Source organism: Phocoena phocoena, chromosome 18 (genome assembly GCF_963924675.1).
Source record: "Phocoena phocoena chromosome 18, mPhoPho1.1, whole genome shotgun sequence".
Lineage (NCBI taxonomy): Eukaryota > Metazoa > Chordata > Mammalia > Artiodactyla > Phocoenidae > Phocoena > Phocoena phocoena.
In genome coordinates this window covers 30,321,329-30,465,507 of record NC_089236.1, presented here as the reverse complement: position 1 = coordinate 30,465,507, position 144,179 = coordinate 30,321,329, and the positions used below count along the sequence as shown (strand labels likewise).

The 144,179-nt window shown below is 34.6% G+C and overlaps 1 protein-coding gene and 1 long non-coding RNA gene across 2 annotated transcripts; both read right to left on the bottom strand.

Moving 5' to 3' along the window:
- Window positions 1–34,747: 34,747 nt before the first annotated feature.
- Window positions 34,748–134,827, bottom strand: PCDH17 (protocadherin 17). The gene is made up of 4 exons (XM_065896174.1): window positions 132,156–134,827; window positions 99,937–99,995; window positions 99,631–99,803; window positions 34,748–35,431 (listed from the first exon to the last, which is right to left on the bottom strand). Exons 1-4 carry the CDS (start codon window positions 134,727–134,729, stop codon window positions 34,749–34,751), a joined length of 3,489 nt encoding a protein of 1,162 aa, XP_065752246.1. The 5' UTR covers window positions 134,730–134,827; the 3' UTR covers window position 34,748.
- Window positions 134,828–136,146: 1,319 nt separating this feature from the next.
- Window positions 136,147–137,200, bottom strand: LOC136137834 (uncharacterized). Its single transcript, XR_010656745.1, has 2 exons — window positions 136,644–137,200; window positions 136,147–136,534 (listed from the first exon to the last, which is right to left on the bottom strand). It is a non-coding gene; the product is annotated as an uncharacterized lncRNA (long non-coding RNA).
- Window positions 137,201–144,179: the final 6,979 nt, after the last annotated feature.

The following is a 144,179-nucleotide window of genomic DNA, read 5'->3' as shown; positions in this document are numbered from 1 at the left end:
ATTCCATAAATCCTTGAGACATGAGTAAGCACTTTGGCTTTGCTTTGGTGGACACAGCTGTAATTGTCTACTACATATAACTGAGATATTAGATTTCTTAAATAAAGATGATGAGCATGTTTACAAATAAATATATGGCAATTTATCCCTCTTCACATATATACTCTTTCCACTGGAAATGTAGTCTCCCTAGTGAGTGTAACCAGAACTGACTGGCTTTATCATCTCATATTCTACCTGCATTTAGTTTATCTCACATATATATATATATATATATATATATATATATATATATATATATATATATATATAATTTATTTTCTCTGGTAACACTGTATATAATTTATAGGCATTATGAATATAATCCTAACAAATAAAAAAAAGAATGACTAAGCATGTTTCCTTAACGAATTTCAATGTCACATAATAGCTCAATTTACCTACAGATAATATGTTAATAACAAGTGGACCTATAGTTAAAATATGAGAATATTATTGCTTGGGATTTAAGCTTCAGTATATAAACATCTCTCAGGATATGATTAAATTTTACCAGCAGTATGTCAGTAAATGTTTAATAACTAGTTTTCAGTGGAAAAAAAGCTCTGATTTATAACATTTGCCAATTTCCATGGTGTAAATACTCTCACAGTGACTGATTTTAAGCTACAAAAATTATGTCCCCAAACATGCAGTTGGGAGGAAATGTAGAAAATCAGCTCTGTCTCACTAGCTGGTACAAGCTAGTATGAGCCTTCTACAAAGCACTATTATTTGTTTTTATGTATCTTACAATAAGTACTTGAAAATTTTCTATTTCTAAGCTAATATATTTTAAATTTTGAACTAAAATTCAGTATATTTTAAGTGCTAGTGTTAGGTAATAGCCTTAAAATGTCAATCACTAGGAGCTTGCAACTGCAGATAGTAAGAATCATGTATCTTGGACATCAAAGATATTTCTGTAATAAGCAAAACTAATAGGACAAAACTCTGTAAGAACCATAATGCATATAATGATGGAAAGACATGGGTAAGGTTATTCCTTAGGAAATGTTTCCTTAACAGATTTAAGAATGGCCTACATAAAAAATTACATTGCTTAGAAAAGAATTTAATATTTAACTCAGTTCATTTTACAGGAGAAAAAAAAATTCCACTATGTTTACTAAAGTCTTTAAAACTTCATTGTTCATAAAATCCTGGCTTTGACTTTTGCAAAACATATATATTTCAATTTTATGATTCAAGTTCAGTCTTTCAAATACTTCTGTCAGAAACTCTATAATACATGAGATAAAGCAATAAACTAAAAACTTTGATTTCATATCCTTCTCACACTAACTTCCTTCAGTAAGTCTATTGTATGGTAAGATATATTTGTATAGGACTTAAGAATCAAAGAAAGACATTTCCAAAATAATATTGATTCATGAGAAGGTCATAGCCTCTCAGGATTAGAAAAGGTCACACATTTATTACATATATTCACTTCATATTTAAATAAACTCAACAAAAACATTTCTAGTTTAGAACACCAGTGTTGACTGGCAACTTTTGTTCTACCTTTACACAGTTCTGAATATCATAAATGTCTCCACATATTGTCTTCTTTTTATTCTTAGGTTTATCCAATAGAACAACATAAAACAGTGTCCTTAGTCTAAGTTCTTCAAGTACTGACAATAGCTTAATATTATTTAGTCTTTTCTCACCTATGTAAATCCATTTTCATCAACCATTAGTAACAAAAGTTAGTTTTGTATTCTTTTAATATCCTGATTACTTTTTTTCTGAGTGCTTTCCAATTTTTGATATTATTTTTAATGTTTTCTAGAACTGAACATAAGTTTCCAGATGTGGTAGTGCCACTGATGATTAGAAAAGGACATATCTTATTTATTATAAACAACTTCTAGCAATTCTGCTTAAGAAAACTACTAGGCTGCTAAGTGTATTTTAAGCACTCATCATGCAGATACACTCACACCCCCCCCACACACACACTACCGTACACACAAAAAAGTTTATATTAACATTTTTTCTAAAACAGATTGCACACCACTCTCTTTTATCTTGCAATTGGGACTTTATAACAATGAAAATGGCTGTGTAATCAAACCAAAGACATAGTTGAAGCTACGTACAGCAAAATATAAAGAATAAGAATAGAGTGTTCTTTCGCCTAAATCCCTCTGTCTTTTCAATAATACTCTCTCAAATATGAATATTTCAAGATCCTTCACAAAGAAGGCCAAAGACATTTTAAATGATCACAGCTATACCCACAATTTCTTTTATGCAAGATGGTAAGCAAATTGATAAGTTCACCTCTATTCTAGCTGGTCATTTTATCACCTGCTGCTTTAGATACATGAAACTATTTTTGAATGACAGAGATTTAGCAGAGATTATAAAACAGACCTACACAATATACTGATCATCCATGTTATAGAATACAAATATCATATTTCAAAAGATCAAAACAATGTCATCATCCTCTTTTCCTCTTTTTTCCCGCTTTGGCTCTGCTCCTGAGGGGTCAGATACATGATGTATGATGAAAGGGGTAAGGTCTTACTTCTCTCTCTGTCCAGCATTTCTCCCTTGGGATTATTTCCTCTACTATTACACCCTTGCTTTATGTATTTCTTTATTCTATTTTTTATTTATCCATGAATAGCTTCAACACTATTTGAGTCAGACAGGATACCATAATATTTCCCTTATGTATGGGTGTGTGTATAAGGAGAAATGGCTGACAAATGTCTCCTTAATAAGGTTATGTGGCAGATAATTCAGGAACATTTGAAGATAATGATCGGAAAATTCCTATGCTCTTTTTATTTCTACATGAGGTCTCCTGTGTAATACATGGAAAATATTAAGTGTGAGTTTTCCGCTAGCTAAATGAAATACATGTGTGAAACCCAAATTTCAGGATTTGTTAATTATTGCTAAAAGATATTGAATTTCCAACAGAAATTCCAGTGGGTTGATTACATTATGAATCCAGGATTCCCTGACTAAAAAGGGACCACATGTCACTGACCATTGCTTGTACCTAAGAAAAAGAGATCATGGATCAAATCATTATCTTCCACACTTTCTGGAAATGTTAGCTTACTCTTCCTTCCAGTTATTAACCACAATTCCATTAAAATATTTCTGTGCAATTTATACCATAAATTAAATCATATAAAAGGTGATATTATTTCATATCTTGATGCCATGTAAAGATGATCTATGTGAAGATGAGAGTAAAGATCAGGGTATATTTTGATAAGTGTTTCTGACACAATTAATGGTGCCAATATTTTTTTAATGGTACATTTTTTTCCTTTTTAGACTAAAAAATTTTTAATTCTAGATTTTTTTCCTTCATATTCTGTTGCTCTATTGCAGTCCTAGTCAGCCAGCTCTCTGCACTGACCCTGGGTAGATATCCTTTGAAAACTGGGAGGTTCAAGGAGAGGGTTAAAACTTAGAATTTCAAAAAGACTTCAGAGAAATGGTGTGCTTCTAATCAGTGTTGAATAGCACTCCTGCATGTCTCCTGGCCCTTTACACCAGTATTCGTTTGACTTTTGATGTACTTTTTTTCTGTCTTCTCTACTTCTCTCTTTACTGCCATCTGCCATGTTGGTTATAAGTGTATGTTTCAATCAATCTGTCTCTTTTCTACATTCCTGGTGTTGACATTTCTCACTGTGATCCATGCTGACCTTCTTACTACCTGTATCTTCTGCCACAGGACCCTTATTTCTCATATAAAGATAAGCCAGCCATTTGCTCTGATTCAACCCAAAGGAAGATTCTTGGGAATGATTACAGAAACCAGTGGGAAAAATATGTGAGCATCCTGCTTATGATTGTGTTCCACAGTCATAATAGTTGTCTTGCTAATATTTTTACTTTGCTCATGTTTTTAAATCTTTACAAAAATGTTAGGATGAATTAAAAGCAAGAGGGAGGAAGTGAGATCATTAGGATGACTCCTATATGATAGTATTCTTACTTCAACTGCAGATTATTTTGTATGTAAAAATCCAACAGTGGTCATTGAAATAATACCTAGAATTTCAGTTCACTGTTTAACTGTACATTGATGTTTTGGGACTTTATCCACAGTTTAAAATACATGAGCCTAAAACAGCTTTTGGCCAGAAAAAGTAATTAAATGTGAAAAATTGCATTTGTAAACTGAAAAAAAAAGTGAGATATTCTTCTTTCTTTATTTGCAGGGGAGCACTGGTAAAAATGTGTACTAGAGATTTACCATCTTATATTGTTTATCCAGCATGATCCTTTAGCCATGATCTTTCAATTGTATAATGTGGCAATTTTTACTAAGGTAATTCAACTATTAGAATGTGCAATCTGGGGGCTTATTTGTTTTTCAACAACTATGTAGGCAGTGGTATTACCTTTACCATCTCCTCACTAGTTTGAAATCTAAAAGAACAAACAAAGAAAAAAGCAGAATTTTTATGCCACAATGGTAAGGTGTGGTAAAGAAACCAATGCAGAAGAAAGCTGAATGAGTTCTCACATGTGCCAAAATATAATATTCTTTGAGCCAATGCAACTCAAGCAGACCATAATAACCTGTTGGGGCTAGAAAAGTTCATGCCAAAAACGGATGATTTCCCTAGAGCCAATCAAAATGATGGAAACATTGGTGCAAAATCACAGCTGTGCAGGTTTAGTCCTCTCTTCACTAGCTACAGATGGCATGTAATTTAGGAATGCCCATTTGGTGAAATTTACCAGTTCCTCTAGAGATCACACATATGGGTTTGCATTTAAAAAGAAATTGCACCACGAATAGCTTTTTAAACAACAGATGTAAGTATTGACAGTAAAAGGATGTCCAAAAAGCAAAGTATGTCCACATAAGAGAAAAAAAAGAGCGTATGTTATACTTTATAGCACTGTAAGTGGCCTTTTAACTTAAATAAAAAGACAGAAAATAATTATGAAATCAATGCATACAATGCTTGCCAAGGCATGAATTAGATGGGAGATTCTGTCTTCACACTATGTTACTTTCCAGTATTTTACTCCTTTTTTTTTCCACCTTTGTATATTACAACCATACTCTTAAATCCCCAAAGAATACAGAAGTACCTTAAGAGGAGTTTTGAGATCTGTGAGTCAATCTGTGCTCTCTGCTTCTCACAGCGCTGTTGTTTGTAGTTGTTGTTCGCTTGTTTCTTACAAGGAATTCATAATGGATCTGTGAAAACCCCAACATCATTTAAAAATTGAATTCACGTGTGTAAGCCTACACAAAGGGAGATATTTTTTGCAGATGTGTGCACTAGTTAGTAAAGGATGTTGTTACAAGTTGTGAGGTTTCCAATTGCCTGTCCTTTATTGCTTCCTTTAAAGAAGGAAATTAATTGTATGAAATTGCCTTGCTGGTAAAGTGATACGAAGTTGCAATGCCAGCATTGACCTAATCTAGCAGTAAAACAGGCAATCATCCTCAGTGAACACTCATAGAAATATTTGATTTCAGGATTGTGCAAGACCAAAGTTTCCCTGGAGAAACATGCACATAATTTCCATTCTTGTATTCAAAGGTAGTTCTGTTGTGGATTTCTCCCGTACAGTGTAAACCTTTGTTTTTATTGAAGGATAATGCTTTGTACCTCACAGTACAGTCCCATATGCAAGGAAACTACAATTAAAAGTTTAGGTATGGACATCAGGCATTTGACACTGTTTCTTGATTGAATAAAATACAATGTTACTTTTCTCTCATTCTCTGATGCAATGATGCACTGGAATACTAACAGCTATGCAAATGACGACATTAACAGGAGGATACCATTTTTCTGGCTGCTTATGACTAGCATCAGGTGAAAAATTGTGGGAGATTGAATTGCTTTTGTTTAGAGGTGCAAAGACAGTCAATTGGTACTATCCCAGGAAGCAAAGGAAAATGAAATCGCTTGTACAAAGGGATGAACAGATTCAGATTAGTATTCAAATATTTATATACCATTAAATGGATGCAGTGAGGATGCAACATATGGACTACCTAAAACGTACATATTCAAATAAGAGAACTGGTGTTATCATGAATCTTCTTCTATATTCAGCTTTATTTTTGAACTGGATATTTACAAAGAAACTACAACATCGCCCAAGCTGTATTAAATGTGTGTATTAAATTAATTTAAGTTTGGGTTTTTTTTGGATTTTTTTGCGGTACGCGGGCCTCTCACTGTTGTGGCCTCTCCCGTTGCGGAGCACAGGCTCCGTATGCGCAGGCTCAGTGGCCATGTCTCACGGGCCCAGCCGCTCCACAGCATGTGGGAGCTTCCCGGACCGGGGCACGAACCCGTGTCCCCTGCATCGGCAGGCGGACTCCCCACCACTACGCAACCACCACTCAAAAACCCCAAGTGCTTTTTTATTTCACATAACTGACGATATTAGAAGTATAAATGCTTGTATATATTACATATATAACCATAAATGCAATTGATTATTGTATTCCCACAGTGTGCTAACTGCCACTGTGCAATTAGACAAAGAGCTCTGACTTTAGAAATTTACAGTTTGAGAAAACAAAGAAAATCATTTCAGGCTTTCACAAAATTATCAATTGTTTTCATTAGAAATGGAATAACTTATGTGTAATTTCCTGCATACAGGAATGTGCATTAAAGACAATTTTGAAGGAAGAGGGTGTCTACAGAGAGGAAGCAAACAAATTTCCAGGCGTACAGAAACCTCCAAGGGTGAAACCCAGAAACAAATTGCATGAGTAATTGAGGAGGAGAGATGGCAGAAGGAGGAAGTATAGTCAAGTTGGTCCATTGTGACCATATGCTGCAAGGGGCTTTGTGGAGGGTTTGTAGATCTGATTTTTCCTGTACTTCTGATTACTCTGGGCTCTCTCCATTGCCTAGGAACAGGCATTAAAGCAGACCCTCAAGTGATTATGTTTGGACTTTAGACTTCAAAAATGGCATTTTAGGTGTAGGAAAAGACATAGGCTTCAGAAGTGACATTCCAGGTGTAGGGAAAGGCTAGTAAATAGGCAGAACAAATATTTGCTACCAATCTCCTTTTCTCTACTCCCCTCCTCCATACACACACACATAAGATGCTCCAGGCCCTATGAAAATCATTTCAAATAGAATGAGAATTAAAGAGAAAAATAAAACAATGTAGGTAGGTGCTGGGGAGTGTCCTGGAGAAGAGATATGTCCACCTACCATGGAGAAGGGTCAACCATGGCACAAAGTGTAGAGTATAAGAGAAAGCAGGTATAGGGCAGCCTCATAGACTCTCTCTGCTCCTTGATGGGGAATAAGAAGAGCCCTCTCTTTCTTATGCTTGAATGTGGCCTGAACTAGCAGACTATATTATTTTAGCTGAGAGGAGGAAATCATGAGTTGATCAGACATCTGCACCCACCCTGCCCCTCCCGCCAGGTCACATAAATATTCCAGAAGCTAGATGGCTTACTAGGGAGAAGTTTGGAAGGTATAAGAGCTTCCATTGATCAAATTTATCCTGAAACAAATGGGAAAACTCTCAAGCAATTGAATTTATCCTGAATTGATGACATTAAGTTTTCCATTACCAGATAAAATACTCACTATAAAAATTTACTTCAGTTAGATTTTTAAAATGCTAGATTTTTGCACATCTAAGAGCATGAATGGGGGATTCATACTTGTTATGTATTTTAATCAATAAATAAGGATTTTGGAAAATAGCTGTGATTTCTAATCAAGATATTTTTGTGGAGATAACACTCGTGTACATAAAACAATTAGTGAACAATCCATGATTGTTAGTAAGTACTAAAATATATGACACAGACTACTAGTTGTGTGGACATTTGGAAAAGAGAAGATAAGTGAAGATTGAAGAGGTCACAAATGCTTTCCCAGAAGTTCTGAAAAGGTGACTATGCCGTGAGAGGAAGAACATTTGAGAATAGGAGAGGGACAGGAAAAGGACAGCAGACAAACTACACTGTAATCACCATGAAGAAAAGGGCCTTGCCTTCTAAACACTGTATTAATAATACTTAGTTTGACATATGGTGGACGCTCAATAAATATTGAATTGTTGATTCAATATGATCATTATAAATTCCAAATACTATGAGTTTAGTCCAGGGTCTCCCAATGTCTGCAGTACTGACATTCTGGAGCAGATGATTACTTGCTGGGTGCAGCTGTCCTATGCATTGTAGCCTATTTAACATCATCTCTGGCCTCTACCCACTGAATGGAAGCAGCAACCACTCATTTTGGCAAAATGACATTGCCAAAAGTCACTTGGGAGGTAAAATCGTCCCCTATTAAGAACAAATATATTAGCCTGATTACATCCTGGCAAGGAAGTGAGGAAAGGATCTGTGACAGGTAGAGTGATTGAATATTTTTTTATCGATATAGGTTTACATGTTTTATTGGACTGAGTCACTGCTCTGTTTTCTTAATGTGGCACCATTTGTTGAGTTCATATTCTGTCCCGGCATTATATTAGAAGCTTTAGTAATTTTTTTAAACTCTGAAATAGGTATTACTATCTTTATTTTGCATGCAATGAATGGCCAAAAGTCAGTTTGTACCCAAATCATCTGTCTGACTCATATTTAACATTAGGCTATGCTATTTCTTTTTTGATTTTTGCTTGATTTTTATTTATTTATTTATTTGAAAAATTTTATTTTAAAATAGGACTCCCATGGTCTTTCTTCTTCTTTTTTTTTTTTTTTTTAACATCTTTATTGGGGTATAATTGCTTTACAATGGTGTGTTAGTTTCTGCTTTATAACAAAGTGAATCCGTTATACATATACATATGTTCCCATATCTCTTCCCTCTTGCGTCTCCCGCCCTCCCACCCTCCCTATCCCACCCCTCCAGGCGGTTACAAAGCACCGAGCCGATATCCCTGTGCCATATTTTTTTTTTTTTTTTTTTTTTTTGCGGTACACGGGCCTCTCGCTGTTGTGGCCTCTCGCATTGCAGAACACAGGCTCTGGACGTGCAGGCTCAGCGGCCATGGCTCACGGGCCCAGCCGCTCCACGGCATGTGGGATCTTCCCGGACCGGGGCACGAACCCTTGTCCCCTGCATCGGCAGGCGGGCTCTCTACCACTGTGCCACCAGGGAAGCCCTATATTATTTCCTTATAATGCTGTAAGCTTATAGTGCAGTCATATTCTTAGATAATATGTTTACACACATATGTAGGCATATCTATAGAGAGATGGATAGATACATATACACATGAAGATACTTGCTCATTCTTATGACATAAAACACATTGATTACTTTGAAAATGAGATTATCTGGAATGAGATGTGTATTTCAATTATTACCTAAGTCATATTAATCTTGATTTATTCAATTTGAGTATAATGTTGACTAACACTTCAATTAGTTCCAGTTTGCTTGATTTCACACCCCATAAAATTAATGCTGGCTGTGTCTACATAGGCAAAGTGGAGATGCAGTAATTATTGCAAAATCATAAGTAGCAAACACATTCTGTTATTGACGAAAGGTAGCCTGATAATTCTGAACTATTCAGATTGGCTTTCTATATTCAGGACATAATATTAAAAGACAGAAAAATGTTAATTGACCCTTAGCGAACCCTTATGTGTGATATTCATCTCAGTGAAAGAGAGAGTATTTCCCATCCTACTTTACAACTAATCTTAAAGTAACACAACTCTCATTCAAAGTTTCAAATGCAAAATAAGGAGGTCGTGAGAAGTAAAGAAATTTGAAAAGCTCCTCTTAACTATGTAGTCCTGTTTTCCTCCTGCTGCCGCATGAAGCAAGATGGCTGCTGCCTCCTCCAGTTATCTAGAGGCTGCCTTCAAGGTCCTCAGGCCTCCGAGGTCAGACAAATTTAGTCTTTTGATGCGGAATGACCACAGAAGACTTTTTGTGTACATGACACAATGGTCACTCACATTACAAGTTTAAAAGGTGGTACGGGCATTGCAGCTCTCCACCTTGGGTTCAGAGGGCTCAGTTATGCCATCCTTGAGTTCCTTTACTTAATTCTCAAGCTTTGTGCCTCTTCTCCAGTTTTGTCTCTTCAAGCAAAAAATCTAATCAGAATCTGTTCCAAAGGCCAAAAAATGTCATGTTATTTATTATTTCTCCTTTCATTTACCTATTAGTCTAAATTGGTTATCATGAAGCCAATTTTATATCACCTCTCTTTTCATAGAGGTAGTGATATACAGCAATTAAGAGGATGACCGCCACAGTTTCACTGGGTAGATATGAATTGTGTTTTTGTCCTTACGTTTTTTTTCTTTTTCCTATTTTTTTGTTTTTTGTTTTTGTTAAGAGTTACAGAAGTGTTAGCTGTTATTTATTTTTTTAATTGAGGTATACTTGCTTTATAATGTTGTGTTAGTTTCTGCTTTACAATGTTGTGTCAGTTACATGTATACATATATCCTCTCTTTTTTGTGTATCCTTGTGCAAGTTATGAAAACTCTGAACTTTAGTTTTACTCATTGATACAATTAAAGTAATAATAACACATAACTACACAGGGATATTGTAAGGAATAAATAACTGAAAACAAAAAAGCACTTATAACTGTACCTAATAATATATAGTAAACCTTTACTCAGCAACGGCTACTTTATGTTATATCATACTATTGAGAAATAGAAGTTTCAGGGAAGAGATACATATATAGCTGAAGGGTTATAAGGGCAAACATTTCATATTATAAGATTACTAAGCTCTAAGCACATACAGCATCATGTCTATTCTTTCTATTCCAACAAATATATGTGTGCAAAATCATTTTATAGGGGCTTCCCTAGTGGTGCAGTTGTTGAGAGTCCGCCTGCCGATACAGGGGACACAGGTTCATGCCCCGGTCTGGGAAGATTCCACATGCCACAGAGCAGCTAAACCCGTGAGCCATGGCCACTGAGCCTGCGGATCCGGAGCCTGTGCTCTGCAACAGGAGAGTCCACAACAGTGAGATACCCATGTACGGCAAAAAAAAAAAAAAAAAAAAAAAAAAAAAAAAAAAAATCATGTTATAAACTTCAAATGCTATGAAAGCTGATACAAAAATACTAATTATTTTCAATATCATGGAAAGCTTTAACACCTAATATTTACTTTTAAATCATCACTTTAGTGGCATTAATATACTTCCTTCATATTCTTCCAAATTCCTTCAAAAGATTTATTTTTTAGGGAAAGTGAATAATATAGGTATTTTATTAAATGATAAACTGTTTTTATTTACCAGGTTTTTTTCTTACTCATCTCACTGTTTCTTGACAATACATTTATGAAGCAGAAATTACAGTCCTCTTTGCCTTTGTATGAAAGTTCCCAAGGTTATTGGTTTCTGTAAAGAAAAAGGAGAAATTTTTTTTATTCATAAAATGAACACAAGAGGTGCTTTCACAGTGCATGGGAATTTGGGTGCCTAGTTAGTAACTCCAGGTCGTGACTTGCTTACATTGTTTGGCCCCCTTATTTCTCATATCCAGCTTTCTTACTGTCTGTTCTTTTTCTCCCATTTCAAATTAAAAAAATTTTGAAAAACAAATATGTAAGCCAAGACTAAGCTAAGACTTTAAATAAGTGAAGGTTTTAACCAAATTGATGTCCAGAAGAAAGAGTCCAATGTACCTGAAAACAGGGGAAGGGGAAGGTACAGTAGTGTGTAAAAGAAAGACAGTAAAGAGCACACTCACCCTGTAAGCCCTTATAAGGTCTTTGTTTTTTTTCTCTAAGTGACATGGAGAATTATTTGCAGATTATGATTTCAAAGGATCACTCTGCATTTAGGTTGAGAACAATCACTTAAAAGGGCAAAGCTAGAAGCAGAAAGACACGTGAGGAGATTATAAAGTAATTTGGGCTAGAAACAATGGTGTCTTGGACTGGAGTAGTTTAGTGGAAGCCATGGAGAGTGGAAGGGTTATGCCTACTTTGAAAAAAGTATCAACAGGTTACCTGACAGTTTAAACGGATTTGAAAGAAAAATAAAAATAAAGGAGGCCTCTGTAGTTAGGTTCTGAGCAACTGAAAGGATAGAGTTGGCATCAACTGAGATGCAGAAGGTTGCAAATGGTTTCTTTTGTTTTGTTTGTTTCATTTTATTTTAATTGTGAAGATCAGAGTTCAGTTTTTTGAGATGTTGAGTTAGACATAGCAAGTAGATTTATCAAGGAAGGAATCGGACATATGGAATTGGAATTTAGAAAAAGGTCTAGACTAGCAATATAAATTTAGGAATCATTTGCACATTGATTAAAGCCATGAGACCAGCAGAGACTACAAAATGAATGCATATAGGTAGAGAATATAAGTGATGCAAAGACTGAATTCTTGGATGCTCCAAAATTAAGAGGTTATGAAGAAAAGGGAGATTCAGGATACTGAAGAATCAATACATGTCGGAAGGAAAACCAAGAGAGTCCTGGAATACAAGTAAAGAAATATATTAATGAGAAAGGAGTGATCAACTCCTTGAAAAGTTGCTCATGCAGCTGACTATTGCATTCAACAGCCTGGAAGTCAGCCTTGGTTTTAGCAACCTTGATAAGAGCAGTGTCACAAGAATAAGAGAAGGGAGGAAAAGCCTAATTGGATTGGACTTTGGAGAGAACAGAAGGAGAAGATTTGAAGATAAGAGTACAGAAAATTTGTCCAAGGACTTCCACTGTAAATGGGAAAACAACACCACCAAAATATGCAGTAGCAGGTGGGGCAAGTGTGTCAAGAGAAATGTGTGTGTGTGTGTGTGTGTGTGTGTTTATAAATAACAACACATTTGTTTGCTAATTGCAATGCTCAACAGAGAGCCAACTATTGAGAATTCAGAAGAAGTGACAAGAATTGCCTAGAGTGCAGAACCTGAAAGGATGGGAGTTGGTGCAGAAAGGGAGGAACTGATTTGCTTGGGAGAACAGAGGTCTCATTCATGGTGACATTGGAAGAGGCAGAGGATGTGGGTGCATGTTATTTTCTCTTTTGATTGCTTCAATTTTCTCATGAAGTTGGAAGCAACATTATGAGATTTGAGAATGTATGTTGATATCTGTAAAGAACTGTTCAGGTTATTATAATTTCCTATCAGGACAATTTGCTCATCAATTCATTCTATTTTTTACTCTATTATACATTATGTTTCTGATCGGCAGTTTCAGAAATCTTTCATTATCATCTTTGGTAAGAAGTATAAACTCATAGCATTCAAGGTACTCCAAATCTAGTACATTTTGAATATCACGTTCTAGTTCATTCTTCCCCATTCCCCATTCCATATTCCAATCATATGGATATACCTCCCAATACCCAAATGATGTATGAAATATCAGCCATATGTGCCTTTGCTCCTGATGTTCCCTTATCCTTAAATTCTCTTCCATCTTCCTACCCATTTAATTTCATGATGGTCTAGTTTGAATGGTACAGGCATGCCTTGGATATATTGTGGTTCGGTTCCAGAACACCTCAATAAAGTGAATATCGCAATAAGCAAGCCACACAAACTTTTTAGTCTCCCAGTGCATGAAAATTTATATTTACACTGTGCTGTAGTCTATTAAGAGTACAATAGCATTATGTCTAAAAAAAATATTCAGACCTTAATTAAAAAATACTTCATTGTTAAAATACTACTAATCATCATCTGAGCCTTTAACGAGTCAATATATTTACTGGTGGAGGGTTTGAAATATTGTGAAAATTACCAAATGTGACACTGATACACACGAAGTGAGCAAATGCTGTTGGAAAAATGGCACCAATAGACTTACTTGATGAAGGGTTAAACAAGCCTTCAATTTTAACAAAAAACAAACAAAATATCTCACAATAGTCGCAAAGTGCAATGAAGCAAAGCACAATAAAATGAGGTATGCCTGTATATCCTTCAAAACATGAAAGCATTCCCCAGCCCCTTGAGTGGAATTCACTCAGATGAAACAACTTATTGGTGAGAAGGCATGTATTTCAAAACTAGATCTTGGTTAAAATCCTGCACAGAATGTGTCCAGGATTCAGTTTTCTAATGCATTAAAAAGGAGATAGTAATAATAATATATAACAAAGTATTTATTTTTAAAATTAAATAGATAAAATATATTAAATTAATTGGAAAAAGTATGTGTCTGTTTTCACCTTCCTTAGAACTTCCATATTCACTCGTGTATCTAAGACCCTCTTGTATTAGTTATCTTTTTATTTACACAGGAACTAGCATTTTAATTTCAAAGCCAAATAAATGTCTTACATTTTGAAGTAGTGAATAATAAACGTATTTCTTAAAAATAAGCACTAACATTTAAAAACAAATTAGTATGAGCCAGACACTGTTGTATATACATATCATAAACATAATCACTTTTATCTTCACAATAACCTAATGAATTAATCATAATTGTACAAATGAGTAAATGTAACTCAGATAATTTATAAATTTCCTAAGTTCACCCAGATTACAAGAGTTTGAAGTTGATTTGCACATATATATTTCTGACTTCAAAGCCTGTGCTCTTAATAAGTGATCTCTAATTAAGTATATCTCAAATTTGAAGTAGAGAAACTTTTGGATGAGAATAAAGGAAAAGAAGTGAGCATTTTAGGACTTATCACATAATGAATTGCAAATATATTTGCTCTCCTTATTTGCTTCTAGCCCCATGTTGGGACTGGTTAAATAAATGTATATAGATATGCATGCTGTGCAACATACATAAATAATGCAACCCAATCTTTTAAAACTAATTCTATACAAGAAAATTTAAAATGTGTAGGGCAAAGAGAACAAGGCACCATCCAAAATTCTATCTCACAAATGAAATCCACGGACACAAGCCAGCAATGGCAAAGGTTATAATTTTGATAGCATAAATATTTGGTAGAAACCCTCACTAAATGTAACACAATGAACTAGTTTGATATAAATATTTTTTTTTCCTGAAATATTCCTTTAGGGACTGCCAGATCTGTTGTTCAAACACTGCCACCCACATCCATATGTATTGTCTCCCCCGCCAATGATTTTTAGTTTTTGCTTTGTTTTGTTGTTTTGCTTTTAGCCACTGTGTAGACCTTAAACAGCCATATATATATATATATATATATATATATATATATATATACACACACACATATATCATGAGACATATGTGGCACATATGACATAACTTAAGAGAAAGTACTTTCAATTAAAGTGTAATTGGGCAATGCTTGCCATACTGAAGACATTTGAATTCATTGCTAGTTACCAAGTTTCTTGGTAATACGAAGACCTTCTAGAATCTAGATAATTGATACAAATAACACATTGGGAAAACAAACCAAATTATCACTTCTTTGTGAAGGAAATCACTTATTACCTCGGAAAAATATCTGTCTTCGTGGAATAACTCTTTCACTCTAGTTTTAGCATATTGTTTTGGCAGTTTATTAAAACTTCAAGTGGGAGTCATTCAGTCTAAATATAAGTCTATATGATATATATAAGTCTAAATATCTTATTTTGCTTTAGCACTAGATTTCCGTTAAAACAGAACACTTCATTATGTTTATTCATCATCATTTGACTGTGAGGCTGCTGTAAGTCAAAAATAGTAAACACTTGTGGAATGTATAGTAATTGAGAGCAACAGTAAATTACATTTTAAGGGCTCATCAAGGTGAGAATGAGACACTTCAATGCCACTTCTTGCTTCCTTTTTGGGAACTTTGCCAAAATGGAGAAATTTAAAGACTTGTTAAGCAGTGCCTTATCTCATTAACCTTTCTTCATTTGGAAGATTATCACTCCACCTAACCATGATCTCTTGTTGTGGAGGTTCCCTGGATGGCATTGATTTGCTTTTTTTCAACTCAGCTGTGGATAAGGGCAGACACTTATTTAGAGCCATAAAATCAAGTACATTTCTGAAGCCGGATCATATGTCTCATGATATTTCTATGGTGCATTCTGATGCATCTCACAATTTAATGCTTACATTCTGGAGAAAATAATATGGGGAATGAGATAAGGAATAAAATATTTTGGACAAAAAAAAAATATCCCAGGATAATAAATGACCACAATAAAATATTCTTCTATAATAATTTCTCTCAAGTGGGGCCCATATGTTCTCTGAAATATGCAGACATATCCTTGAGTGCCACAACATTTTCTACCAGAGCTTTCAAAGTATAAGCTTTCATTTTTAAAATCATAGAAAATTTTAGTTATTAAACTAAGACCTATCAACAAGTTATTGCAGTAGGCTAAAGAGAAAAGAATAGAGACAGCATTAATATGTAAATGAAGCATTCATTCAAAAGACATCAGGGTATGTATACTAATGATTGTTTTATAAAAAGTCAAAAAGAGATAACTGGTAGGAGATTTGTGTCATTATAAGATGTACAGGAATTTAACGATGCCAAACTTGCAACCACCTGCAGTCAGTCCCCAAACAGAGCGTTGTGCCATGTTCATACTCATGTTTCTAGCAGCAATTTGGTTTTAACAAAACACAATCATTTACCATCTTAATTGTGATTAATTTGAATTATATAGGATTTGTATCCCTGTTTGTATGTAATTTGTACTTTTTTTTCAGTTAAAAATGATCAATGTACAGAATTCATATTTAGTTTATATTTAATTTTGTACACAGTTAACTAACACAATAATGCAAACAATTTGTTAATAACTGAGGACTTTTAGATATGTTTTCCTTTAAGGAAGTAGAGGTGCTCCAAGGAGATATTGAGAAATCTTTCTCTATACCATACTTGCCAAGAAATCATTCTGTGGGCTGATGATAATTTTGACAGCAATCAGTCATTCTAGTATAAAATTTCCTATCAGTATATTTTTCTAAACCAGTCACAATTTTGGGGGCATTTGCTAGAACTCCATTCTTCCCACCAATTTCTCTATCCCTTTGTTCACTGTACAGACTTCTCCTTAACCTCGAGAATAGCGAGGTAGTTATTATTTTCTGTGGCAACCCTTTTGATGAAATTTGGGAGAAGCAACTTATACATGCCTTGGGCATGAAATTAATTCAGGCTACATTTCTCAACACGGTCCTTGACTGTCTTAAACCAAACCTATCATTAAGCAAATTGGCTCCAAGCACTGACAATATTATGGTACACCACTTGCATTAGTTAGGGTTCTCTAGAGAAAGAGAACCAATAGGATATAGATAAATAGATGATAGATAAATATAAATAAATATTATATGGAATTGTCATATAAAATTAAATATTGCACTCCATATATATTTCAAAATAAACATATTACGAAAACAGAACATATTTGTGAGATCCAGTACTTATTTTATTATCCCCATAATCAATTTGATTCTTTAAAAATATCAAATATGACAATCATTTTAAAGCTTATTTTTAATTTTATACCACTGCTTTGTTGATGTTCTGAACATGGGCATAGACTATTCACTGGGAGATCCAGGTACCATCTATACACCCAACTGATCTTCCACATGTAGATACATTAAGTTCTCAAGTACTTAATATTAAGTTATGAACTGCATGTCAAATTTAGCTATTATTTATTGAGATCTCTGAAATGAAACAGTAATGAGAATTGAACCGGCATAGTTTCCTGAGAAACACCTAAGCCAAGATACTGAAATGAAGTAAAGGAAAAGAGCAAAAAAATGTAATGTTTAATAAGAGATAGTATATGGCTTTGAGATAGTATAAGAGATAGTATATGACTCTTAGGTTGTCAAAGTATTCAGTTGAATTTATTGCGGATATTTAAAAGTGCAATAACATGCAGGGTCTGTTTTTGTCTGGTAGGGTGTGGAGCTCTGATTTTATTTTGACGCCCCCTCTACTCCCCTCCCCCAGTGTTCAATAATACCTAAATGTTTTCTGGTTGGTGGAGATGAGAGCACTTTAAGAATTAAAGAGGAATATTTATGGGACTATTTGTTTTCTTAGGTGGTCATTTTTTTTAAATCTTGGGGCTGGCCTTGTAGGCACGTATACATTGAGACTTTTTTTTTAAGGACAATTTGGTGTTAAATGAAATTAAAAGGACTACTTTTATTGGATAAAAGTATTACTAAAAATATGTGTATCTCTTAAACATAAATTATATTTTAAATTTTCAGGCTTATTTTTAACACTTGATATACTTTTTAAATGCTATTGAAATTTCATGGTTATATTACATTTTATATTTGGGTTAAAGAATCTTTCATTTAACATTTCATTTTTATTTAAAATGAGTCACATATAAATTGCTCCAGTGTGGGCTATTACCAAGATTTCTTCCTGTGGAATACTGAAAGTTCAGGTATGCTAAAAATACAAGAAATTTCTCATGGGAATTTTGTTCTTTCTGGATAAGATGTAAGAATATTTTACTTTCTTATGAAAAGCACAATGGAAAAGGTGTTAGGTTTCAGGATTTAGGGGAAATTAGAAATTAAGTTGCTTTGTCCAGATTAGATACTGATTAAAAAAAAATAATAATGCTGACTTTGCCTGTGGAAATTTAATTTAATCCTATGCCATTATTTTAGATAGGCATCAAAAGCTGTTTTAATGAGCTTTGAAAGGAAGCTAAATAATTATTCTCTCCTTTAGCATCTTTTCTACTCATTTAAAAATAATTTTATTGATCTCCAAGAAAACTTATTGAGCTTTCTTTGGAGTTATATTTTTTTTAAGAATTCAAAATATAGAGTGATTTCTTTTTCTTCTAATAAGTTGTTCTTCCTCAATTGTTTTTACCCTCTCCCCCTTTTCAATTCTAAGCATGTCTTTTCAAATTCTTCTCACAGTTGCCACTTCAGACATTTGTGATTCCCCCTGTAATTTCCAGGTGCTTGGTTTCATGGATTACATATGCTGCACAAAACTAAAATCACTATAGTCAAATGTTTAACACAGTGCTTTCAGTGAAACACAATTACAGATGATTCTGAGCGTAATCCAAGGAAAGGTCAATTCACTATTTTAAATCGGAAATACTTGCAATAATGATACATATTTTTCTAAAATTCCATTACAGCAATAGCCTTTTCTGCATGTTGACTTGACTTTGATAAAAGATCCATAGTTTTAACAACTATCTGAATTACATAACAAGACTCAATTACACCAGCTGATACTGACTGATGTATTTAATAATGTAATAAAGATGTCAACCATGACAGACTTAGTTAGTTTGATATTAGGGCAAAGTGCCATTTCTTCCACAAAGTTGGCTAATAAAAATATGGCCTACTATATGATGAGACCTGTCAAGTAAATTCATGATATGCCAAATTCATAAGCTCTCAAGAATTTCTTTGGAGTTTGGCAGAAGGGGCAGCCTATAGTGTGCTCTCTGTTTGTGTAAGAAACAAATACATTGAATGGAGGGTGAGCTGGCTAGTAAGTGGTCCACATTACAAGTGATTAATTGGAAATATTTCATGTTCTATATCCATCTTTTATGAAGAATATTTTTCTTTGGAGAGTTCTATATTTCACATTTAATTTTTATGTTCACTTGCAAGTTTCTCTGGTCCCACAATTCAAAAAGAGTCTGTTGAAGGGAAAATTAGAGGCTGTGATTCAGAATTCAGTGAGTCTAGTCCCTGCAGAAACTTGGCAGAGGATAGAATCAGTTCTTAGTATGCCAAATTGAGTGGCCCTGGGCCAGATGCTAATTTTGAATGCACGGCACACATCACTTTGTGTCTCGATTAAGCCATGTCTGTGAATCCCATGCAAGCCCAGCAACACATTTTGTGTAACATATATATTAGCGTTCAGCACATCATAGATTTAATTCTGGCTTTAAACATGTAAGAGAAATCACTTCTTTTAGGCTAATAAATTCTACCTCTTTGAAAAAAAAATGAATAAGGAATTTTAATTGACTTTTTGTCCATGATTCCTTATTTAAAATTTAATGATCTCAATTTTGGTCATTTCTTAAGAAAGCACATTCAAGAAGAGAGATTTAATCTTACACAAATGTAAAAATGTGATAGGAGTAGCATAAGATTATTTTCCCCTTCCACTTACTTTCTTTAGTATATATTAGACAGAAATGTATTCATGAATGTGGATTTGTTCATTAAGCTAATTCAATCATCTTAGAGAAGACTAATAAAAACTGTGGAGCACAAAAAATTAAATGTCAGTGTGTAAAACTGGATTAAAAAGTTTTATTTGATTATCAGTATTTTCACCATATTTGAATCATACTGCTGTTTTATCATCTGGCGACCTCACCAGAATGTTCCTGTCTGTTTTCTACGTTGGAAGAATAAAGCTGTCAGTGTATATAAGCCTTCAGAAACATGACCCTATCCATGGAAGTAGTTTTAACATTGCTCTTGTTTGAAGTCATTTGTAAATAAATAAATTTTTAATGTAAAAATAATAAAGTTACTGATGTAGGTTTTTTTGTTTTTGTTTTTTTAAATGGGAGTTGGAGCTACTGAGTGATAGGATTAATGTACTGACCTTGACCTTGAACTGTGTCAACTTGGGCTGTTTTCAGCTAGACTAGAGTCTGTCATACAGAGTGAAGTAAGTCAGAAAGAGAAAGACAAATACTGTATGCTAACACATATATATGGAATTTAAGGAAAAAAATGTCATGAAGAACCTAGGGATAAGACAGGAATAAAGACACAGACCTACTAGAGAATGGACTTGAGGATATGGGGAGGGGGAAGGGTAAGCTGGGGGAAGGGTAAGCTGTGACAAACCGAGAGAGTGGCATGGACATATATACACTACAAAACGTAAAATAGATAACTAGTGGGAAGCAGCCGCATAGCACAGGGAGACCAGCTCGGTGCTTTGTGACCACCTAGAGGGGTGGGATAGGGAGGATGGGAGGGAGGGAGATGCAAGAGGGAAGAGATATGGGAACATATGTATATGTATAACTGATTCATTTGTTATAAAGCAGAAACTAACACACCATTGTAAAGCAATTATACTTCAGTGAAGATGTAAAAAAAAAAAAAAAAGACCACGGTGAATCAGATACAGCTGGCCCTGTGAGTTATAATAAAACATAATATTCTTGTAAATTTATTGTCTGAGAAGTATACACAAAAGTCTTCTATCTATACTAATAAGTTTAAAAATAAAACCACTATATGAGAAACGTTGACCTTTTGTTCAGAGAAAAAAATCCATTAATGATTGATTTTATGCTTAATTTTTTCTCTGAGACATTTTATTTCCTTTTTGTGTTCCTTTTTAGTTTGTTTTATGCCACTCTGAGTATTTAGTCACCATTGGATACTTAACAGGGAAAGGAGAGGAAAAGGCAAGGACCAAATTAGAAACTCTTTTTGAATTGCTGGCTCTTATTCCAGCCAATCTTCTTCTGGAGTTGGAAATAATGTTGTTTTAGTTTTTTGAATTAAGGGGGTAAAAAAGAGTTTAGTGTAAATTATATTGTTATTTTACAGCATGCTTGCTTTGGCCTAAGGGAAACACAAATTGAAATAAAAGAAACTTGAGGCACAGTACAAAAAAATCTTGTTTTCATCCAACACTGGTTGACTTTGAAAGGATCTAGTCTAAATTGTGGGTACTGTGGTCATATATAACAGAGATGAGATTGAGGAGGTCTGACATCTCTTAATTTATTTATTCCACCAGTGTAATGCTAGCCACCCCCTGTTTTTATTATACCAATTTAATGCCAGCCATTTCCTGTTTTCATTAGACCATTGTAATGCTAGACTCCTACTGTTCTCATTAGTGCGGGACTGTGTAATGGCAGCCACCTCATGTTTTCATTATAACAGAGCTGTATGGTGCCAGCTGCCACTTGTTTAACTTTACTGAGAAGCATTTGACCATGGATTACATACTTCTACAAGCTAGCAGCAAACAAGGTAAAGCATCCCAGTTTCTGGTAAAATAGTGGTAAGTGCTTAAATGACTTATTAGCTATTAATGTGCAAGGAAGAGTTGTTGGTGATGACTGGGAAACTACAATAAACTGAGTAAACCTTTGAACTGTTTTGTTATCATTGTTTTGTTGTGCTTTGTTGTGCTTAGAATTTTCTGTCTGACAATGACCTTCAACAAGATTTTGAAATGATGTATTGTGGTTATGTGTAGATAGATTTGTATTGCTCAGATGAGTCCATTTGCAATAATGGATAGCATTCATTGAGAGTTTTCTATGTGTCCAAAATGCTTCTAAGCTTTTTATGTCTTATTTCATTTATTCCTTACAATTACTTTAGAAGTTACTCTTGCACACATTTTACAGATGGAAAAACTGAAGTATATAGTAGTTATACAACACAAATTTCCTCTGTAAAGAGCCAGATAGTAAATATTTTGTTTTACTTTGTGTACAAAACATACAGTTTTGTCCCAACTACTCAACTCTACTGTTGTACTAGAAAACAGCCATAGACATATAAATTATAGTGTGGCTGGCTTCCAATAAATATTTATTTACAAAAATAAGCTGGGGGTTGGATTTGATCCAGACCATAGTTTGCCCACTCATGACATAAGGCCACATTGCTAGAGGGTGGTAGGTGAGAGTTATGGCTCTGAGGTAAGAGTCTATGACTTTTAACCACTATACTTCCTCTCTGTAACTTTGTAAATGGAAATACTTGCAATTTAATTTATTTGGGAAACTTTATTATGTAATTATAAAAGTTTTCAAAGAGAAAAATGACTGCTTAACTGTGCTTAAAATTTTTTTCTTTATATTTTCATAGTTTTGTCCCTAATGCTTTTTATATGAAGCATCTATGAATTCTTCTGAATAGTAACCTAAATATGAAATTTATTATTGAAAATAAAAGGAGTCTTTTCCTATGGGTAAAAACTAAACTTTCAAATTTATCTGACCTACATTTTCTTTTCTTTATGTAAAAATGTTATGGAATAAGTTGTTTCTAAAAACCCATCACTTTGTCACCCTCAGATTACTGCATTATTAACTTTACCAAATTGGGTGATTGACAGATGTGTATAAGTTGGTTGAAATTATTAAAAACTGTTGCAACTTGTAACCTGTCAGTGTTTCCTGGGAAACAAAGTCCTATCCATCTGTTAGGGGACTCTCTAAATGACTGTAATGAGTCACCTTTAAAATGGCAGCTGTCACCCTAGGATTTGAACCTTTAAGCCCCCAAAGAAAATGCATGTGCTTCAATGAAAAAGGAAAGTATATCACCAAGTTTCATGCTCTTGATCACAGAAGGAGGTCAGAAAGCAGTGCTTTGTTACATTAGGTTGTGATCTGCAATTAGCACCCCCATCTGTCTGAGGCCAATAACAGTTAGATAAGCAGGAGTGATGTTGAGGAATGATAAGACATTCTATGTCTCTCTTGTCTTCTACACTTCCCAAAATGAATATACCCTCACGATGAACTTTGTAGGCCTCAATATCACCTGTGGAAATTACCTTTATTGAACTGCAAGCACTGTAAAGACAAAGGAAGAGAGAAGATCAAAACAGAAAGTCAGTGCACTAATCATGAGGGTCGAAAGCTTCGGGGTCTTTCATGCTCTCCAGACTGCTGGGTTCGGTATTGCTAAGTGAGGATGGATGGATGAGAAGTTTCTTATATTCATTATTTTCTTTAACTGTTTCTATTTCTCTCTTGTTTTTGTGTTTCATCTAAAATAGGGCAGGTGGAGTCATAACATTTGCTGTGAAATAAAATGCAAATTCCACTACGCAAATAAACCATTAGAAAGTAAATTAACTTGAACAGTAGTGGTATTTCAGTGATTATATTGCTTTTTAATATAGAAAGATTCCAGCATAAATAAAACCCAGCAAGTTTCTGTATGTGCTGGGGGGTGACTGAGTCTCCCTGGAAAGAACACCTCAGAGGCTGAGGCTATGGTTTTCACTTCCACCCCTCGAGTGCTTTTCAACATGTTCCTGGCCTGTTAGTAACACCAGCATTCACTACAGTGTATACTAACTTTAGTTTTAACACACTTAGTGCGTATTTAGCCAAGTTGTACCAAATAAAATCTCAAATGTGGATTGGCTATGGTAACTTCTGTTTATATTAATTATCCTGTCAATGTTCAGACTTTTAACTTTGCCACTGGAGTTCCTGTCACCCTTTTAACACATTACCATTATTATTTTTAAACCAGAGTCATTTTAAGTTCAAATTCATAAAATGTGCATTGGAACCGCCCACCCTGCCTTACAGATGGTAAAACAGAATATGTGTCAAGAGAAATAAAACTTTTAAGAAACCATTTGCACTCACCTTCCCCTCACCTCATTTCGAAAGTCAATCTGAAATTTTTTGGCATTCCACATATTACTCTGAAAGATACAGGTAGGAAGATGCCTAAGAAATCAATAGAGGCATTCATTCTGCAGCATCCAGACATATTTATGGTCACCTAGCTTCTGTTTAAACATTGCCATTCCTTGATCTGACACCTCCTACCACCAACACATTTTTTAATACCTGGCCCCACAAAGTCCCAATGTCATGGGAGAGACAGATTTCATATACACGTTAAGGACAGGTGACTTGAGGTTGAAAGATAAATTGATCATATCATTTGATCTCTAAGGCAGCAGTAGACCAGACCTTTGAGATAGTCCCAGAGGCAGACTCTTCCCTCCTTTACAGCTAGGGAATTTTGTTTTACCTTCCCTTCTTAGGAAATCAGCTTTCAACTTCTTCAGGAGGAGTAAACAGCCATCCCAAGCAACACCTTTCCATTCCATGGAGATTCTTCCAATATATGTGTTACTGGTACTGATTAGAGTATGAGATAATACTCCCAGCTGCAAGAGATACTGTCCTGGCAATCTCCAGAGCAGAATATACGCACAAGAAATTGGAAATAAGTCCTTATGCTAAGTAATTTAGGAGAATTTCCAGAACTCCTCTCAAAACTCAGGAAGAAAACATGTCAATCCATTTAATAGTCAATGTCCATTACCTCAAACTTAATATTATTCACTGCTCTTTTCCTAAATACCTCCTTTCTAAGGCAGAATTTCTCAACCTGGACATTAGTGATATTTTTGACAAAATAAATCTTTGTTAGTTGGGGGAAGCACTGTATTGTGCACTGCAGGATGTTTAGTTGCTACAGATGCCAGTAGCAACCCAACTTCCCCACCTCTTAACTACCCAAATTGCCTTTATATACTGCCAAATATCCCTGTGGGGCACAACTGCCCCCAGTTGGGAACCACTAATCTAAGGCCATTATTCCTTATTTCAGTGCCTAAATAATCAATAATTTAAAGCTCCTCTCTGATAGGAATGGAACATTATAGAAGCATTAAGATAGCACACCTATATCAGCCTGGAGGGCCCTGGATGAGTGGACTCAGACAAAAATATTTAGAAATAGAATTGTTCTGCCTAACAGAATTCACACAGATACTAGACTGGAAAATCTGGGAATGTTAAAAAGCCACTCTTCCATGGGATGAAAATCATCTATGCTTTTGGTCTTCGCCTTTCTCTTTTGTCTCTCTTTGCTTCCTAAATCTTCGAACATGATTACAGATTTCAAAGGAAGAATTATTTCTGGGAAGTTGGAAACATACACATAAATACTCTGCTGAGGGCTTGAAGCTGAGAATTGCAAGATTCAGCAAAGTTGGCATTGCCCCTAGATGGTTGGACCCGACCCAAGAACAAGGTGCTATTAGGCAGCATCTTATAAAGAATGGATCACCAGGCAGCAGCAAGCTGTCCTAGTGTTATTTTCCTGAATTCAACATTCAGCTTGGCAAGCCTTTCACAGAGCTCTCCCAGCTGGTGAGCATAATTCAGGTATCCTCAGGTTTCTTCTTCCTTGGAATAGAAATTCACATGACACGTCATAATCTCAGCATTCAGTACAATCCCCATCTTGACCTAACCCACCTTCCCAATCCTTTCTAGCTTTCTAATCAGAAAATACTTTGACTTTATTTAAATGTATTTGCACACACTGCCTCTCTCTCCTTCCAGAATGCATTTCCTGTACATATCAGCTGCCAAAATCCTGTCCCACCTTAAATGCTCAATTCAAATGCTGCCTTCTCCAAGAAGCTGTTACTGATTCCTTCTCCACCTCTCATTTCCTCTGCTGAAAGTACTTGCTCTCTCTCTCTCTCACTCTCATTTTTTACCCACTGCAACTTGTACTTCTTTCATAGTGCCAACTACAAACTGTGTTTGTGTAAATAACTTCATTTCCCAATATACTTTAAATTCTATAGAGACAGGGACTGCATTTTGTTAATATCTGTATGCTTCATTGTATTCAAAAACACTATACATGCTCCATAAATTAATGTTGAATTGAATTGAAATGTCACATTCTCGGGAAGGAAAATCACCAGAGAGGCTACTTTTGACCCATTCATTTATTTCTTTTTCTCCTTTGCATTATGAACACAGATTAAATTTTAGTAGTTATCCAAAATGAAAGAAATGATAAAATACGTACAATAGTTGAATTTTCAAGGTGTTTGGGGAAAAAAGGCAGATTGAGAAATCATAAGCACATCTCAGAAGTAAGGGTCTTTTCTTATCTTCAGTCAAAGCCAAACATTTCACAGGATGAGATTTTAAAATGAGAAATTTTTAACATATAGGAATTACTAATAATAGAGTAAGATAATTCACTTTCACTTTTTCAACCTTTCAATGAAGTAGCTAGGCACTCTTGCATAAAGATTTAAACTAAGACCCTGCATCCTAACTTATTTACCACTGTTTATACTGTTATATTCTATTATGCATTTTGTCAATTTTAACACTCCATGTAGGTTACACCTAAAAAATAGCTAATTTTCCTATAGGTTAATAAAAGCAGTTTGAACATTTTGATGAGACTATTGGGTGAAACATCACTACCTCCATAATTTATCCATAAATATGAAGACATATGGAAAATACTTATATCTATATGAACATATCTAATGGAAAAACAAATAGATGAGAAAGACTATATAATAGTTGATGTTGAGATAAAATTATGAAATTAAGATTAGAATAAAGAGACTAGTCACATGCAAGTCAGTAGATAATAGTATAAAAATTAATGCTATAAAGATATATATATATATATATACTGATTTATAATGGAAAGAATAAAATAAAAATTCAAAAATCTTACGTCAAAGCAAATTATTATATTGAAGACATTGTCTTCCAACTGCAAAAGTAAGGAGGAATAATATCAAAATATGCTTTAATATTGCTAAAGAGATAGTGTTGAGATATTCAGCTGTTCAATAAAATGAATGAATGAATATCTCATATCATCTATTTGAATTTAAATTTTCAAAATATAAAATAGTGCTAAAGGTACATTAAAATTTTTTTCTGGACCTCTTGAAAGTCAAGTCGGTTTTCTGTATATTGGAAAGAAAGATATTTAAAAATGTATGAGTAAGCAAAATTCAGGAAGAAGCAGAACACTTCACTTTTTTGGGGGCGGGGGCGGTTTGCAGACCTCTCACTGCTATGGTCTCTCCCACTGCAGAGCACAGGCTCCGGACGCGCAGGCCCAGCGGCCATGGCTCACAGGCTCAGCCGCTCCACGGCACGTGGGATCCTCCCAGAACGGGGCACGATCCCGTGTCCCCTGCATCGGCAGGCGGACTCCCAACCACTGCGCCACCAGGGAAGCCCCAGAACACTTCCCTTTTGATTAACCAGCCTGAAAATGATAGCAATTGCTGTCTCTCTTTTTCATCAGATCATTGAAGACGGCAGTGGTATCAAATGAGGATGAGGTAAGTCATAAATAAAACATGTTTTTCATCCCTTAGCCACATTGTTACTACTCAAATTCTTTTATTTTGTGATACTGGCTTTTGAAATGATTTGACTCTCACACCTCTATGTGTGCATATGAATCCATATATATATGAATGTAATATTTAAATGTCCTTTCAATATTATTAGAGTTTATGTAATTATTTCTAAGAAGCCAATTAATAATCTTATTAATTTAATATATGCAAAATTTCATAATATAAAGGAATTAAATAAAGTCGATGGATTTCTTCCAGGTGAGAATATACCAAGTTAATGGAAAAACAAATCTTCCATAATATTGTTTCAGAATATTTTGGAGATCATACCATCAATGCAGTGAAACATTTTTATAAATGACAGTAAAAAATTGAGGACAATCTTAAGAGAGGCTCAATTCTTGTGATGTATTTTTCTTTACTTGGAGACTACAATCCCTATTCTCTATTTTCAAATTATTTAATGTTGTTATGAACTATTAACATAGAGGGGATCTAAATTATATGACGTGACAGTCAATTTAAAGGGGAAGGCACATTACTGGCATAATTTAATGTTTTAGGGATGATAAATTTAAGATATTAGAGAGGCAAGATATTAGATAGGGCAAGATTGCAGAATTCACAAAATCTAGAACAAATAGAAGAACTGGTCATTAAGTTCAAGTGTGGGCTTAAGGCTTCCAAGCTCATTGCCCTTGGATAAAAGTCCATTGACCTCCTTGAGCTTCAGAATCCTTAACTCTGTTATGCCTTGTAAATTTGTGAAAGTTCTCTGGGAATTGGAAAATTCTCTATAAACAGAATTTAGCAGTATTAATTTAGGCTTGTGTAATTATTCTTTTATTTGGCCTGCCTGATGCAATAAACCCTTAGGGAAATAAGAACAATTTTTATATAAGCAGTGTTGATCACCAATATTTTATACAAAATATGATAATCTGTGTAAGTTGAACAAAAAGAGGGTTCCAAACTTGGTTGTTTGTTTTTTGACAATCTTTGAAAAGTATTATGAAGTAATTTGACTAAGTATTGTAATTTCAGGAAACTAGATTTTGAAATATATATCACAATCAAAATATAGTTCATTAGAATGCTATAGATCACTTATAAGTTGTTCCTCTCAAAGTGAAATGTTTCATTTGTAAGACCAAAAATAGAACACTTATTCCATCTAATGGGGGAGGTCAGCCTGCGTGATACAAAATTTGTAAAATCTCACTAAAATTTTCCCTCCTTTAATCAAACTTTGTATATAAGATACTCATTAACATCTAAAATAGTTTGAAAAAACTAAGTTACTTTTTGATAACTTTCTGAAATATTAAAAAGGGGGAACAATGAAAGAAGTTGCACCCTCTTATAAATATTGAGAATTTAATCCCTAGTGTATAGTGGATTATCCAGCATTATTAATGTCTAACATGAACAGAAAATGATATATTTCCTTGGTGAACCATGTGCAACCATCTCCAAAAGGATCTAATGAAGAGTTTGAAGATGGTCCATGAACTTAATGATCTATTTCTCTGTGCTGTATTGATGCTATAGTGATGTTTAAGAATTTGTTCTCTTCATATCCTACAAATGATTGTTCTCTGTGATTGTCAAATAATTGTATTTTTGAGCATATCTATTTTTAAAAATACCATAATTTGAGGGGATTTAATAGCTCACTGACATGGAGTAAGCCTGTGATACATGTTCCACTCATGACTTCGTCCTCATTGCAGCCTGGCCAGGTAGTGTTGTTCGTTTACATGACTCCCTAATCTCTCAGCCCTGGTCAGATGGTCCAGGTGAGTCAATTAACAGCTTGTTTGACTCTCACACTTGAAAGCAATGAATGTCATGGTAGGCGTTTCTCTTCTTAAAAGTTAAATTATTTTTGTTATAAAAAGGTAACAGTATCCAGGCAATATAAGGTCAATTCCTATGTTAGCATATATCACCTAGGCACAAGCTATAAATTCTCTGAGGATAAAATGTAATTGGCTTAGTTCTTTTTCCCTTGAGATCCTTGAACGCCACCTGACACCTCAGTGGTGCTCAATGAAAAAGAAAGACATGTTAATAAATGAGCAAAATAAAAAATAGATAAGCCATTTAGTATACCCCAATAAGTCTAAACCATAAAGATCTTCTTAAATATGGAAAAGCAATGCACTCTTCTTGATTTAGTTTATATTGTCAGAAGAAAAGTAAAATTAAAAGAAAAAAGGTCAGATCGACAGGGGCAGAATATTATGTTGGTTTGTAATTTAGGAGATGCCACTTACTGAGTGTGAGATGGCAGAGATATGGGATGTGTGGAGTAGCTGAAGGAAAATGCAAACAAGCAAGAGTAATGTGTATTAGAACTTACCTCTTTGCTTCTCCCTCCAGACTGTGACCCAGGCACCATTCCTTGTTTACTGTTTACTCCTGAGCATAATAGCCCAGGGAAAATACACAGTAGGAATTCAATAAACATTTGTTGAATGGGTAGAAAGAGAGGCTTATTATTTTAAGATGCCACAATAAACATGTACTTACTTTAAAATGCCATTTATAAATATGTGGTTTCATTAGTCATGTAAGCTTATGAGGGGTCTTATAAAATTATTTTTCTGAAGTCCTTTAGGGTCTTGAACCAAATTATCTTCAAACTAATCATAAATATGAAAAGCCACTAGTATCATTAGGCTATGACTCCATGGTAATTATCTGACTAACCAACTTATCTAAGCTATCTGAAAGCCAGGTAACCCATTCCCACTGAGGACCTAGTGACAATATTGTTAAATAAAATTTTCCAAAAGTTTATTTTACTGGCAAATAAAGAACTAGAGCACAAACAGTTGTGATGCCACAGTTGCTTTCCAAAATAATTATGATCAGGGTCCCTGAAGTACGCAGTGTATTAATGAATTCAAGGGAAGGCAACGCCACTATTAGTAATAGCTTTTTATTCGGAGTCCTCATTTTCCGGATAGGTCACATTAAACACAGCCATTAAACAATAGCATTGAGATAAATCCATACAATGTATGCTGCTTTGTTGTGAATTCTTGTGCACCAATCACTTGGTGCAGCTAAGAACCTTATGGAGTAATGGGGCTGATAAATGGTAATAGCCAACCTGCAAAACACTGGGGCCAGGAAAGTCAGACTTTATTTAGGTCTCATTCAATTATGTTTCAAATCAACACATCTTGATAGCCAAAACTCTCATTTGAATTAGTGCTCCGATAAATGCTCTGTGTTGTCAAAAGAATATAATTAGGCAGTAATGAGTGGACATATAATATGCCAAACCTCAGTCTACTTGTTGACCTCAGCAACTTCTAGTCCATTAGGCAACAAACAGCTTTTAACCTGGTGGTAATAAAGCATACTGCTCTATTACTACATGACTTTTTTTATGGTGTCATTTTTTAAATTGAGCAGTACCTAGATCCTTTAAAAGGAAGTCATGTTTTACAAGATCTAGCTAATTTTGAAAAACAAAACAAGTCAATTTTCCAAACCAGAATTCAATTAATTTATGGAGTAGTGAGCCAATATTTGCATATTGCCTGCAGTAAAGATAAGTATGTCAGGTTAAGAAATAATGTGAAAGCATTCTTTGAAATTGCATGATATGTCTCTTTAATGTTCACTTTGGTATAGGTATAACTAACTGATTCTCACTACTTTTAATTTTGAAGAAAAGATCTTTCATCATTAACATTTAATGAAAAAATTGTTTTGTTACTGATATTGTGTTTTTAGTTCATCAATAAACAGTTTTTAGAACTTTAACTTTCTTATGAAAATTTCTATAAATTCTTTTTCTGTGCTTAACTTCAGTTATTTAAGGACCTAAAGGACAAAGTATTCAATATTATTATTCATTTTGAATGTGTGGGATTTTTTTGAGGGGTTAGTAATTGGAAGATGTGAATAAAGATAATTTTTTCACATTCTGAATTGTGATAAAAACACCTTGAAATATTACTGTTTGATCATGCATCACCCCTTAGAGCAAGTTGCTCCCCAAAGGGGTAATTTTGGTATCTTGTAGACTTCCAAGGAAGCTGAGCACCAGAGGTCTGTGGTAAAGGCAGTTGCCAGCCAAATGAATAAAAGCAAGATTCCCTCAACTCAACTATAAAAGCTTAGCATCCTGACTGCTGGATTACCACCAACTTGTAAATAAATAATCACTACTAAATACAGATAATGTGTTAAATAGCTAACACTAGTAAATCACTGGTGACAGAGAGTCTAAAGGTAATCCCTTACACATTGGCACAACCAATTCTTAAAATCTGATAGTGTTTTAATGTCTTCAGACACATATAATAAATTGAACAACTGGTTACTCAGCATTAAGAACATTTTAAAAATAAATCCTACTCTCTTTGTTGATTTCATTTACATACTGCCTTAGATTTTACTACTTGGCTATCTGTCTAGTAAGAGAGAGGCAACACTTGGTAAGACTAAATGGAAATCAGTTTTCCATCAAATTTCAGCTATCAAGCTAAATCAACCTGTAGTCTCCTGGCAAAAAATAACATCATATAATAGAGACAACACATTTCATATACATAAATTGTCCAAAATATAGAGAGTCAATTAGGTTTTACATGTACAAGATCCCTTCTTTTCTGACTTAAACATTTACAAATAATAAAAACCAAGAGTAGAGCTTTGGAAAGGCTGTTACTGGGAACCAAATACAGTTCTCAAGAGAATAAGGCTGATGGGAGTTGTCCATTCTTCCCTTTCAAAGCAGTTTTGCAAACGAGGTACAGTCTAAAATCTTGACAGCATTTGATGGAAATATTTTCAGTTGGATTTTTCGAGGTTTAAAATTACAAAGCTTCACTTCAGTGTTTGTTTTCGCTTTTGTTTTTTATTTTTAATAGAAGGATTTTATGACATTTATGTTGTTTCTACACTGGCTTGGTGGCCAGGAAAGAAGGCACAGAATTCTCCACCAGTTTGCAAATAATGCATTTTTCTGCTCCCGTGCAGAAACAACCTTTATTTAACTCAGCACCACATTTTCTAAGGTATGGGCTGGAAACTGTTTGTCATGAAGCTGTAAAATGCAAAAATTTTTAAACGCTGAAGGAAAATGTCAATCAAGGCATTTTCCCATCTACTGCTACTTCAGCAAGTGCTAATTTTATTTTTCCCAATTCCTGAAATTTGAGGTTTCCTAGCCTCATATGGAAGTAAGTTTGAAACACGCTAAATGTCACAAGGAAAGGTGCAAGCAAATGAAGGAATAGACGGTGTATTGTTCTCAAGGGACACCAATAAAAAGAGGCAGAAGAGCGCGGGGAAAAAAAGGCAAACATTTTGTTAAGACCCAGACCTCTTGTAAAACACTACACAATGCAAGTAACCAGTGGTGGTACCACACATGCATTAAAGCATTTTGCATGGTTTTGAAATATAATGGGGACACACATCTTGAACCACTTAAGATACTTTTGAGAACCAATCAACAATATGATATCTACATAGGTAGCAGCTGTATGCTATTGAAAAAACATGAAGAAGTTTCAGGTATTGGTACAAATGTAATTCTTGTAATTTAGCATGACTTTAATAAAAGCTTCCACGAAGGACTTGTACATAACCATGACTGACAGATGTATTTTTTGACCTTTCAGTTAGCTCCATCAGCTCACTCAAACACATTTTGAACAGATTATGTACTGTAGTACTTGGTAGACTCTACATTAAACAAGAGACTTTGCTCTGAGGCACTGCTTCCAACACTCCATGGGGAAATGGAAGCAGGAAAAAACAAAACTCATAGAGTTCGACAGCTACCAAGGCAACACTTGCCATTTACAATATAAGCCCAAATATTTTTGCAACACAACTATATATTAATTTAATAAAATACACAATATAGCTCTTATACACTCAACAATTTGGCTCATATGCACTGAATCTGCAATAAATCAATAAAAATATGTCATTTGATGTAAACACATTGAATCTTCTTACATTTGCACATTTAAATGGTCATGTGATTTGTGTATGTCTAAGACGTTTTCGCATTCCTGAGCTATTTTAGTGTCCACAAATGAATAAAACATATCATTCATGTTAATTGTCTCTGAATATCATTACTCAATGGTAACTATTTTTCAGAACTTTTCTAGGTCAAATTTAAAACATATCCATCATTATTTATATGTTTGTTGGACACTAAAATGCTAAAGAGGCATTTTAAACCTTTAAATTTTCTTCTCCTTTCATGAAGTGAATTAGTCTACGTGTGTGCAGGACAAAATGGACTATACCTTTCTACACTGAACTTTTATACGTTATGAGGTGTTTTACAAATGACTCAGTTTTTAATTTTTTTTGACTAATGTTATGGAATGTTTTCTGTGTTTCTATGCGTGGCAGGTAACTTTATACAGAAATGTTTACCACAAATATGTGTTAATGTTTGGTGTAGCTTGGACTACTGCAAGGTCGTTTCAGGACTTTCAGTAGAAGCCTGTGGTGACTGCTAGAAATTCTACCACAGATCACAAATTATGAGCCTGCTTTGTATGGGGTTTATAGGTAAACAGTTACGTCAGAATAAATCACGGAGTATAGTCTTAGAGCAATGAGAAAAAAACTTCCATTCTCACACTGCATACCTTCCTAACAGATAGTCACAAGGTAACTTGCCTCCTCATCCTCCTTTTTCTTCTCTCTTTTTTCTTCTGTTTTTCTTTCCTCTTTGAACATCATTAATTCTGTCCTAATATAAGTTTGGTCAAAACAAAGCCATTGTTATTTCTGAAAAAGAAACAGCAGTGAAAAGAACATACTTGTGGGCACTTCAGATGTTCACTAAAAGCCTTAAAGCAGCATCGGTCTTTCTTTATCCCTGTAAAATGGGGTTTTCACCAGGAGGGGTCATTTTTAAATCAACAGAAGAGACAAGAAAATGCCAATGCTTTTTTTTTTTTTTCACTTTCTCACAGCCACAGGGTCATTTCCCCGGCAGTCCTGCAGAAGCTTGTCGATTTCTCTCACGACTTCCTCTGCATCCACCGGCTCTCTGGCCAGATCTCTGTTAGAGTGGTCAAGCTGCTCCAGGACAGCGCCCATTTCACTGGAATCCCGGCTGGCTCTCGAATGCACATCGGCGAAGACCCTTGCCATCTGCTCAGAAGCCAGGAAGGGAGGGTCTCTCGGTTGCTTGCTGGGGGACAGATACTGACTGTCAGTGGGCAAGTACTGGCTGCTCGCCTCGGCCAGAGCCCCTGGCTTTGCTTCACAACCATCCAGGGAGCCTTTCGTTGAGGTGCAAGGCTCGATGCATGCCTTGGTTGGGCTGCTTGATGCTGAGGGGACCTCTTGGAGGAGAGGGCTCAGGGCACGTTTGGCTTTTAAATAAGGTTTCACATTGGCAATGAGAATCGTGTGCTCTCGCTTGTCTTTTCCAAATGTACAAAAAGTCTTTTTCCCAGTGGGATTCACAGTTTCGTAAGTCTCAGTCTCAACATTAGCTTCAACTGTGGGTACAAAGAGATTTGTGCGGTAATCTGCCTTTTCAGCCTGATTGGTTGCAGGGAACTGTGGCATCCAACACCTGTCAGAATGACCAAGCACTCGGCATTCATCTGTGCAATTAACACACTCTTCTGGTTCTGCAAAACAAAAGAGAGGACAGCAAATCCAATCATTAGGGATGCCTTTACAGTTCTACAAAGGCTGCGATCAGCTCTCCCTGGGTTTGCTTGACCTCTGATCTCTAAATTAAAAAGGAAAAGAAAACAATAATTAAAACATTTCAGGATGGTTGCATAAACCTGCTGGTTGAGACAACGGTTTTATTTAAGTCTATTCTCTAGGTATTAACAAATTTCCATAGCCTGGGAAGAAGTAAAAGTGGCCACTGGAGAATCATTCTAAGTAGAGTAGAATATCACTGTAAACTAATCTCCTGGGGATATCAGTTAGTCTTTGTTCTGTATAACCCATCCTGGAAATAGGGAACTTCAAAAAGGATTACCAGGTTTAATTTTTGAAATCAAATAACAGTGCAAAAACTGAATCACAAACTTCCATAAAAAGTCCTAAGCTGCTATTTTTTTTTAATGTTTTATCCCTGTTTTGCTTGTAATTGTTATTTTGGTGACAGTCATGAAATAAGGTTTTCCTTTAAAAGCCTGCTTTTCCTACTGAAGAGTAGCAAATGGAATTTTCTATCTGAATGTGTTATGAATAAGCTTGTCAAAAAGTGCACATTGCTATTGTAGTAGATTTGCGTATGGATCATGTAATCAGTTTTCTTCACTTCAGCTTTTTGTTTTTGGTGTAAGTAGGTGAAAATGTATTTTGTAAACAGATATAGTTCAGAATGAATGACAAATCATGATTTCAATTCTAAATGATAATGATTTCTGTGAGAATTTTTGCTTCTCTCTTTTGTGATAAGCATGTAGATAATCTAAATAAAGTACTGTTTAACGATCACTATTTCAAAGATGCTGAACAAGAAAATATGAAAGAAAATTCCTTCATTATGACAACAGCTGCATATGTCCATGAACTCAATATTTTAAAAGATAACTTTGAACTACATCTTCCCAGTTGTCCCTTTCACCTACAAATCATTATTTTCCTTATGTTTAATGATCCTTTTTAAATCAGGGACCTTTTTTTCAGGAGAGGATATTTACAGTTTAACTCTATGTGATGGGAATAGAATTCCCTACTCATTTGGAACCCTTGGGATTGCCATTTAATTGATGCGAGAGGATCTCCATAATGTATAGTGTCCTGTGTGCAAGGGAAAAAACAGCAAATTTAATAGTGCTGATAAATTTATACAGTTACTTTTCAAAGTCATATACAAAATCTGAGTCTGTACTTAAAACACACAGAAAATTCCTTATACAAAAAGAAAAAAAATAAACCATACCTTAATTATCTCAAAAAGTTTTAGGATAAAATAATTTCCTATGAAACTAAACTCTTTTAGAAAAGAATCAAAATGGTCTTTTGACAGAACAAAAATTCTGTGGTATTTCATAGCATGTATCAATATTCACACTTGAAATGTTAAAAAGAAGTATCTACATGGCTTGTCTCTATTTTAATTTTGTCTTACTTTTAAACATATATTTACCTAGGAGTGAATAAAATATGTTAAGTTTATTATGTAATGCAGGCAAGAATGCTGAAATGTAGTCTCAAACTGAACTATCTACACACAGACTCAAATACTATCTATGATTTGAAAGGTTGTCAGACAGATGGACACAAACAGAAGCAAAAGAATCTAGGCATTTAAAATTTTCTAGAAGCCTCCCTGTGCAGATTTAAAGTAGAGCAGAATTTAAACAACAGGATATCAGAAAAGTTTACTATCAGGTATCTGTTTTCATTATCTATTCTGAAAGTGAATCTTCAATATTATGCCTGTGTCAGTAAGTGTTAGAAAAAAAAATACATATCATTTCATTCAACTAATCTTATCCTTCAAAAATACAGTAGAAAACTTTACTATCTATTTCACTTGCTAATATTTTTGTATCTTTTAGATTTATGATTTTTAAAAACTTCATTTACAACTCATACACTCTCTTTGAAAGACACTAACATAATTTTATTTTTCAATATTGACTGGCCTCAATTTCAGCAATTTCGATAGCCCAGCTTTGAATGAATTCACTATGAATTTAAGAATAGAGTGAACAGGACAGAATAATGCAGATTTATGAAAGTGTAAATTGACCTTGAATTTGAAACCATCAACATAAAATTATTGTTTGCACTTCACTACTGAAACTCTGCAGCTTTTTCTACTTGACTTCATGTCACATCCTAGGGAGCAAATTTTGAGTATTGATTACGACACATTATATGCTGTTCACCTTGTCATTAGACTGTAATTTTGACAGCAGCATTTCACATACAGTGAAGAAAATCAAATGGACCCTTCTGTACAAGCTGCAGAAACTAAGAACATAAAATGAACTATAACTGCCAAGGGTCAAATAAGAATTTTTGAGAGAGTAGAATTATTTCTGAAGTGACATAAATAAATAGATGACTAGGTAGACACATAAAAGAGACATAGGTAGTACATAATGAATTACTAGCTAGACCAAAAAAGTAGATAAAATGGAAAAAAATGAAAGGAAAAGAGAGGCGAGAAGGAAACCAAAGTGAGGGGAGAGAGGGAAGGATGGAGGGAGGAGTGAGGGAGGAGGGGCTTAAAGGAAGGGGAGTCGTATTGGGAGGATTTCTGCTATGCACACCTTCTATTATATTTTTAAAAATCCACTCAATAAACTAAGTGTGTATAATAAAGAATAATAGTGTGGAGGATTTTCTCAAGCCCTAGGACTGTAAAGGTAGATAATAGCTTCTTTCTGTACCTTAGGGAAAACGAATCCCGAAACAGGTATGTTGAATTATGAACTATAAAAATGAAAAAGAAGCAAATTACACAGACAGCCACTATTTGCATAGATTACATATTTGTATCAAAAAACAAATTTAGGGATCCTGGACAGAAAACAAATTTAGAGATGCTTGATCCAAGATTCATTTTTTCTTCTGGACCAATCTGGGATTACAAAGAAATTATTTACCCTCATTTTTGTCCTTTCCTTAGTATAACATAATAACCCTTTCACAGAATGCACCCCTTGCCAAGAAAGATGGGATAATCCAAATGGTATATAGATGAGAGAAACTGAGAGATAAGCATATTTATATTGCAAAGTGAAAACAACTCTGAAGTCCGACAGCTAGAAATCTGGGCAGTTCTGTCTATAGAGAAAGTTTACAGTGTCTAATCTTTTAAGTGTAAAATTCCCTGAAGGATCATGTGACAATCAGAAATTTAAATACTTGTTTAGCATTAAGAATCATTTTCTATACTACTATAGTCACTTCTGACTATTATAAAAGCTCCCAAGGGGAGGGATATAAACACAGTCATCTTAATTAGTTCAATTTTGCATCTTAATTTATATGATCTTTTTCAAAAGATATAATCACTTAAATTACTGTAAGTACTTGCAGTTCAGCTGCCACCATAAACTATACATGCACACACACACACACACACACACACACACACGTGTAGATCTTTATTTGCATGTGTGTAATAAAATTGAGCTTTCTCCAGGAAATAGTCCAAACAAAATTTAAAAACTCAAATGCATGTCCAATGCATTCCTGAAAATTAAAAATCAGTAACTACCATAAGAGAAATACAGATGAATGAATAAAATACACAGGAAAGTTATATATTTGTAATATAAAGGATAGCAGATATATATAAAACATATATATAAATATATTTATAAATATAAAACCTTGTATATAATTTACATGTATGTATAAATCTTTTTATTTAAAATCACCAATAAACAACCTTTTAATCTTTCCCTATGCCCTTCAACTATGAGTGTGAAACCTCTGACTAGATAAACAACTTGACTACTGATTTTAGAATTTTATATAATTCAAGTTGATTTAGGCATAAAGATGTATGAAATCTGCAAATTCATATTAGCCAACAGATCTGAAAGCTCTCTCTCTTTTTTTTAACCTAGATTAAACTGTTTAATAACTTAAAGATATAAGGCAAACAAACATTTTTGGCCAAAATATACCTTCAAAGGAACAGGCATTGTGAAAGTTACATATATATGAGGAAAAAAATATTTAGGTAAAACATCAAATTATCTGCTCCCAAATTATTGTATTTTAGCGATCTTCGACAAAGGTTACCAGAACTTAATGTCCACAATGTGATTTTAACCTTGTAATGTCACTACATCATGAAGAGTACACAGCCATTTCAAGATGGGTAAGAGGTGCCAATAATTACAATGTAGAAGATTAAAATTTGAAGCCAAAACACTATTTAAACCATCCAAGATTAACAAAGATTAAGGGGCCTCTATTGAACATAGTTATTTTCGGAAAAGTCAGGAGAAAACCCTTGCGTGTTGTGACTCGGAACTGTTCACTGCCGAAGAAACACAGTTCGAGGAGCCACGTCATGAAATTTCTTTAGAGTAAATCTATCTCTTTACTACAGTCTGTCTCACTCTCAGGAAGGAATTTATCACAAATCAAAAGATAAGCTTATTTTCCCTGTCTTCAAAGCATTATACCACATAACCCAAAGAAAGATACTTAGCAACTAATTTGTTAACACTTAGGGAAATATTAGAAAACATAAAAGGATTTCCTCCCCTTAGTTTCATTTCCTGTTTCCTCCAGAGCCCACATATCTGTACAACTGAAAACATGCTTATTATTTCTAGAATAAGAGTTTCAGATATGCATCTGATTTAATTTTTATAATGAAGAAATAAACGTCTGTGTCGTAGAAATCTGAAAACCAAAATCCATTAATCAGAACATCAGTGAGGAAGTTCTAAATTGTTGTGGTTGTGGGGAAGGCTATTGGAGAGAGTTTTCTGTACTTTACGACTGTCAACAAAATGGTTTTATTTCAGCTCTGTAAATAGCTTTAAATAGGAATAGTGCTCTTCTGTTAGTGTGGTGGTTGCTCCTGTTTCTAACAGCACCTTAAAATTGGAGTCGTTTCCAAGTAGAGAGCTCTATAAATGAAGTTCATTTTTTATTTGTTCTCACTTTTCTTTTGTATTTCTATTTTACCTTCTTTCACCAGTGTAAGCTTTCATAACACCTAATTAGCTGTCTGGGAAAGCAGAAAGCTGACACCCATCTATATTTATGGCTGGCCCAAATGTTCTGGAGATTAACTCTACAAAACTTAAAGTTGACGCCCATCACAGATTATCTACTAGTAAACAATGGCAAGCCAGGACCTTAGACTGACAGTTCGTGTACACCAGTTTTCTACTGAAAGCTTTTAATGATGTAACTACAGCTTGCTTCACTGCCTTTTTCTTTCTTCAGTGCACACAAACACACACACACAATTTTACACATGTACACACACTTCTCTATGAGCACAGCAAATTACAATTAATCCAAATATATTCTAACATATCAGAGAAAAAAACACCAATACTAAAATAGAAATCTTGTCAGAATACAGTTCAACAAACCTCTAATAAAACGTTTCTTCAGTAAATTGACATAATTCATAATATCCTGCAAACTGACAGTTTTCTGCCACATACAGTTCTCTCTTTTTTTGGCAATGTTAATGATTATTCACTTACTTCCCTTTACCATCCTATAAACCCCTTACACTTGTTATGATGATAGGGTGAGTCATTCCATATAAATGGCACTTTAACAATCTATATTCATTCAAATTATTTCCATTTTTGATTTCTATGTCTCATTTACTAGCATATTAGTTAAAATTAAACCTTCTGATTTCACACTATCTGACTATGAGGGGGTAAAAATTTCACTTTCAATATTATTTCTAGAGACAGCATTGGAAAGTTGTCTCAAAACGTCTTTCTCTGTGTCGGGGAATAAAAAGAAACAAGTATCCTAATATTATAATTTTATCACATGCTATTTCTTCTGCTAGTATTCACATGACTTCCAGGCTTAATTTTAGTACAATTTTTAATAACCTTGGTGTATCCCTTATTCAGGGAAAAAAAGAGAAGGGTAAGGGAAAATGTTGCATCAGAGTACAATCACTTTATTTAGCCAAGTGATCTTTCATCTATTGTCTTGTATTTCCCATGTTTCTCACTTGTGCACAGTGATCTAGGCTGTTCTACTAATCAAATAACTGATATACAAATACACAGATGTGGGATATGTTTTTGCTTCTTTTATTTTTTAATGTAAGATCACATATCTTGTTACAATATGCTCATTTCGTGAGCATGCTTGTTCACGTGTTGGCAGTAATATAATGGTAAAACACTGGGTACTAGACTCCAGGAACTTAAAATATTTCCTAATAATTGGTCATAAGAAATAATAATTTAGAAACATAGTTCATGGAATAAAAATACTATGAGCGAAATGTATATATTTTTAGGTATATGTACTGCTGATCTGGCTTCCAGAATTTACCTCAGTTGTGAAATGCCATTCTATCTGCTTTTGATAGGCAGAGAGCACATTTTGAAAAGGAGGTTATAATAATGCTAACAAATAGTCAAACCGTGGCAGCTTAGAAGTACCAATCCTCTGGCGTGCAATTACATCACACAACCCTTCTGAATGTATCGCCACAACTTCATTCAGACACCAGAAACCACTGCCCTGTATCACATTCAACTGAATCCAACTGCGGCTGGGTATTTGGAATGCTGGGAGCATTTGCACTTACTATTCAATGCACCTGCACACCTTTGGGGATGGTTTCAAGTGTTTGCGACCCTTTGGACATAATAATAGGTCTATTAGAATGAATTTTCTGGCATAAATACTGACAACCACAGATAATGCTCTGAGATGAAGAAAAATGAAATTAAAGGGAAACATATGTTAAGGAATGAAAGCAAAAGGATATAAGGAAATCTGATATGGAAGCACCCGAAAAAAAAAATGAGAATCTAAACCACATATTGAGAACCTATGGCACAAATATAATTGTGTCCTGTGGCACAGTGTCCTGAAATTAACATTCAAAATTTAGCTGCCACCCTTCCCCAGTCCCATACTGTAGGTGCAGCCATCCCCTGGGGTAGTAGCAGATGCTTAGAAGTGAAGGCACAGATAAATAAGGCCATCTCTTTCTTAACAGGTACGCTCAGGAGAACTGACTCTGCAACTCAATTCTATACTAAATGGAACAAGTTTTTGTTTTTGTTTATATTTTTGCTTTTTTGAGAAAAGGACTCTGACATAACCTATCAAGGAAAAACAGTATAACTCAAACGCCCCATCAGAGTAAAGACAGCTCAAATTCATTGGGAGTAGTAGATGTGTGTAATTCAGCAGTTAAAGGAATTATACTCAGTCATTCATAAGGTAAGAATGAACTAAACATCAACTTTGTGAATTGGAAGTTTTCAAGTAAAGGCATCTTTGAAAGAATGTTGTGGAACAGGTGTTGTCTCAAGTAAAGGTTTGTGGTAAATGAACCCACGTTTACCCACCTCTAAAATTCTCCAGTCTGGAAGGCTGTATCTCTTTACCAAGGAGTTTACAGTTTCATTAGAAACTAGAAACTTGATTTGAAACCACCATAAGAGAAATAATTCATGATTCGTTACATTTTGAACTATGTTATATGAATGTCAAACAACAGAAATACAGAGAAAAGTGTAGATTGTAACATGGTGAAAGGCTTTTTAGAAGAAGTGGTGCTTGATTTGCAATTCAAGAGATGATCAGGGTTTCAACAGACAGTGGAGAGCAGGGATAGGGTGATCTAGGTAAAGAGATTAGAAAGTGAAATGATTACCACACAGAAATGTGCGTTTCACAGGGTGATAAGAGAGCAGATTTGTAGGTCAAAAGATGTATATTGCAATGCCTAAAAACAAAGTAACAAGGGAAAAACTGGCTAGAATGTAAAAGAAAATGGAAAAGCTCTGAATAAAAGACCGAATTTAGTTTAACGGGTAATGGAACACTAATATAGGTATTTGAGTAATTTATTGTACATCTCAGAAGATTCTTGAAATACTTAGGAGCTTGACTGAGCAGTACTGAACAACATTTATGAGCCTAAAAAACTGCTTGGTCACAGAGCAAGTAGTATTCAAATCAGCATTACTTCTGGTACAGGTATCTAGCGTTTGGGCTCCAACCAGGATTATCTCCAACAGAGCACAAAGGACCTGTCATAGCTCTGGCACCATCATTCCAACTCCAGTCCTACCCCATTCTGCTTGCATCTCACCCCACTTCTCCTAAACTAAAGAAAGACAATGTATGTTGATTCAACTGATATTGTATATTAACAATATAAATCCTGAATTTTATAGTTCTGCATTAGAAAACTATTTTTTTTCTTCCTACATCTACTTTATCTCCCTTCCTGCTTTCTCAAATTGGCTATTATTATTAACCAACCATAAGATTGCATATGATCACATATCAGAAAGCTTAAAGGATTCTAGAAGGCCAGAAGAGGGAAGGTCTGGAAGAAAGAAGATCATTATATGTATCTAGAAGAGAGGTAATAAACACTCCTACAAGGCAAGGAACATGGCCACAAATAAGGTAGGTAGATGTTGAATCTCAGAAAACTTTCAAAATTTATTCTGGATCTCAAGAAGAATAAATAATTAATGAAAATATTCTCCAAAATACTCATTTCTATTTTGGACAAAGATTATGCCACAATTTTCCAATTGCATTACATACTCTAGCGTTGCTCCCTGACTCTTATATTTTAATCTGTTTGCCTCATCAAGTTTCTTATGCCTCTGGAGGATCAAGACTCTGAGGTCCTAGTATATTCTTACATGCTCTATTCCTTGAGAATACACTCAATAGTCACACTTCTGAATTTGAACAGAATGCTACCTTTGATATAAAGGGAGATGAAATTTAAAAGGTATCAAATACTATTGGTAAGCTATAATAAGAATGACCACCCCTTACAAATTACTCAATTCATTTATGAGAGTGTCTCGTCAGTTTTCAGAATGATCCCAGGACCTAAACAAAGTTATACATAATAGCTCTCTTTTGCTATGAGATACACAGTATTTAAAGTAACATCAGATCTATCTGTTAAATACCATATTGATATAAAATTCTGAAGCTTTCTATTTATTACTGAGGGTACCATTTTCAATAAAATAAATAAATCCTACTTGACATATATCCACTGAAACATGGAAGTCAGAATATTTACCCCTTAAAGGAATTTTTTAAACCAGAGACATTGTTATTGAATTTAAAATCTATGTTTAAGTAATCATCTCTTTATAATTTTAAATTATGTAAACAGTGAGTATTCTAAAAAACCTACACCTCAGCATCTATTAAATTTCTTTCATCTCTCCTAGGTTTCTTCTTTTGGCCTTTTTTTTTTTTTTTTTTTGATTCTACTGCATTGTTGGGTCAAATGTGCCAGTTTCTCTCTTTTGTTTTAAGGTAGTTGCCTCTGTATTTTATGCTTTATCTGACAGCTACCATCAACATATGAATTAATTAATAAGTCCTTGTAATTTTAGATTCTTGAAAGGGTTAATGCAGCTTCCAAAAAAGCCTGATTTAAATGCAGTGAGAAACCTATGCTCTGGCATGCAGTAGTTTGTAAAAACTGTTTGGTTTACAGGGGCAAATTTAAAATTCTAGCGACTTAAACAATACTGTGAGTTTCAGACCCAAAACTATTTAAATATACTACTATGGAGGAGATGTTTTCCTTATGCTTTTATCACCTGTGTAAGCTAAAACCATCTCTGATAATGACACTGTTTTTGATGACATGGATGAATACAGCAAAAATTCAAGTCATTCTCCTAGCAAAGTGGTAATTATTAAGGAAGGTCAATGAAAACATGCCTATTAAGCTGAACTCTTTGTAAAAAGGAAGCAAGATCGTCTTATTAGTTTTTCTCTCCTGCCAGCTATCTGGTTTTTGTTGGGATGTATTTCTATTTACTAGTTTAAATCCTACTGTTCACCTTGTTTCTAGTGCTTTTTTTTTCAATTGCTAGAGACAAGTAAACGGAATCAGTATCATTTCTGGCATTCTCAGAAAACAGAGTTAATTCAGATGCAACTAATCCTCTCTTACTTATTATTTAGTAATCAATGCTTGCCAATAGGATTTGGGAGTCCCAGAAGATGGATTTTTAAAAAAAGATTTTAATATTATAATATTTTAATGATATTCTGGTCTCCAAAGTCTATTCATTAAATTCATAGAACTCTACTCTAGAGATAGATCTAAAGTTTCAATTAAGTTACCTTAAATTAGATGGACATGCTTCCAAAAGAACAGATGGGTGCCTTGCTCAGATGAGTATTTTTAAAAATGTAATTTTTTTAAAGAAATAAGTAAAAAAAAAACATGTTTTCTTTCAAGATTTAAAGCTGTGGGAAAAATATATGAAACTATACTTTTCCTTAAATAATTCTTACAAAAATTATTATATTACAATAATTTAAAAATAAACTGAGGAGAGACCTTCAAGATGGTGGAGGAGTAAGATGTGGGGATCAATTTCCTCCCCACAAATACATCAGAAATACATTTACATGTACAACAACTCCTGGAGAATATACTGTTATGAGAGAAAAAAATAAGATACTTTTATTTAGAACAATAATAGGCAAATTACCACCTATTTTGTTAAATGCAGTTTTATTAGAATACGGGACCACAGTCAGTCATTTTTTTACATATTATCTATGACTATGTTCATGATACAAGGGCAGAAGTGAATAGCTACAAAAGAGATTGTATGGCCTACAAAGCCTAAAGTATATAACATCTGGACCTTTAAGAAAAAGTTTGTAGACCACTAATTTGGGATAGATATTTTGAGTCTCAAGCTGGATCTTAATACTTTTATATTCCCTCTTTTAGCAAGATAATATCTGTGAAAGCCAGGTGTTGAGGATTTTTTAAGAATGATTTTTAAAAATTTCCTTAAACCTCATATACAAACCAAGATCTAAATCTGCTGGTCTATTATATAGTAGAGTTTGTTCTAATTAGAGCTAAACTATGAACCTTCTTGCTCTATGGTAGTAGGATGGTGTGACTTTCTAAACCATGGTAGAGACTCATCAATAGATCTTGAAATCAATTTTCTGGTTGTAACTAAATTTTTTTAAGTGAAATAGACAAAGGTATAAAAATAGAGAGTAAAGGCAAGATTGCTTATAAAAGCTTTGTTTCAATTTGATAACACACGTGCACACACACACACACACACACACACACACGTTCTGGTTTACCATATATCGACATCAATTAGAAAATGTTTGAAAGTCATTGCTTAATGAAATATGAAGTTTGTAGCCCAAGTGTTGTGGAGCATTAAGGGTGATGGAGTTAAGTGTGACTATACTGTTCCAATCTCATCCTTAGGGACCAAAGATTGGGAGAAGGAGAAGAGTAGAGGATATTTAATGGAGGATGTTGGCACCCCTTCTGATCTAGTATTCTAGAAGGAGATCTCCTTGAAGACTTCTCTGTGCAAAAAAAACCAAGGGCATGTCAAGGACAGTTAGAAAGGCTGTGGGTATATTCTACATTTATTCACTTCGAAAATGACCTGGATTATTGTACTAGAGTATAGATGAGGATGGGAGCTGAGTCTGAAGCAATATTCTTGTTCCCCCAAGGTCTGCTTTGTGTTTTACAAATTTATCCACATGATTCATGGAGGGGAGGTAGAAATATAGAGGGACCAATATACTGTTAAGCAAATAGCCCACCATGTTCAGTTACTTTGAGACTGAAAGTAAATGGTAGAGATGTAGTTCTGACACTCCCTTTCCCCTCTCCCAAAGCCAGATGACAACAGTGATCCCCAAAATGACCAGTGTTGGGGGGAGATCTTCAAGATGGTGGAGGAGTAAGATGTGGAGATCACCTTCCTCCCCACAAATACATCAGAAATACATCTACATGTGGAACAACTCCTATAGAACAACTGCTGAATTCTGGCAGAAGACCTAAGACTTTCCAAAAGGCAACTCCCCAAGTACCTGGGTAGGGCAAAAGGAAAAAGGAAAAACAGAGACAAAAGAATAGGGATGGGAGCTTTCCTGGTGGCACAGTGGTTGAGAGCCCGCCTGCCAATGCAGGGGACACAAGTTCGTGCCCCAGTCCGGGAAGATCCCACATGTCACAAAGCGGCTGTGCCCGTGAGCCATGGCTGCTGAGCTTGTGCGTCCGGAGCCTGTGCTCTGCAACGGGAGAGGCCACAACAGTGAGAGGCCCGTGTACCACAAAACAAACAAACAAACAAAACAAAACAAAAGAATAGAGATGGGACCTGCACCTTGGGGAGGGAGCTGTGAAGGAGGAAAAGTTTCCACACATTAGGGAACCCCTTCACTGATGGAGACAGGGGTGTGGGGAGGGGGGAGTGGGGGACAGGGGGCAGGAAGCTTCCGAGACACGGAGGACAGCGCAGCAACAGGAGTGCAGAGGGCAAAGCAGAGAAATTCCCATACAGAGGATCAGTGCCGACCAGCACTCACCAGCCTGAGATCCTTGTCTACCCACACTCCAGACCGGGTGGGGGCTGGGGGCTGAGGCTCTGGCTTCAGAGGTCAGATCTCAAGGAGAGGACTGGGGTTGGTTGCATGAACACAGCCTGAAGCGGGCTAATGTGCCACAGCTAGCCTGGAGGGAGTCTGAGAAAATGTCTGGAACTGCCTAAGAGGCAAGAGACCATTGTTTGGGGGTGTCCAAGGAGAGGGGATTCAGAGCAACACCTAAATGAGCTCCAGAGACTGTCACAAGCTGCAGCTATCAGCGTGGACACCAGAGACGGGCATGAAATGCTAATGCTGCTACTGCAGCCACCAGGAAACCTGTGTGCAAGCATAGGACACTATCTACAACTACGCTTCTGGGAGCATGTGTATCCCACCACTGCCAGGGTGCCGTGATCCAGGGACAAATTCACCAGGAGAACACACGGAGTGCCTCAGGCGGTTGAAATACCATGCCTGCTTCTGCCTCCGCAGGCTCCTGCCACATTACTTACCCCTCCCTCCCTCCAGCCTGATTGAGCCAGAGCCACCTAATCAGCTGCTCCTTTAACCCCATTGTGTGTGAGCAAGAAAAGATGCCCTCAAGTGACATACATCAACAGGAGGGACCAAATACAAAGCTGAACCCCAGGTGCTGTGTGACCAAAGAAAAGAAAGGGAAATTTCTCCCAGCAGCCTCAGCAGTGGATTAAATCTCCACAATCAACTTGATGTACCCAGCATCTCTGGAATACCTGAATAGACAACAAATCATCCCAAAATTGAGGCTGTGGGCTGGTGACTGTAGACTTGGGGTTTGCTTTCTATATCTAATTTGCTTCTGATCTTATGTTTGTCTTAGTTTAGAGTTTATTATGATTGGTAGATTTGTTTATTTATTTGGTTGCTCTCTTCCTTTCTTTTAATGTATAGATATATAGTTTTTCCCCTTTTTCTCTTTTTCTGAGTGTGTATGTGTTTGCTTCTTTGTGTGATTTTGTCTGTATAGCTTTGCTTTCACCATTTGTCTTAGGGTTCTGCCTGTCCGTTTTATTTTATTTTATTTTATTTTTCTTACTATAGTTTTTAGCGCATGTTATCATTGGTGGATTTGTTTTGTTGGTTTGGCTGCTCACTTCTTTCTTTTTGCCTTTATTTATTACTTTTTATTTTTTTATATTTAATAATTTTTTAAAATGTCTTACTTTAAAAACTTTATATTATGATTTCTGTCTTTCTTTATTTATCCACTTTCTTCTGAGATGTGTGACTGACAGGGTGTTGGTGTCAGGCCTGTGCCTCTGAGGGGGAAGAGCTGAGTTCAGGTCATTGATCCACCAGAGACCTCCCAGCTCCATGTAATATCAAATGGTGAAAGCTCTCTCAGAGATCTCAATCTAAATGCTAAGACCCAGCTCCACTGAATGATCAGCAAGCTACAGTGCTGGACACCCTATGCCAAACAACTAGCAAGACAGGAACACAACCCCATCCATTAGCAGAGAGGCCCCCTAATATCATAATAAGGTCACAGGTGCCCCAAAATACAAAAACAGTTGTGGTCCTGCCCACCAGAAAGACAAGATCCAGCCTCATCCACGAGAACACAGGCACAGTCCCCTCCACCAGGAAGTCTACACAAGCCACTGAACCAACCTTAGCCACTGGGGGCAGACACCAAAAACAACGGGAAATACGAATCTGCAGTCTGTGAAAAGGAGACCCCAAACACAGTAAGTTAAGCAAAATGAGAAGACAGAGAAACACACAGCAGACAAAGGAGAAAGGGAAAAACCCATCAGACCAAACAAATGAAGAGGAAATAGGCAATCTACCTGAAAATAAATTCAGAGTGATGATAGTAAAGATGATTAAAAATCATGGAACGAGAATGCAGAAAATACAAGAAACATTTCACAAAGACCTAGAATAATAAAGAGCAAACAAACAATGATGCACAACACAATAAATGAAATTAAAAATTATCTAGAAGGAGTCAATAGCAGAATAACTGAGGCAGAAGAATGGATAAGTACCTGGAAGATAAAATAGTGGAAATAACTACCACAGAGAAGAATAAAGAAAAAAAAATGAAAATAATTGAGGACAGCTTTAGAGACCTCTGGGACAATATTAAACACACCAACAGAAGATAAACAGAATTGATAAATCATTAGCCAGACTCATTAAGAAAAATAGGCAGAATACTCAAATCAATAGAATTAGAAATGAAAAAGAAGTAACAACTGACACTGCAGAAATAAAAAGGATGGTGAGAGGCTACTACAAGCAACAATATAGGAATAAAATGGACAACCTGGAAGAAATGGACAAATTCTTAGAAAAGCACAAGTGTCCGAGACTGAACCAGGAAGAAACAGAAAATATAAGCAGACCAATTACAGGCACTTTAATTAAGACTGTTATTAAAAATCTTCCAACAAACAAAAGCACAGGACCAGATGGCTTCACAGGCAAATTCTATCAAAGATTGAGAGAAAAGCTAACACCTATCCTTCTCAAACTCTTCCAAAATATAGCAGAGGGAGGAACACTCCCGAACTCATTCTATGAGGTCAACACCGTCCTGATATGAAAACCAGACAAAGATGTTAAAAAGAAAGAAAACTACAGGCCAATATCACTGATGAACATAGATGCAAAAATCCTCAACAAAATACTAGCACACAGAATCCAACAGCACTTTAAAAGGATCATACAGCATGATCAAGTGGGATTTAAACCAGGAATGCAAGAACTCTTCAATATATGCAAATCAATCAATGTGATAAACCATATCAACAAATTGAAGGAGAAAAACCATATGATCATCTCAATAGATGAAGAAAAAGGTTTCAACAAAATTCAACACCCATTTATGATAAAAAACCCTCCAGAAAGAAGGCATAGAGGGAACTTACCTCAACATAATAAAGGCAATATATGACAAAACCACAGCCAACATCGTTCTCAATGGTGAAAAACTGAAACCATTTCTCTAAGATCAGGTAAAAGACAAGGTTGTCCACTCTCACCATTATTTTTCAACATAGTTCTGGAAGATTTAGCCACATCAGATAAGAACAAGAAATAAAAGGAATCCAAATTGGAAAAGAAGAAGTAAAGCTGTCACTGTTTGCAGATGACATGATATTATACATAGAGAATCCTAAAGATGCTACCAGAAAACTCCTAGAGCTAATCAATGAGTTTGGTAAAGTAGCAGAATACAAAATTAATGCACAGAAATCTCTTGCATTCCTATACACTAATGATGAAAAATCTGAAAGAGAAATTAAAGAAACACTCCCATTTACCATTGCAACAAAAAAATAAAATACCTAGGAATAAACCTACCTAAGGAGACAAAATACCTGTATGCAGAAAGCTATAAGACACTGATGAAATTAAAGATGATACAAACAGATGGAGAGATATACCATGTTCTTGGATTGGAAGAATCAACTTTGTGAAAATGACTATACTACCCAAAGCAATCTACAGATTCAATGTAATCCCCATCAAACTACCAATGGCATTTTTCAAAAAACTAGAACAAAAATTTTCACAATTTGTATGGAAACACAAAAGACCCCCCAAAAGCCAAAGCAATCTTGAGAAAGAAAAATGGAGTTGGAGGAATTGGGCTTCTGGATTTCAGATTATACTACAAAGCTACAGTAATCAAGACAGTATGGAACTGGCCCAAAAACAGAAATAAAGGTCAGTGGAACAGGATGGAAAAAACCATGCACATATGGTCACCTTATCTTTGATAAAGGAGGCAAGAATATACAATGACAAAAAGACAGCCTCTTCAATAAGTGGCGCTGGGAAAACTGGACAGCTACAGGTAGAATGAAATTAGAACACTCTCTAACACCATACACCAAAATAAACTCAAAATGGATTAAAGATCTAAATGTAAGGCCAGACTGTACAAAACTCTTAGAGGAAAACATAGGCAGAACACTCTATGACATACATCCCAGCAACCTTTTTGACCAACCTCTTAGAGAAATGGAAAGAAAAAGAAAACAAACAAAAAAAACGAGACCTAATAAAACTTAAAAGCTTCTTCACAGCAAAGGAAAACCTAAACAAGATGAAAAGACAACCTTCAGAATGGGAGAACATATATGCAAATGAAGCAACTGACAAAAGATTAATCTCCAAATTTTACAAGCAGCTCATGCAGCTCAATATTAAAAAAAAAAATCAAACAACCCAATCCAAAAATGGGCAGAAGACCTAAATAGACATTTCACCGAAGACGATATACAGATTTCAAGTAGTAAACACGTGAAAGAATGCTCAACATCACTAATCATTGGAGAAATGCAAATTGAAACTACAATGAGGTATCATCTCACACCATTCAGAATGGCCATCATCAAAAAATCTACAAACAATAAATGCTAGAGAGGATGTGGTGGAAAGTGAACCCTCTTGCACTGTTGGTGGGAATGTAAATTGATACAGCCACTATGGAGAACAGTATGGAGGTTCCTTAAAAAACTAAAAATAGAACTACCATATGACACAGCAATCCCACTACTGGGCATATTCCCTGGGAAAACCATAATTCAAAAAGAGTCATGTACCACAATGTTTATTTCAGCTCTATTTACAATAGCCAGACATGGAAGCAACCTTAGTGTCCATAAACAGATGAATGGTTAAAGAAGATGTGGCACATATATTCAATGGAATATTACTCAGCCATAAAAAGAAATGAAATTGAGTTATTTGTAGTGAGGTGGATGGACTTAGACCCTGTCATACGGAGTGAAGTAAGTCAGAAAGAGAAAAACAAATACCATATGCTAACACATATATATGGCACCTTAAAAAAAAAATTGGTTTTGAAGAACCTAGGGACAAGACAGGAATAAAGACTCAGACCTAGAGAATGGACTTGAGGACAAGGGGAGGGGGAAGGGTAAGCTGGGACAAAGTGAGAGAGTGGCAAGAGAGTTTACATTTGGTACTACCAAATGCAAAACAGATAGCTAGTGGGAAGCAGCCACATAGCATGGGGACATCAGCTTGGTACTTGTGACCACCTAGAGGTGGGATAGGGAGGGTGGGAGGGAGACGCAAGAAGGCAGGAGATATGGGTATACATGTATATGTATAGCTGATTCACTTTGCTATAAAGCAGAAACGAACACACTTTTGTAAAGCAATTATACTCCAATAAAGATGTTAAAAAAATTTAAAAATAAACTGAATCTAAATATCCTCAGTGTGCATCTACACACATACACAAATGATAATAAATACGTATTTTCACCAAAAATGCCTCCTGTGAAATGAAACCTTTCTGAGAGAACTATTAAAATTGATAGTGTCCCAAAGGTTACTTTAGAATAAAATATAGACTGTTTGAACAAAAACAATTTGGCCTTCATCTTACTAAAACAAATCCTACCATAGCATATTGTTGCTACTATTATTACAGTTCAAAAATATATAAATAGTAGGAAACGAGAGAGTGACATTTTAATTGACATTTTAAATAAACCTGTTTTCAAAATTACTTCTCAAAAACTATTTGGTCCTTATTACCTTTACTGTGTTGTAATTTTATCAGAAGCTGGTGTTTTTTACCCTCTAAGAGTGGGTCATCTCAAGAATGAACATGTAAGCAAAATCAATATACTCAATATCCATGTTCTAGAGTAAATACACAGAAATGTAAGTTGTAATGGGTTTTACTGGCAATGACAAGCCATTTTTCTACTAACAGCTTTAATATTTTGTAATCATTAGAACACATACAAATATAGAAGAAATTGGGGAAAAAAGGCCATGAAACTCATATATAGAAGGAGAGGATGTGAGGCTTTCTGTATCACCCTGCTATGTAATGTAACCGAGGGTCAAAACACTATTGGAGAAGGCTATCCTTGAATCAGAGCAAAGATTAAAAGGTGTTTTAAAAGAATATGAAGTCTACCCATACATAATGCAGTATAAACGTCAAAATGTGTCTACAGTGGTGTTTTAAATACTTCCTTATCTTGGAGAGCACTTTCTGAGCTCTGATAACCATACCCAAAGCAAAGAACAGATGATAAAAGTAAAGTGCATCTCCCATGAGTAATAACAACAGGGAAATAAACATAAGTGTATGAGAATTTATTTTATTTTCAGACTTGTAATCTAAACTAATCTAAAAGAAAATCTATATTGACATCACAGGGAGAATTCATTGAGACGGTCTTTTCTAATTCAGGCATGTTCTGTTTGAGTTTTTCCCTTTAAAAATATGTATGCTCAGTCTCAGAAAGAAGTGATCCTTTGTGCTGTGAAAGTCATTTTTGAGTAGCTGCTTAACATTTCCATGATCATAATGAAAATAGTCATAATCTGGACTACTTTGCGCCTTTTTAATCTGGCCCAAAGATATTTGCTAGACAATACTACCATTAAAAAAAAATTAACAACAAGTCAAAGTTGTACACATTCTTTCACAGCAAATTTCTTTGTGTAATCTTTAGGAAAATGGCAGCAATCTTGTAACTGAAGGAACTCTAAAATTCCTTTAGAGCACTGTGGGATTTAAGTCAGTTGGAGAATGCAGAACCTGTTACTGGAAACGTAGTTGGGATTATAACTTGTCTTCCCGAAGGACAGAAAACTTGACTTTGAGAAAGTATAACTCTAACGTTAAATTTTTAGGTGACTTTTTCTTTTGCCGTACGCGGGCCTCTCACTGTTGTGGCCTCTCCCGTTGCGGAGCACAGGCTCTGGACGCGCAGGCTCAGTGGCCATGGCTCACGGGCCCAGCCGCTCCGCGGCATGTGGGATCTTCCGGGGCCGGGGCACGAACCCGTGTCCCCTGCATCGGCAGGTGGACTCTCAACCACTGCGCCACCAGGGAAGCCCAAGGTGACTTAATTTTTGAGGTTCAGATGAGTGTGTTCCTTGATCTAAGATTATCTAGTATTAAAATCCAAGTTCCATGCTAAATTAAAATTAAACTACTTGATTCGGCAGATTTCTAATAAAATATTTATTTTAATGTTTATTCATTGGATTGATAAAATTATACATGATCACAAAAGAAAATTACCTAGCTTATTACTGTAAATATGGTCATTGTGGTAAGTACTAATGCATACTGGAAAAAATACTAAGTTAGAAGTACTTGGAAAATAGAAATTTCCTATCTGTTCGGTGGTTCTTTTATTATTAAAAACATATATATCTGTACATAATTTTACATAAAATTCCAAATATAAATGATGTATTGTGAGATTAAGCACTTATTTTAAAAGTACACAGTCTGGGACTTCCCTGGTGGCACAGTGGTTGAGAATCCACCTGCCAATGCACGGGACACGGGTTCAAGCCCTGGTCCAGGAAGATCCCACATGTCACAGAGCAGCTAAGCCTGTGCTCCATAACTACTGAAGCCTGTGCTCTAGAGCCCGAGCTCTGCAACAAGAGAAGTCACCACAATGAGAAACCTGCGCACCGCAGCAGAGAGTAGCCCCTGCTTTCCACAACTAGAGAAAGCCCGTGTGCAGCAATGAAGATCCAACAACAAAGACCCAATGCAGCCAAAAATAAATAAATAAATATATTTATATCTAAAAAAAAAGTACACAGTCTAATATTAACTCACTGAACCATAAACGTAAGAACTGTAGCTATAGAAACCACATATTTTGGACATAGTGATTTAAACAGAAAGATATAGTTATTCTGATTATTTTATAACATACATATACAATGATTATATTGTATATAATAATTCTATTATAATAATAATCAAGGAAATATATATATGTATATAAATAGAAAAAGATTACATTCAGTAAGGTCTAATAACTGAGTTCTAAATTGAAGAATTCTATGACAGCATAAATGTTAATGGAAAATATTCACTAGCTTCACTAGCTTGATACTTTAAAAAACTATACAAGTTTGAAATAGGAAGGTAACTCCAATATGCCAGATAACTATCAACAAAGAAACACAACTAAAAAGCAAGCTTGCATACACTTATACATGAACCCTTTGTACACATGATGAAAAAACACATCATTCTTGTACCAGATGGAAATAAATAGAAGGAGCATAGCCTAAGGGCAAAAATCTTCAAGAACTATTTAGTGGATATTAAACAAAAAAGGCTTAATCCACCTCACAATACCTACTGGTTTTCCTGGTGCTCAGTCACAGCACCCAGACGACCCTGTGTTTCAAGTTGCAAGCTGGCCATAATAAAGCACACGTGTGTACGTATATACACACACACACACACAGGGAACAAACACGTGCACATGTACAGAAAATGGATCTCAAATTAAGAGAGAGAAATTTTTAAGAATACACAAAATAATGGATAGAAATTTACATTATAAAAGCCAAAATGCTCTATGGGGATAAATGTTGATTTGATTTTTATAGAATTGAAAAATAAAACTTTTCCCCAACTGATTATAATTTAATGAATGTGAAATCACAACTATTTAAGGGTAATAAGAAAGATTGTATACAGGTGTGTGTGTGTGTGTGTGTGTGTGTGTATATGCGTGTGTGCATGCCCACATTGTCAAACTTCCCAGCTTACCCTCCAAAGTCAGGAACAAATAAGACATTTTTGTTCCTATGTATTTAAGGTCTTTCCTTTTAGTATCTCTCCCATCTCCATTCATTTCCATACAAAAATAATGCTACCTCTTCTTTTTCTGGCATGAGTAAAGCTACATAAATAAATATAACAGTGATTGCTAGATTGCTATAACATACCTGTATATTTTTCAAGCACAGCAATATATATGTGTATAAATATATACACATATATATGTGAATCTATATTAGGGTGATGTGCAAAGATTTTACAAAGTAATGTGTAAAGCAGCCTTTAAAATATTTCTGCAAAATAACACTTATCTAATACAAAGTATAATTGCCTGTCCAAAAGGAAAAAATAATTTGGGGACCCAGTTTCTCAGGTGAAACACAGTTCTTTAGGCTGTTGAACAGTGAAGCAGTTTGCTCTATACCCACAACATCCAAGAAAAAAAATCAATTCTGCTTTCTTGTCCCAGCCCACTTTTCATTCCATCTATTTCTTCCTTAGCATTTCCTACACGATCTCCTAAGTGAAATTAATACAAGTGTAGTTTTTTTTATTAAATAATTAAGAATTGAGCCACTTAAACTCAATAATAAATATAAAAAATATATAAATAAATATTTAGATTCTCTTTTGAACCCTTAATATTTCACAGCTTTTCCTGATATACTAACAGTACCAATGTAGATATAATAGGATAAATTATCAATACTTATTTACTCTGCTATTGTCCTTTAAAAATAAAGTTTACAAGTTCTGCATGGATATATATGTGTACATATATATATGTTTATATACGTATATGTATATTCGTATATATATAAAATGTATGTGTGCATAGTCCTCTCTCTGAGTGCCATCATCTAACAAGTAAACTTCAGACCAAAGAGAAGAAAGCTAGCAGGTTGAAGAAATTGCTCACTTGGAGGAAGCAGATCAACAGACTGAAGTTTACTTGTGATGGTGTGTAGGGTGAGGATAGCAAATGAAAGCAAAGTCAGGAATGCTTGAAAAATAATATATTTTTAGTTAACAAATAGAAAAACCAAGTGAATGATGAATCCTTCTCTATTGATTTCAAATTTTGTATTAAAATTCTTTACATTGATCAATCCCTAAACATATGGTTTTTGGCATTTCTCCAGATAAAAAGACAGTCTTATTGGAAGAAGATTACTTTTTTGGAGTATTTCCGTTTAGATGAGATAGAAACAATGCAAATTAACTATATGAATGCCTAGGTCAATGAGGAAAATAATCTCATGATGATGATGGATTCATTTTTCCTAAAGTACTTTTCTTCAATAGTGAGTAGAAGCTGTAAACAAGCGGGACCAAAATTAAACTTGCAAGAGAGCAAGGCTTTAATAAATATTTTACTGCATTTTTTTTCTTCATGTTAGTTACACAATGTATATTGTCTGGAACTTGAAAACAACATACTATTTGTAATTTATTTAACGCTTTACTCAGTTGCCTATAATCATTCAGTTTTTAAAACTGCACTGACAGTATTAATGATAATTATACATATTTCTGTAACAATTTCTGCTCTTTTTCCACACAGCATAAAATAAGTTATTTAATATGACATTAAGGAAATGTGGCATTTTTTTGGTTTTGTTTTGTTTTCTCTGAACCTTTAACTAACTTAGGTATATTATGGAAGTGTATAATTGATCAATTTCTTACACTACATAAAGAACATTTTGCTGGCATTAATGTTATTGAAATATGCAGTGAATATTTGAAACAAATTGCCTTCTAAAAGTTCTGCCAAAAAAATGCCTGTTGGTGAGCAAACGTTGCTTATTTTCTAAGTAGTCTCATTTTCGTAGTTTTAGCCTTTATTCAACCTCTGTCATTTGCCCCTCCCCTGGAATGTAATTATGCAGAATTCCAATGTAAAACAGGTTGAGTTGTTAATAACAGGCAGCTCAAACATTTTTTTCACACTGTTGTCCTGCCGATGTTTCATTTTTTTCTTTTTCTCCCCTGGCTTCCTGTTTAATTTGTGTATGTTTCTCTCCTATTTTTAAAGTATATTCCCACAACAGATGGAAACACCTGAAAATAAGTCTGCCTCTTGCACATGTTTAAATAATGCCTATTGTGACATTTAACACAGTAAAGAGAACACAGAACACACAGAAAATTTGTTTAGGGGAAAGAAAATAATTAATCTGTAAGTCATCTTGTTACTATATTCAATTTAAAATTCTGAAGAGACAATCTGGTTCTTGCCGAAGACATATGAGAAAAAGTTAGTCTACAGCTTTCATTTATTCTTATTTTACCAGATTCATTTGTCTTTTATGCTTTTGACATGACTCTTAAACTTTCAGTCCTACAATAAACTGAACTTTTTTCTATCCACTGACCAATTTACTATGTAAAAGGCACTTTACATTCACTTGATAATAATCTAAACTCAGAAATCAATATCTAACACTTTTCAGGTATATTCAAAATATATCTTATATTATTGAAATAGTATAACCAAAGTCATATAACCTACATATAAGGTGTAGGATTTTTTTATTCATAAAAATACAGTTCATCCAAACTGGAGAAAAAACAGCTATAGGTTGTGCACTAGGTTGGAAATTGTCCCTCAAATATTCATGTTTACCCAGAACATATGACCTTGGAAATATGGTCCTTGCAGGTGTAATTACTTAAGATGAGGCCATACTGGATTAGAGTGGGCCCTACTCCAAAATCTGGTGTCCTTATAAGAGAAAAAAGATACGGAGACAGTCACACGGGGGGACACCATGGGAAAGTGGAAGTTAAGGTTGAAGTACTGTGTCTAAGATAGCTGGCGACCACAAAAACTAGCTAGAGAAAAGGAAAAGTCCTCCCCTAGAGCCATCAGAGGGCATGGCCCTGCTGACACCTTGATTTTAGAATTCTGGCCTCCAGAAATGGGAGATAATAAATTTCTATTATTTTAAGCCACTTTGTTTATTAGTTTTGTTATGGCAGCTTTTGGAAACCACTTCTGATTCTGGTACCAGAAGTAAGGTGTTACTGTAACAAATACCTAAAAATGTGAAAGTGACTTTGAAATTGGGTGATGGATAGAAGATGGAAGAGTTTTGAGATGTGTGTATTTTAAAAAGCCTAGATTACCTTAAGGGAACTATTGGAAGAAATATGGACATTAAAGGTGATTTTCCTGAGAGCTCAGAAAGAAGCCAGGAGAGCTCTAGAGAAAGCATCTATCAGCTTAGAGGATACCTATATGGTTATCACGAACAGAATGTAGATAGGAATATAAACAGTACAGTTGCTTCTTGTGAGAGCTCAGACGGAAATGTTATTGGACTCTGAAAGGCAATCCTTGTTATAAGTGGCAGAAAACCTGGCCAAATTATTGTGTGCAAAGTAGAATCAATGAACTTGGATATTTAGCTGAAGAGATTTCCAAGCAAAGTATAGTAGGAGTGGCCTGGTTTCTCCTTGCTGGTTATAATAAAATGTGAAAGGAAAAAGATTAGCTGTGGAATGAAATTTTAAGCAAAAAGGAATCACCACATGATTTAGAAAATTCACTGCCTATCCAATAGCATGCTCTGGAAATAAGGACAAGGGTGGACAGTCATTTGCTACAGAGATTTGGTATATGGTTTATGGATCCAATCAACCATCTCAAGAGAAGTCAGGATTAGAGATGGGATGGGATTACCAAGGAAGAATCTGTAGATGCTTATCAAATGGCATGGATCTCCTCAACATCCACAGGAGATGAACAAAATTTTTGAGAATTTCATTCTAATAGAAACATTGCCAAATTGAACTGAAAGGGACAGATATGGGATGAAATGAAAGGACAATGACTCCAAGAACACAGTCACAGATGCAGGGACCAGGAAGGGTGGGCTAATGCAAGGAGGGTCAGAAAGGCTTAAAGAACAGAGCATCAAGACACAATTCAGGCCTTGAAACCTAATGGAAATTGCTCTGCTGTGCCCCCAACTTCCTTTAGACTAGTAACCCCTTATACCCTCTATTTTCTCCTTCAGAAGGAGAATGTCTAGGTTTGTGCCTCTTCCACAACTGTATTTTAGAAGCAGATAACTTGTTTTCTAGTTTGATAGGTTTGTGGAAAGAGAGGAATACTGTTCCAGGATGCACCATACCATGCCTGATTTAGATGCTGAGATTTGGGACTACTTGAGTTGATATCTAAAAGAGATTTGGGACTTAGAGTTCATGCTGGAAAAGGTTAAGACATTGGGATGATGTTGAAAGGGGGTGAATGGATTTTGTAAATGGGATGGACATGAACTGGGGGCCAGAGGGTAGACTGGGTTAAATTATCATCCCCCCAAAATTCATGTCCACCTAGAAACTCAGAATGTAATTTTATTTAAAATAGAATCTTTGCAGATATGATTACTCAAGATGACTCTGATCCAGTGATAGTGTCCTTATAGGAAGAAAAAAAGAGACACAGAGACAGTCATACAAGGAGAACACCATGTGACCATGGAGGCAGACATGGGAGTGATGTGTCTTGGATTGCCAGCAACCACAAGAAGCTAGGAAGAGTCAAGAAAGGTCCCTGCTCTAGAGCTGTAAGAGTGCACGGCCCTGCTGACAGCTTGATTTTGGACTCTGCTCTCCAGAACTGTAAAAGAATTAATTTCTGCTGTTGTAAGCCACCCAGTTTGTGTATTTTGTTACAAGAACCCTAGGGAACTAATACATACCATAAAAAAAACAAACAAAAATATAAAGTACCCAGATAGCTGTCGAGAATGACAATGGGGCAAATTAAAATGCAGATTCCAGAAAAGTAAAACAATATTGATATTAATAAATTAAAATGTCTTCAATATTATGGCTCATAAATAAAGTAAATTTAGCATAAGAGATAAGTACATAAGTCAATAAAACTGATGCCAGGAGTATAAGACTAAATTGAAATCACCCAGGAAAAATGTGTGTGTGTATGTGTGTGTGTGTGTGTGTGTGTGTGTGTGTGTGTGTCAGATTGTTCCAAATCTTACCAAAATCTTTGAAACAGATTTTATTTTTAAAATGCTTGCAAAATAGTAGCTCTTTGTGCTTATTTCCTAAGATTGATAGAATTTCTCATCTCAATTTGCATTAGTTTTAATTTGTATGTATAATAATCACATTTTAATACCATCTGCATGGCAACTTTGCTTAAAATTTTTATGTATACTAGAGAACTATTAAACAAAATGTGTGACTGTACGTATGTGCACATATGTGCATGAGCATTTGGATTAACAATGAAAAAAGAAATAGTCTCTTACAAGAAAATATATCTCCATATTTGTAAATGTAGCTTCAAAACCATGCATATTTTTAGTGAGGAACTTACTATGGATAGCATGAATAGGTGATTCAAATCCACAGATACTCAGCATTCTCTCAAGCCACATATTAATATATTTTTCTACTTCTTTGGGAAATGAATATATAAACATTAAAATATTCAATTTTTATACATTTATCAAAAGACATTTGACTGCATTTTTCATCTAGATAGAAAAAAGAAGGCAGAAGTATATTTCCTTTAAGAAATATGATACTGAATTTCACTAAAATATACTGTACATCAGCAATAGGTATATGCATTATTAGCAAAGGCATTTCTTTTTAATTCAGTACACATACACACATGCATATTGTGTTTCTTTAGGGCTTTATGTTCCAATATATTAATATTAAATCATTTTTTAGGGAATTCCCAGGCGGTCCAGTGGTTAGGACTTGGCGCTTTCACTGCCATGGGCCCAGGTTCCATCCCTGGTTAGGAAACTAAGGTCCCACAAGCTGCATGGAACAGCCAAAAACAATTTTTAAAATGAAGGAGAATTTTAAAATATAAATAAATAAATCATTTTTATAAGACATTTGTCTTAGTCTGTTTGGGCTGTTACAACAAACTGCTACAAACTGGGAACTTATAAAAAACAGAAATTTATTTATCACAGTTCTGGAAGCTTAGAAAAGGTTCAAGATCAAAGAACCTGCAGATTCAGAATCTGCAGAGGGCCCACCTTCTGGTTCATGGAAGGCTGTTTTAACCCTGTGTCCTCACATGGAGGAAGGGGGCCTCCATTATAAGAGCACTAAGCCCATTCACGAGGGCTCTATCCTCAAGACTTAACACCTCCTAAAGGTCCCACCTCCAAATACCATCACATTGGGGATTAGGTTTCAATACAGGAAGTTTTTTGGGGGATACAAACATTCAGTCCATAGCAGCATTCTACTTCATGAAGTAACATAAATGTTTTGGGGTGAAGACTAAAAGTCATACCTCTAAAAAGAAACTGAGTAAATTTTTCAACTGGTCTGTTGTGGAACTAACAAAGAATTAAAAAAAAAAGACACATTTTATATATATACATATAAATATGTATATACATATACACGAGCATATATATGTTAGTTATTGAGTATTTATCTGTCCTTTGCAAGTGCAAAGCCTAAGTATCAATCCATCCAAGTTATGTAATATATCTCAAAGTGACTGAATCTAAGGATGTGTAAAAAGTGACATCAGTATCTTACACACAATGCAAGAAAATATCTCATCAGTTTGTGATATTTTTCACAGTAGAATCTTTCTGCCATGTTATTTCAGTTTCTTTCAATGAAAAATCGATGCATGCTTTTTTGTAGCATAGCAAATTACCCACTGTCACTTTGCTTCAAATAATGTCTTCCAAGTACCATGACTACATCTTAGGTTTCAGTGGGCTCTTAGTAGGAATTTGAGTCACCGAACCAGGTTTTACAATAGGTAACAGCTATTAAATTATTTTTTTCCCTGATATTTGGCTCTCAATCTTTATACTGACATGGAAATATAATGCAAAATTAGTTTTTAAAAGCAGAATTATATTATCAGAACTATAATCAAAGGGGAAAAATGCTCAATACACTTTGGGTTTCCTACAAACTGCTGACTACTGGACTGCTTTAGTGAGTAGATTTTGTAATCTGTAATGCCTACCAAAAAGTCAGGAAGGCATAATGGCCAGATAATCATCATTATCCTTGACGATGGCTAAAGGGAAAAGGGAAATCATTTAATTCATATTACTTTGATGATAAAACAAAATGGCACACTTACAAGTACAGGCTGGGTTGTGATTAAATCTCAGAGATCACAAACCTACATGGCTGAATTCTCATTCATTTAGTCTTGAAAACAGAGGATAGGTATCTAAGAGTATTAAAATATCTAAATAAAGCAGAATAAATCTTATCTGAAAATTTCTCTGTGAATTTCCCTAACTCAAAAACAATAACAATGACATTAAAAAGATATGTCAGCATTCTTATAACAGAAAGCAAACATCACTACTGAATACCCATGCAATAGAAAATACTGAGCATATATATATATATATATATATATATTCCACGATTGCAAATGAGTTATGTTCTGAAAGCTTATTCATTATTCTTACTTTGGGAATTCAAAATGTATTTTACTATGTTAAAAAGTCATAATAAAATAGATTTTAGTTTAGTTTATAAAAACCTACTAAAGTCACAGGGTGGCTGAACTATAGTACTATGAATGCTAACTCTGGCTTTAATTTGAAGTTCTAGCAATAGGGAACAATAAAATATAATAGGAAGTGGAGGAAGAACAGCTATTTCCCTCCTTCCTATACACAGAAGTGATTCCATGAAGATATATGAAACAAGTTGGTTTTATTCCAATCTCCTTTACTCTCCCTCCTTATCATTCCTCCACTGAACACTCTTTCTCTTGTCCCTAAATTTATTAACTTCATTTTCCCAATTGGGAAATATCACCTTGGCCAATTTACTCTCCCCATAAGTTCACTATGCCCGCAAATTACATATAGACTTTTCCTTCCTCAAGAGAATTCCTTTCATGCCAAACAGTTCATACCTCATGTATGTTATACCTAAAAGCAATACAATTAAATTATATCCAAATTCATGTGACTTAATAAACTTCTAATTCTCTCAAAATTTAGGAAAAAATAAGACACTTTTACTTAACTGTTTAACAGCTTCCTGGCCAAAGAGATTACATCTTTACAAAAATTAGAACACTTATAAAACTAGTTTAAATGTCTCAATTGTGAAATTTTAATAAAAGTAAACTGGCGATATAAAAACAAAATCAATACAGAATACACACAAATACACGTGTGCACCTGCACACACATGCATACATAGTTCTGTAGAGACACAGAAAACAATGTCACATGAGAGTCTGCCAGCAGCCCTAGTTGTGCCTGTTTCCTTTTCCCACTTTCTGAATGCAGTCAGCAGCAGGGGTTCAGAGTGTGGCAAAGACAATGAGGAAGGGAGAGTGTTCTTACATGTGTTTGCGTCATTTTTTTTTAAACATCTTTATTGGAGTATAATTGCTTTACAATGGTGTGTTAGTTTCTGCTTTATAACAAAGTGAATCAGATATACATATACATATGTCCCCATATCTCTTCATTTTTGTGTCTCCCTCCCTCCCACCCTCCCTACCCCACCCCTCTAGGTGGTCACAAAGCACCAAGCTGATCTCCCTGTGCTATGCGGCTGCTTCCCACTAGCCATCTATTTTACGTTTGGTAGTGTATAGATGTCCATGTCAATCTCTCACTTTGTCCCAGGTCATTTATAAGTCAGAGACAGCCTGTCTTGCTACACGCAGCTGCATATATACCGCTGAGCGCATTCAGTATTCAGAGAGCATAACGGAGGCTAAGAGAGCACAGTCATACCATCCCTAGGGGACTTGAAGATTTCAATCTCTAAAGCTGGATTCTTACAAGTATAAGTCGTGATTGGCAGCTGGACCATTAAGGAAGGGCAGAACTTGAATTTGGCAAAGCCTATAGCTGGATCTGAGGACTTACTACTACATGTGTTCCAGGTCAAATCTCTTAACTTCTATATTCTTTCACTCCCTCATCTGTAAAATGGAAATATCTTCATAGGGTTATTGTGGGGATTAAATGAGCAGATGCATGCAAAGCACTTAGTTCACGAAAACCACTCTGTGAATGCTACGATTAGGTTATAGCGCTACGGCAGGATTGGCAAGTCAAAGAAAGTACAATACACTTTGTACACCTCAGTTTGAATGCAGAGCCTCTTTCAAGTAAAAGCTACTCATTTGGGGACTCTTTTTCAGCATCACAAAGCAAAACATATAGTTGTTGTTGCTTTTGTCTTTAATACGCTCAATATAACCCTTACCCTAAATTTAAGCATATAATAAATAAAACACATAATTTTGTGAGGGTGATATTAATTTACAATTGAGGTGAAAAGGTCATAAATGCACACTATTCTTTCCCTCTAGATGGTTTTTGTAATGATGGAAACAGAATTCCAGAGCTGTTGATCATGTATCTCTATGCTTCTCTAACAGAAAAGTGTGTTCAAGATAGGCAAAACCAAAAATAGGCAAGATACATGTTCCTGAAGAAAAATATTAATAGATGCAAAATAATTTAAATCATTACTTCTCTGTAAAGCAAATATTGTCATAAAACAGAGGGCAAAATTACAGGTATTTTAAAATTAGAACATGAGAATCAAACACCCCTAGCAGTCATTCGATGAATCATAATTATACATTTACTGTCCTCCGCCTTTACTCTCCTCTGCCTTTAGAGATCCTTTAATGGAAACATCTGAGAAATACCAGAAAGGTGAAGGATTTGACATGGGCCACATGCAAATTAGAAGCAGACCTTCTGGAGGTTAGAATGAATGTCCCATGTCTACAATACAGGTTTTTTTCCCCCACCCTCCACTTTTACAATTTACATGACAAAAATCAGGGAATCAAAAGAGATAAAGCAAACCTGTGACAAGGTAATTTAATAAACTACAGAAAATGTGATGCTAGCTTTTGCTTTCTTTGATTTTTTTTAGTAAACTAAATTCCATTTTAACAATTCTTTTCCACTAAATCTTTAATACTGGAATTAAATAATGAGGGAGATTTATTTTTAGTTTGGCCTTCTATTCATTGTTTACTTATGGTTTATTGACATTCAAAGAAACGGTGACACAAAAAAATTACATCTCTTTAACTCTTAATTGAACATTGTGGAAAGAACTCTATTTATAGAATTGCTTGGCCTCAACTTTTCCTTGGATCTAGTTCAGGTTTCCATGTGTATGACTGACTGCTCACATACAGAATGATAGTTACGTTAATAAATTTATTTTATATTTTCCAAAGGTACTTGGACAATATCTACGTAACTCTAAGGAAAAGAAAGCAAATATTCACTCCTACAATCAGGCCATCTCTTAAATCAAGCATATTCATCTTAGCTTCTTTCGTTGCAACTATTGTTTATATGTATACACAATCTTTGTGCAGTTTAAATCTCAAAGGAGATGTAATTATATGTGATAATTTATATTTTAGGGATGATAGGAATTCTAGAGATTATTCAAAAAAATGTCTTCATTTTCCAGGCAAGAAAACTGAGGTCCAGAATAGGTAGTGACAAAATAAAAATTATTCTCCTGATCCCAAGTACAGTTCTTTTCTCACATTAGGGTATCTCTGAAAGTGATAGAGTCCACTATTAATAATTATGCCTGGACAACAGGTATAGACAGAGATTTTTTTGAGTAAACCGTGACATATGATAACCTACCCAGAAAGTAAAGAAAGTACAAGTTTAGAATCCTTTGACTTGTTCCAAGAAGGTTATTTAAAAATACAACAAAAATTTTATTTGAGATCTGTAATCAACATTTTGTCTAGATAATAATATGAATCTTTATCCTGTAAAATTGGAAATAATTGTACATTTTTTGATTGCATTAAAATATGTGTCATCCATGTACACAGAAAAACGTAGTAGAAAAATCTTTATTGCTTTTGTGAGAAACAATAGGCACCATCATGAACAAAATCAGGGGAATGTTTGAAAAAATCCGTATCAAATATTAAACTAATCAAAAAGCTTTAAATCAAATTAAAAGTTATAAAAAGTAGTAATAAAAACATGTCTTGTAAAAAATCTAATAGAGAAGGCAGCTAGTAAAGAACAACATATAAAAATAAAAGAAGGATAACAAGGCATCAGATCCAGAATAAAAATGTAAGTATGCAAAGAGACGGTGTCAATTAATCGTACAAAACGAAGGGAGAACTATAAAGTGCAAATTTGATGAAGGAACTCTGATGGTGCTCACTTGAGTAATCAAAGAATGACAGATCAATAATTAAATTTAGAAAGATAGCTAAGAGAATAGTTTCTTAAAAATTTAGAAAATTAATAGGAAGAAACTTTTGCCCTTTTTTATTAATTTGGGGAAGAAACAAACCAGAGATATGAATTATTCCACACACACACACACACACACACACAGACACAAACCTTAAAAATACAAATTAATGAAACATAACTAAATATAGACCTCTAATATCTCTTTTGACACAGCATCAATGCCTGCAAGGGAATGCACACATTAAAATTATACAAGCTGAAACCGTTCAGATGTACGATGGTCAGTAATCATCTAGGATACTAAAATATCCCGGCAAAAGTTAATCTAATAAATCTGCCATTATCTCTACTACTTCAAATCTGCCCCTTGAGCTAAACAATTGTCAAAATGGAGCTCTCCTTACATAGAAATGAATCAGAGTGGGGGAAAAAAGATGTCAAGGCTTTTCTAATTATTCTTTTTGCCTTTCGATTGTTGGCACAAAATGGTTAGCTGGCATATTTCATACTGATTTTCTGCAAGGTGCTAAAGATCACTGTTTATCCTCAGAAATATATGCTCTACAACATGAAGGTGGCCGCTCATTTGAGATCTTTAGCTCTGAAAGCCAACTTTGGCAGTGTTCAAGGCATTTCTGCAAGGCAACAACTCTGATAATTTTATCTCTATGACCTAAAAGAATCAGCTTCTGAATGAAAGAGAATATGTAATATTTTTCAAGAGGGTCGCGTTATTCAATGATTTCTGTAAAACAGATAAATTTAATTCACTGCATAGTGCTCAAAATTACTAATTGAAATTGTGGAAAACATAATATGCTGTTGGTATTTTCAATAATGTGAGCAGGAATAATTATCAGAACCCTGTAATCAGCATCAGTTTATCAGGAAGATTAAAGCAGTATGATATTTATAATCCACTAAAGACCAATATTTGAACCTTGATTTCACTTCAAAACTATGACTCTATACATCTATATGCTCTGTAGCCTCAATTTCTCTAACGGGTCAATAAGAAAAGTTTGTTCCCACAAGTATCTATCTCCCAGTAATGGTTCTGAAAATAAGCATATGAACAAAGGATCTTCTGTTATTAAAAAATAAATAAAATAAACAAAAAACCCTCTCCTCTTTTTATATGTTTCCCTCTATATAGTCTCTCCAATTTTTATATAAGAAATGCAATAATTCAATAAATTCAGAACATTTTATCTGTCTATGATGTCACAAAATACATCAGGTCAAGGTAAAAATCCACTTGAAATCTTTGTGTACACTGTTACCCCAAAATATACATTTTACTGCTTTACCAAGATTACGGGTGTTTAGTGTCATTGAATTTAGATGCTCCATTGCTGTGACTCATTTATCCATGGAAGAAACTGAAGAATATATGGAATACTAAACTATATTTTAATATATTTAAAAGAATGATGAAAATCCAAAGTAGAATTATTATCTATTTGATTTCATATAACAAAAGATATTTTAAATTCATTTAATCTGAAGTATCCCAGACTTAGAGTCTTGATTCTATGTTGATTCTGACCCCTTTTCCAACTCTCTTTGTAGACTTAAAAACAATCACTTTTATTTTGAGCTATAGGATGAGGATGCTAAACATATTGACTCTGTATTTCATTTCATTATTAGTATTATACGACTTTTTTTTAAAAACAACATTCTAGAATATTTGACTTTTGATACTATGTAAGAGGATATAAAGGCAATCATTCTTATCATCTTGTAATTAGGTAACACTTTTTTCATAGTTCACTTTTGGTAGGAACATGTTATAATAAACCTAAATATATAGCATAGAAGATAACAGAGCTATTCATGTTAGATATACGAGACAACTAGCTTTTTAACATGATTTTCCCTATTTTGCTTGTTTGGCAAGATCTTTGAATTTTTTTCTATATAAGTTGTATATATTAGATGTTAAACATGTTAACTAACATAAATCTAAAAAGGTAGGTTAAAAAACTCACATCTCTTCAGGAATAAAAAAAGTATCTTTGATTTCTAGCACAAAACACTCATGCAAAATTTTGCTAAATTGCAGTTCTGCAATATGGCTAATATGCATAAAAATCATTTTATTTCATGAATAAATAAGAACTACTCTGTATAGCCATTACATTTTAGAAAGAGTGGAAAATGAGCCTGTATTCATGGGGTTTTCACTTAATAAAAATAAGTACATACAGCTCAATGGGGAGAGAGCCATCTGAAAATGTAAGCAGGTGCCTAAAAAATGGGAGACTGTCTCCTTAAGAGATGGATTCTCCCCTCTTAAAAAAAAAATCAAATTATTGCTCTAAAAAAGTAGAATTTTAATAATAAATAGATAAATAAATGATAAAATATCACACACAAATGATTACACTTGATGCAAGTATTTCCTAATGATTTCTTCAAGTCTACTTTAAAATCCAAAAAAAATGAAGAATTATTTAAACAAATAAAGTGGGCAATTATCAGTTTGTTGAGAGTGTCAATCAACTGTGAATGTGGGAGGAATTTAAGTAGGTAAAAACACTGCCAACCTTCATATCTTATTCCTTTCTCATACTAACAACATAAAAATCTTTAACAGTTTCACTGCCATGTAGAAGGAATTTTTTTTTCTTATCATGAATTTCAATTTATAATTCCTACCTAATCTTTATTGTTAATACTCAAAATGTGTAACATCTTATACTTTGCTTAGGATAGAGAACTGCTAGCTTCCATTACCCAGTGTAAATGAGAAAAATAAATTTAAATGTCACTATTAATGCTTTGAAATATGTAGTGTATTTTAGTGGATACAGTTTAAGATAGAGTACAAATAATTCTAAGGCAATTAAAAACAGTCCAATTATTTTCATGTTTTTGTTTACAAAAAGTATATATGTATATTTTCCTTTGTTAAAATAATCTATATATAGTAACATTGACATTTTCTATTGATATTCTATTTTCATATGTTTCTCCGTTCAGTTTTTATGGTTTATTTCTTAAAATTTTAGGACTAAATACAATTAGTTTATATAAAATTGCAAAGTTACTGTTTTGAAGATGTATAAAGTAAGGAGAATCTGGCCCTCTAAAACTGAAGATTTAAATAATTTTATACAATCTGTGGTCTTCTTTTTGTATTCTAGAATCAAGATAGTATTTTCATAAAATGCTAACAGGTCTGGAAAACCAAAATAATAATTAAAAATAAAATATAAAAATCAACCATCTATTCCTATTTCTTGCTAAGAACAGTTGTTATAATAACATCATATATGTATCGAGTTTAAACTGTGTTTACATACATCAATACATTAAACTTCATCTTTAAAGAAGTTGGGGCAGTTGTTATTAGTTCTGAATTTCAAAAGACAGCCCTGAAATCTAGAGTTAAAGGGACAAGTGGCAAAAATAAGCCAGAACCCAGGCTTTCTGCTTCATGTCTATTTCTTCATGAAACAAAACAGATATCTTGGGCAGACTTAAGTACAAGAAAAATTGCTGAGCCATAATCTCTTCTTCGGTAACCTGAGATTTACATTTAAATTACAGAGGTATTTATCTGTGAGGACAGTGTTGATATATGTAAAGGGTTGGATACAAAGTAGAGAAGGTGGTAAATGGCAGAATGTATTCCAATGCACTGGTCCATAATTCTTAAATTTAACCTCATTTTTCTATCCAAAATTAACCATACTGCAGAGAAGATTACTTTGATGGGAAAAATAATAATCAGCAGACTATAACTTAATAATGGGTTATTTTCCTCAAAATAATTGTAGTAAATACAATTTCCCCTGAAGACATAATTTACTTTTAGAAACCAATATTTTCCCTTCCTTTCCCTCTCTCCCTCCCTCCCTCCCTTCCTTCCTTCCTTCCTTCCTTCTTTCTTCTTTCTTTCTTTTTTTTTTCTTTCTTTCTTTCTTTCTTACTTTTCTTCTATTTGTAATCTCAACCTTATCTTGTATGTTTTTACGTAAAATCCCTGCTTCTGGCAGCATGTCAGATTCTAGGAATTAGGCTAGAATTGCTAATAAGTGGCAATGACTTACAAACAAACTAAACCCCATCGTGTCCCTCTTTGTTACAAGTTAGTTAATTTTTTAAGATGTAAATTATCAACATACTTGGAGCCATTGTTTTATACCAGATATTCTATAATAGATAAAAGGGAACTCAACTTTCCCTTCCTTTCCATACACTTGATTTTAATGTATTTGGAAAGGAAAAACATAGTTTATTTCACTTTTTTGCAGCCAGTGGGAAACTTTTCTAAAAATTATATTCAACTGTACAATAAGACTTTCACTTACTGGAAAAAAATGTGTCCTACTTAGCAGGTACACTTAGCAGTAATCAAGCGGTTAATAAAATAGAAAACACTGAAGTCTATATAGCACAAAGGGCCAATATCTTTCTATTTCACATCAGGGAATTACAGAAACATGCTGACCCAGCTCTTTCAACACAGGAGTTGTCATCCTGATTCAGATCCTTGATTAATATACTCTAGAATGATACATCTGGCAATGGCCTATATAGGAGCTCTCTGAGGACTGGGGAAAAATAGACTCTATTAAAATGGAGCAATTATACTACTATATATTGTTAGTTTTTCAGTTTGCAGCAAATTTTTTTTTAAAAGGTTAAAAATTTTTAAATAATCAAATGCTGATCTCAAGAGGAGAGATTTCATTTCAGGACATGTAAAAATATAAATTTATTGTTATAGATTTTATTTTAGGGACTGAAATTAGTATTAAGTGTGTTTATTCAACAATAAATGAATTTGCACAGATTTCATTTTGGAAGGTTAAAAACTTGCTTCTAAATTCTGAGTTAGCTAATGCTTCATAACACTTTTCCTAATACTGGACATACATTTTTCAAACGATAAATCCTGGCATGTAAGAGCAAGATTGAACAGGAAGAAAGTCCTTCATTCTCATCGAAACATTTTCATATTCATTATTTATTGGATTCTAACAATTGTTCTCTATGGTAAAGATGCAAGGCATTGCTGACATAATTCTACAGATAAGAAGGTAGCTATTATAATGTAGTAATTAGATTGTGCCCTAAAATCTATTGCAGAAATAACCCTTCTCCCTCAGGCATTTTTAACAACAAACATCTTTTGCTGAGACAACATAGCATATGATTTATATACTTGGACTGGTTTACCGACTTCTAGCATTCCCATCTTAATAATTGAGTCAACTTTTGCCACATCAAGGTAGGATTGATTTCATTTTGCATCTACCTTGATCTGGAAAAAAACCTTTAAAACTTGGCTATGAAATATCCAGGGCTTCCCTGGCCCAGTGGTTGAGAATCTACCTGCTAATGCAGGGGACACGGGTTCGAGCCCTGGTCTGGGAGGATCGCACATGCCGCGGAGCAACTAGGCCTGTGAGCCACAACTACTGAGCCTGCGCGTTTGGAGCCTGTGCCCCGCAACAAGAGAGGCCGCGATAGTGAGAGGCCCGCGCACCGCGATGAAGAGTGGCCCCCACTTGCGACAACTAGAGAAAGCCCTTGCACAGAAACGAAGACCCAACACAGCAAAAATAAATAATTAATAAACTCCTAAAAAAAAAAAAGAAAGAAAGAAATATCCAAGACCTGTTGCCATCAATTATCTGGACCTCCCTGATATGCCATTCTTTATGTATATTGCCTAAAAAAAAAATCACTGAATGCTGCATTATGATCTCTAAAATTTATGTATCTACAGTTTATAAATTGGAAGTATTCTTACAGACTATTTTGACTTTAATTGGTCTCTGAAGACATGGCTTGAATTGTTATAAAAGAATATTGGATATAAAACTGCAAAAACTTAATAGTTTTTTAGGTTTTCTTCTTAAATCAGGGATATATAAAACTGCGTTAGTTTTTCTCTGACATGTACACCTTCCAAAGACAATAAGAGATCACAAAATGTGAGAAAAGCAGCATAAAATACCTTATATAATTAAGAAAAGTACTATTTGACTGGAATAAAGTGCCATATAATAGTTTAACCCTTCTTAAAAGATTTTTCTGTGTAGCTGAAAATTTTTAAATAAAGCAATTACCAATGTTGAAGTATTGTGTTCCTCACCATATTTAAAGTAATAAATCCAAGTGTTTTTGAGCAATTTGATTTCATTCACTATTGCTGAATACAATACACAGAATCCACTCTGATCTACCTGCAATTCCTCTAGTAATATGCTGAAACTTAAAAAAATAAAATATGAAAAAGCAATGCAAAATTTTTAGTAGGTCTGAATCTTGAAATTTGAATATTATTTGAGAAAATATGAAAGTGAATGTATGTTTTCCTTTTTAAAAAAATTACTTTAAATATTATTTCAGTTAGCAATGAGTTATCATATTGAAATAGAAAAAAATGTCAATCTGAATTCCAGTGTTCACCTTTACTACTTTAAGAGCACTAGCTTTCTTGGTACCTGAAAATTGTGGAAATATCTTAAAGTGGAAGTGCTGACAACAGACACATCCCTTGAGCTGAAGCGTCAGGAACTGTAGCCTCAACCCAAGCTGCAGCATGGATTTCTTTTTGGCTATGGGAAAGCTAATACATTTGAATGACACTATTTCTTCAACTGAAGAAATCCTTAAAGTTCTTAAAAGTATATCTGTTTATTTATGAGAGAAATGAACATAAAATAATTTGACTGTAAAACAAGTTCATATAAATTCAGACTGCATCATACAGATCACCTTACTGCCAAATATATGTTTATATATATATATGTATATATATATATTTTTCAATTTGAAATAGTCATTTTGAAAGTGAGATTTACTTTTATAATCTGAGTTGGAAAAATTAAAGGTTTTTTTTCTCCTCTTTGAAAAGGGGTCTAAAAAGAAAACAAAATAGAAAAGTAATAATCTAGAATAAGTGAATGTTAAAATACAAGTTAACCTGTGTTCTTCCCCTCCATTCTAGATTATTTCATCTAATACTGCTATTTTTAGAGATGTTCCAAACAGGTATGAAATACATACATCATTTTAGAATTCCCAGAAGTAATTCTTTTGTATTAAATAAAATATTATATTTAAGTTACTCTGGAAGTAGCTGAAAGAGTTCATGGTTTATTTTAACTCATTTTAATAAAAGGCTTTGAACATCTTATTTCAATGTAAATAAGATTAACAAATATCAGCCTAGTTAACCTCAAAAGATATTATAATACTAAAATAGTTAAAAGTAAAAGTAAACTAATACAAAGAAATTTAATTGCTGGTAAACCAAGAGAGCAGCTAGTTAAAGAAACATTCAATTGATGTATGGAAATGAAAACTGCCAGCATGCTTCCCGGGCATGGCAGAGAAAGGGAGGATCTCTCATTTATGTATCCATAAAATTGCAGGCAATTTAGCAATAAGCATAAAACTGTTATTCAAAACATAAAAATGCTAAATATCAATGTCTGGATACAATAAAATAGAGGATGAAGCAAAATGATAAGAGAAAATTTTATCAGTCTTCATCATGAAATATTATCAAGTTGAAATTATCTTCCTGAATTTTATAAGCCTTTTAACTTCCTGTTCTCACTGGCATTTATTAAACAATAAGTCACCTTAAATTGGTTTATTTGTATTAAAATTTAATAAACTATAGTATATATTCAAAGAAAATCTCATATGCATTCAAATAAAGGTTTGCCTTTAATTCAAAAATAAATTACCCTTATTAGTTGGCATAATATTAATATGTGTATTGACTTAGGCAAAGGCAAACTATGTAAGGACAATATACTTTCACTTTGGTAGCAGCTAAAATTATTCTAGACATGCCATTTTATCTATGAATTAAATTCTAAATAATTTTTTTTCTCATGGATTCCCTTTCAAACCACCCATTTTCACTTCTAAAGACATAGGGAAATGTGTAAAGCTTTTTGTAAAGCTATTAAACTTTTAATTGATGTGTACACATTCTACATCTATGAGTAACGAAAAAGCTATTATTCTTATTAAAAATTAAAATGCAAATGTTGAAAACATCAACATTTAAAAAAATAATCATAGAGGAGCAAAATAGAACAATTTTTACTTCTCAATTTTTTATCTCTCTATTCTACTTATATTTTGATTTTCCTACATAATCATTTTTTATCCCATTATTTAAAAAAATTCCTGTATATTAGGCTGACCATAAATTCATATTTGTCCTGAAAAATCTTCTCAGTAAAGTATTAAAAGTGCCCCTTTCATTCTAAAAAAATGAGCCATATTGGATAGTAAATAGGATGGTCATCCCATTAAATTCTGTGACTAAGTGCTATTAAAATGGTTATGAATCAATGAATGAATGAGGTTCATTTCAAATGAACAAAATATTTTTCATTTTCTTTCTATTTTATTCATTTAATAGAATTTTGCTGTAATATTTAAATATTTGCCCATAATTTCTCAGTATTCAACTTGAGAAACATTTTTGATTAATGATTTGGCAAGTAGTCACCAAAGAATAATTAATTTATTATAACTCCAATAAGAAAGAAAAGATGAAAATTAAAAGTGTATTGCAGACATTTTTTCAGAAGATGTAGTTTTTAACTCAAATGCATTGAACTTAACTGCCTACAAAGTGATTCTGTCAAAATACTGATACTGCATTTAAAAATCACAAGGGACACCATTTTCAAAGATTATATAGTTATACTATACCTGTAATGAAGGGCATACAATATAGCTAGTTAGAGTAATGCAATTAGTGAACATGCTCTGGTTAGATTATTTTGAAGACTGTATCTGGTAAGAGGTAAAGACTTCACAATTTACACATCACACATCATCACACATAAATGATGCTATTTGGATATGTATTATAAGGATTTGTATTATGGCTCATGCATTGAATCATTTTTTAGTCTACCAATGAGTATTTTCAGTTTTACTCAGAAGTCAAATTCTCTGATCGTAGATACATCATACTAAATATATTCCTCACCTACTAAAAATTAATGGTTTTAGTCATCTTCACTTTTTTCATTCAGTTTCAGTTGCATAATTTGATAAAACAAGGTATATTCCTTCAAGAATATTATGGTAACAATTTTAGGTTTTCTAAACTGCCGTATCTAAAAATTAAAGTCTCTTATTTCATTCAATGATCTCTTTACATTCTAATTGGATAAAGAACCTTTGAACACAATCCCCTAAATTCTATTACACTAAGCTGATATTATAATAATTCTTAAAACTAATTTGTGAAAACATTTTTGCCCAAATAATACAAACAATATAATAAAAAACCCAGCAGGAATATGGTTAAGATGCTGGTCTAAAAATTAAAATAATTATTTTTTCATACATGATTCTTGAAACCTAGTTAAATATGAAAAACTAGTTATATTTCCTTCAGAATATTTGCTTTATGGATATCAATGAAAATGGGCAGGTTTTGCATGTGAAAAATTTGAGAAATCTATAGCTTATTAATTTTATTTTAAATCCTATAAAGTTTTATTTTTTATCAAGAACTTTAAGAAACATTTATGTTCTCTGAAACAATAATTTGCTCCTAGGATCACTTCTTAGGAAAATAATAAATGATATTATTGTAAAACATATCTTCAACAGTATGTTGCCCGTGAGATCACTAAAATAGCCCATTATTTATCAAAATATTTATAAAATATGTGTGTATGTGTATTACATAAAATTTTCCCAAAATAGAATTATGCTTCAATAAAGAATTGTTCAACCAGAGTTTTGAATTTTGAGTTTAAATGCTGAGATGAATCAGACTACTTATTTTGAAGAAATTAAGTGATCAGGGATTTGTTCAATATATATTGCTAGGTGTTAAGGGATATAGGTATAGATACAGATATAGACAGAAATAGAGATAGACAGATACATTCAAAGACACCTAACGAGAAACTATACAAATATGTTTACAAAGTTAATCACCAGGCAAGTTTCATTATAATCTATAATTCCCACAGAAGTTTTGTATTTTACTATAAGAGAACCCTATTTCAATGACTCTTTCAATAAACAGATCATAAGCATCATCAGTAAGATAAATAAGCAGGAATTGTGTCCTCTCCATTATGGTCCTAATACTGTCCATCTACCATCTTCTCTCCTCCTTATCTGACACATCTTTTGACTCAAACTCACCTCCTCTTCCCTAGCCGTGTTGGAATTTGTGTTTTTTATTCAATACAACAGACTAGCAGGAACTGCACTGGTCATTCTCTCTGCTTGAAACTCTTCTCCAGAGAGCTACCTGGCTGTACTTCCTCATTTTCTTCATGGCTCTACTGCCCCATTTTTTTTGTATGGTGGCTAGAAAGCCATATTCTCCATGAGGACTCCTGTCTACTCTTTCTACAATGTATCTGGCTTATTATAAATACTCAGTAAAAACGTAAATGAACCTTATTGCTCAGAAATATTTATTAATATGTCATTGTCCTTATCATTTAGCAACAACAGGGTTGCTGAGAATTTGTGATGGTACAAATAAATTCTCTCTCTAATGAATTCTTATTGCTATTTCCTATGTAAAATTAATCATATTTCTATACTGAGAAAATAATCATCAGAATTCAAGTAGAGGCTGCAAAATCAGTCTTACAATGGCAAAACTTTTCAGTTTCCTTATGTCTGTGTATAATAGAACATTATATGGTGGTAAGGTATATTAGAGATAATCTGGTTTGGTCCTGCCATTTATAGATAAGGCATTTAAGAACCAGCAAGTTAAGGTCAGAGTCAAAGACACACATATGCAACTGGTATACTACTGAACCAAGACTAGAACAGAGTATACTGATTCCTGACCTAACATCCATTACGAAGTTGTAGAAAGTTTCAAGTCTCCTGTGTATTTGATGATATATTAAAGCAACTTTATATAATATACAACATTTCTGCAAATATTTAGGCAACTGTAACTGATAATTAAATGTCAGTAGTATTTGCAAAACATAAAAACAAATTTTGAACTAAAGAGAAAGATCAGCATCAGATATAATAGTCACTAAACTTGCTTTTCCCTGACCAAAAAATAGATAAATAAAAGTTGTGTTATTATGTGTTGATTAGTACAAAAATGGAAAGTTTATTATACTTGCTGTACAAAAACACTTTTCCCAAAGAACTTTTAAATGCACTAACTACTTAATATGTATAAAGTAGATAACTAATAAGAACCTGCTGTATAAAAAAATTAAAATTCAAAAAAAAAGAATAGTTAACTAATATAAAATTCTGAACTAAGCAAGTGAAAAAGCAGTATCAGCCATATTCAATATGAGCCATATTGAAGCCTGAAGCAAAAGGAAAGGAAAACTTGTGCACTCCAATATACACGATTTTGTGTATTTTTTAAATGGTGAATTTCCCCAGAACATTAAAGTAGTTGAAAAAATAATGAAAAATTGAAAATTTGGTGTATAAAAATTCACAGTATTATTTTTAATTTAAACGTTTTATTTATACCCAAACCTAATTTATTATAATTTTACATCAGCTTAAGCTAATTCAAAATTATCCCTTGGACAGGAGAAATGGTCAAATATGGTAATTCTCTCAATAAAAATTGAAATAAGCAAAAAGGTATATTTTGAAAATACTACTGATGAGTTTGTGTCTATTAAAAGGAGCACACTTTTTCCTTTAGCCTCAGGCTCTAAGATGCCTCAGCATGGCATTGACCTCTGAAATTTTGATATTTTGTTCATCATGGTTTGTGCATTGAATCTTGATTTTTGAAAAGTATTCCATTCGAATATAGTTTACCTGGATTCCTGAGAATTTTGATGCCCCCTTGAATTCTATGCCTCAGGCAACTGACTCACTGACCTCACCCTGGTCCCTGCCCTGTGAAAATGTAGAAGAGAACTCTAATCCCCATATGATCCTGCAATCCCACTCCTGGGCATATATCCAGACAAACTATAATTCAAAAAGATACATGCACCTCTATGTCCATAGCAGTACTATTTACAATAGCCAAGACATGGAAGCAACCTAAATGTCCATTGACAGATAAATGGATAAAGATGATGTGGTATATATATACAATGGAATACTACTCAGCCATAAAAAAGAATGAAATAATGCCATTTGCAACAACATGGATGGAACTAGAGATTATCATACTAAGTGAAATAAGTCATACAGAGAAAGGCAAATACCATATGATATTACTTATATGTGGAATCTAAAATATGACACAAATGAAGTTATTTATGAAACACAAACAGACTCACAGACATAGAGAAAAGACTTGGTTGCCAAGAAGGAGGGGGAGTGGGGGAGGGATGGATTGGAAATTTGGGAATAGCAGATTCAAATTAATATATATATAGAATGGATAAACAACAGGTCCTACTGTATAGCACAAGGAACTATATTCAATATCCTATAATAAACCATAATGGAAAAGAATATGAAATATATATATACGTATAACTGAATCACTTTGCTGTACAGCAGAAATTAAACACAACATTGTAAATGAACTATAGTTCAATAAAAAATAAATTAAAAAAAAGAAAATATAAATAAATAAATACACTAATTACCTAATTGTGCAAAAAGAGAAGCCCATGACCTCTAAGATTTCAGAGAAAATGGAAAAGGGGTAAGGGAGTGAATGGACTAAGCTTTTTCAGCAAAGGAAAAATTTCCAAAGCTGTCTGTACCCCACTGCACTATAAGTGATCTAAATGAACAATCTCTCTCTACACAGCTTATCCTGACCAAATACTCTCATGGGATTCTAACCATCCTGATTATATTTAACCTGATTAGGGAAAATAATGTATCATGCTCCAGGATTCCCTCCCTGAGGGGGTTCCCTCCACAGATTCAGCCTTAGACATACTAATGGTGGTATATAAGGGAACAGTGCACCACAAGAGAGTCTGTAATCCATCCTCTTGTGTGGACAAAAATCCCATTATTCTTTTCAGGTATTCATGGTCAAAGTAGCAGTCAAATGTATACAACTTTTATCCATTTTAATCATAAAATTATGTCATACTTTACTGAATCCAAATGAAAAGCACAATACACATCAACAATGAATGTGAGCCCCCTCCCCCACCCAGAGAACTACTGCATAGCTATTCTTTCGATGAAACAATTTTAGAATTTTTGTTAATGAAGAGTTGGTTTCTTTCAATAAGAATGACCCTAAAGAGTCAGTCAAGTCTATAAAATGAAAATTTAAATCCGATTGAGATTGTGTTTAATCAAACAGGTATTTCTAATGTGAAGACTTCAAAAGGGCTACAGAAACATTCTAGGAACCTTCATTGACATCAAGGGGACTGTTCCACACAATGGGAATATGTTTCAGTGCTTTCTCTCAAGTCATTACTGGTGTTTTGTGGGTCACTTTCAAATTTGATAATTCCAACCATGTACCCTTCTTTAAAAGTTTCAGAAGTAATTTATTTTCCACTTATGAAATACAGAACATAAAATTACCTTTAATATTCAAGGGTAGAAATGTAAATGAGAATAAAATAAAAGTTAACCAGCAAAAATTTCATTTTGTCAAATGAATTTGGAATTGGAGCAATGTGTCATGCTTAGACTTCTATTATAACCATTAATTAATATATTCTGAATAAATATTACAGATTACTGATTAAGAGATATCTGGCAGCGGGAAATTTTCCTATTTTACTTCTAATTCTTAGTTTATCCATTAAGAGGTTACAGTTCACTATGTGCTTCTGAGAAAATGTTAACATTTAAAATAAAAGCACAATCATTATCATGAGAAAAAGAGGTTGCGAGGGCTTCCCTGGTGGCGCAGTGGTTGAGAGTCCGCCTGCTGATGCAGGGGACACAGGTTCGTGCCCTGGTCCAGGAAGATCCCACATGCTGCGGAGCGGCTGGGCCCGTGAGCCATGGCCGCTGAGCCTGCGCGTCCGGAGCCTGTGCTCCGCAACGGGAGAGGCCACAACAGTGAGAGGCCCGCGTACCGCAAAACAAACAAACAAACAAAACAAGAAGTTGTGAAACAGACCACAGTGACATTCTGGGCTCAAAAACTCCAGACATTCCTTGTTCATTGCTCAAAAGATTTCAGATTATTTAACCATAAGACATTCCTGGAGGAAATGATTAAACTTTCTTTTAACCTTGGGAACTCAAATATATCTTCTTTTACCCTAACTAATACAACACCAGCAACTGTAATTTCTAAGTCTAAACTACATATTACTTTCCTATTCTATATTCAGTTTATTATGTTATACATCTCTCCTCTAAATCACCCAGACTTTGTTTCTCTGCTAGGTTTCATATCCAATAAACTGCCAAATACTGTTAATTACTTATTTGTAGTGTGCCAAGTCTTTATCTTTCCATTCACACTGACCACCACATGAATTCTGCCTTTATCACTTTATAGGGAAATTACTGAATCAGATTGCTCTCCTGGAAGCCACCGCTTCCATCCTACAATTTGTGCAGTTGTAGAAGAAGGTGTCCCTAAATAGCTACCTTAATTATGTTAGGCTCCTGCCCACATATTTGGCTTCCTACTGATCATTAAAAATGCTCAAATACTTGAGTTAACATCTAAAGTTCTGCACAATTTGGTATCCTCAATTTATTTCTTCCAAAGTTATTAATTTTTAAAATAAACTTAAAAAATTTAGATCAGTTTTAGATTTACAGAAAAATTGAGAAGATACTACAGAGTTCCCTATGTCTCACACCCAGCTCGCCTATTTTTAACATCTTACATTCATATAGTACATTTGTCACAATTAATGAACCAATATTGATACAATAAAGCCCATACTTTATTTGCATTTCCTTAGTTTTTAGCTCATGTTATTTTTCTGTTCAAGGATTCCATGCAGGATATCATTCCTCAATATTTTTATCTGTATGAAGGGAATAAAAATTCCATCCTATAACTTCCACAGCTGTAGATAGGTACATTTTTATCTCATCTAATTTTTAAAGTTTACTTTCACATATTCATTGATTTTCATATGGTAGATCTAAGGTGTGTTTTCAGACTAACAAAACACTTTTGTTTGTATGCTTCATTAACAAAAAGTCAAATTAGATGTTCCAAGAGCTTTGAATAACACAAACATCTACTGAGGTAAACAACAAAAGATCAGGACTTAGGTCTGTTTCATGAATAATTTCTTTCCCTAGTGCCATGTACAATGTCTGGCACAAACAAATATTGAATCATTTCATGTAAACTATATTTAAGAGGATAGAAAACATATATGCCACTTTGAATCATCAGTAATGCTTTATATATCCGTATAATTATTACTAGGTAGAGTTTTCTACCTTGTCAAATATTTTTAATAGATATTACACATTAAGAGCATAAACACAATTATAAAGGGGTACTTAACAGTTCTAAGGGAACAAACTACTTTTACTCTCCCTTAAATAAATTAGAAGCAAATTATAGATAACATACTAATTACTATCTATCATATCTATTTATCCTTGAAGATGTTAATAAGGATTTATATGGCAACATACTATTGACTCATTTGAACTTCAGTATGTCTTTGAATCCAAATAGAAATCTGAATTCTTTTTAAAGTAATTCGTGAGCCACATAGGTTCTCCCCCAGACAGAGTTAATAACTGTGCTGTATTATTAAAGAAAAATTGAGTAGTTTAACAATATTGAATTGATATCGGAGAAAAATTGGTTACACCTGAAGAAAATGATAGCAAACCACTCAAACATTGATGGTATTAACAAATGTATTGAGTGTTCAAATGAACTGATGATATGTAAGTAATAAATATACTGAAATGAATGTACATATTTATATTCATAACACAATTCCAAAAACAAATTAGGCAAAATAGGTAACCTCTATTCATAAAAACATATTACCCATAACCTAAAAACAAATAACCTGGATTATGGCTTTTTAAAAAGCTGCTTCTTTTATTCTTTTCAACATTCAAAAGTTTTAAAATGATGGTTAATAAAATATTGTCACGTGAGCATAGAAATAATTAGGTTGTTAATGGGTTTTGAATACTCTTGTGCTAATAAATCTATGTGAAAATGCATTATTATCTATTGTTGATACATTTTGTAATTTCAAGGGCAAGTTTCTAGTAACCTGGTACAATTTCCAGGCACAATTACAATACATTGGAGAAGTTAAGGATACTCTAGTGGATATAGGCTAAGTGTAAGTTTAAAAAAATTTAAGCTTCTGTCATTCAAATTTTGAAAATATATATACAAATATATAAACTCATGTATGTTTTCATATAAATATGTGTGGGTATAAAACAGAAAATAAATTTAATAATCAAAATATAGAAAGTCAGAGTTATGTCTCATAAAAACAAATCTAGTAGGAGATGTATTTCCTAACCTCTGGAGTTTTATGTAGCCTAGTTTTTTTTTTTAAATCTCAATATGTTATAGAAGAAAAGAGGGAACAAAAACATAGCACTGGTGTTCTCAGTAAAATTCAAGGAAGAAATCTGGAAAGCTTTGGCTTCTGGAGTGTTGGTTCTTTAATCTTTATTATTTTAAATATATGTTCTTCTTAAAGTATAAACTCAAAGGGATCTCACATCATGCCCTGAAGTAGTACACTTATCCTTCTTTTTAGTAACTATTCAATGTATGAGTACTTTCAGTTATTCCTTTACTTAGTATTGTCTATTATCAATTTTGGCAAAGCTTTCATTATTATTTTTATCACACCTCTATTACTTTAGATGGACTTATATAAATTGACAATTTAAAAAATCAGTACATGTATGTGGCCAACAGTATCAGTATTTCACAAATAAATGAACACTATTTGCTGGGATTCAAATCTAATTATTTTATTGCAAATGTAGCTCTGGGCCCAGTAATATGAAGGACACTTCTAAGCCCTGTGGAATCTTTACCTGCCTCATCTAAGGTTCTGTTGTTGAATTTACTCACAAGATAAGCTTTCATTTTACTGATTTGTCTCCTGTGTTTCAAAGTAGCAATTTGCTTTACTATGTTCCTTAACATGTCAGTTTATCTACTTGCTCTAATTTTTCTATATATAGTACTATATCAATAATGGACACTCAAAAGCTAACCCAAATTTACCCATCTTTCCCTCAGTATTACAGTATGTTTTGAGTGCCTGCAGTCACATATTTCAAATACAGCAATCATATGTTTCAAATAGATTATACTCACTTTTTTCATTTCTCTTTTCACCCATTCCTATTGCACCGTGTACTTTGCATGCTGCTTTAGCCAGCCAATACTATTAAATAGCCCAACCATATTGTTAAGACGTGATGGAAGTTTTTAACATTGAAAAATTTGATGACTCTCTCTTACTCCCTACCCAGATGTTAGGATCTTTATTCTCCAAACATTTTCATCCCAATGACTCCCTCTTATTTTCACTATCACTTAGACTGGTTACAACCTTGTTCCTTCTCATGTGGCCATTGCTACTGTGAAAAAATGAAAAGACCAATGAAATTAGAATCAGATCCCTAGTCTAAAATTTTGGCTTGGCCACATAAAAGTTCGGTGACCTTAGATTGGTCATTTCCTCTATTCAAAATGGAAATGGCAATGCCTATCTTATAAAATTATTTAAAATTGTGCATGGTAAATGAGATGATTCAATTTAAATGTGCATAATTCAATTACTGGAAGTCATTAACTGTTTGTTGGATTTGTTTCTAACTATAGAAGAACTGGCTTCTCTAAAGACTAATACAATATCATGTTATTTATCATATCAAGATCCTTTAACATTTATCCAATGACTTTGAGTTCCCTAAAATCTTCTTCTTAATCTGTAGTTTTAATCCTTGATAACCCTTTTTTTAAAACCAAATATTGGTAATACATTGGAGAATAAAAGTATCTCCATCGCACACAGAGCATGCAGATTCTTGAGGGAGACAAGTTAATGCAAAAAAGCTTTCCACACTGGGAGCCTCTTTCTTGAGTAAGAAAAGAAGAAACTGCAAGAAGACTTCCATGGCTGGTGTATAGTGAGCTAGTAAGAGAGTGACAAAAGGGGAGGGTTTACTGGCCAAGGTTAAAAGTCTAATTTTGTTTTTTCAAGTACTCTGTGGAAGCCATTAAAGAGTTTTAATTGGAGTGAAATGTTTGAACTTACATCTCAAACAAGACAGCAAGGGAAGCAGGTGACCACCTACCCTGGGAAGGTATGGTGGTGTGAAAAAGAGGCAGCCTCTGATGGGGGAATACACTAGAGGTGAAACAAAGAAGTAGACTTGGCTTATGGTAACAATAGGAATTAATGGCACATGCTGGGATGAGGAAGAGAAGGGAAATAAGAGGAGTTCCTTTGTTTCTGACTGGAGAGACTAGGTAGATGGTGGTACCAATAACTGGAATTATAAGGTCTGGTTGGGAGGGCTTGAGAAAGTAGAAAAAATTGTGTTGGCAGTTTTGAGGTGGAAAAATATGAGGTAAATGGAATTTATTCACGTTTTTTTCTGCTCTATTTTAATTGAACAAAAACTTTGATCAAATACTTGGAGAACTGTGACATTTCTTAAGAATACATACGGGGTCTTCCCTGGTGGCACAGTGGTTGAGAGTCCGTCTTCCGATGCAGGGGACGCGGGTTCGTGCCCCAGTCTGGGAAGATCCCACATGCCGCGGAGCGGCTGGGCCCGTGAGCCATGGCCGCTGAGCCTGTGCGTCCGGAGCATGTGCTCCGCAACGGGAGAGGTCACAACAGTCAGAGGCCCGCGTACCGCAAAAAAAACAAAAAAAAAACAAACAAAAAAAAAAACATACGGACTACAGTGTATTACAAAATGTAGATTATGAATAAAGTGAGATTAAATTTGTGTATATAACATAACTCTAAGTAGTTTGTCATAGGTTTAAAAGTAAACTAATGTTAAAGTTTAATACAGACAGCATTCAAAAAACAAAATGTATTTTATTTATTACTCAAAAATAGCAAAAGTACCTTTTTATCAAACTTAATGGAAATGAATGGTGAGATAGAACATATATCTAGAACTACCTTGTTATATTCTGTGTTTAACAGTGATCACACATTAATAAAATGACCGTCATATATGAAGGTGACTTTTATAAGTATATAGAAATTAAAGTATTTTCCAATTGGTATCAACAAGTTAGCCTGGCAAGTTTTGTGCCTTCTGTCCAGTGCCTAGGTTAACTGCACAATATGTAGCAATGAAATAAAGGTTATTTGGGGTAAAGGCAAATCATCTATATATGGATCAAAAAACAATAGTCTCAGTATCAGATACTGCTGCAGAGGAAGTCAGAAAGATAATAATAATAAAATAATGGCAATGAGATGACCATATATGGTACTGAAGAACGATTCATAACTCTATTCACTTAGGCATAAATAATCTCATTCAACTCTAATTTCAACCCTATTTTCAATTTAGAAATATTAGTATAACTTCCCTGTGAACTCTCCTTTTCACATTGGTATTGAAGACTGTAAATAAGGAAACGGAACTAGAACGAAGAGAGCACAGTCATGGCATCAGGCAGACAACTGCTACACCGCAGAGGGCCTAGACTACGGGCAAGTTACATCAGTTCTTTATGCTCAGGTTTTTCACCTATTAAAGATAACAGCCATCTCCTGAGCTTGCCATGAGGACAAACTTGCTTAAATGTACTTGGTGCGGTACTTGACATAAGGTAGCTATTCCATTTTTTTTTTCTTTTTAATTGCCTGTAACTATTAGCTGTTCTTTTGTTATCCGATTGAATAAGTCCACACAGTTTGTTATATATTTATAATCTTTTAAGGGTTTCATTAGGATTCATATTTAAGGTAGGGTTTTCAGCTCTGCTGTAAATAAAAATGAAAGAGAAAAATCAACTTTGATCATACTTGACAAATACAAATAGATGGTACTTTGAACTGAGTAATCTTTCTTTTGAGTTACATTTATTGCTCAGAATGATTTCAATAAAAACTCTTGGGCTCAGCAATTAAATTACATTATAATATACAAAAATTAGGAAATATTAAACACGCCACTGTCCTTTTGAAATTTGATGAATGATCCATCTTGGCCATTGGGTTCCTTTGATTCCCAGCTCTCCTATGGTATATTATTAATTGAATCCTCTAAAACAAAATTCTGATCAGTTAAGTGTACTCAAAATAAAGTTTTTAATGGCCTATATAATCAGATTCAAGCTTCTTAGTACAGAATTTAAGGTATTTCATAATCTGACCCTAGTCCATTTATTTAGTCCAATTTATCTCCATTATAACTCTACATGTCATACTCCAATAAAAATATCCATACTTATTTGTCAGTCCTGGATCATGCTATGACTTGTCATATCTCTAGCATGATCTTGGATCATGCTATCATCTCAGCTTCAAATATTCAATTCATCTGTGTCCTGTAAGTCCTACTCTACTTTCAAGACCCTATTAAAGGCACATCTAATTCATGAAGTAATTCTTTATTCCTTTCTCTAGCAGAATTTTATTTTTATTTATTACATATATTACAGTATTTAACAAATGGAACTATAGCTAGATGGATAGAAGAATGACAGTTTCAAAAACCAAACACCTTGAAGGCAGAGTCATATACATGGGTACTGAAATAATATGCATTGTATTAATTTATTCATATTTTAATGGTAATGAGAGTCACTCCTGAGCAAGAGTCACAATACACTCCATGAGTAAAAAAAAAAAAAAATCACATATATTTACTTAAGATTCAAACTATTTTCTATTGTTTTCCAACAGTGTGGAGTAATACCTATGTACATCATGAAGTCATTCTGCATGTATTAAAATTTTCTGAAGTTTTCTTGCCATCCTTCTTTTAAATATCTTTAAAAATGTTAGCCTGGAGGGGAAAAAGTTCAGATGTCTATATAAAGGACATTATGTAATAAACATAGTAATTAAAATTGGAAGGAAATGGCCCGGGACAAAAACAAAACAAAATTTCATCCCTCAGTATAAATATTCAAAACCTCAAAGAAAATGAAATCCAGGGCAGATGAATCAATCTCCATGAAATGTGTATTTTGTTTCAAATATATACCCTGTATCAGAGGTGGGTGTGCATTTGTGCCCTGTCTGCAAATCCCAAAAGTACTACTCAAAATGTTCTTATGACATGATTAAACATTTAAATGTTCCAGGATGAAACATTTGAGTGATCTTCCCAAAGTAAATATTTATCACATTAAAATAATTACAGGGGTGATAGAATATTTTTGTCTATATTTGATTTAAAACATCCCCCACTGCAGATTTCTATTATGACTTAATAGGAAACTGGATTAAATCATTTCTCTTGTTGGTAGATAATTTTTTTTTCATCATGTTACTACTGGGATCATCATTAGTATAACTAACTGTCAAGAATTTAAGGAAGGAAAAGCTCCAATATGCAAATTAAGTAAAAATTTTAAATTTCTTGTCCTTTTTTTTTTTTTTCTTTTTGTGGTACGCGGGCCTCTCACTGTTGTGGCCTCTCCCGTTGCAGAGCACAGGCTCCGGACGCGCAGGCTCAGCGGCCATGGCTCACGGGCCCAGCCACTCCACCGCATGTGGGATCTTCCCGGACCGGGGCATGAACCTGTGTCCCCTGTATCAGCAGGCGGACTCCCAACTACTTGCGCCACCAGGGAAGCCCTCTTGTCCATTTTGAAATCCAAAAAAATTTCAGGTCTGGAAGTTATTTTGCTATTCATTCAGTGGTAAAATTGACTTGAACTGACATGGGTTATCTATATTATTCATTTATTCAATTTAATGTGAATATACAGACTTTTCTCTACAAAACTGATCATGTGTTTCATTGTGAGTACTGGTACAGCTCCCAGTGGGGATGTTACATAATACATGGTATATGCAATATACCATCTTTCTAAAATTTGAAATTTTTTTTAATTCTAGAAAACATCTATACTATAGGCCTACACATCAAAACATCAGCTTTAAAGACTCTTTGGGAGCTATAAAATTGAGAAGTACAAGAGGAGTTAATTTAAATATGTTAATGCATTTGGTTTGATACATTATATGTTCCTATTTCTTATTTTTTTTAACAAATATAAATATGAAATAATAGCCATATCTGTTTTTGACAGGTGTTCATCTTGCAATAGATTATCTTGGTAATTGTATGAGCTCCTCTGGCTTTTTGCAAATCTGAGTGTCATTTATATAATACGTGTTTTTTGTGAAATAATGAGATTGATGAAATTTGCTTTCCATTTTATAGAGAAGATCAGAACCTACAACTATTTTCCCTTTGCCTACACATCACTGTTTATCTTTTCAAATTTATTTCTCCTTTCTTTCCTTTACAGAAAAAGTTTATCTTCACTTTAAAGCTAGCATCCCCATTATACTGGAATAACATCTATCTCATCCAATCCTTCAATAATTCCTCTAGGTGGATCATTTACCTCAGTATATTAATACTCAGATACCTTGAATAATTAAAGCATTTTCCATCTATAATACCACCTTCTTTAGCTACTTTTCCCCCCTTTCTTTCTCTTATTCATAAACAGAGTTTTAACATAAGAGGAAATAATTTGCACTGCAATTCACCAATGAAAATCACATTACTGAACTTTCCTGGTGGTGCAGTGGTTAAGAATCCACCTGCCAGTGCAGGAGACACGGGTTCGAGCCCTGGTCTGGGAAGATCCCACATGCCGCGGAGTAACTAAGCCCATGTGCCACAACTACTGAGCCTGTGCTCTACAGCCCACAAGCCACAACTACTGAAGCCCACACGTCTAGAGCCCGTGATCCACAACAAGAGAAGTTAATGCAATGAGAAGCCCGCTCACTGCAACAAAGAGTAGCCCCTGATCACCACAACTAGAGAAAGCCCGCGTACAGCAACAAAGACCCAATGCAATAAAAAATAAATAAATAGATTTATTTTTAAAAAATATATGATTCCAAGTAAATGTTCCTTTTTTTGAAGTAGTGAGCTCTGGAAGTCATACATTTAATGCCAGTGATGCCAGATCACATATTTGGGACTGTCCTCAGAACTAGTTTGTGAACCATAAAACAGAACCAAGCTCAGTATCATTTTGTTTTAAATAAAAACAGAGTTGTCCAGATTGATTTAATGAATTGATTTAATTTGGCTCTCAATTATGTTGTCTGGAAATGAAATCTGAAAACTCTTGGCTTCAGTCAAATACTTCATCTAGTTGGTCTCCAGATTTTGGATTACCACACAACATACTGATTATGTCTCATTCAGATTGAACAATTGTTGAACTTTTCTCCTTTCCAACTTCTTACTGTTGTGTTCTGAAGGATTCTGTCTTGAACTCTATTTTCTTTTCTCCCAATAATCCCTGTCATCAGTTTACTTTAAGTATGATCCCATATCAATGGCTTCTATGTTTATACCCCCCACCTCTCCTCCCATTACCAAACTGTAATTTTCAGTTGGCTCTTCTGTTACTCATCTAAACTCTTTTTACTTCCCAAATGTTTTCCCCATGATGACCTCACCCTGTTTTTACCATTTAGTAAATTGAACTCAGCTATCTAAATCACAATCCTAATGTCTATCACAGCAAGTTTTATACTACCTTACTGCTTTCTGAAAGTTTTCTCAAAGATCTGGTTAACTGAAGTTTTTGGCTTGTTTGTTTGTTTTCTTCCCCAGCATACTTGAATGGTAAATTTCTTTATTAAATCGATTCCTATATAGAAATAAGCATTGGTCATTTAGAGAAAATGCTAAAAGTTTCAAATATTTATGTGTTAATTTAATATATGTGGTATATATTACATAAAAGCTTACTTAAATGCATTAAATAATTCAAGTGCTATTACATTTACTTGGGCATCAAATGATTTTTTTCTATGCAATTCATTAGAATCATAAAAGTAGTGATGTGTACTAAAAGAAGTTTTTAATCTTTCACTTTGTTCCATTCTTACTACCTCTTCACCACTCTAGGCCTCATTTTGCCTTGCCATGTATTACTTGCCCAGCTTCCTAATTGTATTCCCATCCCCCAAGACATTGTCTAAAAATCATCCCTTTAAAATGAAAGTTTGAACTGTCACCTCCTGAACCTCCAAGGGCTGCCTCTCAGTGGTCCCATCATTGGGCTTCTACTTACCTCTCCAGTCTCTACCTGCCACTCCCACTCTTAACATCACTACTCACATGCCTCTAACAGCAGCTTGCCATGCACTGCTTCCTTTCACCTATGTTTCTGAGAGTGCCCATCATCTTCCCTCTCCCAACTTCACTCTGCCAAGTAAGCCAAACATTTTTTGAAGAGTCAGCTCAGATGTGTTCTTCTCCAGGAATGTTCTTTGAGCCTCCAAATCTGGGCCGGGTTTCCATTCTCCTGACTCCATTAATACTCAGGACATATCTATCTCTCACTGCACCAAACTCATGGTTTGTATGTCCAATTTATTTAATACAGTGTGAGCTTCTTGAGGACCCAGCCTGTGCTTTAGTGCATCTTTGTATCCCGGGCACAGTCATTTAGTAGAAGAAAACTTAAGTGATTGAATAAACGAAAGAATGACTGAAAATCTCTCTTGGCACCACGATTACTCAGCACACTAAGAAAGTATCAAGTACCCACAGGTAGCACAGGTATAGGTACTGTGTCCAGATTGAAGAAATATTTACATCCTAGTGCTTAGTGACAAATAATCCAGTAGTGTCAGTATCTAACTTCTGGAATGATACATTTAATTGACCTTTTGGAGCTTTTATTCAATATATATTAAATATATGAATATGTGAAATACTGATTCAATATATATGAAAGAATCAAGAATGAAGCTCTGAAGCTTGGCAGTTGACATCTTCAAGTTAATAAGGAAAAGAAGTGTGACGACAAATCTGAAGTACCTGTTCAGAGGCTTCGAGGTCTCTATTAATGTGTCACAGAAATTACACAGAAGGATGGAAAGGGCTCTAGACAGAAAATTATAAACCTGGAACTAGTGCTACCTCTGCCACTAACTTGAAGACCCTATGGAAGTCACTTAATCTGTTTTCTTATCTACACAATAGGGGAATTATTCTTCAAGGATTCTTACCCTAATGTTTTGTAATATGGCTTTCAAAAGAATAGAGAACCTGCAATATTAAACATGCTATTAAAATGAAATAACAGGAAATTGCTGGGAGAAGTTTTAGACCTAATAACATTATTTTCTTACAGTTCTTAATTAACAGATGAGTTGATAACTATTTTATATTTTTAGAATTTATGGACACACTCTTGCTTTCATAAAAAATGTATGTAATATTAGTATAGAATTTTATTTATAAAAATGAAAAGAAATTGTCATTATTTATATTATAAAAAACACAAAAAGTAAAATTCTCTGATTTTTTTCGGGAATATTTGAGAGAGTGTGTAATTCTAAGGCTAGGGAGGGTTCCCCTGCCCCAAGTATAAGGCAAAATGAGTGTCAAAAGTTTGGGAAATACTGTTCCAACATTTCCTAATTGGAATCTTTCAGGAAAAGTCATTGCTGTGCTTACTAAAAGCAAGAGAATCTCAAAATCACAGTGAGTTTATAGTAAATCATGCAACACTTGTTAGAGAGGCTTTACAATGAGCAACAAATGTGAGGGTGATAAAATCTCTCTATTTTCATGATACCAGATGCTGGATTCTGGAAGCAGATGTTTGCACACGAGAAAAGAGATGTCATTGAAACTTTTAAAGTTAGGTGAACTGTGAGACGGTTGCAAAGCCTGGTAAGCAAAAACAAAGTGAAACTGCTCACAGTTTGAGAAATATTTTGTCTAGTAAAATATAAGGCCAGATGAATTGGGAATGCCCTAAAAGATAGCACAGGGAGGTGATAAAATTGATATTACCCTGCTCTTGGATAGATGAAGCCTAATAAAAGCTTACAGGACTTGAAAATAATATGAATTCTTGGCAACTAATACAATTTCTTAAATACCACATATGCAAATCATAAAGCAGCAGTGCTTCTAAAAATTTGTAAATGATTCCTCTCTGGCCTTAAATATTCAAAGTCCCTTCCCACCCCCAATATATGGCAGTAATTTCCCATTTCCTTCCTAAGACAAATTTCCTATTAGTAAGTTTATAGCAAAATTTATTTTAAAAATGATTTTCATAGATCGCCAGATGGCTGCTGAGAGGATGGACACGGTCACCTCCTTCATGTTCTTGCTTCCGCAGAAGTGGATTTGCTGTTGCCTGTTACGGGTAGGCCTGGGAAAAGACACTGCTTGATTGGAAGATTCAGACTGCAGTAACCATAATGCAGAAGAGAAACAGAACAGAAGCTTGAGAATATAAAAGTACTATGCTAGTAATTTTCTATTCAGGGTCAGTTCTAGGGGAAATTGCAAGGTAGGTCAAGTTTGTGTTCAGCATCCCAGCCCTCTGTCTCAATAACCTCCTCCCAAATCCTGAATGTATGGCTCCACTCTCACTTCAGTGGACAAGGACCTCAACTTCCATTCTCCCATTTCCCTACTATTGCTTTCGTAAATATCTCCTTCATGTAAAGTATAGGTTGTACAAACATTAAACTGTTTCCTTTCCAGACATAATTAGAAATATGGTGAAATTGCGGTCATTATGTAATGAATTAAGGAGGAAAATTAGAAGAAGTGGGGCTCAGAGCCTTGCCAAACTCTGAAATCTTATAACAAATACTAAAGTCGTTCCAACTAGCCTAATTCTGTTTTGAATCTGGAGCCCGCAAGCAAAATTCAAACACTGACTTAAAGAAAAAAAGGAACGACAGCAAAAAACAATTCTTTAGCTTTATTTTTTGTAGTTTTCTAGAATGTCCTCTGGGAAGAGTGAAGGCACCCCTTAAGAACACAACTTACTTTTAAAACTGAATTCACTGGAGCAAACCTAGTTTATTTGTCATTTCCATTATTCTCAACTTTCTATTGATTATGTTTTATTAGATTTTAATCAGGGATTCCCTTGTGAAATGTCTTGGACCCAGAATGTAATTTAAGAAGTCAGATTTTTCTAGCAGTAGAGAGAACGGGGGAGGCACAAAATTGAAGAGAATAAAACAAATTATAAGGCAATTAAATAAGATGAGAAATGAAAAAGAATTTGATTGGAGCAACTCCTGAGGCTCAGAAATGTCCTGGAATCCAGTCACCAGGGAAGGGACCAACATCTGGCCCCCATGGGGCATTACATCCTGTGTTGGTGATGCATCCACTGCAATCTCTAGCACAGGATGTGAGTACTCACGATGTACAATGCTACTCCACTAGCTTCAGAGCTCAATTCAAAGACTTAGTTTCAGTTAATTATAAAGATGTCAGAAGACTGATTATCCTTGGAAAATTGAGAACAGTCACACAGCTATCAATAACAAGCTCAGAAAAATTGCCAGTCAGCATTTATAAAGACTGCACATTTATTATTTGGGAATCAACAGAGACTACTGAATTTTGGGGAAAGCTTATTAAGTCTTTTAAAAGAAAAACAAAACACTTATTGCTAACAATCAAAATACTCTACAAGGTTTCTGATGGATAGAAATAAAGAAGTCAAAGTATAAATAGTATTCTGAGGTATAAAGAGTAATTTACCTGCAAAAATTTTGAAAGACTTTTGTTCTTTATAAAACTGTATGTGACTCTTCTTTACAGAAGTAACATAATGTATTTTTATTAGTTCTTGATATAAATTAGTTTTTGTCATTCCAAAATATAAAATCAGAAGAATAAGATGAAATGTATTTTGGTCAATTTTCTGTGTCATTTTTTGATAAATAATGACTTATTAAATAGAAATATATATATATATATATATATATATATATATATATATATATATATGCCTTTCTAAGGAATTTGCTACTATGGCACCATACACATTCCAAAACATATGGATTGTTTTACCTATTATCTCCCTCTCTCCCTCTCTCTCTCTCTCCCCACTAACCTATCTACCTACATTTAATATTTGATGGGGAATGTATGGGGAAAAATCTAATTGACAAACAGAGAGGCAGAGCACCAAACTGAACTCAAATAGAAAAAGAAAATACTAAGCACATTCTTTGAGTTTTTTTTAATCACACTAAGAGAAGCTAAAATAACCTCTTTCTATTATAGGTTTTATTAATATAAAATCCTTAAAGCTATCTTCAGCTGTAGTGCAGTACATCACACCTTCATTTAACTACTGAATCCTTTAAAATATTTTTTCTAAAATAATGGGCAACATATACTAGTGCTGTATATTTGGGATGCTTAAACTGATGATAGCAAAAATACACAAATATCAGGAACAGAACAAATGGAAAAAATCTAACAGCACAAAAGAGAAGAAAAACAGTAAAAATTGAGCTAATAAAATAAAATCTCAAATGGACTAAGTTATTTGCAAAGGAAAATCATTATTAGCATAGAAAGTTCCATTGAAAATATGAAGACTATTTTTAAAGTTTATTTTAATTTCTAACTTAAAGAAGTATTTTAATTTAAAATAGAACATTATTTTTCTTAATAGAGATAATTTAAACAGGAAAAGAAGCCAATTAAACTAATAAAAATATAAAATATAATTTTGTTACTGATTTTTTAATTGAAAACTATTAAGGCACTACTATAAATTTTTAGGACAAGCAAAAGACTGATAAACAGGTTTCTTTTTGTTTAGCTTTTGCTTTAAAGGAAATTTATTTATGTTTTTTAGGATATTTTAAAAGGCATTAAAATTAGGGTTAACATATGAAACTTGGACATGAGATAATTATTTGAATATGGCTGTCATCTTCTTTCATCTGTAAAGAAAATTATTCTTTGTAGGTGTGCATTAAATTAATTTGGCATTGGCTCTCATGATGCTTTTCAGATAAAGTAATAGAGGACATTGACCAAGACAATGGCTGATTGCTTCTTCAAACATTTTAATTTTTTTTTTCTGAGTAAACAATTCATTATGTGAATAGTATAAAGCATTGGTTAAGAGGGCAGACCCTGAAGGCATGCTATTTTATTTCTAATGCTGACTTCACTACTTATAGCACAGAACATTGAGAAAATTTCTTAACAACTATTAAATGTGAGAGTAACAGTAGTCACCTATCTATAAGTGCAATGAAAACTAAATAGGATATTATGTTTTAACCACTGAATAATTCAATGAATATAACCTATTTTGATGTTTTCTCTCAAGGTTCGCATACATGAACTTAAGTTTTAACTTATCCTTCAATGTTTATTTGATATCTAGTCATAGCAATGAATCAGAAAATATATTTGAGCTAATTCTCCCATTTGGGGATAAAGTTGTACAGAAAAGACACAAATTTTGGGCATATCTGGACCTAAGATAAAATTCCAACCTGCTTGGCAGGTTAATAAATTTCCCATAAGCTCAGTTTTCTTACATGTAAGATAAAAATGATAACTATCTTAGAGTTTGCAGGTTAAATATGTTAATGTTGAAATGAAGTTGGCACAGTTTATGGTAAGTAGGAAAAACTCAATAAATACTAGTCTCCTCCTCTGAATCTAGATAGGTAGATAGATAGATGTATGCATAATATACATAGAAGAAAGAAAGAAAGAGAGAGAGAGAGGGAAGGAGGGAGACAAAAAGATTGTCTAGATGATGGAGAGAAAAAGACAGATTGGAGGTAGACAGAGAGATAGATAGGGAGATAGATGGCAGATAAAGGTAGATGAGAGAGGAGATATGAGAGAGAGAGAGAGCCAAACAGAGAAAGGTCTCCCATCCCAACTAGTTACATACAGTTTCTTGAAGGCAGGCTTCAAGTCAAATTTATTTTTGATGTTCCCAAAGAATCTAACTTTCCTTACATATTGAAAGCATTTGATAAATATTTATTAAATAAATGAATTGATGAATCAAATCTGTCGATCAATCAATGAAATACTCCGTCAAAATCATGTTTTAAAGTAGAAGTCAGTCTCTCTCCTATAAATTAAGAGATTACTTTCTAAGTATGGCTTTCAGATTCATAACTTTCTCGTGTTTGTTAATAAGGATATGTGGAAACTACTTGTTTTACAGGAGATATATCTATTGGCATTCTCACTCATAGACTAGCAATTATTTTATGTGTAATATTAATTAAAATATGTGTCAACAACATTTTCTTTTAAGAACAATAGCCACCTTTCTATGATATTACTTTTTGATACCAAAATAGGAAAAAACAGCTTTTCAGTATAAACTACATTTTCAGACACATATTTCACTTTTCTATAGGGGTCTTTTTTTCATTCCTATCAAATACATTGCTCAGTCAGTGGATGGAAAGGAATTAAAAAGTTAATAGTGAGCAGCAGGCTTTTTTAATTAGCAAAGTTTCTCATGAAGATAGGACAAAATGCAAACTCTTTACTTACTCTATGCAGCTTTACAAATAGTGGCCAGTGAATTACCTGTAAATCACTTTATCACACACATAGATTAGTCTGTTAGCCTATGCATTCACATATCAAGATCCAATAACCCATTACTTAAAATGTGCCTAAAATATTCATATATTATAATATTGCATAGTCAAACCCATCAAGACCACTTAACTCACTTCAAGTAAACATTCAACTGTGCAGGAACTGTGAATATTAGATAAGTATTCAAATAGCTTTTGTTTAAAATAATTTTTAAAACAATATTGCATTGTTATGTAAAAAGTTGCTAAGACATATCTGGCACTTATTACTTAGCAAAGAAGGCTTTTGCGAGGTTATCCTTAAAATTAAGCCAGCGTAATTATATTTAGTGCAGAAACTTTTATATATGTGTATATATATATGAATTTATTTCTGTATTGAATGTATGTGTGTGAGTGTTTGAACTCGAATTTCAACATGAATAGAGAAATTAAAAAGCATTCTATCTGCTGATGTATATGTGATAGGACTGACTGCACTAGAGGCAAAAATTTACTCTTTATGAATCACCAATCATTAAATGACTTAGAAGAATACATAAATATGTCCATATAGCTTAAATGTAGTCTCTCATAAAAATTTAAATAAATATTAAACATATTTAAATACTATTAATATTTTGAAAACTAATATTAACTAATATAATATGCATTTGTAATTCTGAAATTCAATTTATACAACAGTTCTTTTCATTTCTTATAATTGGACATAAAAAAAGCTTATTCACAACATCTAAGTCTCACACTTAAGACTAGCTTAATTCTCTTTGGGTGAATCATTAGTAAATATTCTATTGTGTTTGAAACAATAAAAATATCAAAATTAATTTAAAAAGGCATATCAAACTAATAAATTGAAGATAGACTTTTAGCAAAAAACATATGCATTTATGAAGAAGTATTTCTTTTATAACTCTATCAGGGTAAACAAGTTCATGTTTATTTGCTATCCAGGAAGACTTAGACATAAATCAAAAGGAGCCAGAACTCTGGCTTAGCTGTGATTTGACTCTTGAAAAACTATCTTGAAACTAAAATCCACACTAAAAATACATCAACACTGATAAGAGCTATACAATCCCAACTGAGTTTTCATTTCACCTAAAAGCGTTGAATTTATTCATCTTAATCTGTATATTAGTATATTAAAATGTGCATATCTAGCTAACATATGCTATATTTTCCTTTAATAAAATGCAAAATAGCAAAGGCTGGAAAATGTTCATAAAAATAAGTACAATCTAGTGACTTTGGGCAAGTTCTCATCTTAAGAAGATTACAGACCAAAATCCATGGCCTTCCTTTTTCTGTGGTTACTGAGGTATTGAATAATTGCTTTCTGTCTGGGGCAACCTCAGAATTTGCTGCTCCTTTTGCTATATCGTCAATGGTCCATTCCAAGGTGATAAACTACAACTCTAGTACTATGAGGTTTAAAATGATTGCTTAAGCTTTACACTTTGTAAGCATTGGAAGACTTCACTCACCTTGTTCAAGTGGTTGGCTTTTAGTTGAAGTAGTTTTCATCTTGAGTGCCTCCCTAACAGACATGTCACAGCAGGAGCCTTTGTTAGTGTCTTGGTCACTGTCAGCCTGATCACTGTCCCCGTGCCCACTGTCTCTCAGGCTGGCTCTTTCTGGGTCCTTAAACGTGGAGCTACTGAAATACATATAAAGAAAAAGAAGAGAAAGTGTTGTCTCTACGAGTTTGAATCTGAAGTGTAATCTCTAGCAAAGCAATTTTGACATGAATGCAAATGGGGAAGCTGAGAAAGTTATTTAATAGGCCTTACCTTTGAACAAACTGCTGCCTGCTGCCCATGTAATTGGGCTCTGCGGGAAAATTGTCTGTCTGCGAAAGAGAAGGAAAAAATACGTATAGTTGTACACTGGACAAATCCCCTGCAGAGCAACAAGACTTCCTAGTGGAAAAATGATTAATAATTCAAAAATTCCCTTAATCTTCAAATTTGTACATTTTAATTAAATTGGAAATTGCTGACATGTAATCATGTACTCAGAACAATTAAATGATTCCGGTCCACAAATTACCTGTTAAAGTAAACAATGAGCCTGTTATAACTGGCATTCTCTGTTAGTACCAGGATGGATAACACTGTCTGTGTTGTTTCATTACTTAGATATTAAGATTGAATATTTGTGGGAGGAGTGGGAAAATGACCTAATTTCTCCATATTAAAAGTGTGAATTATTTAATAATACTCATTTTTAAGCATAATTACATCATCTGCTGGGATTCTTTGCCTTTCTTGATATAACATCATTTAAAGTCACCCACTCCTCAATTAAGGGATATAAAACCTTTCCTTCAAATTTTACCAGTAACAAATACAGGCATGGCACCTATGGTCGGACTTATCTCTATAGTTCATCCTTATCTGCATCCCTACTATGGAAATTGTACTCAATACAAGGGAAAGGGCTGTTACTTCCTGGTTATTAAAAACAAAGTAAAATAAAAATAAGAATTAAAATGTTACTTAAAGCAGTGAGAGTAGACACTAAGAAACGAGGCTTGCTTTTGTGTCTGTTTTTGCTGCTTCCAAACTGACGTGGATGTCTGCCAAATAGAACTGAATTCTCCTTGTACCGTAGAACAGAGTCTTTTGCGAAAAAGAGAGTAGATCTTTCATAGGTTTCCCTATACTGTACATTCATACACGTTACTTCTTCTTGCAGCTGACTCAGCGACAAAGGTTCTCCTGTTTTCTTCCTCATTTCATGTCACACCATTGTGCTCTGAAGCAGCTATGGGTTCCTACAAGATCATCCAGCATGCAAGTATCAGTGACACAGGAGCGTACAATTCATGAAGCAGAGGGACCAAGGTAAGGTTTAATGTAGAGCAGTATGTATTTTCCTTATAAATAAGGCTAATTTAAACTAACAGGACTCTTTTTTTTATCCTATGTAATAATTTAAATTATTTGGCTTTTTAAACTATTATTAGAAAAAACATGTTAAGAGTAATAGCTTAAACTACTATCTAAGTTTCAATGTCTTTTAGAAGTTGGGGGACAGGAAAAACCCTCACAAATTTCTTAATCTATAATCTTTTCTTGCTGTTGTTCAAATGACCTTTGTCAAAATAAATGCAAAGATGAAGGTAAACAAGGTAGATTAATTTCTCACTTCTAATCCACTTTAACTAGTAATTGGTAGCAGACATTTTTTATTAACATGTTTTTACTAATTTCCAGATTCTGTGAAGCACCTTAATTGTTTCCATAACAAACTATCTATCTTTAAGGATAACTTTATCTTCTAGTAAAAGTAATAATGGAAACCAACACCAAGAGCAAAAATGTTTGCAAAAGAGTTTTGCCAATTTTAAAAACTAAAATTACTTAGAAACTCCACATTTAAACTTAAAATCATCTAGTTCATTTTTTGAATTGGTCAAAAACATGCATCAACTCATTATTGTTGTCAGTTAAAAGCTAAGCCTGAGTATCTTAGAACACTTCAGAAAAACAGAATCCGGGGTATTAAGGAGCAAGTAAAGTGTAAAGTGAAAGTGTAAACTCTAGTTAGAAAATATAAGGGCTATTATAAGTAATCTTGTGATTTTAATGGCTTTGATTAGGTGGGACCTCATAGGATGTGGATCCCTATTCAGTTAGACACAGGGAGACTGACTGGGAAAACTTTTCTTCCCTTGTTCTAATAGGGACAGTATCTAAAATTTTTTGCATAACATCAAAGTTCTGGGCAGTTCTTATAAAATAAGATACTTTAAGTTCCTATTAAGTGAAGAGCTGTTTTAAATTATATGTGAGTATGTGTGCACACGTGTCTATGCATGTTTCTATGTATGTATCAGCATGTTTGATGAGCACTGGGTGATGGTAATGCTACCAAATATTGTTCTGATGAAAGAAAGAAAACAATAGGAAGTTAGAAAAGAAGAATTTTGGAAAGGAAAGAAAGGCAGGGAGAAAGGCAAGGGAAAAATAGAAAGAAAGGAGGAAGAGAAAAACAAAAGGATATACAAAGGAGGAGAAATGAGGGTGGAGGGTGGTAAAAACAGGCTAAAGAAAGTTGGTTTATTATTGTAGAATTTCACAAAGTACAATTTTAGAAGTCTGCAGCTTAATCAGTAGCAGAGTATCAAGAGTTTATTAATACTGTCAGTCAGCATTCATTCATTAAAATAGGTAGGAATGTGAGAGGTTGTGTCTGTTTATAATTACCATAATGAAATAGTCATTTGGCCTTTAATAAACATATGACTAATTCACTATAAAAAACACACTAGTTTTAATATAGAAAATAACATTTTCATTATCCAGGCTCCAAGGATGTCTGAAAACTCATTTCAAATAATCTGAAATAAAATAACAGTATTTACATAGAAAAACAAACAGAAAATAGACAAAAAAGCTGAATGTATTACGGCATCATTTAATTTAGGAATATAAGGGCTTTCAGCTATTTTCCAACACTGTATTCTAAAAATCAAATTCTATCTTGTACGTTTATAATTCTTAACCATTAAGTCTAGAAAGAAAGTAAAATTTGATGTCAGACACTTGTAGATTTTTAGGTCTCAGCAGAGTAATTAAAATATTCATGTGAGTAATTAAAATATTCATATGAGTAATTAAAATATAACTTTTGAAAATTTTATCCTTTTTCATACAAGGATAAAATTAGAATGTTTTCCCTTCAAACACAACTTGAACATAGGAACTATTAACTTTTATTTTTAAAACATATCATTTGTTTTTTAAAAAAATGGATCCCTGGAATTGATGGCTAGTTACAAAAAAGTTCTAAAGCAGATACTTTGAAATAAACTGTAGGATATGATTATCTTTTTAATCTATTTCACTCAGAAATAAAAAGACAAATGTTTTGCTGTATTTTTAAATGATCATTTGCTCATAATGATCGCTTAAATATGAACTAACTTATAAAACTGAATGGCATTCCTAGTTTGATTTTTTTGGTTATTTTTTGGATGAAGATAAAAATTTAGATATTCTTTCTTTTGTTCAGAAAACATAAATAAACAAGTAATCAAGTAAACAAACACACAGTGGAAAAGTCTGTATGATATGAATGGTTTCTTTGATTATTTATCTTTATGCACTTCTCTTCTAGTACTCAGCAAATTGTAGTAAATTTATAAATGATACTTGAAATCATAATTTTTATCAGCAGTAGTCAATAATAAACTATTCCTAAGATGTGCAATCTTCTACTACTTGCTCATTTATTAGGACTCTAAAAAAAATCATGATTTTAAAAACGAGTGTCTCTGAAAAAGACCAAAAGAAAGCACCTACTGAAGCTGAACCACATTGCCTGAAATTGGGAAAGCTCTATTTGTGGAAGTAGATTAATTTGACATGACCACTTACATGTATCTAGAGAAGTTGATCTGAAAATGGATAGCAAAAAGAGTCAAAATAGATTTTTTTTTACTCTTAGAATAGTAAAAATGGAACATTTTAAAATGTATCCAGCATTTGACAAAACTCAACATCTATTAATGATAAAAATTCTCAACAAATAGGAATAGACGGACACTTCTTCAACTGCATAAAGAGCATCTATCAGAAAAGAGTATAACTAGCATCACACTTGAAAGACTGAAAACTTTCACCACTTCTATTCACCACTGCACTGAAAGTCCTAATATGTTCAATAAGGCAAGAAAAATAAGGGAAGGTCATGCAAATTAGAAAAGGAGGAAAAAATATTTTCACAATGCTATTGTATTCTCAGATAATAGTATTGTTCAAACAGAAAATAAGAAAGAATCAAGACAAACAAAAACAAACAAATAAAACTTCTCAGAATGAGTAAATAAGTTAAGCAATGTTGCCATTCCAAGGTCACCATACAAAAATCAATCATATTTCTATATACTAGCAATGAACTAGTTGGAAACTTAAATATCCAAAGCAATACATTTATAATATGTCCCTAAGAGTCAAATACATAAACAAATAAATAATTTTTAAAAATAAGTACAGAATCTGTATACTGAACATTACAGAAACTGATGGAATAAATCAAAGAAGGCCTAAATAAGTGGAGAGTTATATCATGTTTATGGATTGAAAAATTCAACATGGTAAAGACATCAATGTTCCTCAAATAATCTATACATGTAACATAATTCCACTCATATTCACTGCATGATTTTCTACAGCTATAGACAAGAGGACTCTAGAACTTAAAACACAAAGAACTGTAATAGCCAAAATAATTTTGAAAAAGAAGATTAAATTTGAAGGAATCACACTACCCTATTTAAAGTATTACTATGAAGCTACATAAATCAAGACAGTGTAGTATTGTCAATGGAAGAGACACATAGATCAATGGAACAGGTGAGACTGTTCAGAAGCTCACAGAAATATGGCCAACTAATTTTTGACAAAGTTGCAGAAGGCAATTCAATAGAAATGAAACTTGGCAATTCAACAAAAATGAACACTTTGTAAAAACAAAACAAAACAAAAACATAAAAATTTGAAGTTGACCATAGATCTAAATGAAAAACATAAAACTATAAAAGTTTATAAGAAAACCCTGCAGAAAATCTATGTGACCTAATTTTAGGCAGAGTTCTTAGACATGATACCAAAAGTATCATTCATAGGAAAAAAAAAAGACCAAAATTAACCCAATAATTTGGTATTTACCTTAAATAAATGAAGACTATGATCACACAGAGATTTGTACATGAGTATTTCAAGAGCTCTATTTGCCAAAACTGGAATCATCCCAGATATCTTTCAATAGGTGAACAGATAGACTGTGATACATACACACAGTGAAAAACTATTTAACAATAAAATAATGAACTACTGAGACAACAACTTGGATGAATCTCAGAAGCATTATGTTGAGTGAAAGGAGCCAGTCTCAAAAAAGTTGCACAGTGTATGATTCCATTTATAAGATTTCTCAAAAAAGCAAAAACTATTACAACAAAGAATAGATCAGTAGATGCCAGGAGTTAAGGTTGACTATAGAGATATAGCATGAGGAAGCTTTTTACTGATAGAACTGTCCTGGTTGTGGTATTAGTTTCATGAAGATATATATGAAAAAAATCACAAAAAAAAAAATACAGAATTCTACATTCCAAAAAAGGTTCATTTTACTGGCTGCTAATAAAAATTAATTCCAAACATACATATAAGGTGATCATATGCATCTCATATACACTGAGGATTTTTTCTGTCTCACAGAGGTTTATAAAACTACAAATTCTTTCATTAGTCTCAATAAAGAGTATTTCTGAACTTTGTCTTTTAAAATTATACAGAGCCAACTTTCAAAACACTATTTAGAAATCCCATATTCATTTGGACAGACTACAAATGGATTTGAGATATAAAGCTCTATTTGGCCACACTAACAAACCCAAGCAACACTCTATAAGACAGTCGTCTTAAATATGAATTATTTAGCTCAATTTTCATATTTTTTCAAAGATGTTTTCCTTGTGTGCAGTTCTCATTTACCCAGTCATAAAATAGATACTTTAAATAAAGATTTCAGACTGCATTTATTGCAAAGAAGTAGCTTTTTCTTTCAATGCATGAAAAAATATGGTTATATCATGAAGAACTGAGAACCATCCATAGAAATGGTGAGTTTTTTAATTTGGAGAATACCTCATGAAATTGATTCTACATTTGTAAGTAAGTGAATAGAATATCCTTGTAAAGACTAAAGACATTGAATATGAAATTATTAGCATCTAAGATGCACCAAAGCATATACAGAATAGTCAAAATAATTTTACAACTTTGATGATAAAATTAGGATAATACTATTTATCCTATTGTGCAGTTTTATATTTTATATGAGATAATATATGAAAATTTCTTAGTTATAAAATACCATTCCTGTTATAACTTTAAATTTTTTACTTTTTTATTTTTTAAATTTTTGTCTGCACCACACAGATTGCAGGATCTTAGTTCCCCAACCAGGGATCAAACCCCAGGACCCCTGCAGTAGAAGCACAGAGTCCTAACCACTGGACCACCAGGGAATTACCACTTTTAAATTATATTTTAATCTTATAAGCAGCACTGTAATGATCATGAAATAACAATAACTGGATGAAAGTCTGGTAAATTGTAAAACAATACTTGAATTTCTAAAAAATGAGATAACTATGGGATGACAAAAACAAAAACCTCATCTTTTTGAATCTCATTTCTAAAGAATTTCTAAGAAAAATATCAGAGTACTATTCTCCAAATGTATCCCTGCAAAAGGAACAGATAAAAATATTGTGAGCATTAGGAAACTGGATTCTATAGTTATTTTTCACCATCACAGATACTGTTTAAGTAAATGTTTCTAGAATTCAATCTGTGGTTAGTGCAATAACTGTGAAAAATATATGCACAATACCTCGGTTCTATTTAACAGGATTATTTTATATTTCCCATTATAGAGTCATGAGACAGTCAGGAAATTTCCTATGGAGAGAACAATTTTGACAAACCAAACATCTCTGGCATTTCCAGAATCATTGTTGTGTAAACACAGAAGACAGTAGTTTATAAACTGCTGGCATTCTTGATATTATTTTGCTTTACTACATCTGTTTCTTTACCAAAGAGGAGACCTTTGGGACAGAGACTCAGCAGGTAAATTCATTCCACAAACACACATTTAGTTCAAACCATGCACAATATAAAAATTCTAGTTTTCACCAATGTAAAATTCATAGTATCTGATATTCTATCAAGAATTACAAGGCATGAAGTAAACCAGGAAAACATAACCCATACCTAGGTTATAGCCCATCAATCAATAAAACCCATCAATAAAAACAGACCCAGGCATGAAAAAGATGACAGAATTAACCAATAAGGACCTTAAAATCTATTAGAATTTTGAAAATATGATCAGGAATGTAAAAGCATGACCCTGAGAGTAAGTGCCTCAAATTTTGAGCCCCAAGAACCTCCCTTGCAGTATCCCAATCTTGGGCCTGAAGGTGAGAAATAGATGGCCCAAAAGACGCAAAATGAAACTTCCAAAAGTGAAAACTATAATATTTGAAATTAAAAATACAATGAATAAGGGCTTCCCTGGTGGCACAGTGGTTGAGAGTCCGCCTGCCGATGCAGGGGACACGGATTCGTGCCCCGGTCTGGGAAGATCCCACATGCCGCGGAGCGGCTGGGCCCGTGAGCCATGGCCGCTGAGCCTGCACGTCCCGAGCCTGTGCTCCGCAGCGGGAGAGGCCACAACAGTGAGAGAGGCCTGCGTACCGAAAAAAAAAAAAAAATTACAATGAATAAGACTGACAACAGATTAGACAATGAGGGACAAAAGATGTAGCATTTTGCATCAAGTTCTAGAAGCACCTGTCTCAACAATTATATAGTTAATATTAAATTTCTACTTTATGTTTATCTGTATAAGCTTTATATATTTGAGTCAACATCCTGTTTATAATTTTGTAATATATGAGAGCAGACAGATATGTCAAATACAAAAAGGCTCTCCCAGAGGTTGCAATACAAATATGAAGAAAGCTTTCATTCTAGAGGTATTGATCTAGAATTGGAATTATTGAAGAAAAATGAAAGTGTATATTTGACTCTTTGAAGTCATCATTAAGATAAAACTTCTCACAGACTAATTTTGGGTCGGATGTGTAGTCATGGTGTTGAATCACATCATTATAGCTTCAGTTATACTTAGATGATCAGTGTTTTCCTAATCCAGAGGAACAGGGGAGTGAAATTTTGAAAATTCCTTTGAATTAGGGAGAGAAGTTTGATTGCATATATTGATGCCACTGGGTTGAAAACAAAACGAAACAAGTTGAACTTTTCCCTTAATTCAAAGGCACTGCTTTTCCCATTGATAACAGTATTCTCTTTGCAGCACTCTGAACACAAGGGAGTGTTAAGAGGTGAATAATTCACTTTAAGCTTTTTCATACCGACATTGCTTCTGATAGCTCTGTCTTCAACAGAATATATGGTGTGGTTCTTTCCACATTGCTGAAGTAGCCCAACAGCATTTTAAGCCACCACTTATAAAATTATCTGACAGCACCTATAGCTCTGAAATTTCTAAAGTGCGTGAAGTATGGCAATAACTGTATTTATCAGTGATTTTCAAAATAATACATTTTATACAAATATAGTGTGGTCCACACTTATGTACTAAAGGTATAAGAAAAAAAGTGAGAAATTCTTACCACATTTAGCAAAAACTGACATTAAGTTAAAATGGGAGGACAAGAACAGCCATATCCTGTTAAGTGAGAATTGCAAGTCTACTGCCCAATTAGGATGACTTAGATGCATTTTTTTAGTGATGTGGCTGTATCTGAAAACCTCTTGCAAATGTAAACCCTTTTATAAATGGCACTGATAAGTTCAGTAATAACTGGTGTGCCAGAATTTAATTATGTAATCTGTGAATCTTAAAGAAAATCATCTTTGACAAGAAAGAAGAAAATCTAAGTACGCAAAAGGTAAGATGAGAGCTATTTGTTATCTATAAAAGCATACAAAATAGAGAATGCTGCACATTCCTTTTATATATTTGCTGAAGGGTGGAGCCCAGAGGCCACCGAGGCACCACTGAATGTACTTTCCCACTAGCAACAGCAGCACATTATGCCTTGAGCGGATATTTTAGGAAAAGAATCCAAACTTACTAGAAGATTGCTAATTTCAACATCCCTAATTAATCCATTCTCTTCAAGGTGGTAAGCCTCTCCATCTCAACCTTATCCAATACCCAGTCCTCCCTTTTTCTTCCAAGTGGCGGGGGAAGTTTAGAGTTGTTTTCTGTTTTCTTGCTAACTCTTTGCCAGACATTTAGTCTTAGGAAGCTCTCCTCTGCTTTCCTCCTACCATATTCTTTTCCCATCTCTATTAAGAATGCAGAAGGATTTTCCCCCTGGAGGGAATATCTGAAACTACATTCTCTGCAGTTGGGCCTCTAAGACTAACAATTCAAAGATTATACATTGCCAATAAAAATTCATTACAAGCCTGAATTTCTGGAATACTCCACATATGAAGAGAAAGAATGAAAAAAGAGGGAGACAAATTAGTGACACATTCTTTTGAATACTCCTTTCTGCAAAATATATTTCCTTAAAATCTTATTTTATTAATTTTGAGAAACTTGCTACTAAGCATATGGAAATTAAAAAAAATTGAATTATTTAGATTTAAGCCAGCTTTAGTCCAATTCACTTAGCTAATATGGACATGCCTTGACACACTATACCTCACTGAATCTAAATATATGTAAATGGTATAACTGTGTCTATACTGTACTTGGAGATTTGGAGTATGCTGTCCTACATTAGGATCTACAAAGCGGTATTATTGATATTTATTATTCATTCTTCTCAATTGCCCTAGGAGACACAATGCTATTACTGTCCACATTTTTTTTAAACAGAGAAACTACAGCTGACTTTCATAGGAGTGCTTGTCATATACCCAATTCATTGTAGAACAATAACACTTGCCAGAGACTGCCAGGACAAGTCAGTTGATATACTGCCTCTCTGAGAAATATAATGATCCATACCAATATTTTCAAAAATAAGTTAATGAGAAATTAATGTGAATTGCCTTGAAATGATCTTAAAAATTATTGTTACATACTAAGCAAAATAGTACTACTATACCCCTAATAACAAAATGGCTCTTTATGCACTCTACCTTTCCTTTTATACTTTCACATTAAATTATTTTAATATGCTTAATATTATATTTAACTCTAATGACTAGATTTTTCCTTTGGTCAATAACATAAAAAGGTAATAATGGCCATTTATTATCAAATATACTAATGCATACAGTAGACTTAATTGTATAATTATAGTCATATATTATCAATTGCCAAAATAGGCATTTCTGAACACTCACTTTTAAAGTGCAAATTTAAGGTATTACATTCAGTCGATCATCATGTAAAATTCCTAAAAGACAAATAACTAATTTAAAAAGTAAATCAAACTGTATGCTTGCTATCCATTTCATCAGTTTATTTTTTCACAATACACTAAAATTAAAAACTTTCTGAATGCACTGATTTTGGTAAACACAATTCACCAGTCTTGCTGCTCAAAATATTAAATTGTTGATCAGAAGATAGTCAATTATTATTTAAATAATGATTACATTTTGCAAATGCAACAAAGAGTGATCAACAAGATCTGTTTCTTATCTGATTTTGCATCAGCCTTTCAAGTCATCAACTGTCCAGGTTCATTCCAATTCTTAATAGGAGAAAAAATAGGAGGAATTGGAATTCAAGGTGAAATTGAATAAATCAGCAGCTTTCTAATGTTTTCCTTCCTCTAAATCTTGATAAGCATAGAGAATTTTTAACTCTTTATAAGTAACGATTCAGCCAACCAGGTAAACAGCCAATATATTTTACAATAACTAGTATATACTTTGGGTGAATTTTGAGTCCCCAGCGTTTAGCATGAGTTTCAAAGATAATTTACTAACCCCTTCCAAAAAATAAAAATTATATAAAATTATAAATTAAAAAATTAACCCTTTAGATTTGAATTTCTGTCTTAAAAACAAGAGTAATTTGAAAGCACAGTTATGAAGATTTAGGAGATAACATACAAGGAATTTGGAAGACTTGTCCTCAGAAATGAATATTAAAAAGAAAAAGAAATTCCTAAATTTGAGGAAAAATTAATTATTAATCAAATTTGTAAGTATTAGATTACTAGAATATTTTTCATTTTCCCTCTGAAATATAAGTATCACATTTAAAATGCATGCTTCAGTGGAAATAGCTATTTCAGGTTGGCGTTCATACCTGAAATTAAAATAAAGTTAAGTGTCTTTACTAATGTTAACATATTTTTAAACATTAGCATAAAATGAAATGAAATATCTCTACTCTTTATCAGACTGTCACTTAATACCTAATTCAAGAATCCCCAGTTCTTTCTTTGCTTGAAGACTTTAATTCTAAGAATTTTTCTCCTCTAGTGAAAGAAGCAATGTTATCTAGAGAATCACTTCATGAGACAATAAGCCAGCATTCCTCCAATAACTGGTTTTGAAATAACAGATAATCATTTTGATTTTGTTAGAAACTATTTAAAGTCTACATAGTGCAGTTTTTTAGCAAACACTCAAATAGAAAAAAATTAAATATTATTAACAGTTAGTAATGACTTACAAAATTTGTTGGTGAACCCTGGCTGGCTAAGGGGCTTATTCTCTGTATTTAAAAATAAAGTTTTATTGGAACTCAGCCATGCCCTTTTATTTATGCTTCATGCTTCAATAGCAAAGTTGAATAGTTGTGACAGAGACCATACAATCCCCGAACTTTAAAATATATACTACCTGGCCCTTCATTTAAAAAAAAAAAGAAAAAAATTGCAGGCTCCTGACTTAGAGAGATGAAGTCTCACTTCTTAACCATATAATTAATATGATTTTACTCTACTCACTCCTGTAGATAAAATAGTAATGAGGCATTTTTACATATGCACTAGACTTAATTAGGTCATGGTTTAGGAAAAAACACGTCATTTTCATCCTCTGAAGGACACAGATTTCCTCATAGAATATGCACTTGGAAGGTACCTGATTGAAAAATGATTTATATTTTTAAGTGATTTAGGTTTTAGGTGATTTATAGCATGTTTATATTCAATCCCAAACAACTTAAAACTGAGGAAACAGTACCATCATGGGAACACCTAAAACAAAATGCACTCAGATGCATGAAGTTTCCTGAATTGTATTACAAGGTTCCTCTAGAGTGCACTTAGAATAAGAGTAACTAATTCATTCCCAGAGAAAAGAACTCTTCAGTTCTGAGAACTCTGTCTGCTGTGCTTCCTTACATATTTTAAAGGTTGATGTCGTCACAGATTTCAACTCTTCCAAATGTATTATTTCCTTCCAGCCTCACTGGATGGGGCCATTATAATTGTTTCTATTTTATGTATGGAGAAGCTGAGGCCTGTGGAATTCATGAAAGGCTAGCCGGAGGTTCCAATATGAGTAAGTAATATGAACGAGTTACTTTGACTCAACATTTTGTACTCTTTCAAATAAAAAACCTGCAAGTACTATATGATTCATCTTGCTTTTGTGTGTATTGTCCTTTGCTTTCTATTTTATTCTATTTATAATTGTCTGTTGTGTTTTACAGATTATTTTCATTCTAATCATGCTTGTTAATCAACACTCCCTACAGAGTTCTAATACCAGGTCACAGCCCCTTGAATAGCTTTATTCCTATAACTGGGCAGCTCTGAATTAAACACAAATAAAAGCAATGACATCTACTGGACAATTTTGATTAGAATAAAAGAATCATAAACCAGTTCTGTGATCAAATCTGAGAATCCAGGGCTGCTTCTGGAGTCTCCAAAATTTGGAAGTATTTTCACTACAAATGAAAATACTATAGGAACAACTACAGAACCTCTTGACACTACTGCTGGTTTCCCATTTGAAAGAACCTGTGACAACATGTTGTACATAGGCTCCAGCAGAGTTTTTGACGCTTCCTATGTGGAAGGCTTAAAGAATTTTCTTCTAAATTGACCTGCAGTCTAGGGACTAAGTTGTATTACTTTATTGCAGCAATTTTCATGCTATAAGATGTTCCCATAATCTATAGATACCTCAATAGAAATGAATGTCAAATATGATATCCCAACTGGTGTAGGAGTAAAAACCCTAAACTCTGAGTCAGATGACATTAGTTCTCTATTCCTGGCAAGCTGCGGTAACATTTCTGTGCTTCAATTTTCTCACATGAAAAGAAGTGTAAATGAAATCAGGAGCTGTCAAATGTCTCTAACTTTCTAGTATTCATTGCCTTAAAACAGTTCTTTTGTGGAAAATTCTCTTCAGTTTCTACCTACTGTGAGTTTTTCTTCCTACAGGATCTCCCTGCATAAAATGCACAGTTCTTAAAGGAAGACTTAAAACTATCTTACAACTTCAGAGTTAACTTTCGTAGTTTAAGAATGTTTAGGGGCTTCCCTGGTGGCGCAGTGGTTGAGAGTCCGCCTGCCGATGCAGAGGATATGGGTTCGTGACCTGGTCTGAGAGGATCCCACATGCCGCGGAGCGGCTGGGCCCGTGGGCCATGGCCGCTGAGCCTGCGCATCCGAAGCCTGTGCTCCGCAACGGGAGAGGCCACAACAGTGAGAGGCCCGCGTACCGGAAAATGTTTAGACATCTAAAAATCAATTTTCACAAGATAGTCTATCAAAACTCAGTCACATTTTAAAATATCTATTTAACATTAAAACAAAAGTGATCACTTCTGGTTCCGAGAAGTCAAAATAGAAATGTACAGTAAAATACATTTGCATTCCAGGAAAATTACTTTTTTATAAGCATAAGTAATCTGGGATAAAACTGTACTCTTGTACAAATGCTAACGTTGAGGCCAACTGAAATCTTGTTTTTACAGGGAATATGTCTACATATCAGCACCCTAAAGTTTAACTGCTCCAGAATATTTTGTCTTTTGCTGTTAACAATAATATGTTAATATTTCTTCAGAATTTAGCATCATCAATATTATTTATAGGCACAATCATATTTCATTCTTGACACTTATGACAGCCCTATGAATAACAAATATTATTACACCTGATAAGAAAACAGAAAAAAGAAGTTAAGCAATTTGCTCTGGACTGAAAAGCAAGTTTTGTTTTGTTTTTTTTAAAAGCAAGTCATTGGGAACAGAATCTCAGTGTAAAAAATCCGTCAGTCAGAGACGGATGAATTATATGAACTATAAGATATCCATTAATTGGCCAAGAATTCCACCATTTATATGAAACTACATCATTGACATAGAAAGATATATATGCTACATTTATATAATTTTGAGGAAAAAGCAGCTTTAATATATTATGTTTTGTATGTACCACTTTATTTTTTTTTTTTGCGGTACACGGGCCTCTCACTGTTGTGGCCTCTCCCGTTGCGGAGCACAGGCTCCGGACACGAAGGCTCAGCGGCCATGGCTCACGGGCCCAGCCACTCCACGGCACGCAGGATCTTCCCGGACTGGGGCACGAACCCGCGCACCCTGCACCGGCAGGCGGATTCCCAACCACTGCGCCACCAGGGAAGTCCTGTATGTACCACTTTTTAAAATTGAAATATAGTTGGCTACAATGTTGTGTAGTATATGCCACTTATTGTAAAAATCTAGTTATGTGTGTGTTTGCGTGTGTGTGTGTATGTCACGTATTACTCATCCCAGCGGCGAATGGTATAACACCTCAAAATTAAACATATTAATATTTCTCTGGTAAAAAAAATATTGATATTAACACTAAGTGGAATAAATAAAAATTTTAAATAGCCTTAAATCTGTTCAGGCCTGAGTCCTTTAGATTTCAAAATTAGAGAAGGGATTGTGGACAGAACCAAAATAGTTAGCAATAGCTACCTCTGAGTTCTAAATTATAAGCAATTATAACTTTTTAAATTCAACTTTATCTTCAGTCCACAAGTGTATAATGAGTTCTAACTATATACTGGACACTGTTTTAGGTATGGCTTTTTTAGTGGAATTTTTGCAATAAGTAAGAATTCCTCTTAAAATTAGGGAAAAAATATAGTCAGTATAAAAAAAAATGAAAAGAGAAACTCAAAGTCACATATACTGGAAAATAACTTGAAATTATTTTAATGAATAAAACAATTTTTGCATATCAGCCTTTTGTATATAACTGTTTTTCCCAAGGGTAAAGTATCTTCTTCTAAGAAAACTGTTAACTTGCTTAAAATCAAGCAGGAAGGGAGTAACTGGCCCTGTGGTCAAATGTAGCCAATTAACCCCTGGAGGCTGACTATAAATTCCCAGTTTGATAGTACAGTAGTTGAAATCCAAAAGACACTAGACCAGCAATGACCACACAGGTCTTGAAGCACAGTCTCAGTGGAGCAACTTCATCTTTGAAATATGTCACACACAAAAAATAAGGATCCAAAAATCTTATTATTCAATACATATTTACATATCAATTGTCCTTGAAGAGCTCTTCTTTAGTGGTTACCTAATTCTATGTGGGTTTTTTGGTAGGGATTTGCATGAGTATTTTATTAAAATGTATAATTATTCTTACAAATTTATTTAATGTCATTATCTGAATAATTTCTGGGTATGCCAGGTTTTCTGGACAAATATTCTCTGGTTTACCTTGACAAATACAAGTTCCTTAGCTTTTCAGAATACCTGTTTTCAGACTTGTGCCAATTAATATGGAAATTAATTTTCAGTATCTTCGGCCATGAAGAATGGTTAGGTGCCTCTCCTGGTAGAAACAGTGATTTTCTTTTTTTTCCAAGTCCTTTTGATTATTTTTAGACCTGTAAGTTTGTTTTTTTTTTTAATACAATTTTTAAAGGTCACTTTCCATTTACAGTTACTACAAAATATTGGCCATATTCCCCATGTTGTACAATACATTCTTGAGCCTATTTACAACCAATAGATTGTACTCCCAACTTTATCCTGCCCCCACCCACCCACTAGTAGCCACTAGTTTGTTCTCTGTATCTGAGTCTGCTTCGTTTTTGTTATATTCACTAGTTTGTTATATTTTTTAGATTCCTCATATAAGTGACATCATACAGTATTTATCTTTCTCTGACTTATTTCACTTAGCATAATGCCTTCCAAGTCCATCCATGTTGCTGCAAATGGCAAAATTTCATTTATTTTATGGCTGAGTGGTATTCCATTGTATGTGTGTGTGTGTGTATATATATATATATATATATATATATATATATATATATATATATATAAAACACATCTTTATCCACTCATCTGTTAATGAACACTTAGGTTGCTTCCATATCTTGGCAATTTTAAATAATGCTGCTCTTAACACTGGGGTGCATATATCTTTTCAAATTAGTGTTTTTTTTTTTTTTTTTTTTCAGTTATATAACCAGGAGTGGAATTGCTGGGTCATAGAACCTCCATACTGCTTTTCACAGTGGCTCCAACAATTTACACTCCCATTAATAGTGTACAAGGGTACCCTTTTCCCCACATTCTTGCCAACATGTGTTATTTGTGTTCTTTTTGATTGTAGCCATTCTGACGGGTGCGAGGTAATATCTCACTGTGTTTTTGTTTTTGTTTTTAGTTTTTTGTTTTTTGCGGTATGCGGGCCTCTCACTGTTGTGGCTTCTCCCGTTGCGGAGCACAGGCTCCAGGCGCACAGGCTCAGCGGCCATGGCTCATGGGCCCAGCCGCTGAGCGGCATGTGGGATCCTGCCGGACCGGGGCATAAACCTGTGTCCCCTGCATCGGCAGGCAGACTCTCAACCACTGTGCCACCAGGGAAGCCCCCTCACTGTGGTTTTGATTTGCCTTTCCCCAATGATTAGAGATGTTAAGAATATTATGTCTCCTTATTTTGGGTCCATTAGACATATTTTTGTGTAAATATAAAACACAAAGTAGATAATTTTCCCAAAAAAGAAGAATTTTTCTCATCACTGATTGTTCTTTTTCCTTCTTTACAAAACAGAGGGTCAGGTTGTAATATATAGTTTGAAAAATAGTTTTTTCCTTTCTCTGAAGGAGCATGAGTTTATTCAAGCAGAGTCAGGTAGTCTATAAAACTATGAACTTAATATAAAAAAGACAAAGTATGAAACTCTTCCCAGTCTAATTTGATTTATGGATCCTGATACTCTTTTTCTTGAGAGGACAGAACATCAAAAATATGAAATGGTGCACCTAGTAGCATGGTGCATAAATAGCTCAAACTGAAGGCATAACAATAAGCTCTCCATCTATTACTGCAGAACCTATAAATAAGCATAATGAAAATCATGACACATTATTACATTATTCTGTATTGCCTCTATTCATTAAAAAAAAAGGATGAGTGCATTTAAAATACGTTCACATGTCAAATGACATGCAAGGCCTTGCAACTGAGATAATGCTGAAAGGAATATTTGTAAAGGGCAGATCCATGGTCTTATATGGCTTATCAAGATTATGATAGAATTATGAGAAATCCGAGTACTAATTGCTTCACACCAAAGTGGTGGTAGAATAGTATCTAAAACTTTTACATCATTCACCTGCACCATGTGTGTTCTAATATTATGGTCAATAAAAAAAATAAAATAAAAAGCTTTAGAGAAAAGTTGCCCTGTCAATGAGCCCTTAAATGGATTATTTTTTCAGTTTCCATGTCAATTTAACATACTAGATTATTTTAACAGCGCTGGATTGTAAATAAGGAAGATCCGAATCCTATTAATGGAACTATGCTGCCAAAATAATCTACTTCATACTTAACAAGTTTCCAAGTATTTGGAAAAGCTGTGAAATGGGATTATAAGGTTAAGTTGTGTACATCTGGCTCATCACTATATAAACATTTCAGTAATCTGATCTCATAGGCTGAAGAAACACCCATCTAATCATGATTCTTTTCCAAGTTACACGGACTTTAGTGCACAGAGAAGTACACAAACGCTGACAATAAATCATGATCAATTTACATAATGTATTTCTCCTGTTAGGCATATAATTTTGTCATATATCACCCTTCTGAGTGAAGACATAAGAAATATTTTAAGAGGGTCCTGTGGTATCATACTTATGTTGGTGAAAGGGGTGGGGGAGTGCCCAAATTTTTGAAATTAAGGATAATCACCTGTAATACTAAATACTGCTTTTTTCTTATGTCATGGTAAGCAATTTTAGTGTAATTGGATTTGTAACTATAAATGTAGTGTAATATAGATCCAGAAAATAATTAATGAGAAGCAGGAGTTTGTGAATAAAACAACAGTAAAAAGTTTGCCAGTCCTTCTAGTTAATAGAAATCTTAAGTTGAACATTAGTTGCTTTAACCAGATTCAGGATGAAATAACTGTGCTTAGGCTTTGTCAAATACACACCAGCCCATTAAGCCTGATTTTATTTTTTGAAATTTTGTTCAAAAAGATAATTGGGTTAAAAATGTACTGAATATGGTTCTATCAAATTAACTTCAAATGTCCAACTTGAAAACATTAGGCTTTGGAACTGTGATCCAAAATGGCAACTAAAGGTCAATGAATCAAATTTCCAATTACATTTCCTGGGAGCAGATAGGTGCAATAAAACATAATGATTGAATTTTAAATGCTTTCATGCACCTTTTATCTGTTTCCCAACATGTTGATTCTACCTTAATGCTCTAATAAGATAGGTTTATTACAATTAACCAACTGAAATAATATCTCCTTTTTCCAATTATTTATATCATATTACCTGGGGATATTGAATTAGAGCTCCTTTCCTTCTCTGACCCCTAGTGCCTTTCCATCACCATCCCATGCTTTCACCAAAAAAACCCAAACTATAATATTATTAAAAAACAGATGTGTCCTTGGAGATTTAATTTCTCTAGTTAAACAATGAGTATTTAAATAAAGCTGAGGTTCACTGAGGCTTAATGGAAAATTTCAAATGAAAATAATTTTAATGAATTTGTTGACGAAGTTTAACTATAAATTTACCTTCCTTATGTTATGAACTGATATGTTAGTCTATTTCTCTGACCTGCATAGGCATAAATATATGAAGAAGATTTATCCAGAGGTAAAAAACTAAGCATTCTATTTTCGGGAGTGGCAGATGGAGGATTCTTTCTCTACTCTATCTCAATAGAGAACACTCTTGCCTGAAGAACAAAAAGAGGGAGTCATGTGGAGAGGTTTATTTTATTGTTTTTACACAAAAAAGAACATCAATAATTTACTTCTTAAAATATATACTCAAGTCTAGATTAAGGGAAATCCAAGAAGCTTTTTAGTTTTAACTAAATAAATATGTTTCTTGTCTATTAAATGCATTTTAATAATGTTAAACATAATACTATCAATCCAACCCATCTGAAATCCAACCCACCCCATATAGCTCCACTATGTAAAATAACTATATAATCTCAAGTCCAAATGTATATGTAGTCAAGCTCTCCGTATCCTCAGGTTACACATCCTCAGAGTCAACCAATCTCAGACAGAAAGTATTTGGGGAAAAAAAATCCATAAAGTTCTAAAAAGCAAAACTTTAATTTGCTGCAAGCTGGCAACTATTTACCTAGCATTTACATTGCATTTAGAACTATTTACATAGCATGTACATTGCATTTGGTATTGTGAGTAATCTAGAGATAATTTAAAGTATATGTGAGGATGTGTGTAGGTTATATGCAAATACTATGCCATTTTACATAAGGGACTTGAGCATCTTTGGATTTTGGAATCCACGGAGGTCCTAGAACATATCCCTCACAAATACTGAGGGAAAACTCTATAGTTAAATATTAATCTGGTGATAAATACCACCATGGTCTCATCAACTTATATATCTATATTCTTTTAAAATATTTAAGCTATATACTAATGTGCAACGTTCTTAAGGTATCCCTGTAAAAGTAAATTTTCTGAATGGATATCACAGAAAAGAGACCAGACGGCAAAGATAGGAAGAAAAGAATTAGAACAGGTCAGTATAAGACAAAATAATAATTCCTTTCCATTTGCTTCACTCAAATTATGTGTTTTGATGATACTTTTCAGTTATATAAACAACTTTTGAAAAATTTAAGCAGATGATACATGTGTTTAGATTATATGGTTTTATGTGAAGACTAAACTCATGAAAACTAGTATATTTGCGAAACATTCACATTCTACCAACATTATCTGGAAGCCACATTTCCAGAAGATTTCTCAGCTGTATTCTTTTTCTAAAAAAAAAAAAAAAAAACAACACATGTATGATAGTTCAAGAACAAGCACATTCTGAGAAAGAATTAAAATTCAGACAGATTATGAAGTATTACAGGTCCAGCTTCTGATCCACTATGTGTAAAAGAATATCTTCCCCAGATACACAGGCCTCTTGTAGTGCCAGGAAACCAAGACCCACCCTGGTTTTCCTTCTGGAGAGAGCAGCTCTGACTGCTGATGGGCCTTCTTTCCCCAAAATGCCAAATATTCCAGGGTGAATTTACAGATAGACTTGAACTATAATGTTTAGATAATTGTGGATATATATGTCTCCATTGATAACTTGTTATTTGTAGGCTAATCTTACATAATATTTGACACTATTAGCTTAAGCTTTCCAAAAGTCCTTCTCTTCTTTATAAATGGTAATTGACAATGAATCCTAAACTTCTTAAATTTATATTTCTATGCTCCTTTCTATTGTTTTTTTTCCCCATCATTTTGAATCTCAGCTATTCTGGCAAATGAAGATAATTAAATTTTGAATATGGTTTGAAAGCTCATTCTGCTTGAAGCCTTTATTCTACCAAGCCTCCTTATTGTTTGACTTGATTTTTGCTATCAAAATTTAAAATTCAGATAAATAGTAATTAAGTCCTACAGTAGCTTAAAAGTAGTAAAGTATTGCAGTTAAGTGCTCTTTAAATTATTTCGTTACTTATTCTTGAATTAATGATTATGGATTGAACAACTTTGCAGGTTGTGGATGTATTTTAAATAACAATACTGAAATGGGAAAATACTGTTTACATGAACATGTAGCTTATGTTTCCCCAAAATGTGCACTGAAATTTCACATTACCTACACAAGATAGATTCTGAAATTTCAAGAAAAGTTTCGTAAGTTGAGTTTGTATTATTACATACATTTGATAACTGCCCATGGTGATTTTCTTTTCCTGTCATCAAATGGCAAATTGCTGGTACCAAAGTGATTAAATCATAAGAAATACAAATAAATGTATTTGTCAACAAATACAAATAAATGTAATCAAAATTACTATTTACATTTTATCTATAATTTCATTAAAAATTCATATAGAAAATAAGTGTATATTTTATGGTCTCTATAAAAATAATTATCTTAAAATTAATTAAAACATAGAAAAAAGGATCACATTAGTTTCTTCATTTACTAGAGCTGTGTGATTTTCAAAGCCTTAATATAACACCTGAATTGCATAGTTTCAATATTTTATTAACCATACCAAGGAACAGAACAAATGATGAAAGATACTCTCTTACCAACACTATTTCTCTTGATACAATGTAAATATATTTATGGATATATATGGATTAACATACACACGCATAAATATAAACACATTCTGAAAAGATTGATGCTCATAATTGTGAACCTTGATCACCTGTTTTTCTTCCATGAATTGGTAATATTATCAATAGAACTGTATAGTAATTTTCATTGTAGTTATTAAAAAGGTAACAACTATAAATAAAAATTATCAAATAGGCCACCTTCAAATAGATTATTTAGCAACAGATCCTTATTTCAGCATGTTTCTGTATGTAATATCTTAGGTTTCACCTTAGTAATTTCTATTCTTAATCCAAGCTCCTGCTCATATCTGATCAGTGATCACAAGACATTACAAATAATTCATATTTTAAGTGCCCACTATGCAATAGAAGCCATGCTAGGTTCTCTCAACTATAACGACAAGCAAGGTCGATGTGGTCACTGTCCTCAAGCATTCTCCTATCTAGACTGCTTTGTGACAAATTAACTTTACTAATAAAGAGTTACAACACTGACCCAGAGATTTAAAACTGTGCAGACTTAATAACATTATTTTGTGTGTAGATCAATTAGATCTTTATTAAGAATAGGGACGCAGACATAGAGAATGGACGTGTGGACACAGCAGGGGAAAGGGAGGGTGGAATGAATTGGGAGATTGGGATTGATATATGTACACTACCACGTGTAAAATAGATAGCTAGTGGGAACCTGCTGTATAGCGCAGGGAGCTCAGGTTTGTGCTCTGTGGTGACCTAAATGGGTGGGATGGTGGGGCGAGGGAGGTTCAAGAGGGAAGGGATATATATATATATATACATATAGCTGATTCACTTTGTTGTACAGCAGAAACTAACACAGCATTATAAAGCAACTATACCCCAATTAAAAAGAAAAAAAGAATAGAGTTAGCATATCACAATCAAAAGAAGGAATGAATGGAAATTGATAGAATGTTAAATCTCGTTAGCTATCCACCCTCAATATTTTTATTGTGGCTCTTTAAAATTCTTATGCATTAAGTAGCTTTAAGATCAAGCACAGAATTAAAATACTTCCATCCACTTCTGTTGACTAGATATTATTTTATAGTTCAAAAGAGTGCACTTTTCTTTTTGCCTGCTAGTCTAAGTCCTGCTTTCTCAACACTGCCAAATGGTCCTACTACCATTTACTTCAAACTTAACCAGACAACAGAGGAGTGCGATGGAAAATATTATCTACTCCTTTGCTGAGAGGTTACATGTCAACTTTTCACCTAAGGCAAAATTTAATGGCTGACTTGTGGATCTTCATTTCTAGAGATTTACTATGGAAACACTGACATAACCTTTAACCAGAGCAAACAGAGCCACTCTAATAAGCAGGTAACACCAAACCTAAAAATGAACGAAGAACAGAAAGATCCTGGCAGGAATTAATCTGCCATTTTCACACATCTGCCCAAGGGAAGCATTGTAATTGCAAAAATTTACTCTAAGACTGCTGAGACTCATAGTAATTATGTTTCTTTTTAAAAATAGAAATAGCCACAGGTGGTAACAAATAGCGTTTTGAGATAGGGAACCGGGCATGCATTCTAACCCAAATAAATATGTAATTGCCTTAATTATAAAAAAAAAATCATGGAAAGTCTATTGCTCAAAATCAGAAAAAAAAATGTCTCCTTAAATGTATTTCCTGTCATTTAGTTTCTCCCAACTTAGCCATTTTGCTTCATTTGTTGGTATTGGCACATCTGATATCAGGGCCACACTGCAGAGTAGGCTTTTGTCAATAACCCTTATCTTGCCTGTGAGTGAGATTTGTTTAGTATAGTTCTCTTTTGTTTAGGATAGATAGTTCTATTATTTCCTGCCTTATTATTATCTAGGAATAAATAGTAGCTTTTCTAGAAGTTCAAGATCTCGAAATTTAGCTAATAATTACTATCCGTGCATCTGCCAACACTAAAAGTGCAAGGTTATAAACTATTTTTTCAATATATGTGTTGTATTAAAGTATTTCCTATTTTTCATACAATATCTGCTCTCAGTCATCCTGTCTTTATCTACATTTAGGTTCATGCATTAGCACCAAAATATTTTCATAGTTCCTAAAATTACAAATGCATTCCATGCATATACCATGCCAAGTAAGAGTCAACTATTCCTCCAAAATTTCTCATTAATCAGAAATTTCTGATTTAATCAATGAAGATTAAAATAAGAGTGTAAGTGTTGGCTTAAAATAAAAAGAAAAAGCAATTCATTAATGTTACATAAGGTCATGAAAAGCTAAAATAATAATAAAAATAAAGAAATCAAGTGTCTTGCGTTCAAACTATGTGAAGGCAAGTTTGCATATAATCTTTAATTCTGTCTTAATGGGAATGTTAGTAATGATAGATGGCTGATTTCTCTTTCATTTTGCATGAATTATAACTCCTCTTATTCACATTCTTAATTCAATAAGTTAATTTTGGATAAACTATTTTTAACTAGATGCAAAACTGCTAAAGCAAAATAGAGAGAATTTTGTGCCTCAAGAAGACACAGTAATAGAATTCACCAATATTTAGATAATCTTTTGGGTTTTTGCTGATAGAACTATTGAAATCAAAGCTAATTATTTTTCAAATTTCAGGAAACCTTTATGCCTCATATTTATATAAAGATGTATCACTAAGCAACTATCAAGTTTGAAATGGAAAATATCCCGTTTTAAAGTTAAGTCCTGTTTTTACAAATACTAAAGGATAACATTTTTTCTTAGTAAGTTTTGCTAAGATTTTAAACATATTATTTCTCAAGCATTCTAACTTCTTACTGTTACCTCATCTACTGAAATGGGGACATCAGTAAAAGTGCATTTTGGTCACTTTACACTGTGGTTAGATAATCCTTCTCATGGTAATTATAGGTGAACTGCCTTTATAAGTATCAGCTCTGTATATGCAATTGCTCTGGTGTTGTGGAAAAATAACAAAAGTCTACCAAATATGCAGTCCTAAAATAATCTCAGTATATTCTGGTAAAATATTCTGTGGTAAATGAAATGAAGAGCTTTCAGCAAAGGTATTTATATTGGGGTCTGTGAAGAGAAAGGGAATTAAAATATCTTAAGAGTGAAAACTATAATTTTAGGTTTCAAAACTGATACAAGTGTTTGTACTGCAAATAAATAAAAATTTAAGAATTTTTCTAAGACATTGTCCAAAATTGGATTATAAAAATAAAAAAAGAAATTTTGACCCTGTGAACATGTCTGCCTACAATAAAATACTTGTGTTTCTGCTTTATAAAAGAAATATCAAAATTTAGGATATATGTGTATATTTCAATTTGAGTTTTATTGAATTGGAGGATATAAAAATTCTAGGTATAAGTCCAACCCAATCATTGCTTAGCAATGATTATTAAGGATTCAGGTAGAAATATTGTAAAGAAGTATACCAATTGATGACTTATGCTTAAATTACATTTTTAAAAATTACCACTAAATGAAGCTGAAGAAAACATACCTAAGCACCACAGTTGTTGGAAAGAAATTAGTTGAGTCACCTAAGTTAAATCTGTTATTTAAACATATATATGCCATCAAAATAGCATTAGAAAGTTTGAGAACATAAAGTCATTGCCTACATTAAGTATTAATATAATTTACAAACATGTATCTAGTGTTTCTTAAAAACAGTATATACCTACAAAACAATTATGAATATATAGCTTTGAAAACTTGAAATAGACTTTTAATGCTCACACTTTCATATTTTACAAAGGTTACTTTTAGCTGATAAAGGAAGTAAACAAGAAACTGTCCTTTAAATGGTCCCTTTAATGTGTGCCACTAATTAAAAATCAATCAAAAACATTAACAGTCTAAAAGACAATAAATATTGTTCAGACAGGGTGTATTCTACCAAACAGAAGCTTACAAGATAATAGTCATCTTTACTTTACCCATTTTTCATTTAACACAAATATGGTTCATGACCATTTCATCAAATAGAAACATAAAGAAAATAACTCATTTTTAAATATTTCATAATGTCTGAAATAAAATGCATTTCTAATACCATTAAATTATTTTAATATATTCCTTTCCCCTAATCAGACCAAAGTCTATTTATGTAGATTAGTTACATCTAAAGTCTAATTTATCCAACCTGTATTTATCCTTTGATCACAAAGCTTGTTAACTTAAATGGTCTTTTATTGTTATGATGCGTTTTCCCATAATTATCCTGTTTAACTGCTTTATTTTTTGAATAAATAAATGCAAACGTGCCAATCATATTTAGTACATTTATGCTAGATGCTCAATGAACTGTAAGAGTCATTTCAATACAATAAAGCTCCCTGGAATATATCCAGGGCAGAGCCTCCGAATACCAGTAATCAGAATGTCACTAGAACCAGAACAAATAGAAGTGTGTCACATGTATATCAATAGATTTTCTCAAACACTGTCTGAAACCAATTTTACAGTCTATCACTGGAAGACCATGGAGCACACAAGTGAAAAATGCCACCTACACTGCCACAACTTTGCATTTGTATTTTGTTACTTTTTTTTTGCTTTACCTTAAAAATATTGAATTTATACTTCTGCAGTAGCAAGGAGGTGATAGCAAGCTTCTGCTTAGTCACGGTAGGGAATGTTGATGTCATTAAGGACTCCTTTATTATAGATTCTTTATTTCAGGAGACCAAAGGAAAGCAATATATCACCATCAAAGCTACTGGTGAAAGCTATGACTAACTGTAAAATACTGTGTGCCACTGAAGGAAATTCTTGTCAGCGTCTCCTCTTCTAAACTGGTTGACAATAAATTATTGTAGGTCTGATGAAGATTTAAAAGTGTTTTGTAGGTGGGTGGCAGAAGTCACACTCTCTTCAAATTGATAGGCAAAATTATCTTGACGCTATTCTCTAACAAATATAGAGTCATTGATTGAAGGAATTCAATAGAAAAAAAAATTCCCTAATGGCTTTACTAAAATATGGCTTTAAGATAATGCCCTGTGGGATTTATTAAACAGAAGTATCACTGAAGGGAACACATTCTGGAGCAATGACTAATATCATAATTAGCAGGTGCATCTGTAAGAATTGAGTGGATTGCAAGACTTCTTGGCATAGGGGTGTTAAGCTTCACTTCCCGACTGGCATGAACCCAGTTCTAGTGGCTTCACCTTCGTCCTGTTGTTTCATCATCAGACTCCCAGCATATATTCTCACAGTGCCTCCAGCTATCCCACCATCCTCACCAAAGAATCAGAAACTTGCATGATTTTTTTTTTCTCTTAATCTACATAAACTCCAACCTATTGTTCACTGAAGACCAGGTGTTCCTTAATTGCTCTGGAATAACTAGCTCTACTTTAAGGAACTTCAAAATGTTTGAAGCTTTAAAACAGTGAGTCATCAAGTTTTAAAATATTTTCAAAGAAAAATAAAGGTTTGAGTTCATCCTTAATAAGAGGAGAACCACCTTTGAACTAAAAAAGTATAAAAATGGGCTAATATTTGTGCTTGAGTATTTATGTATATTCTACTGAAAATATAAAGGCATATATATACACATATACGCATGTTAATTTTGCTAAGAAGTTTGATTCCTCACATTTTCATAAATATGGGCAGAGATGACCTTCACTGCAGTAAATGCATGTAACCTTTATTAATCTTAAACTTTTTAAAATATTTTCTTAATTTACATCTTTTATAGATATATTTTTACTGCATTATATTACACAAGCAGCAATAACAGTGTAAAATTTGAAAGCTGACAATGGTAGTGAAACACGATAAAGTATAAACACTGTATTTTTCAACAATATTAAATATTTATCTGGAGATTTTTAAGGAGTTTTTCTTTTAAAATATGTATATTTCTTAGTCCTTTAGGGGATGATATTTGGGATTCTTTTAAGAATAATTCATTTATTTTAGCCTCATATATAAATGTGTATCTGTGGACCATAAAACAATGAATAATATGCATTATAATATCAACTTTATAAAGAAAAGTTTCTAGAAAATATGTTTTTAGTTTATTTTTTGGGTGCGGCTTGATCAATATAGTTATAGGCAATAGGTAATGTTTTAGAACATGTACAATTTTTTTCTTGACTAGAAAATATGTTCAAGAACTTGAGATAGGAATTTTAGGGCATACTTTTCTATGATCTGATATTTTTCATGATCGCACACAACCTTAAATAACGTGATGAGGCCAAGAATAAAATTTCAAAGTCATCCGTGCAGATTTCTATATGGCAATATTTATTGATATTATAAAATTCAGTCATAGAATTCAAGTAAAATTATAGAACTCACTAAAAGACCTTAAGTAAAATTAAAAATCATCTTACTCTTACATTTTTAAAAGACTGATAAGAATGTAAGGATAAGACTGTAAGGATGATAAAGTACTACCTAGCTAATATTTTGAGAATTGTATTGAAAACTAAAAACTAATCGGTAAAGAAGTTAATACCTCATGAGTAGTTAGATCAACTAATATTGAAAATGAGATTCTCAGGTTTCTAATTCATACAGTAAAAAAGTTATGTGTTTTTATATTATTATAAAATAGAGAAATGTACAGAGATTTACGTTGAAGCTGAGATTTTCATGGGTGCACACAAAACTAAGAATAAAAATAATATATTAAGAATGATTATAATAATTTGGATTTTAAACTCTTCTCCAAAGAAACTCAAACCACTTTAATCGTTATCTTTTTAGTTAAACTTGCTTCCACTTCATTTGTGCTACTTTTAATATATGGTAAAACAGAAATATATGTTTTATGATTGTGTACTCATGTTAATTTGAAGTAGAAATTAATCCTATCTTTTAAAAAACTTAAAAAAAAAAGAAAAGTGGACAAGATAGTACTAGAAGCATGCAGTAAGAAAGGGCTATCCCTTTCCTTCTCAGCCCACCAAACCCCTAGAAATAGAGACGTATATCAAGTTTATGGAAATAAATGCATGTAATTGATCAAACTGTGCCGTATTGGAATAACACTGTAAAAACTCTTTAAAATCGTAAATGAAAAAAATTTTCACACACTTTGTGCTTGTTACTGAAATCACTAACATACTAGAGTATGAATTTTTGAAGATCATGGCCTTGAAAACTCAGATGAGTCTCAAGCCAAGAATCTCTTGTATTAGAGAAGTAGTAACAAGGCAGACAATGGTTAATGTTGCTAGGAAAGACTTTTTCTTTCACCTTTTCATTCTAAAATACTGAGTTTATTGTCTACACTATGATACTTTAGCCCTCTATTCCTCAATCTCATTTTTATATATCTGTATTGATTATAAGTGTTTAATTTGCTTTTATTGAAAAGGCCATCCAGTTATATCAAAAGGATTTCCTCTTCCAGCATAAAAAATCTAAAGTCAACCAAAATGTGAATCTTTTAAAACTGAACTGTAAAACACTGTGTAAGAATGTATACCTTTTAAAAATGTATTTCAATAGATCTTATTCTGCTGGCTCAATATATTTTTTTCTATGACAGCATATTAAAATGACTACATTTTACGTGCTACCAAAAAAAATCTGAAAATACAGATGTTCCAACAAAACTGGAAATTTCTCCCACCAGTGAGAAGTCCCCAGCCTCCTCCCTCTTCGCAGCATGACCTTCATTGAAAACACCTGTTGAAAAGTTACCCCGGGACAAATAATTCTTGATAAACCACGATTAGCAGTTACTCGTTACAATTAGTAATGACCTCTACTTGATTTCGGATTCTCATATTAACCTATGAAATAATTCACATGGAAATTGCTCCTATGAAGAGTGCTTTTATAAATTTGCTTAATAATATGTTTGCCTTACCTATCACAAAATCAGTGTTCCTATTTTTCACAAATCACTTTTGTAGCTTTAAAATAAATAAAATATCTCATTATAACAATGCTATATTATGATTCACACCACTGAGGATATTTTAATCACTAGTCAATTGTTTAAACACTTCATAGACTGACTTTACTTGGACTGAGAAACTTGAAGAAAATCTGCCATAAAATACTTTCTCCTGAACTACTGTTTTACACCAGTTTACATGACTGTTCTGTATCCATTTTCAATAAAAATACTCTTATGCTCCCAAACCTATATATCTTAATCTTAAGATTTTAGACCCTGCGATTCACACAAAATCTTTTGAGAAATTTGAACTTGAGCTGTAACATGAGTCTTTTAAGTCCTAAAGTTCCTGTTTCATATCACCACTCTTTACCATTATATCTCAAAACAATTATGATATTATTTTCATTCCATCAATAGAAATACTCTGGGAATATTCTAAACAGCACCCAAGATGCTGGAAAATAAAGATAAACCAGACCTAGTAGCTGCCAGCCCAGTTGCACTGTGAATTAAAATTCTTCCTTCAGAAATATACACGAGATTAATAGTGTGTTTCCTCAGCAGGCTGTGTTAAATAAACACAAGCTAATAAATGCACTTGAAACAAGAATATGGGATACCTGAACACTTTAATTTGGGCATGTCACATCAGCACAAAATGCAGCACACTAGTTTAAAAAAAAAGAAAGACAGCAAGGTCACTGTAGTCAGCTTACTCTTTTCTCCATAATAGGCACTGAGAAAAACCTGACACATTTAAAAGGAAACTAACATACTAGCAATTTAAAAGGCATCCCTTATAGGACAACAAAAATTCAATAAAAAAAAAAAAGAGCCTGTTTTAACATTTTATATTGAGGATATTTTCAGGGCAGGAGCAATATGGGCAACTGAGCTACTATGGAAACAATTTCAAGAACTTAAACATTTTCTGTGTCTTTATGGCATGAATTAAGATTCCAGAAGTAAGGGAATAGCAAGGAAGTTTGTCTCCTTTGTTTGCTGTTTAAACTCTCTCTCTCCCTTTGTGTGTGTGTGTGTGTGTGTGTGTGTGTGAGAGAGAGAGAGAGAGAGATTTGCTTTGGCTCAAGTTTTACTGCTAATGAGAGGAATCATCATCATCAATCCCTTGGGCAATGACCAGCTTCAAGAACAGTAAGGTGTAAACACTGTATAGGGACCCCTGTCCCTCAAAACCTCCTGGATACTTCTATCCAACATTGTTCCTCACTAATCTGACCAGGATTCAGGCTTGCTGAGAATTCTACTGCACAAACTTCATTTTTACTGGACCCTAAATAAGAATTCAACTCATAGTACTTGAAGTGAAAGATTAAGCATTAACCTTCTGTGATATCTTTTTAACTGTCAATGGTAAAAATATAAGAAAGGTATATAACAAATGTGTATTTATAAAATGACTGCAAAAGATCTATATATATATATATTTAACATATATCCCTCTAAATAAATTATCATAAATACCAGTTTTACACACTCATAGACTTTCATAGAAACTACAGTTTTTATGGGAGGAATATCTTGTTCAGTTTTATATAGATCTCCAAAAATTCATGATTACTGGTGTGTAGTAAACACTGTAAAAATGTGATTTAATACTACAGTGGATATTCTAGTATTCGGTAGTGTCAAGTACGAGTCTGTTTTACAAGGACATTACCCTATTATAAGAAAATGTTCTGCTGAGTTTTAGTATTTGTTACACTTATGTTAAAAAGTATAAGATTATGAAATCGTACTACTCTGTTTTAATAATAAAAACAGTATTTGCTTTTTCAAAGCACAAAACTGTGAACAAATTATTTTCATTTGTCCCAGACTAATCTTCCTCCCAAAATGTCACTTTTAGTTAAACTCAATTTTGTATTTCAAGTATTGTTCATCCAGAGTAATTTGTAGCAACATGCATTCATAATAAGCAAGAATTAAGTTTTTTTCATAACACAACTCAGCATGTGGAGAAAAGAAACTAGGTAGTAACTAGATACAGTATAGTCACCTGCTGTTGTTAGAGTTTAGTGTCCATGCTGGGTCAGTTTTTTTTCATATACAAATAACCTTAAATTATACTATCTAATATATATTAAATATCACCTAGATATACTGAAAATACTCAGTATGCAAACTAAATGCATCCTTGAATTCTTTTTGGCACAAGTGTCTTTAGTGCAACTTTGCCTCCTGTTTTCAACAGCACAGAGTGAGTACACCCCTCTAGTGTACTCTGTTCATCCCTCAATGACTCCAAGGAAGAAGACCAGGAAAAAAAAATCACAGGACAAAATAAATATAAACTTTTCATAGATAGATACTAGTCATTATCCGGAGCCTATATTTTTTCAAACTTTTGAAAGATCTTCAGAGCATAATTCACAGTTCCAAACCTTAAGCTACACTAATGCATTGTGCTACAGTTTCAGCTGAAGAATAAATGAGATTCATGAGCACTTTTAAATATAAAACACTTTTTAAATATAAAAACTGATATTTTTCCGGGAGTGGGGAGTGAAACCTTATATCAAATTGATTCAGGCTCTGGAATTCTGACCGGTTGCTATGTTGTGCTTCAGGTAATTTACTTCTTAATATTGGGGTATACATTTCTTTCTTTTGCCATCAGATTTTTTTAATGAAATAAAAAACAATTAAAGTCAATTAACTGAAACAATTTTTTTCTCTCTATAGTAATCCTCTGTTGTGGAGAGAAATGTAGACCAACAAATAGAGTAAAATAAACTATGAAATACTGAACCCTGATAACATTTTAAAACCTATAAAAATAAACTTTAAAAATGCAAAAGTAAGACATTTACATCTTGTAGATTTTTGACTATTTACATGGGAGGAGTTATGTATAGAATATGTTGTACATGCAGTGGCAAAAGTGTAAATCCTTTTCATTTAAAAAAGTTCCCTTCTCACTGCTACTAGCAGTGTGGCTAGTCCTGTTCCAAAGGTTTCAGGACAGCTCCAAACCCAGCAAAATGTAAAGTCCCAGTTATGCTAAGAGTCTCCTACCTGAATTATGGACATCCGAGTGGCCGGGGTCTCGCTCGCATTAGTCCCTTGTCCGGTGAAGCTGGTGTGGCAGCCCGCGTGTCCCTGAGGGACAGTCAGGTTGTTGGAGGACGGTTTGAGATACATCACCTCCGACCGGGGCGAGCTGAGGGGCAGGCGGGTCTGGTAGTCGAAGTACATGGGGGAGGTAGCCAGGGAGGGGCTGCTCACCACGTTCATGACGTTCATGGCGTTCCTCTCTTCCACCTCGCTCTGTACCAGCATGATATCATTTTTGTTGATCTTCTTTTTCTTGCCCTTGCCCCCGCCCAGCTGCGGGTGGCTGTACTCTGCGATGCGGCAGTTGTAAGTGCGGATCTCCTTGTTCTCGCGCTTGCACTTGACGGCGATGGTGATCATGGCCGCTAGGAGGATGATGGAGATAGTGCTCAGAGTCACTATGAGCGGCAGCGACATGTCCCAGTGGTGCTGCTCGCCGTTCACCCGGGGAACCCCTTCGGGCAAAGAGCCGCTCACCGAGCGGATGATGAGCTTGGCCACCGCCGACAGAGTGGGCTTGCCGTGGTCAGTCACCTTCACTACCAGCTCCACCACCGGCGTCACGTCCTCCCAGAAAGGGTGCAGCGTGCGGATCTCGCCGCTGGATGGATCGATTTCAAACAGGTGGTCGTCGTTACCGTCTACGATCTCGTAGGTGAGGCGTCCGCTCTCACCGAAGTCGCTGTCAAGGGCGCGTACGGTGCTCACCAGGTAGCCTAGCCCGGCGTTGCGCGGCACCTGCAGTTCAGCCGTGTCGTTCTGCAACGTTGGCAGCACGATCACCGGAGCGTTGTCATTCACGTCTAGCACTGTCACCCTCACAGTGGCGTTGCTCTCCAAGTGCGCGGGCGCCCCGGAGTCCTTAGCAAGCACCTTGAACTCAAAAGCCTTGGTCTGCTCGTAGTTAAAGGAGCGCAGGGCGTAGATGGCCCCGTTGGTGGGGTTCACAGACACATAGGTGTAGATGGACACGTCGCCGATGTGCGAGGGCAGGATGGAGTAGGACACTGTGCCGTTTTGGCCCAGGTCAGGGTCCTGGGCAAGCACCGAGCCCAGGTACTCTCCTGGGATGTTGTTCTCGTGCACCTGCAGAACGTAGAGTCCCTTGGTGAAGCGAGGCGGGTTGTCATTCTCGTCCAGAATCTTGACGGCGAACGACTTGGTGGAGTTGAGTGGAGGCGAGCCCCCGTCCCGTGCCACGATTGTCACGTTGTACTCGTCCTGTGTCTCGCGGTCCAACGGGCGGTCAGTCACCACCGTGTAGAAGTTGTCGTAGTTCTCCTCAAGTTTGAAGGGCACGGAACCGCCCGGCCCGCCCAGGCCGCCGCCGCCGCCGCCCGCCCCTCCTCCGCCCAGGACCCTGCACTGCAGCTGCCCGTTCTTGCCCGAGTCTCGGTCAGTGACCCGCACCAGAGCGATGACGGTGCCGGGCGGAGCGGCCTCGCTCAGCGCCCCCTGGCGCACGGAGACAAAACCAATGGACGGAGCGTTGTCATTGCGGTCGATGAGCTTGACAGTGACCTTGCAGTGGGCCGGGATGGGGTTGGGACCCAGGTCTCGGGCCTGCACGTCGATCTCCAGCATCCCATTCTCCTCATAGTCGAGGTTGCCCTTGACACGGATCAGGCCGGTCTTGGGGTCGATGGAGAAGAGCTCCCGCACGCGGTCGGGCACATAGCTGCTGAAAGAGTAGAGCACTTCGCCGTTGGGACCCTCGTCGGCGTCGGTGGCATTCAGATCAATGACCACGGTGCCCAGCGGGGCGTTCTCGGGCAACTCCACCAGGTAGGACGGCGCCTCAAAGACGGGGCTGTTGTCGTTAGAGTCAATCACCTTCACGTTGATCTGCACGGTGGCCGAGCGCGGCGGCTCGCCGCCATCCAGAGCGGTCAGCACGAGCGTGTGGTGGTTCTGCTGCTCGCGGTCCAGGGCCTTCTGGATAACCAGCTCTGGGAACTTGGTGCCGTCGCCGCGGGACTTGACGTCCAGCGCGAAGAGGCCGTGGTCGTCGCGCGTAAGCAGATAGGTGCGGAGCCCGTTCTCGCCCGCGTCGGGGTCATGCGCACTGGTGAGGGGGAAGCGGGTGCCGGGGGCCGCGTTCTCTGAGATGTCCATCTCAATCTGGTCCGACGGGAAGGAGGGAGCATTGTCGTTGATGTCCTGGATCTCTACCTTGATCATGCAGATCTCCTTGTCGTTGGCAAACACCTCGAGGGACAGCTGGCACTTGGCGTTGTGGCGGCACAGGGACTCGCGGTCGATGCGCTGCTTCGTGTAGAGGAGTCCGCTGTCGGCTTCCACGTCCAGCAGGTGCGGCGCCGAGTTCTCCAGCACCCGGTAGCTACCCGACTTGCTTCGCCCGCCGCCACCGCCGCCTCGCTCTGCGGGCGGAAGCCCCGGCTGCAGTCGAGCATCCTTGCCGATGTTGCCGATCACCGTGCCGGCCCCTTGCTCCTCGGGCACGGAGTAGTTCAGGTTTTTGAGCGTCAGGGCAGGGGCCCATAGGAGGAAACAGCAGCAGATGGAAAGGTACATCCCAGACCGGTGGGGTGCTGTCAGGAGCAGCCGGACTGGAGGGGCGAGTGGATGGGTGCGCTCCAGCTTGGGGCCCAGGCGCAGCGTGCGACCCCGATCCAAGCCACAAGTCTATGGATCCTTCCTTTCTTCCGCTCCCGGGCTGCGGCACCCGGCGGTCTCTATTCCGCTCAAGTTCCCTGAACCTGTTGATCTACAGCATCCTCACTAGGCGAGAAGCAACGGTGCAGCAGAGCTGCAGGGGCACTGAGCAAGGCGGCGGTTCCCTGCAGCTGGGGGCGAGCCCGGAGCTTTGTCTCTTCCGCCCGGACTTCGGGCGACTCAAACTTGAGCGATGAGACCAGCGATAAGAAGGAAATAGCGTTTGGGAAGGATGATAATGAGCTAAAGAATCCGTAGGTTTTCCTCGCTCCCGCTAGGGCGCTGCAAATCCACTCCAGCTTTTTGCCTCCGGAATACTCTTCACATCGGGTGGGGGAGGGAGCGGGGAGGTGTGTCTCTAGGCAGATCAGAAAGTGAAATCCTTACTTGTTTCTGCTCTCTTGTGATGAAATTGTTGGGGATGAGGAACAACGAAGAGACAGTCAGATATATTTGAAGCTTCAAAATAGCCGGAGCCCTGTGAATTGTCTGCTTGCTTCGCGGGTTGGTATGTTTTCAGGCGGTGTTTTGCTGCATTTAGAGATCTAATCTTGCATTGCTGGCTGAGGAAGAGGTGGCGGCAGACTGCATCTCCCAGCCAAGGATATATATTTTTTTCCTCTCTCTCTCTCTCCTTTCCGAGCAGCCAAAGGGAGGGGAGGAAATGCAGCGCAAAGAACTAGTGTCCCGATTTGTAGTTTCCTCCCTCCACGAGGCTCCTCCCTCTCTTCCTCGGAAAAGGCTCTTCCCCAAGTCAAGAAAGCCACAGCCTGATCAGCATTTGTGGTTTGAGTCTACTGGGAGGGGAAAAAATGTATAGATGTATCTCCGCCTCTGTTGGTAGAACACACTCTAATTTCTCTACGCTGAGCCAGTAGCCGCCGCTACCATCCCATTCTCTCCCCACAAGCAACGACTTCTCTCGATGCAGTTTAATTCCAGTTTGCTTTTCTTCCCAGGCGAAAGGAAATCAACAGGCAACTCATGGTTGGATGTGCAGATTTGAAGGGGAAGGGAGAGGCGGAATAAAAAAGAAGGGGGAGTCACCCTCCCAGTCCTCGCACACACACTCTCCCTGTCTTTCGCTAGAAGGAAAACAGTCTCTGCATTCACAGGGCTGGGCTGTCAAGTGCCTCTCTTTTCTTTCTATTCAGCATCTCCTTCCAATGGCCCTGCCTCCCAGGTCTCTTCATCTAGAAAGGAAAACCTTGGCGAGGAATTAAAGTGGTGAATATTTGAAGCGAATAAAGTGCGGGCTTTTTTTTTTTTTTTCTTTCTTCAATTTTTTCTATAGTAGGAGGAGTGGGCTGGATGAAAGGAACGCATCAAGGTTTGGCGTGATGCATTCTGCAGTCTCGCTCTCGCAGTCTCTCTGGGCGACTAGCGAGGGCAGCGGGCGAGGAGCTGCGGCCGTGGCGGTCTAGCCAGGGGAGCCCTCCCCGGGTAGCTACAGCCCAGGGGATGCTAGGCACGGGTCTGTCTACACACTATTTCGGGTTGTCGAGGCGCCTCGACAAACGGGAATGACACATCCAGAAATGCAGGTGTTCCGATCTGCCGGATGAGTCAGAAGTAGCGGAACGAATCGTATTCACTCTCGCCTCATCGTCCTCCCTTCACAGACATTAGTTGTGGCTTCTTCCTAACGCTTTCTCTGACTCACTCTACAGAAAGAAAAGCCAGATTCATGTTTTGGAGAAAAAGAAAAAGCGAGAGAAAGGGAGGGAAGGAAGGAAGGAGGTGAAGCTGAATCCAGCAGCACTTTTACTCTACCTCTTTCTGCCGGAGTCCGAGGCTCTGGATAGCAAGGCGTCTGTTTTGCAAGGTGTATTTATTTAAAAACAAAAACAAAACAAAACAACGACAAAAAAACTTCCCTTTTTGTTAGGCGTAAGGAACCCCCAAATCTTTCAGAGTCTTGGGGGAAAAAAAAAAAAAATTCTGGATTACAGTGACTGTTCACAGATTAGCCCCGCATCATATTACACGATTTTCCTCTCAATGTTCTCTATTCACAAAGTCCAACACCGGTGTGCGTAGTTAATTGTGCAGTCCGTTGTGGAGGATTTTGCTTTTTTGTTTTTTTTTTGGGGGGGTCCTCCTTTTTTGTCACGGGTGGTCTCTCAGTCTGGTGCCTGTCACGATCAGCTCACAGCCTGCGAAAGACGTGCGGATTTCAAAGCAAATATATCCATCTCCGCAAGCAAAGCATCGGTGGAAATGAAAGGTGAAAATTCAACAGTTGGAGTAGCGTCTCCCCAGCCGCCCTCCGCGCTGCTGCATCCGCGGGGCTCGCAGTCCCTGCTTTCTCCCCAGCGTCTCTTGCTGACTGAGTCTATTCACCTCACGCCGCCGCTTAAACATTGATACTGATTTCCTGCCAGCCAATCCGCGCGAGGAGCAAGACTCTGCCTCCTCGGCCCGCGCCCAATGGAAGGCGGAGGAGAGACTGGAGGGGGCGGAGCCCGGAGCCTCAGTGCTTCAGAGCCATTGATTAGATCAGTTATGTGGGAGACCAGCCGGGCTAGCCGAGCCCCGTGTGTCCTGTGGCGGCTTTGCCCAGGGCCTCGCCGCAGGGTCTCCTGAGTCTTTAACTACCGGGAGAAACGCCTCCACCGTCTTCCTCTGGAAAAGAGAGAATTAAAAAAAAAAAAAAAAAGTCTGGCAGCGATTTATTTATTGTTTTATCCGGTGTACACGGAAACCGGAATCGCAGCGAGCTTGCAGAATAGGGTAGCTGCGGTTTTCCTGATGGGTTTCTGTATACACACACACACACACACACACACACACACACACACACACGCGCGCGCGCGCGCGCACCATACACTCATTCACACCAAGGGAGGCGCAGATCTTCTGCCTGCGCATGGACCCATCTAAATGAGGTGCAGAGGGATGTGTGTGTATGTACGTGGGGTGTGTGTGTGTTTCTGAGGCGGGGTGTGTGTGTTGTGTATTTCAGTGCGTGTGTGTAAATGCGAGAGCTAGCGCGCCCGCTTCTTCCCCGCGCTAGTGCCAACACACCGCGAGCAACAGCAATCAATATGTAACTTTCTTTATCCTCGGAGAAAAATCAGCTGTCCCCAGGCACCGCGGCAAGGAAAGTCACTTGATTATATAGTGTTTCAGAAGAAAGCAAAAGCCCAGTGAAAGAGAGACCGTGTCTCCCCAGAGGAAAAGCGCCTCACACCTAAGGAGAAAGGCTTACGGTCAATTAAAGCTTTGTAGCTTGTTAAAACTCAAATCTGGCTAAATAATACTTAGAGCTTTACCGTTTTCAGTCTCCAGCATTCTCAGCCCAGATTTAAAGTAAAGCGGACATCCATACACGCACTCATAATAGTTCTCGAGGGGTTTTGTTTACCTCGACATTATTATTAAAGGTCCATATGGAAATTTGAATGTTATATCCTTAAGACCAAATAAGTGTTGATGACCACGTTTGCCAAAGCTTCTTTGCGTAGAAACTGAACCATAACCGTGAATACCGATCAGTGGGAGATCTGTTAAGATTCATCCTTTCTAACTTGGTAGTTACTGATAATGCACCTTAATAAAGAAAGAAAGAAAAAAAAAGATTCATGCTTTCTAAGTAATACCACTACCACCACACGCACACACACACACATACACACAAAGAGAGAGAGAGAGAGAGAGAGAGAGAGAGAAAGAGAGAGAGAGAGAGAGAGAGAGAGAGACTCCTGATTCATCTACTTCTGCAGTTCTTAATCTCAGAGATTCTTTCTCCCCAAACTATTATCACAAACATCCACAAGTGATGACTGTTCGTGATCCAGCCGTTCTGGGAAAGAACGCCAAAGAAAATTGAAGCATTGAAATAGAAAAGGTGAGTGTTTTGATTGCTAGAGTATTGATCGCAATTCATAAATACTGACGTAAAGTTGCCATTTATAACTTGTGAATGACTAAGGTATAAGTCTGTAACATAAATCATTCAAAATTCAAAGAAAATCAAATCCAGACCAATTACAAGAAAGTTCTGATGATTGTTGTTGGGATAATTGCTTAAAGATTCAGGTAAAGGAGCTATTTATTTCCCAAAGGATTCAATGAGATAACGTACAGTCTGAATTTGCAGTGTGATCTGGATCCAAAATTCGCCACTCCCTTAAGAGATTATCTTTAACAGTTTAAAAATTCAAAGAAGTGCTCTTTACAGCCAGACTTTCAAATCCTAAACTGTCTTTATATTTTTAAAAATAGTTTGTCATGCACACACTTTTGCTAAACTGGGGAGCTACAGCTTTGTTGACATCTGGATTATTTTGCTGAGTGGGTGCCTAACCGCACCGTTGCATGAAACCTCACCGTTACATTTCTCAGGAAGGGGCTAGTATCTCTGTTCTAATGCATGTACCTTGAAATCTGAAGTGTAGAGGCTTTAAAAGCAGCCGTTAACTTAAATCAAGAGTAGAGAATGCACACTCATTTTTAATCATTACTTTAAAATTTTTAAAATTTATTTTTGGCTGTGTTGCGTCTTCGTTGCTGCGCATGGGCTTTCTCTAGTTGCGGGAGCAGGGGCTTCTCATTGCGGTAGCTTCTCCTGCAGAGCACGGGCTCTAGGCCCTCGGGCTTCAGTAGCTGTGGCACATGGGCTCAGTAGTTGTGGCGTACACACTTAGTTGCTCCGCGGTATGTGGGATCTTCCTGGATGAGGGCTGGAACCCGTGTCCCCTGCATTGGCAGGCAGATTCTTAACCACTGCGCAACCAGGGAAGCTCCTCATTATTTTTTAAATATGAAAAATCTATGATTTTTATTTTTGCAATACATACTAATTCAAGGAAATTCATAAAACATCCTTACTTGAGGTTTACAATAAAGCAAAAACAAAAGGATGAAAAACTTCCAAGGAAAGGTTAATATGGCTTATTGATTATTCTTAATTGGAAGTGCTGTTATGCAAACGAGGGGAAAACCACAGTGTCTAAGAAGAGACCAGTGAGAGATATGAAACACATACTCATTAGACACCAATTTGCCCACCACCCCTCCAGAGTAATTGTAACACCTCCCCCTAGTGTATATAGAGAGAACTACCATGATTATGGTGAATACCCCAGGGTTTCAGCCAAGGGGAGCAAAACAGAACTACTACTACATATTAGATACCTTACTCATATATTAATTTGAAGTATTGAGTTCTGTTGTTAAAGATCGACATGTACCCACAATAAGTAATTTTAATCTTTATGTCTCATCCCTATTTCATTTGTAAAGGAAATGAAATCAGCTTCCAATTGTTTGACTTCCCTTTAGCCAGATACAAATTTTAAAACTGTAATCACTCCTAATTTGTAACCCTTTCTTATATTCTATTTTTCCCCAAACAATTTTTCTGTTTAAGATACCATTTTTGAATAATTTTTTAAAACTATTCTTAAAATATTGAGCTCAATTTTTTAAAAAAGAGATGATATAAATATTGTTAAACAGTTCAAAGATCCTATTGTTTTTTATACCATAGAAGGCTATGGACATAAGCGTTCTAGCTGAGTAATCCAGAAGACCACAGAGTTGAGTGTAGCTCACGATACCTAGAATCTCATATTTCTAAGAAAAGATTGGTTGATAATCATGAGTTGTAATTACAAATGATAGTCTCAACCTTAAACCAAAATTATATTATTCCTTTATTATTATACATATATTGAACATCCAAAAATCTTGTGTGATTCCATCAAAATATAAATATATGCACACTCATTGAGAAAAAGTACTGAGAAATACTCATATAAACATAACATTATTTCATTAATAGGATATTATGCTATTCTAGGTGAGTTTTAAAATAAACTGATTATGTTGGAACAGCTTCAAACAGAGAAGTATTAAGGTCTATTTTATAGACTGATAAAGGCTGATTAATGCTATTACATTAAATCAATAATTGAATATCATTAATAATCTTAAAATGCTATTTTATGACTTTTTTTTGTTATATAAGGTATTTAATTTTGTCTCTGAGAGACTTTTTAAAATTCAGATTGACTAGCTGTAGTTGTAGTTCCAAGAGTTCATGCATGTAGCCCCGAGAGTTTATGTATGTAGCCAGAATGGTAGTAGTTATAACATTCTTCCAAAATTTGTCCTGTTTGTTGTATTGTTGAATTCAATAAGATACAGTTCCTAAGAGAAATTTCTGTTGCTGATGTTTTCAACACAGCCACTGTTTATATGACTGAAAAATTCTCTCTCCACTATTTCCTTTTCTGTCATTTTTACCATTATTTCACTACTTGATTTCATAGATTTTTATTTTACAGAGAATTTTCAAAAATAACTTTAACAGCTAAACGTTTTAGATGTAATAAGTATCAAAGATTGCCATATCATATTTAAATCCACAGGTGAAGGATAGCGTTTCATTCACAGCTAGTTCTAGTCTCCATTGTCTTTCAGAGATATTTGAGGCTCACTTCTAACACACAGCTATTAGCCAACTGCTGTCTTTTAATCAAAGATTCCCCTTTTAACAAATGACAAACTCACACTACTAACAGGACAATCACTAAAACATATCTTTCCCCTTTATGATAAATATGAATTTTAATAAAGTAATGTAAATTAACTATAATTTTTAAGTTTCAAGAGAAATGGTTTATAATTAAAAATATTTTTGAGAACTAAATTTCTCCTATATAACAACTAAGAAAAAGTGTAAACTATATCCATAAATAAACAGTATATTAAATTAAATGTTAATTTTTTTCTCATTTTTATTAAAATTATTAAATCTTGCTATTAGAAAATATTTCTCAGGAAATGATATATTTCAAGTCCCTTCTATATGATATGTATGTTATGTTACAATATAACATGTTCATATACATGTTCCCTCCTCCCACACATAGGAAGTGAGTTCCCAATGAACAGTCAAAATTAAATACAGGATTAACCCTACAAAAACATGGAAGTTCTATTAATTTGAAATTCACACAATAAATAAACTAAATTTCCAACTGGTGCTATGTATTATAAATATATGTCAATCGGAAGGAAACACTCATAAATTAGTCACCAATGATCAACTTTTGAACTGGGACACATATCAGGATGTTTATTTTAAAATATTAAAAGTTATTCTAGAAATATTTCTGCTTGCAACATATATATATTTTTTCCTGCCGGATAATATGTTCCAGACTTTTCTTATCACTAATTCTCATCTCATTTTTTGTGTGTTTATTTGTGTATGTGTTTCCAATGATGGAAAATCAGTGAGGCAATCACTTAAAGATTTCAACAATTTAATTGATTGCATACACTATTTGTTTTGTTTTTTTGTCTTTTAATAAATAAATAAACTAATAAAACTACCAAGTACTAGAGTAAAAAAACAAAAATTAAAAATAAAATAAAATATTGAGACAAATTTCAGGTAATTTAAAATTTTTGTATTTAAGTTTTACAGTTGAAAATTATTTGGTGTGGTTTAAACAAACTGTGTGCATGTAATTGTGTGTAGAGTACCTGAGAGTTAGGCCATGCAGAAACAGGAATTGTCAGACTAAAAAATGTTACATTATATCTAATGTATTAGCATATATTAAAAGGGGGAGTTGGATTGCATTGTGCAAAATGTAATTCTGAGAAAAATTATCTTGAGCTTCATAAATTTCAAATGGCATATTTGTATCTTCTCCTGCCTTAGCCAGGAATAAAAGGGTCCAATTAATTATGAAACCTCAACTTTCCTGCCCCATAAGAAGTTGCATGCTAGCTCCCCCTTGTGGCCACTTCGACAATAAAAAAGACAGGTATTTGTTTTGGAAATTCCCTTCATTAAATAACAAAATTAGATTTGTTCAGTCTTTGTATACTAGTTTTCAAAACAAATGGAAAGTTTCTGAATGAAATGGTTAATTTATAGATGTGATGGGTGGATTGTTAAAATAAACTGACTGAAGCTGGAAACAAAAATAATAAGTATTTCATGCATGGTGCAGCAATCCCATTACTTCTTATAGTTGAGCATGTTAGGACAATTCTAAAACTGAGAGACCAGCCCTTGGAGGGAATCTGGGCAATTTGATTCAGTAGGTGGCACTCTTTCCTCAGAGTCAGTTTTGCTGTGATGACCTGAAGTGATATTTCAAAAAGCTATGTCATTGGAGGTCCTGCCTTTCAGGTGAGACAAAACCCAAAAGATTATAATCATTTATGGTTATAACAGGTCAGATGTTTCCTTCCATTATTCTGAGGTATTTAAACATACTGTTGTATAGCTATCACACAGAGATCAATGAGAAGAATAGAATATATGAGAAGTACCCTGAGCTCTTTAGAAAGCAAATAAGTGCTCTACAAATCCTCTGCATTTTAATTATCATCATAATCATTAACCCTCCCACGTCTCAGCAACAAGGTCTTACTTGGATAATTATGATCTACTTATGTAAATGCCTCTTTTCAGTGAGCTAGGCATATTATTTCCTCTTATCTTTTAAATATTCTGAGCAGTTCAATTGAAACTCAAGCACTGTTAAAAAGCTATTGTCTGTCACCCTGGAAATAGCAGACTTTTGCTTTAAGTAGAGCACCTTTGTTTAGTTTTTCCCTCCTAAATATACATAAACAAGTACACATCCAATAAAATTATTTCTGCTTTTACTCAAGCGGTGTTTCTGAAATCATGCTAAACGTTAAGTAAGAGGAATCACTGGGATGAATCATCTTTAAAATTACCATGGCTGGGTTGATTTTTGGAGCTGCTGAAACCTAATTTCTAACCTCAGATTCTCAGAGAGTGTCCACATCTTTCTGAGTCAGTGTTAACTGTTTCTAGAAAAGATGAGAGAAAAAAAGGCCATGGTCACTTACAAACTGCTAATACTAAAATAGGAATATAATGATGTACAATATTTTAATTAAACATTGAACAACTTAAATCCAACTTTGGCAGTAAATGAGTAATATATCTTTATTTCTCACTAAAGTTGGTTATCACAGTATAAGTTTGTTATGTGACAAACATAAATATAGTATTAAACCAAAGGAATTTAAATGCTTGAGTACTTATTTAAATATTGGCCAACTCATCTTAGAAAACATACAGATTAAATTCTTGACTGTATTGGCTATAATAATTAGCTGAGTTGAGATTATCTATTTTTTTCCTTCTAAATGATTTGATTGAGGCCTAGGAACCAGAGAAAAGCATAAAAAATAAAGAATTTAAATGATTGCACTGTTCAGCCATTTATACAAATATAAATCAACTATATTCTGAAGGTGTATCAATAAAGTACAGTGTTACTTAAACTCTTTTGTGACAAGGAT

Excerpts from the sequence above, each read along its gene's own strand:
- PCDH17 (XM_065896174.1), bottom strand. The coding sequence starts at position 134,729 with ATGTACCTTTCCATCTGCTGCTGTTTCCTCCTATGGGCCCCTGCCCTG. Across the intron at positions 99,804-99,936 it reads AGGCAGCAGTTTGTTCAAAG|TAGCTCCACGTTTAAGGACC; the intron begins GTAAGGCCTATT and ends TATGTATTTCAG. Across the intron at positions 35,432-99,630 it reads AAGCCAACCACTTGAACAAG|AACCAGAAGAGTGTGTTAAT; the intron begins GTGAGTGAAGTC and ends TTTGTTTTGCAG.